General features: G+C 52.1%; 8 protein-coding genes across 13 annotated transcripts; 7 read left to right on the top strand and 1 right to left on the bottom strand.

The window, feature by feature from the left end:
* Positions 1-3,321: 3,321 nt before the first annotated feature.
* On the top strand, positions 3,322-30,464 carry STAT5B (signal transducer and activator of transcription 5B). Of its 4 annotated transcripts, none has more exons than XM_068977624.1 (18): positions 3,322-3,449; positions 6,700-6,856; positions 7,968-8,057; positions 9,156-9,330; positions 12,781-12,911; positions 13,142-13,293; positions 13,763-13,918; positions 14,321-14,500; positions 15,141-15,228; positions 15,309-15,431; positions 16,063-16,155; positions 20,742-20,948; positions 22,073-22,167; positions 22,271-22,401; positions 23,271-23,426; positions 27,010-27,061; positions 27,348-27,455; positions 27,969-30,464. In XM_068977624.1, exons 1-18 carry the CDS (start codon positions 3,322-3,324, stop codon positions 28,093-28,095), a joined length of 2,349 nt encoding a protein of 782 aa, XP_068833725.1. In that variant the 3' UTR covers positions 28,096-30,464. The 4 variants fall into 4 exon arrangements, with proteins under 4 accessions (XP_068833725.1, XP_068833724.1, XP_068833726.1 ...); XM_068977623.1 differs by having other exon boundaries at positions 23,271-23,441; XM_068977625.1 differs by lacking the exon at positions 7,968-8,057.
* A 7,543-nt stretch (positions 30,465-38,007) lies between these two features.
* GHDC (GH3 domain containing) lies at positions 38,008-42,414 on the top strand. The gene is made up of 10 exons (XM_068977806.1): positions 38,008-38,091; positions 38,314-38,402; positions 38,583-38,857; positions 39,157-39,278; positions 39,556-40,057; positions 40,461-40,653; positions 40,765-40,836; positions 40,913-41,046; positions 41,335-41,420; positions 41,669-42,414. Exons 3-10 carry the CDS (start codon positions 38,596-38,598, stop codon positions 41,885-41,887), a joined length of 1,590 nt encoding a protein of 529 aa, XP_068833907.1. The 5' UTR covers positions 38,008-38,091; positions 38,314-38,402; positions 38,583-38,595; the 3' UTR covers positions 41,888-42,414.
* A 3,978-nt stretch (positions 42,415-46,392) lies between these two features.
* Positions 46,393-47,620, top strand: HCRT (hypocretin neuropeptide precursor). Its single transcript, XM_068979019.1, has 2 exons — positions 46,393-46,413; positions 47,246-47,620. Exons 1-2 carry the CDS (start codon positions 46,393-46,395, stop codon positions 47,618-47,620), a joined length of 396 nt encoding a protein of 131 aa, XP_068835120.1.
* A 2,508-nt stretch (positions 47,621-50,128) lies between these two features.
* On the top strand, positions 50,129-65,864 carry KCNH4 (potassium voltage-gated channel subfamily H member 4). The gene is made up of 16 exons (XM_068978378.1): positions 50,129-50,204; positions 52,106-52,339; positions 52,647-52,793; positions 52,927-53,051; positions 53,886-54,129; positions 54,435-54,592; positions 57,546-57,753; positions 58,189-58,383; positions 58,822-59,021; positions 60,666-60,915; positions 61,485-61,717; positions 62,590-62,628; positions 62,827-63,179; positions 63,437-63,543; positions 64,159-64,232; positions 65,469-65,864. Exons 1-16 carry the CDS (start codon positions 50,129-50,131, stop codon positions 65,862-65,864), a joined length of 3,039 nt encoding a protein of 1,012 aa, XP_068834479.1.
* Positions 65,865-68,967: 3,103 nt separating this feature from the next.
* Positions 68,968-90,852, top strand: RAB5C (RAB5C, member RAS oncogene family). The gene is made up of 6 exons (XM_068976581.1): positions 68,968-69,079; positions 86,189-86,442; positions 87,904-88,055; positions 88,262-88,384; positions 89,457-89,550; positions 90,080-90,852. Exons 2-6 carry the CDS (start codon positions 86,277-86,279, stop codon positions 90,193-90,195), a joined length of 651 nt encoding a protein of 216 aa, XP_068832682.1. The 5' UTR covers positions 68,968-69,079; positions 86,189-86,276; the 3' UTR covers positions 90,196-90,852.
* Positions 90,853-91,817: 965 nt separating this feature from the next.
* HSPB9 (heat shock protein family B (small) member 9) lies at positions 91,818-92,291 on the bottom strand. The gene has a single exon (XM_068975853.1). It carries the CDS (start codon positions 92,289-92,291, stop codon positions 91,818-91,820), a length of 474 nt encoding a protein of 157 aa, XP_068831954.1.
* Positions 92,292-93,758: 1,467 nt separating this feature from the next.
* Positions 93,759-102,132, top strand: KAT2A (lysine acetyltransferase 2A). 3 transcript variants are annotated; one of them, XM_068976977.1, is made up of 18 exons: positions 93,759-94,097; positions 94,239-94,362; positions 94,698-94,843; positions 94,944-95,033; positions 95,334-95,515; positions 95,607-95,798; positions 97,432-97,538; positions 97,735-97,845; positions 97,947-98,083; positions 98,167-98,375; positions 98,557-98,683; positions 100,012-100,122; positions 100,422-100,565; positions 100,801-100,915; positions 100,999-101,035; positions 101,122-101,185; positions 101,320-101,404; positions 101,512-102,132. In XM_068976977.1, the coding sequence occupies exons 1-18, from the start codon at positions 93,759-93,761 to the stop codon at positions 101,703-101,705; spliced, it is 2,514 nt and encodes an 837-aa protein (XP_068833078.1). In that variant the 3' UTR covers positions 101,706-102,132. The 3 variants fall into 3 exon arrangements, with proteins under 3 accessions (XP_068833078.1, XP_068833079.1, XP_068833080.1); XM_068976978.1 differs by having other exon boundaries at positions 100,422-100,571; XM_068976979.1 differs by having other exon boundaries at positions 97,944-98,083.
* Positions 102,133-102,658: 526 nt separating this feature from the next.
* On the top strand, positions 102,659-112,044 carry DHX58 (DExH-box helicase 58). The gene is made up of 13 exons (XM_068976836.1): positions 102,659-102,782; positions 102,977-103,145; positions 103,362-103,563; positions 103,941-104,131; positions 105,471-105,587; positions 106,176-106,302; positions 106,456-106,647; positions 107,453-107,715; positions 108,538-108,687; positions 108,782-108,943; positions 110,082-110,272; positions 111,372-111,468; positions 111,729-112,044. The coding sequence occupies exons 2-13, from the start codon at positions 102,978-102,980 to the stop codon at positions 111,909-111,911; spliced, it is 2,043 nt and encodes a 680-aa protein (XP_068832937.1). The 5' UTR covers positions 102,659-102,782; position 102,977; the 3' UTR covers positions 111,912-112,044.
* Positions 112,045-137,732: the final 25,688 nt, after the last annotated feature.

The raw sequence follows: 137,732 nt of genomic DNA, 5'->3' as shown, positions 1-137,732 counted from the left end.
ACTCTTAGTTTAAAAATAAAGATGATTTGTACTGCTTAGTGTTTTTATTTTACATTTTTGGCCAGTGGTAGGCAAAGTGTACTTTCCAGCTCTATCAAAGCATTTTTTTTGTAGTGAAATTAACGTATATTGTATTTATCAAAATAAAGAGATTACCACCTTATGTTTATCAGCTGTTATCCTTCAGATGGCATTTTAGAAAGTAACTGTTGTGGCATGTTCATATTTAGAACCATAAAAAATATTCTGAAAACTTCCAAGAGCTCAGCATTGTACTCTTTTATAAAAACCAAGAACTAGTACAAAGCTTAACAAAATAGTGTGACGTTTATATAATATTCCTACCTATGTAGCATATCAGCATAGTATTTCTTTCTTAAAACAGTAATAACTCCTGGAATTATGCTCAGGCAGCAGAACCTGTGACGTATTTAGCAAATATTTGGTATGTATTTATTTACTGAACAAATGCTTACTACTTTTTACTTCCATGGCATGCCCCCATAGTAGGTACTCGCTCACTTATGGTTCTTATTCAGCGGGGAAAACAGACAAAAATTAATAAAATCTAAAAGAGAAAATTACAAGCGGTGCCATATGTGATTGAGGGACAGATAGACTGAAGCGACTGAGCAGCAGCAGCAGACCGTTATTAATATAGACTCACCCAAAGTGTAGACTCTGTTTCATTTTCTTAACTTGGTATTTCATACTGATATCTCGTTCCATGATGACTTTGGAAAGAGCTGATAGATTTAACCAAATTCTGTATATACATTTATTTATGCAACAACAAAAAATTTTCTGAATGCTTATTTGCCAGGCACAATTCTAGGCCCAAGAGAAAGAGCATAAGACAAAACAAAGTCATTGTGTTCATGGTGCTTTCTCCCTAGTGGGAAGTCATTAAACAAATACGTAATAAATGTCAGTTCAGTTCAGTCACTCAGTCGTGTCCGACTCTTTGCGACCCCATGAATTGCAGCACGCCAGGCCTCCCTGTCCATCACCAACTCGTGGAGTTCACTCAGACTCATGTCCATCGAGTCAGTGATGCCATCCAGCCATTTCATCCTCTGTTGTCCCCTTTTCCTCCTGCCCCCAATCCCTCCCAGCATCAGAGTCTTTTCCAATGAGTCAGCTCTTCGCATGAGGTGGCCAAAGTACTGGAACTTCAGCTTTAGCATCATTCCTTCCAAAGAACACCCAGGACTGATCTCCTTTAGAAGGGACTGGTTGGATCTCCTTGCAGTCCAAGGGACTCTCAAGAGTCTTCTCCAACACTGCAGTTCAAAAGCATCAGGAAGTGGTGATAAATGATACCAAGAAAAAGAAAGTGAACTGAGAGGATAGAGAGTTAGCAGACTGCTATTTTATTTGGGTGGACTGAGGAGTCTTTTTGAAGATAAACATTTTCCCATAGTTTTCCTTCCTTTGTCTCTAGGGTCAATTCAGTAAATGAACGCAGGATGCAAGATCATTTTTGTATCTGTTGGCATTATCCACATATTCATCAAGAGAGCTATGAGGAGGTCCTGCTTCTTTCCAGTTCCTTACCACTAAGAGAGATTAATAGTTCTGAATTATTTTCTTTATTCCTGTATCATTCTTGCCTAAGAACCTTCAACCATGACATCCATCCCTTTACCTTTTGTCCAAAAAATATGCCTTGGTATCTGTTCCAGTTTTCCAAAATCTTGAGATATGATGAGTCATTTGATTAGAAATTATATTGTGCAATTAAATGTCTTCCGGATGTTTGATTTTACTGTGGGATTCCTTCTGGAGAGAACTGTTTTATCCAAGTCTTTCTCTTTGTAGTGAGAATTTGAAAAATTTCATCAAATTTCAAGGCTGGAATTTGATGTCTTGGGTGATCTTACAGTGATCCCAGCCTTAATGCTCAAAAGCCCTAATTAAAGTTGTACACTGCACAAATGTTCTATAGCATAGCACAAATCTAAAATAGGTAACTGGCAGCCGCCCCACACCTCATTGTTGGCTAACTAACTTGTCCCATAAATAGCTCTGTGTTATGCGATCGGACAACTACAACTAACAGAGAAGGGATTTTTGTTTCATTACACACTTGTGTGGTCTCTGATGTTCAACAAAACCAAAGTTCTAATTCACCAGACCCTGACTGTAGCACGAGTTAATAGGAGAATTGTACAAATCAGTCGTCAGATAGTTCTGGAAGGGATTCAAGATATCCCTGCCTTGTATCAAACTCCACACTGTGGATCATAGTGTTAGAGCAAGATGCAGTTTTAGTCTCCTTTGGTGTACGTGAAAGTACAACATTTTTTGGCCACTCGGCATGTGGGATTGTAGTTCCCTGATCAGTGACCAAACTCAGAAGCTCCCTGCAGTGGAAGCGTGGAGTCTTAACCACTGGGCCAGCCAGGGAGGCCCCTGTGCTCATGAAAGTAATGCTGCTGCCACAGTTTGGTTTCACCCCAAAGAGTTTCTGCCAAATGAATTAAAAATTCTTAGGTGAGTCTGAAAAGGTATCGTGGCAGTTTTATAAAACTGTTTTCCTGAAATCAAGTGAGTGTTTTAAAACTCTACCCACTATTGGAATATAATGGGTTTTGTTTCTAACTCTTAGCTGGAATATATTGTTTTCAGTGTCTGAAAGATTTTTAAATGCTTTAATTTTAACAGAACATTGCTTCATAAGTTCCTTAGCAGTAACTCAGAAGGTGAACCTTGGGGTTATTTTCCAGATAAATCTGTTCTTTTGATGTGCAAATAATTACTGTTTAGGTAAATAGTAATAATACGTAGGGTTCAATCCATGCATAAGATATTACCACTTTTCTTTGACTGGGTCTTTTTCAAAATGGCAGTGTGTTTTATTGCACGTTTTAAAAGTAAAAATATGAAATCTAAAATAAGTGATTATTTAACAAAATCCCTGTGCTACTTATTTATCATTACTGTTGAAATGCTGCTTACTGTTACTTCAAGTTTGGAACACATGTAAAAGAAAGAATATGTCTGTGATATCAAAACTATAGGCAGTTCTTTCCTTAATGCTGAATTTGCATTTTTCATTATAGGGCTTCTGTACATTTTGTAGTCAGAGCTTCATAGACCCAGTTGTACACCTTTCCATGGCCGCACTGAATGTCTACATTTTGAAAGCATTTTGAAGCTAAAATTCAGTTTAAGAATACCAATCTTCAGTCTATCAAAAAGGGCTTAAATGCATTTACCGCCAGCCTTTATAATCGAGTATTTACTCTAGTGGATTTAAAGGGGGGTGGGGGGGGGCAAACCGATGCAAACCACTGTTTGTTTAACAGATTGTAAACCATGGCTGTGTGGATACAAGCCCAGCAGCTCCAAGGAGATGCCCTTCATCAGATGCAAGCACTGTATGGTCAGCATTTCCCCATTGAGGTGCGCCATTACTTATCCCAGTGGATTGAAAGCCAAGCTTGGTAAGTGAATAAAGGTTTTTCTGTCATATTTTGTGAGGCACAAGCATATTGAAGTTTTATCAGAAAGATAACATAATGAAGACTCTAAAAGTTGTACATTTGTAAAGAAAGCTATGTGACTCATGAAAAGGTATTCTATCTTAAATTTTAAGAAGATGGAATAACTACTGGGATTTTTTTTTTAAATAGGGTTTGTTTCCTTTAATAATAAGTTCTGGATAAAAGCATTATAATATTGCTGCTCATAAAAAACAGTTAACACGTAGGTATCATCTGTGGTACTGTGTACTATGGTACTAACACATCAGTACCATCTTTCTAGATTCCATATATACACGTTAATATATGGTATCTGTCTTTCTCTTTCCAGCTTACTTTACTGTGTATAATAGGCTCTGGGTTCATCCACCTTATTAGAACTGACTCAAATGTGTTCCTTTTTATAGCTGAGTAATACTCCATTGTGTACATGTAACCACAACTTCTCTAGAGACACAAAGGACAGACTTTTGGACACAGGGGAAGGAGAGGGTGGGATGATTTCAGAGAATAGCATTGAAACATATATATTACCATATGTAAAACAGGTAGCCAGTGGGAATTTGTTGTATGACTCAAGGGAACCCAAAGCTGGTGACATCCTAGAGAGGGTGGGATGGGGAGGGAGGTAGGAAGGAGAGAGGTTTAAGAGGGAGGGGGCATGTGTATACTTATGGCTGATTCATACTGATGTATGACAGAAACCATCACAATATTGTAAAGTAATTATCCTCAAATTAAAAATAAAATTTTTTAAAAAGTCAACAAAACTGAGTATCTAGCAGTGTTGTAGTTAGTGGAGTTCATATGAAAACACTGAAGCCCTTGTCCACAGAGTTTAGTATTTAACAGGTCAGATAAGGTATGCATATGCATAAAATTTAATAAAGTGTATTATTAACAAGTTTAACGATGACTTTGGTGTCTTCAAATTTATATGTAATTTGTATATATATATATAGACTAAAAGATAATACACCAAAATGTTAACAATAATTACTCTTAATGGCAGATTCAACAACCATGTTTATTTTTCTGATTTCTCGAATTACTGTTTATATATCCGGGGAGGGAATCGTTTTTAAATTATTTCAAAATTAGTACATTGCAGTAGACTGTCGACAAAGCCTTATAATCAACAATGCTGTTGCATGCCAGGCCGCAGGCTGTCTGCTGCTCTGAGCAGGGCCTGGGCACATGCCAGTTACCAGTCTGGAGCTGATCTGTCATGTTCGTTGGATACTTCAGGCCTCCATCATCATGGCCAGGAGAACAGGAGAAACCAGCCTTTATGTTGCTATCTGAGGCGAGCTGTATACCCATCAGTAATGTTGCCTCAGAATCATTGTGATCTTGTGTTAGTAGCAGACTTCTGTTCCAAAGCTGGAGCGCACCAAAGGAAGGCAATTTTCTAGGCAATTAAAAAAATCTCAGCCTCATGCAATTAAGTGAGAGAAAAAAAAGGTACTGAATGTGAGCATGTCAATTGCACATCATCTGGTGCTTTTCCATTTCATTTTCATTTTCTTTTAAAGATTTGGAGAGTTCAGGAAAACATTAGTAGGAAGTTTCTGTTGATCTAAAATTTCATTTAGTAGATTTCCCATGTAGTCTTCTTATCAAACGAATGTTAAAAGTCTTGTGTTTATGTCAAGGAAAACCTGAATTTTATTCAGTTTTGGGTTTAAGAATATAAAGATTTTAAGTAAAACATCTTCAGTTCTTCATGTTTAAGCTAAGAAAGTTTATATATGTGTGTGTGTGTGTCTGTATATATATGTATGTGTGTACATTTATGGAAGAGAATTAAGTTTTAAAGTCCAAGAACTGGTAGTACTTGATTACCATGAGTTTTGCTCAGAGATTGGCTCTTCTCAGGAGTGGATTCACTACTCAGTGACCTGTGGTGACCTCAGTGGTAAAGAAATCCAAAAAAGAGGGGATGTATGTATACATATAGCTGATTCACTGTGCTCTACGATAGACACAAACACACCATTCTAAAGCAACTATACTCCAAAATATTCTTTTGAAGAGTGGATTCCTCAGATGAGGAGCATTATTGCCATTCAGAACAGAGGTGCAGGGCTGCCTCCATTCCTTCAAGGCTTTTATTTAGACATATTTGGTACATAGCACGCATATTTAAATTTTGGCTTTCTCTACTGCCTTCTCAAGAGGGCAGATTCGAGCATGTTAGCTGATGAAGCAATGTTACCAGTGCTTTGGTGTACCTGTCTGTGCCCCTGTTAGAAATTAGTTTCTACCTAACTTCAGGGCTGTGTAGAGATGACAGAGCTGCTTAGCTATCACCAGATGTCTTGTTTGGCTGCAGACCCACCAGCAGTAATGAATGTTATTTCAACCTGACAGCTGTTAGGTTTCTTCAGCAAGCAGAGTTAAGTAACACAGTACTGCCCAATAGCAATTGTTGATTAAGTTGTTTAAAAAAAGAAAGAGAGTCAGAGATGGGGAGAGGGGGAAGAGTGGGGGAAGGCAGAGAGAGGAGGAAGAAGGGAGGGAGGGAGACCACCCAAGCCCTGCCACCAGTTAAGTGGCTCTGAATTACTGTGAAGCCTGTAAAGTGATTTTTCTGGTTCATGGGAGGAGTCAGCCCTGCCTACATGTCCCAAATCTGCAGCTAGTGATACAAATGCCTGCCTTGTGTGAATACTTGTAGGCTTCATCTGTCTTAATATCATATTTCCAGGGCTTCTTAGAAGTAACTCCGTTAACTCACCTGTCTTTACTGAAGAAATACTCCCTGTGAAATTAGCAACACATACAAGTCGAGGCTGGCAAAAACACACAGAGCATTCTTGACCCTGTGCCCCCTTCCACCCTTGAAGGGGTGACTATAAATAGGAAATTATCAGAGTCCTTATTTCCTTCAGAGCACACAAAGCACTTTCCTTTTCCCTTCATTCCTAGAAGCAAATAGCATAAGCACCAGAGCAAGTCAGTAGGAGAATGGACAGTCCACTGCAAAGAAAAAAGAAAATATGCTGTACCTTCCACTAAGGTAACTAGTGGATTGGAAATAGGTTTATGTAGCTATGTAGTCAGTTTGAATTGGACAGTTGCCTAAAATTTGCAGGGAGCATTGTAAAGAAGTCACTTGAGCCCCAGAAAAGGTATGGTGCATTGAGGCTGCATTTATACAGGCTGTATGCATGTATGTATACATATGTATGTAATTTCTTTCCCCTAGGGACTCAATAGATCTTGATAATCCACAGGAGAACATTAAGGCCACCCAGCTCCTGGAGGGCCTGGTGCAGGAGTTGCAGAAGAAGGCAGAGCACCAAGTGGGGGAAGACGGGTTCCTACTGAAGATCAAGCTGGGGCACTACGCCACGCAGCTCCAGGTGGGCATGAGTTCGGGGCCGCGCTCCATGTGAGCCCCAGGCCACGCTGTGTTCTCTTCCCTGCAGGGGCTCTTCCTTCATTCAGAGGTTTTCTCTCTCTCCTTTCACATGTTGTCAAGCCACATGTGACACATGTAAAGTTCTTATTGTTTGGTTTTGTGATTGTAGCTGCCATCTTTAAACCTTTTATTTGAAAACCATTTCAAATTTATAGACAGTTACAAGATTGATACTAAGAACATATGCTCAGACTCAGCATTGTTAACATTTGCTTTACAACATTCTCCCTCTGCACACTTGCATGTACACACACACGCAGGTGCGCCATGCATAGACGTGCACACAGTTTTTCATCATTCAAAAGTTGTATGCAGCATGCCCCTTTGTCCCTAAAGTACTCCAGTGTCCATTTTCTAAGCATATGAACCTTCTCTTATGTAGTTGCAGTACAGTTACCAGCTGACTTACTAACATCCTTTGGGACATTTTTCTCCCCCTCCAGTCCAGGATCACGTTCAAGATCGCTTATTGCATATAGTTGTCACGTCTCTTTAAGGAACCACTTGTCAGTCTCCCTTTGTCTTTCATTGCACTGACATTTTAAAAATAATTCAGCTCCTCTCTTTTTTAAAGGTAAAATGTACCTTATTTGGGGTTTGTATGACATTTCCTCATGATTAGATTCAGGGTACACACCCCTGATCAGAATTGGAAAGAAGTGATGTTGTGTCCTCCTCAGACTATCACATCCAGAGGTGTACCGCGTCCGCCTTGTCCTCCTTGGTGGCAGTAATTTTGGTTGCTCAGTCAAGGTGGTGTCCAGTTTCTCCTCTGATACGGCCTTTTAAAAATGTATTCTGTTTCCATGCATGGTTCCCTTACTTTAAGCAATTTAAGATCCAAGAAATAAAATAATTTTACCTTCCTCTTGTAATTGAGTTTCCCACAACATGCTTTTCTTGTCCCCATTCACACTGGAAGAGCAGCAGTCCTCATGATTGTGTTGCCAAGCGTCTCCTCCAGCCTGAGGTCTGGCCCTCTACTCTGCGGTGAGGTTCTGCCCCATAGCATGAAGCAGAACAAAGTGACGTTTGCTCTTGGATTCTTTCAGAACACGTACGACCGCTGCCCCATGGAGCTGGTGCGCTGCATTCGCCACATTCTGTACAATGAGCAGAGGCTGGTCCGAGAAGCCACCAATGTGAGTGCCCCGTGGGCTTGGGAGTCCTTTCCTGCCGAGCTCGTTCTGGCCCAGCTTTGTCAGGGTCTCTCAGGGTGCATCTGTTGGTGTCTATAAACAGAGCCTTGTCCTAAGAGTGCAAAGGAAATAGAAAACTGATCTCTGATCTTGACTGGCTTGTAACCTTGATGAGATCGCAACCACAGAACAATGTGAACAAGTGCAAAACAATTTAACCCTAATTGAATAGTGTTTGAGGAGAGGCAGGGATATGTAGGGATCCCTGGTGGTTCAGTTGGTAAAGAATCTCCCCACATTGCGAGAAACCTGGGTTGGATCCCTGGGTCAGGAAGATCCCCTGGAGAAGAGAATGGCTACCCACTCCAGAGTTCTTGTCTGGAGAATTCTGTGGACCAAGGAGCCTGGCGGGCTACAGTCCATGTGGTCACAAAGAGCTGGACACAGCTGAGCAACTCACACACGCATGCTTATATTCAGGTGAGATTGCTTAAGAACAGCCCCTTCTCAGCCCCCCTCAACCCGGTGTTGAAGGAGTAGACCCACCCAGGCCAGGTCGATGACTCGATCCACACAGCGCTTGTTGATGCCCCGCCCATCACCTCACTTGGGGTCTCCAGGACGCCGCCCCTGAACAATTCACGCTCTTTGCCCGGTCACGAGGTCTTGAGGGAGGACACAGATGACGTGTGTTCACACAGCCGTGTCCCCCGCTGTGCCGCCAGCACCTGGCACAGTTGGCATCCAGTGAATGACTCTGAAATGAGGGGTCATCATTATTAGTAGGAAAACTCCTGAGACACGTTGAGTTCTGGTCTCCAAAGAGAACTCAGACGTCTCCTGCGTGTAGGTCAGAGCCTTTCTGCAGCGCTTTATGAAGATGCCGTAGTCCACCCGGCCTCCTGTTGATCCTCGTCTTCCCGCTCGGCCCCAACTCTCACAGAGAACATTTGCAGCTCTCTGACTCAAAATTTAGCCTTTGGCATCTCGGCCCAGTTATAGTGCGAGCATTGCCCTTTCTCTGGGACTAAGGCCTGAGGCTTCCTCCCATCCTCTCTGCCCGGCTCACTGCCACCTGCTCTGTCTCTGCTCTGTCTCCAGGGTACTTCTCCGGCTGGAAGTCTCGCTGATGCCATGTCCCAGAAGCACCTTCAGATCAACCAGACATTTGAGGAGCTGCGACTGGTCACACAGGACACAGAGAATGAGCTGAAGAAGCTGCAACAGACTCAAGAGTATTTCATCATCCAGTATCAGGAGAGCCTGAGGATCCAGGGTGAGCCTGGTGTGGGAGGGTGGTGCGTGTCTGGAGGACCAGAGTGAGGACTGGCAAGAAGCTGGTTGGCTTAGAAGAGAACCAGTTCTCCATTTAGAGGCGTTTTCCTCTCTCTGAGGTACCAGAGAATACTTTGCGTTGAAGGCAGCGCCGGAGGTTGAGGCTTTGGAAGGGGCAAATCCAGGCAGTGGTCCTGGGAGAGAAGGTGGGGTCTCACTCTGGCGCCCCCACACCCAAGGAGCTGCTGTGAGGAAAGGCATTTCCTCTTGTGGGAGGGGCACGCAGACTAAGGAAACAGTATCAGATGCACTTTGTACGTGGCAGGCATTTTCAAAGTGGCGCTTTATTGAAATGGTAAACTTTCTGAACAGGGAGCATATTAGGGACAGAGAGCTCTGTTCTGCAGCCTTTTAGTATTGTTTTGTTCGGTTATTCAGACAGGCTGTCCTGGGGCAGAGCAACTCGTGCATCTCAGTTAGCCCTGTAGACAGAGGAGCCCCTACCTCGGGTAAATCCTGCTGGCGCCTTGGTCAGAATCAGTCTGGAAGGTGTGGAGCCCACCAGCACCCCCTATTGACCCTTCAGAGTTTGGTAGTGTGACTTTAATTGAGGGGTGCTTGGGGGATGCCAAGGGTTTGGTTCCAGACCACTACAATAAAGTAAATATTGCAGTAAAGCAATTCGCATGAGTGTTTTGGTTTCCCAGCGTATATATGTGTATACTACACTGTAGTCCAGTAAGTGTGCGATAGCATTGTCTAAAAAAAAAGTACGTACCTTAATTTTAAAAATGCTAATGAGCCCAACCTTCAGTGAATTGTAGTAGTAACATCAAAGATCACTGGTCACAGATCACCATAGCACATATAGTAATAATGAAAAACTCTGAAATAGTGCAAGGATTACCAAAATGTGACACAAAGACAAGAAATGAGCCAATGCTGTTGGAAATAACAGCATTAATAGGGTTGCTTGCTTGCCACAAGGTTGCTGCAAGCATTCAGTTTGTATTTAAAAAAGAACACAGTATCTGTGAAGCACAATCTATTGCACCAGGATAAAATGAAGTGGCCCTGTAGTTTGCTCTCCCTGGTTACGTGCCCTGCTCAAAACCTCAGAGACGCTTCAGCTCAGCCAGCCAGCCGTGAAAGCACATATGCCTGCACATGCCATGCCCTTCTCTACTGCTGTGCCTGTGGGCTCCATCTTAGAACTGTATTAACACCACTTATTCTTTCTGTCTTCTGCGGAAGAATATAAATTTGTTGAGAGGAAACAGTCTTTCATCTCTGTACCCTAAGATTTGTTGGTGGTGGTGGTGGTGGTGGTGGTGTCATAGTCACCAAGTCTTGTCCAGCTCTTTGGGACTTTGTGAACTGCAGCACGCCAGGCTTCCCTGTCCATCACCAACTCTCGGAGCTTGCTCAAACTCATGTCCATCTCATCCTCTGTCGTCCCCTTCTCCTCCTGCCCTCAATCTTTCCCAGCATCAGAGTCTTTTCCAATGAGTTGGCTTTTCGCATCAGATGACCAGAGTGTTGGACCTTCAGCTTCAGCATCAGTCCTTGCAATGAATATTCAGGATTGATTTCCTTTAGGATTGACTGGTTGGATCTCCTTATAGTTCAAGGGACTCTGAGGCCGGCACAGCCCAAGTTAGAGCTGGTGTTGAGTGAATGATAGAGGATGACCCTGGCATGTCTTCCTCCCATCTGCATCCATACCAGACTGACCCCCTCCTAAATTAGGAAATTTCAGGCTCTTATTTCTACCCAAGACCATTGACTGGCTGACAGAATGGATGATCCTATTCTTGGGTTTTCTGTTTCCTACTTGGGAGGTGGGGTTTGTCCCCATCCTGCAATGTCAGTTCAGTCTCATTTATCAAGTGCACACATCAGAAACACAGATGACTGATCTGTTTGTGTGAGGGCAGTCTCAGCTCCCTCCAGTGGAGCAGACAATTGCCTCACGTCTCCTGGCGTCCTTCCCAGAAGCTTCTGCAATTTGCCGGGAGAGACTTAAGTGGGTCACTTGCATAAGGAAGCCAGGTCCCAGTGTTGGGATTATCACTGTCTCCCTGTGGGTGGCAGGATTCCGAGTGGCTGTCCAGATTGTTCTGCTCTGTTCCTTGCCTGCTCAGTCCCCTGCAGTCAGAATGGAGCCATATTTCCAAGTTCTCTTGAATAGAGTTGCTTTAGTCTGTCCCAGCCTTGTGTGTCCATAGGACAGGGTCTCGGCCGTGTGACATGGCCCGCAGAAGCCTGCCAGGAGTTTGACCAAGACTTGTGACTGATGCTCATGTCTTCTAGACTCAGCCCCAGTGAGGCCCCTGAGATGTTCAGAAAGGCCATTGGCAAGGGTCGGATGCCAGCACTGGGGACAGTGGTTACCTGTGGAGGGAGGGATGGGGTTACCAGCAGGGGAGGGGTACAGGTGCTTCACCATGGAAGTGCTTGATTTCCTAAGCAGCTTCTTGATACACAGGTGTTCCTTGTATCATCCTCTCTACTTCCTGTGTCTTAAGTATTTCATCACAGGGTGTTTGCAGAAGGAGTCAGTGAGGCCTGGTTACATATTCTGCCATTGATGAGCTGCCTGAGAGCTGGTGTGGAGAGAAACTGCCTCGCTCTCCTGAGAGAATCTCACTGCTTTCGTGTCCCCAGTGGCCCCAACTCTCTCTGTGTCTCTCTTCTGGTTGGTCAGCTGAGCTCACAGTGACCAACCTGGATAAGAATGTTAGGGACCTTCACCCCCTGAAGAAACCCCCCTTCCCTGAGGAGAGGCTGCTGAGCCTGGGAGACAGGACAGAGCCCGCGGAGCAGAGCCTTCTGACGAGGCTGTGCCCGTGAGGTTGGGGCTGAGAGCTGCTCCATCTGCCTTTCATCCCCTCATGTAACCCATTAACCATGACTGACTTCCCTCTGGGGCCAGTGGTGCCGGGCAGCTTCCTGAGCATTTTCTGTCTCATCACTTATTTAATCTCCCAGCAGCCGCTGAGGCAGATGTCTCATGATGCTCCCCTTTCACAGATGGGAAGACTGAGGCATAGGAGAGTGGGGTGACTTGCCCAAGTTCACCCACCTGGTGAAGGGTGGGGTTCACTTCAGACCAGACATGGTGGCTCCAAGCCAGACCGCGCATGGGGTGAGGCGGGCTAAGTAGGGGCTTGGCCAGGGCAGGCTCCTCCTCAGCTGTGCCCAGGCTTCCATTTCCCCACTCCCCGAGGGGAGCTCAGAGTCGGGGCACAGGAGCCAGAGCCTTCTCATCTCTGGGCCCCGTTGCTGTGGAACCTGACAGGCTGCTGGTCAGACACGTCCCCTTGAGACGTGATGGGCTCCCGGCTGGACCGGGGAGGTTATGGTCATGGTGTCCTGTCCCCTCCAGAACAGATGGGCTCCCGGCTGGACCGGGGAGGTCATGGTCATGGTGTCCTGTCCCCTCCTCCAGCTCAGTTTGCCCAGCTGGCCCAGCTGAACCCCCAGGAGCGACTGAGCCGAGAGACGGCCCTCCAGCAGAAGCAGGTGTCCCTGGAGGCCTGGCTGCAGCGCGAGGCCCAGACGCTGCAGCAGTACCGCGTGGTGAGAGGGCTCAGCGTCCCTCCTCTCCCTGGGGGCGGTGATGCCCCGAGCTGTCCTGGGGACCCTGAGGGAGGCAGAGAGCCAGGAGGAGAACAGGACCCAGTGGGGCAGGAGGTCAGGGCCTTCTTCCTCATGGGACCTGAGGGGCAGAGTCCGTCTAGGAGGAGGAGGCCCTGCAGGGCTGTTCTGAGAGCCCCGAAGGGCCCCCTGAGCCACCACCTGACCCTCAGGAGCTGGCCGAGAAGCACCAGAAGACCCTGCAGCTGCTGCGGAAGCAGCAGACCATCATCCTGGATGACGAGCTGATCCAGTGGAAGCGGCGGCAGCAGCTGGCGGGGAACGGAGGCCCCCCCGAGGGCAGCCTGGATGTGCTACAGTCCTGGTACCAGGGGTGGGGGGCAGGGAGGGGCAGGCAGCAGGCGCTCAGGGTGGTGCTGCCAGCTGCTGTTTGCGCCCACGTCTACACGAGCAGCTGGCTCCCTCTGTCTGGGCACGGGTCTTATCCCACCAGGGGTCTGGTTTGATGCTGACTCTGGCGTCCTTTCCTGTGCCCACTCCCCTTGGAGGGGCATCACTGGCTTGGATGCTGGGACGGGGCCAGGTGGCAAAGTGACACTCAGGCTGGTTGGACCCCAGTCAGCGTCGCTCCTCCTGGGTGTTTCTCTGGGTTTCTGGAAGGCAAGGCATCTCTGCTGTGCCCAGGGAACAGGCGAGGTGGCTTGGGTGCCAGGCCTTCCTGGGGATGGAGCTGGGTGTGGGCCTGGTCCCCGCCTGGGCGCCTGCCAGCTTCTGGCCTGCAGGATGGGGGTGAAGCCAGTGTCCTTCCCTTGGGCCCCGGGGCTCGCGTTCAGGTGTGAGAAGTTGGCGGAGATCATCTGGCAGAACCGGCAGCAGATCCGCAGAGCCGAGCACCTCTGCCAGCAGCTGCCCATCCCCGGCCCCGTGGAGGAGATGCTGGCTGAGGTCAACGCCACCATCACTGACATCATCTCAGCCCTGGTGACCAGGTGACTCCTGGCCACGCCCCACTCCCATCTGGTTGCTCTGGGTGGCGGGGGGGCAGCAGGGTTTTTGCAGATGGGGAGCTCTGGCTTAAATCTTTTAGTTTCTGCCTCACACCCTGATCCCATCCCTCTCCATCCCTTGTTGCTATGGCCTCTTGCTGTTGACCTCGCCCAGTATTTCTTGTGGACACTACACAGGTGTTTGTCTCCTGCAACTCATTTCAGCTGCTGAGTTCCTTTCATTGCCTCCCTTCCCACCAGCTCCCCTGACTCACTGTGGCCCCCAGGGAGGGTGGACTGTGCCCCAAGCCCTCCCTTCATCTGCTCAGCCTGGTGCAAGGCAGCCTCCCCACGTGGAAGGTGGGGCCAGAGCCCTGTCCCCTGAAGTCTCTCCTGTCCCCGCAGCACATTCATCATCGAGAAGCAGCCCCCTCAGGTCCTGAAGACCCAGACCAAGTTCGCGGCCACTGTGCGCCTGCTGGTGGGCGGGAAGCTGAATGTGCACATGAACCCGCCCCAGGTGAAGGCCACCATCATCAGCGAGCAGCAGGCCAAGTCACTGCTCAAGAACGAGAACACCCGCAAGTACGTTGCCCTGGAAACAGAAGGAAAGGGATCCCACCTCCTGGCAAGTCTAGGCCTGGCCCTTCTTGTGTAGGAGCGCCACTAGCTCTCTGGCCTCTCCTGTCTCTCAGAGACGGAGAAGGCAATGGCACCCCACTCCAGTACTCTTGCCTGGAAAATCCTATGAACGAAGGAGCCTGGTAGACTGCAGTCCATGGGGTCGCTAAGAGTCGGATACGACTGAGCGACTTCCCTTTCACTTTTTACTTTCATGCATTGGAGAAGGAAATGGCAACCCACTCCAGTGTTCTTGCCTGGAGAATCCCAGGGATGGGGGAGCCCCGTGGGCTGCCATCTATGCGGTCGCAGAGTCGGACACAACTGAAGCGACTTAGCAGCAGCAGCAGCCCTCAGAGAAGGAATAAGGCTGTTCTTGTGTAAAGAAACTCTGATGTAGTAGGCATATGTCTAAGGAAACTTCTTATGTGTTTTATGTATGTTTACTTCTTATATCATTTATGCAGCAGAGCCCCCATTTCCTCTTAAATGACTCAAGTGTTTGACAGTCTCCTTTATTTGCTCCCACCCCCAATATACTTGCTGCCTCATGTGTGCTGAGACTCTGTATGGGTGTAGAGTTGAGTCTGCCTCTCGCTTGCAGTGATTACAGTGGGGAGATCCTGAACAACTGCTGTGTGATGGAGTACCACCAGGCCACAGGCACCCTCAGCGCCCACTTCAGGAACATGGTGAGGATGGGAGAAGACGAAGAATAGGCTTTCCCTCTAGTGGCTTGAGGGCTTTATCCTCTCACCTTTCTCCTTGGCAGTCCCTGAAACGAATTAAGAGATCTGACCGACGTGGAGCGGAGTCGGTGACAGAAGAAAAATTTACCATCCTGTTTGAATCACAGTTCAGTGTTGGTGGAAACGAGCTGGTGTTTCAAGTCAAGGTGTGTGTGTGTGTGTGTACTTTATATCCCAAAAGAATTGTTTTGCTCTCAGAATATCTTCTGATTTTTGTTTTGGAAGTTTACTTACGTTGTGTTAGTGTCAGGTGTACCTGCTTGTGCTTACTGATGAATAGAAAGTGAGGAGACCTCATCCTTAGGGCTCTGTCTCCTAGATTCTCTTAAGACTTGAACAAATGATAATGAAATGGAATAGCTAGGATTACGGGTAGAAGTGAACCCAGGGAAACACCACTCAGGATGGATTTGAGCACACTTATCGTTAAATTTTAGACATTCGTTTCTTGCTATTTTTTTCCTGGAGATGTCTCCATCTTCTTTCTCTTTTCTATCTGTTCTCTAACTTCGAGAAACTTACTCCATACTTTAGAAGTATCTAAGGAATATCTAAATCTCAAAATGTCATGCAGAAATATCTCTGCTAAAATAGCTTAAATTTCTAAGACTGTGCAAATGTGACATCTTGTTGTTCCTGGAGTCGTTCCTATTCTGTGTTTGAGGGTGACATTTACTGAAACTTGGAGAGAGGATGCACGTGTTATGATGGGAACAAAAGGAGAGAAGGGCAGAGCATGTGGCTGTGGGCTCTCAGCCCTCCCTGTGTCTCTTTCAGACCCTGTCTCTCCCAGTGGTGGTGATTGTTCACGGCAGCCAGGATAACAATGCGACGGCCACCGTTCTCTGGGACAACGCTTTTGCAGAGCCTGTGAGTGCATTCCTTGGGCCTGAAGGTCTCAAGACCTTGACACTGGTGTCCTGAGTCTCTTTATCCCCACCAAAAGGCTTAGGAAAAAATGCTGTGTTCCTTAGGAGGCAGAATGGAGAGCATGTAGAAAGTAGAATGAGCAGACGCTGGAAGAATGGCCAGGGTTTCAACTCAGGCCCCACCATTTCCTCACTCTGACCACAGGAAATTTACTTGACCTCTCTGAGTCTAAGCTTCCCATGAGTGTCTGCAACACAAGGAGAGTAATGCTCTGGAGTGGTGTTTGGAAGATTCATCCACAAAGTGCTTGTCACATAGTCAGTACTCTGTAAATATTATTTTGAATCCTGGGTAAAACCATGCATGGAGTTTGGGACTCCCCAGTTTCTTCTAGTGATTGTGTACTTTATCAGGAAGTCACTTTCTGTTAGAAGTTGCTTCCTGTCATCGTCCCTCCAGTGACTGAGGGTGACGTTTCATGTCTTTTCCAAATTTTGGCTCTATGACTCATCCCAAGTCTCAGGAAGAATGAGATGCTGTGTGTGAGTGAGTGAGTGTGATTCTGCGGATGTATCGCCTCAGTACTGTCTGGGTACCACTCGTGTGTGGCTGGCTTGATCATTTTCAAAACATGTCAGTAGACGAAGAGTTCTGTGTGGTACATAATTCCAGTAGAAATTAGTCCAAAGAACCTGAGGAAAGGTTATACTTGTTATTTGGGACAGAAAAGTATGTCCTTCTCTAATGTGGCTCTTAATGTGAAGAGTCTGACTTGGCATTTTCAACAGGGCTCTTTAGAGAACAATATTTTTGCTGCAGGGATGAGATTTTTAGCAGAAATTCTGCCATGCTTGTGCTATGAACCCTGTGTTTGAGGCGCTTTTAAAAAATATCTACCTAAGGAGCTCGAAGAGAGGATTTGATTGATTTGATTTGATCAAATCCATTTGATCAATTTGATCAAATCCTCTCTTGGATTTGATTGGTCCAAGAGAGGATTTGGGAGGAGCAATCAATTAAAACAATAAGACAACTATTCACCAACTGACTAGACTTTTTAATAAATAAATATATGAATAGAAATGTATCTATATATGAGAGAATTTGATTAAGTGAGAATCAAAAGACAAGGAAAAATTGAAAAATTTTTAAAATATCTTGGGGACTTCCCTGGTGGTCCAGCAGCTAAGACTCCGTGCTCCCACTCCAGGGGGCCTGGGTTTGATCCCTGGTCAGAGAACTAGATCCCACACGCTGCAACTAAGACCTGGCACAAAAAAATAAAAATTTAAAAAACAAATCTGCCTCCATTTGTCCTGATGATCCTCCTGGATAGGATTGCCACATCTGCTCTCCTCTCCCTCCTTGCTGCTGCTGCTAAGTCACTTCAGTCGTGTCTGACTCTGTGCGACCCCATAGACGGCAGCCCACCAGGCTTCCCCATCCCTGGGATTCTCCAGGCAAGAACACTGGAGTGGGTTGCCATTTCCTTCTCCAATGCATGAAAGTGAAAAGTGAAAGGGAAGTCGCTCAGTTGTGTCCAACTCTTTGCAACCCCATGGACTGCAGCCCACCAGGCTCCTCTGTCCATGGGATTTTCCAGGCAAGAGTACTGGAGTGGGGTGCCACCGCCTTCTCCCTCCCTGCCTGTCCCCAAATCTCACTCCTTGTGTAACTCTGGCATCTCCTGCCATATGTCATTCCTGAAGCATCTTATCTAAATAAATAAGCATTTTTAACATTTTCAGTCATGTTAATAACTAGTATACATCTTACTGTATTTTTTTTTAATTTTATTGAAGTATAGTTGATTTACAATGTTGTGTTAGTTTCTGATGTATAGCAAAATGTTCAGTCAGTTCAGTCACTCAGTCGTGGTGTCTGACTGTTTGTAACCCCATGAACTGCACCATGCCAGGCTTCCATGTCCATCACCAACTCCTGGAAATTGCTCAAACTCATGTCTGTCAAGTCGGTGATGCCATCCAACTATTTCATCCTCTGTCGTCCCTTTCTCCTCCTACCTTCAATCTTTCCAGCATCAGGGTCTTTTCCAATGAGTCAGCTCTTCACATCAGGTGGCCAAAGTATTGGAATTTCAGCTTCCAATGAATATTCAGGACTGATTTCCTTTAGGATTGACTGGTTGAATCTCCTTGCAGTCAAAGGGACTCTCAAGAGTCTTCTCCATCACCACAATTTAAAAGCATCAGTTCTTCGGTGCTCAGCTTTCTTTATGGTCCAACTCTCACATCCATACATGACTACTGGAAAAACCATAGCTTTGACTGGCCAGACCTTGGTTGGCAAAGTAATGTCTCTACTTTTTAATATGCTGTCTAGGTTTGTTATAGCTTTTCTTCCAAGGAGCAAGCATCTTTTAATTTCATGGCTGCAGTCACCATCTACAGTGATTTTGGGGCCCAAGAAAATAAAATCTGTCACTGTTTCCATTATTTCTCCATCTATTTGCCATGAAGTGATGCGACTGGATGCCATGTTCTTAAGTTTTTTGAATGTTGAATTTTAAGCCAACTTTTTCACTCTCCTCTTTCGCTTTCATCAAGAGACTCTTTCGTTCCTCTTCACTTTCTGCCACAAGGATGGTATCATCTGAGTATCTGAGGTTATTGATATTTCTCCTGGCAATCTTGATTCCGGCTTGTGCTTCATCCAGCCTGGCATTTCACATGATGTACTCTGCATATAAGTTAAATAAGCAGGGTGGCAATATACAGCCTTGATGTACTCCTTTCCCAATTTGGAACCAATCTGTTGTTTCATGTCCAGTTCTAACTGTTGTTTCTTGACCTGCATACACATTTCTCAGGAGGCAGTTAAGGTGGTCTGGTATTCCCACTCTTGAAGCAAAGTGTTTATATATATTTACATATACATATATATATACACACACACATATATATATATATACACATATTCTTTTCTGTGATGGTTTATTGCAGGATGTCGAATATAGTTCCCTGTGCTATACAGTAGGACCTTGTTGTTTATCTGGTTTATATATAGTAGCTTGTATCTGCTAATCCCAAACTCCTAATTTATCCCTCTCCAACTCCCTCTCCCCTTTCTAAAGTCTGTTTTCTCTGTGAGTCTGTTTCTGTTTCGTAAACAAGTTTGTGTCATGTTTTCGATCCCACATGCAAGTAGCATCATATGGTATTTGTCGTTCTCTTTCTGACTTCACGTAGTACGCTGAGCTCTAGGTCCATTCATGTTGCTACAGATGGCATCATTGCCAGTGGCTGAGTAGTGTTCCATTGTATGTGTCCACCACATCGTTATCTCTTCACCTTTCAGTGGACTTTTAGGTTGTGTCCATGTCTCGGCTATTGTAAATAGCGCTTCTCTGAACATAGGGCCGCATGTATCTTTTTGAATTAGAGTTTTCTGTCGATATATACCCAGGAGTGGGATTGCTGGATCTTATGGCAACTCTTTTTAGTTTTTCTTAAGGAACCTCCATACTGTTTTCCATAGTGCCTGCACCAATTTATATTTTCACCAGCACTGTAGGAGGGTTCCCCTTTCTCCCCATCCTCTCCATTGTGCTGTTTTAGAACAAATACCTACCCGTGGGAATTATTCTACAGATGTATTTGCCTATATGTGAAATGACAGAAATACACTGCAGCATTGCTTGTAACAATAGCCAAAGACTTAAGGATGGTACACAGATGTCCACCAATGGAGATCTGGTTAAATATATTATTGTTCCTCCACACTGTAGAATATTTAGCAGCCACAAAAGAAAATGAAAATTTTCTTTATGTGCTAATGTGAGGTCTTCTAGATAAAGTGTTAAGTGAAAAAAAGGAGATGCAGAATATGTGGGGTTTATATTCTAAAGAAATTATACATATTTGCTGACAGGCATAGAATATCTTTGTTAGTATACACAGTAGACTAGATTACATGCTTTGGGGAGGGGAACTAGATTTCTGGCAGACACAGATAGGAAAGTGACTTCACCGTATGCCCTTCTGTGCTTTTTAAATTTTATATCATGTGAAGGAATTGCCTTTTCCAACAAAATTTATAATGAAATAAAATGAAGTACTGTGCCTGAATGGGATGAAAGCAGTTTTTAATAAATTTATAGTCTAATCTGTTTCTCAGTAAAATCGTCAGCTCATAGTTTCTACTCTTCCATATAAGTTATTTCACTTTGAGCTAGCGTTCTTGGCAGAAGGAGTCAAGAGCAAGGATATACCTAGAGAATCAGACTTGTAGACTCGACTCCCTTTGAATTTCCAGTATCAGAGCCAGACCTTGGTCATGTTTTTTTCTTTTTTCATGACCGTTGAAACACGAGACATCCAGCAGCTCACTTACAGAACCCCACAGAAAGCACGAGGTTACCTTCCCAGCTGTGTGTGAAGAAGATAAGATGGAACCTTCTGAATTTCACAAAGCTGCACACCCCAAGGAAGTTTGAGTTGACGCTCAGGCTCAGCCAGACAAGTGTTTGTAACTCCATCCAGTCCCTGGTGTTTTTCACTTGCGCGTCAAGGATATAAATCATGCGACTGTTTGCTCCTAAGGTTTCTGGCTTCTCTCCCCCTCAGGGCAGGGTGCCATTTGCGGTGCCTGACAAAGTCCTGTGGCCGCAGCTGTGCGAGGCGCTCAACATGAAATTCAAGGCTGAGGTGCAGAGCAACCGGGGCCTGACCAAGGAGAACCTGGTGTTCCTGGCGCAGAAGCTGTTCAACAGCAGCAACAGCCACCTCGAGGACTACAACGGCATGTCCGTGTCCTGGTCCCAGTTCAACCGGGTGAGGGACGCGCCACCTGCAGCGGTTAGATGAGCCCCTGCAAACCCGATCCCTCAGGAGCTGCCCTGCACCAGGCCCTCACTCCTTGCGTCTCTAATGTGATGTGCCCATGATATTAGGAAGCTTCTGAACAGATGGACAGCCTCATACATCTTATGTACAAAATTACGTGCTTGAATATTTAAGCAAATGGGGTGGACTAGCATGTGGCTAGTGTGTTTTCTCCTTTGTAAAGGAAACAGAAAAGCAAACAGTAATATAACTCATGAGAAGTAGAGCTTTTGTGACGATCAGAGCTCCATGGCTCTGTCCCCTTGACCCTCTGATGTTCCTTAATACATAATACAAAGTCAGGCTCCCATGGGACCCTTGGTCCAAGAGAGAGGATGCTGATGAAGGAAATTTAAGTTGATTTTAAATTGAACTTCAGTTTCTTCCTTACACCCCCATTCCACCTATTTTAAGTGTCCTAATTCAGAGATTTCATAGTCTCTGAGTATGTCTTTTTTGAACGGTTATGTGGCAACCAGCTGGCTAAGAGGTTTGCTGGTGATCAGAGGAGCTTTGCTAGGAGAAGCAGGAGGCCCCCGTGGTCTGTCTTTGCTGTTGCAGTACGGCTCCTGCCTTCTAGCAGAATCAGATCACTGCATTTGGCTGATAATTGTCAGTAACACCCAGATGATGGAGTGTTCTCTGCAGCCTCGTAGTGTGATCTGATGCAATTCACATTTATGCATCCCAGAGCATCTTGTTAAGGGGCAGGCTTGGACACAGCAGGCCTGAGCTCAGAAGCTCCTGGGCGATGCTGCTGCTGTTCATCACACGCCACAAATGACAACCAGCAAAGGACTAGTCAGCCCAGATGCAGGGGAAAGTGTGTGTGGCCAGGCCCACTGAGTGTTGGTAATTGCTTCGTGGTGTTTTCCCCTTCTTCCATCTTTTGCTCTCTGCACTGTATTTCGGTTGTAGGACCCTTTGGTCAGACTCAGGCAGGTGTGTATATTTGTATGATCCTGACAGTGAGGATGTTTTCCATTTAATTTGTCCAGTTAAAGCGTATCCAGGTAATCAGACCCTGAGCGTGGCTTTTGCCTTCTTGGGTTCACTGTTGTCTCTCCAACCAGGAGAATTTACCCGGACGGAATTACACTTTCTGGCAGTGGTTTGACGGTGTTATGGAAGTGCTAAAGAAACATCTCAAGCCTCATTGGAATGACGGGTGAGAATCGTCATTTGTTAAGTTGGCAGTAGAGTGGTAAGATCTTCCTTCTTGCATTGAAACATCACACTCTGCTTCTGCTCCTTTGGCCTTTATGATCCAGGGCTATCTTGGGTTTCGTGAACAAGCAACAGGCCCACGACCTGCTTATCAACAAGCCAGACGGGACCTTCCTGCTGAGGTTCAGTGACTCTGAAATCGGTGGCATCACCATTGCCTGGAAGTTTGATTCTCGTGAGTGTCTCTCCCTCTTTAGGACATCTTGTCTCTGGTTAGGTGCTTACCTTGGGAAATTATTATACTGTAACCACCAGTTCATGGAGTACTTGTTATTATTCCTTGGGGCCAGTACTAATTACGGGAAGCACAAGTGTATAACCGTGACACAACTGCAGCCGGTGTAGAATATTATGGGAAACACAAGCACTAATTTTGAGAAACACAAATGGACAGCCCAACATGGCTACCTTTGTAATACAGTATCCTGCCGAAAGTCTCAGCTGCTTCACCTTTGAACTTTTTGCCTTCTTATTATTCAACCTTGGGCTTATTTCAGTAAAGAATTACTCTGTTGTTTGGAGTCATTAGAGTGGAAATAATATGCTGTTTTCATTGCTCCTTTATCCTAAGCTAAGGGGTCACGGCTATTGACCATTTCCATCTAGAAATATTAGTTCTTTCCTCTGATCTTCACAGTCAAACGAGTAGTGTAATTGTTTTTGGTAACTTAAAGATTTTAATAGCTTTTAATAACTCTCACACACCCTCTGGCTATGGACACACTTCCTATCTCTCTTACATGCTTTTGTACAGGGAATTAGGGACTGGAGTCAGCAACAAGTTTTTTGTAGGAAGGGAGAGAATACTGTTTGAACTGGAAACTGCCTGAGATCATTAGATCTCAAGGGAAGTAGGGTATGTGGTACCTGCTTATCTACCCATGACTTTTAAAACTGCTTGATCCACAACCCACGGTTATTTTTAAATGGAGATTTTTATTAGGACAATTTTCATGGAGAGCTTTATTTGTAGTCTCTTTGGGTTTTAAGATTTCCTGTTCAGAAGTCATATTTAGACCATGATTATTCTGTCTGTTGATCTAGAGGAAAGAATGTTTTGGAATCTGATGCCTTTTACCACCAGAGATTTCTCCATCCGGTCCCTGGCTGACCGCCTGGGAGATCTGAGTTACCTTATCTACGTGTTTCCTGACCGGCCCAAAGATGAAGTGTACTCCAAGTATTACACCCCAGTTCCATGCGAGCCTGCCACTGGTAACAATGTTCGCATTCTGATTTCGTTTTGTTGTGACTTGGGGCTTTGTTTTAGATGTGAGTGTGTCTGTGTCTGTCTGTCTGTATGAAAATCTATACAATTAATACTCAGTTGTTGCTGTTGGAGCTTTATGCAGGGCAGATATAAATCCCAGGCTGTTTTCATTAGTCAAACAAAAAACATATCCACCACCAGCCCCAAATACCAAACTGAAGGGAACAAGTGTCTGTTTGTATCCTGGCTTTTAATTCTTTTGAGTATTTTCCCAGAAGGGAAAGGACTGGTTTATATGATAATTCATATGTTTAATTTTTTGAGGAACCACTGTAGTGTTTTTCTAGCAGCTACAGTGTGTTACAATGTACAAGTTTAGATCAAACAAAATTAGGAAGGTAAAATTTTGCATTTTAAACAGAGATGGTTTTATTGCTTTCTGAGCATAAAAGTATTATGTATTTATTGTAAAAATTTCCAGAAAAGTATAGAAAAGAAAACAGATATCACACAACAGTCTTACCTCATCCATGTAAACAATTTAGTAAATGTTCTTCAGTCCACATAGCTAGGTTTTCTGCATTCAGTCACCAGAGGCTTATTGAGTACTTCCTGTGTGGGGATTACAATCTAATAGCAGAAGGAAGACAATAAACAAGTAAATAAATATATCTATTTAGTGATGGCCGTTATGAAAACAAATAAGGTGAAGGGATAGGGAGTCCAAGGGAGGTGGCGGTTCACTCGGGTGGTCAGAGAAGGCTTCCCTGAGGAGGCATCATCAGAGTAAACCTGAATGAAGTGGGGAGGCCGCACACAGATCTCAAGAGAGAACGCTCTAGGCCAGGAGAACAAGAGCAGAGACTCTGAGACGGGAGTGAAGTTGGCGTGTTTAGAAAATCTCATAAGGACCCGGGGGGCTGGAACTGGATGAGCAGGGGAGAAATGGCAGGAGGCGGGGCCAGGGCAGCAGGAAGGACCAGGTCGTGGTGGGTTTGGGTCATACCATACATCATCATTTATGATCTGATTACTCTTTCACTGAAAAATACATCACAGGCAGAGTTACAGGCTAGTAAATATAAACCAACAGCATCGTTTTAACAATAGCCTAGACTTCCTTGTGCAGCGATTCTGTGTTGGTTATTTAAGATACTTCGAAGTTGGTCACAGTTTTTTTGTGATGATTAATATTGAGATAACCGAGTACCTGCACCTCTTTCAACTTGTTTCCTTAGGACAGATTCCTAAAGTCGAATTTGAGACACGTGGTAGGTGCTTTTCAAGCATTTTGACACATCTTTCCAGAATTGCCCTGCCGAAAGTGGAGTCTGTTTCCACTCCCGCAGACGCCTGTCTGAGTGTCTGTTTCTCCATCCTCCTCCTGCCAGGCATAGAATCTCTTCATCAGCTTCCTGTTTGCCAGCCTGACATGAGATCTTACATGTCAGGGCATACACATGAGGTCTTGGCTCTTATTTTTCATTTCTTTGATTCTTCATAAGCTCAAAACATCTTTTCATGTAATGGCAATAATAACAGTGATAAGAAATGAAGTAATAATAGCAGCTAATGTTTGTCGAATGCTTACTTGAGTACCAGACACTTTTCTGAGCACGTTTCAAATAGTTTCTCTTTTAATCTTCAGAACAGGCCTGTGCAGTAGCTACTGTTCCCATCCCCAGGTTTCATTTGAGGAGCTGAGGCCCAGAGGAGTGAAGTAACTGGTCAGCGGTCTCACAGCTAGGAAGAGGCCAAGCCAGGGTTTCAGCTCAGTCTAGCCTGTGCTTCTTAGCCTCCATGTTATTGGCCATTTGTATTTTTCCTGTACGTTCCAATTCCTTGTTCAATTTTCTTTTGGAGTTCCTTTTTCCTTAATAACGTGCAAGGATCTTTATATAGTAAATAAAGTCTTTATCATATATAGCAGAGATTTTTACTTTGTGTCATGGTTCTTTTAACATTTAGGTTTTGTTTTGCTGAAGTGCAAAGATGTGTATTTTCTACATAGCCCAATCTGTTGACCTTTTTCCTTTAGAGAGTCTGCCTTCTGTAGCATGCCTTCCCACCTGGTTATATTTCTAGGTGGGGAAGTAAGCCAAAATATTTTTAGACTTATGTGGTATTTTGGATTAAACCTGCCACTGCTTCTTTTTATGAGCCCAGCTAATCTAGGTTTTCAAATGTTAGTTTTATAGCATTTCTTTGTTTCTTATCTTTTCTGCCATTCTATAAAATTCTCTGTAGACAGTAAAGCACAAAAAGCATGAGATATTATGAAAAGGCAGCCACTGACATTTGAAGCCCCAGAAGAAGCAGGTCAGGATAACAAGCGATGTGTGACCCATGGCGCGGTTCAGTCTCTTAGACTGAGTCATCCTCCTGACCTCAGCGGAATCTTCGCTGTCTAATAGACTTGAGACATACTTGTTGCCTTCCTCAAACACCCAGGAAACAGGATTTCACCGACTTCAGACTATCACAGTCCTACTACCGACCCTAGCTGGATTTCCATAACCAGCCTTTGAGAAGGTAACTCTGCCTTATCCCCTCGGGTGATCCCTAGCCCACAGCATCCCAGCGAGGATGCTGTGGAGTGCTTTTTTCCTAACCAGCCATGCAGCAGAAACGGCACCCACTGGGAGGCACGGCCGTCACATGACTCCCAAGTACAGAAACCCACACAAAGACGCAGACACCTGACAGAGTGGCTTTCCATTTCCCCAAACAGTAGAAGCTCAGAGCTAGAGTAACTCCCAGGGTCCTTGAGTAAGAGTGATCCCCTTCTGATACCTAGATTTTTCCACATGACCCCTGGCAAGTGTTGGTCCACCTTGCATGTGAACACCTCCAGTGATAAGGAAGTCAGGGCCTCCCGAGGCTGTTTCTCTAGAGTTCCAGTGGTGACACCGTTCTTCCTTGTATGATTGAGAAGTTGTCCAGTTGCGACCTCCCCATGTTGGTCCTCGCTTTGTTGCCAGTCCTTCTGTATCTGCAGCTTGAAACTTTTGAAGATGTGTTTTCTTTTCACAGTGAGTGTGCAGTTAATGCTTGATTTAGATGTGTATTGAAGTTTTCCTTTTTTATGGTCTGAAGAATGTATTAACCCATCCAAGCCGACTTGGAAGCTGTCTTAACTTCCAGTGTCAGTATTGAGGCTTCTCTCTTGGGTCTTCCTAATGAATTAAAATATGTGCTTATGGGACTTCCCTGGTGCTCCAGTGGCTAAGAGTCTGCATTCCCGATGGAGGGGCCCCAGATTTGAGCACTGAACAAAGAACTAGATCCCACTTGCCACAACTAAGCCAAAATTAATTAATTATTTTAAAAGACTCCATGCTCCGAATGCAAGGGTCGTGGTTTCGATCCTGAGTTGGGGAACTAAGACCCCGCCTGCCACACTGTAAGACCAAAAGAAATGAGAGAAAAGTGAAAGACACGCTTGTACCAAATCCTGTGATAAAACGAGGTGATTGTGTCTTGTCTTAAGAAAAGACGGGATTCTTAAGGGAGACTGCATCTTCATTTCATTTGAGAACTTTGGTTCTCATCACCATCTTCCCTCCTCGGCAGCTAAAGCAGTGGACGGATACGTGAAGCCACAGATCAAGCAAGTGGTCCCTGAGTAAGTGTCCGGGTTCAGCACTGGTCTCTTGCGGCCTCTTATCTCCTCCCTACGCCTCCACCTGGCTCTCCTCACCCCCCCACCACCTCCCCACATACACACACATACCTGGCCCAGCCCTGGGGAGGGAACTGGGCCTTGGTCATGAGGGGACCTGGTACCCAGGGCCCCGCTCCCACAGCCAAAGCCCCAGGCTCAGTAGGTCCTTTGTCCTTTCCCACCCGAGAAAGACACAAAAGTGCTCCCTCCCCACTACCCCTTGCTAAGGCTCCGCTTCCTCCCACAGGTTTGTGAGCGCCTCTGCAGACTCTGCCGGAGGCAGCGCCACGTACATGGACCAGGCTCCCTCCCCAGCCGTGTGCCCCCAGCCTCACTATAACATGTACCCACAGAAGTAGGTTGTGTTCTCCTGGGGCCCCATGGGGAGGAACTGGGCACCTGGCCTCAGGCTGGGTGCCCAGAGGACTGATGGGCAAGGACACCAGGGCTGGTCTGGGTCTGAGACTATCCCGGCCAGGCAGGCTCAGGCACGTGCCCAGGTGGGAGGGAGAGATTTGACCAACAGGCATTGGTAGTATCGAACAGGGTTGGGCAATGTCACCTGCTCCACTTCTAAAGTGGAGATTTTTCTGGCTCTGTGTACGAAGCAGATGGTTTTTAAGTATGTGCGGGCAGCCCATGTTGAGGCTAGGTAGGCTGGGCATTTTAGTTTGGGTCACTGTGTCCAACCGACTGGCAGCCGACTCTGCCCCAGGGTTCAGGTCACCTTACTAGCTGCCTGCCAGGCCTGGGCCAAGGGTACAGGCAGCCTGAGCCGCTCACCTGGTGGGGTGCAGGGTGGTCTCTGCTGCTCCTTGTTGGCCTCTGACCTCTCCCTTCCTTCAGCCTCTCCTCTTTTCCTCCCAAGCCCCGACCCCGTCCTTGACAACGATGGTGACTTCGATCTGGACGACACGATCGACGTGGCGCGGCGTGTGGAGGAGCTCCTAGGCCGACCCATGGACAGTCAGTGGATCCCCCACGCACAGTCGTGACGCCCCACCCCCCGCCCCATCGCCATCTCTAGCTTCTTCATCCTCGCCAGAGGAGTTACTTTTGTGGATGTTTCAATTCCATGAATCGCTTCTCTTTGGAAACAATACTCATAATGTGAAGTGTTAATGCTAGTTGTGACTTTAGTGTTGCTGTGCATGGTGGCACCAGTGAAGGGCGTGTGAGTGTGTGTGTGTGAGTGTGAGATTGCACGTTGTGCTGCTTCTCCCCCTTGCTGTCCGGAGTTTAGCTACAGCACTGGGGCCACAAACAGAGGCTCCGGTTGTTTTAACCTTGTGCGGAATGGCAGTTAGTTCCATGAACCCTGGGCCGTGTGTCTTGAGGTCCAGTGGCTCTGACACATGGCTCTTCAAGTGAGGGAAGGACAGAGGGAAGTGGAAACACCTCCCGTCTGGTGAATCTGTGTCACCGTGTTTGCCAAGCCATTGATCTATAACCGTGATGGTCTCTGCTTTTCTTCCGAAACATAGAAACTGTCTTGTGATGAAGGAGGTCAATCCTCCGTCTTTCCTCTCCCCCAAGCCCCATTTTCCTGGGTCGGTATGGGAAAAGTGGCTGGGGCAAGGGAAGTCGTGGCTTTGGCGGTGGGTAGTGGCTTTCTAAATAACTGGTAGCCCATCTTCTGTTCTCTGCCTCCCACGCTCACTCCCACACCCCGTGGAATTGCCACTTAGTTCCTGTGTGTGTACACATGTGCAGACACGTTTGATGAAGTAGAGGAAAGACACGAGGGTCGCATAACCAGTGCTCACAGTGTTGATGTCCTTTATGTCATGGCCGGATTGAACGGCCCGGCCCTGGCTCACGGGCTCTGAAAATGTCGCCTTGTTCCCCGGGAACAACCATCAGTCTGCCCGCCCTCCTCTGCGCTGGTGGAGGCGCAAGCAAGGTTTTCTAAAGGCACATTGATAATAGCTTTTTGCAGATGTTGACTTGTGTTTTTGTTTCTGAATCGGGACTTCTCGGTTTCCCCTTCTCAGCCTACTTTGACGTTGGAATTCTCTCTCCCTGCATCAGGGCCTGTGCCTTTGACTCACCGCAGGTCACGTCTCTTCCCTTCACTGTCCACACCCAGTGTCTTGGGGAGTGGGTGGCCAGAGTGTGGGCTGAACCCAGGACCTGTGTGTTGCCCACCTGGGCAGGGTGCTGGGTGTCAGCATTGGGGTAATTTGGGGAAACGCAGTCAGCAGGTTTGCTGGGAAGTTTAGTAAGCTGCAAAAACAAAGCAAAACAAAAAATCCTCAGCATAATTTTGTCCAAAATTTCTTCCATAGCTTTATACCAGAAGGAAGGAATGGGCTGTGGCAGGCAGGTGGGCAAAGGGGGAGGCAGGTATAGCTTTGGGGTTTAAGCCTTAAGGTCACCCCAGCTCCCCTCAAAAAGAAGGGCCTGACCACACCCAGGAGGGAATGGCCCTAAAAACATTATTTTTATACATGTGGGGAAATGAAAATATTTTTTTTTACAAAATTAACTTCTGAATTTATCAGTATTTTAATGTTAAAGGAAAATATTTCTCTGTAGTAAATATTTATTGGAAGATGACTTTGTAAAAGCTGCTCTTTGCCCTAGCTTAGTTTCGTACACTGATGTATCAATATTTTTCTATGCCGGGCGGTAGACTGTCTCTGCTTCTGATGACCAGGCTGACCCCTCCATGGATACCAGCACTGACGTACTAGCCCCTTATGTCCTCAAGATTTGATTAAAATCCCCGCCTCCCCCTCCCCACCCCGTTACCAAGGATAGGAGTGTTGGGGAAAGGTGGAAAGAAAGCCTAGTTGCCCCTGTCACCCAGGCACCTTGAGTGCCAACCCTGGTGGTCCCAGCAACCCCAGGGGCAGGGAGTGACACACGTTCAGATGAGCGGCTGGCCCGGCCCCAGGCATGCCAAGGGCAGAGCTCTCACTGCACAGTTAGCACCGGGCTGGGGAGAACGGGGGCCCAGGAGAGTGGCTGCCCGGAGCCTGGGGGTTCCTGCGCGTGTCCCATGGCCGAGCTGTCCTCAGTTTTCCTGAGACCGTGTCTCCTGATAGGAGAGATTGTGACTGAAAGGCACGCTCACTGTCTGCATATAGCTTCTCTCTCCTCCCTGTTCTGCAAACCACAAGGAGAGGCGACGGCAAGTCTCGACTGCCTCGGCCCCTCGCTCACTCCCAGACACACACACACAAGTCATCAAAACGTTTCAGTGTACAGTGTGTGCAGGGCTTTGTGGCGGGTGAGGGGGGAGACTAAAAGTGAATATAACTTAAAATAGCAGCATACTTTTTTATAATTTTTCTTTATAAAACTTTGTGAAATTATTTCAGATACATATTTTAGTCTTGACGCAGATTAGTATATAGGTGCCCCCAAAAAAGTATTGTGTACAATTTGGGATAGTCACAAAATGTGTATTTTATGTTACAAATAAATACTTCCTCTCAGTGGACAATATGGAGTGCTCGTTTTATTTCGTTCCGCCAGGTGCTGAGATAGGGTGGTTTTGATGGGGAAATATTTGAAGTCATCAGTGTGACTCTGAAAAAAGGAACTAGTTGGGCGTTGGCTGCCTCAGAGCGTGTGTGTGTCAACAGCTTTGATGGCTAATGGGGGCATTTCTTGCCTTTCTGTTCACATGAGGTTTTGAAAATTAGAATGATAGTCATTATTTCCTATTCCTGTTAGAAAGCTCATCCTTTAAAATCAGCGTGTTCAGGGGACTTCCCTGGTGACCCTGGGCTAAGACTGTGAGCTCCCAATGCAGGGGGCCCCGAGTTCAATACCTGGTCAGGGAACTAGATCCCACACGCTGCAACTAAGAGTTCACATACCACAACTAAAGATCCCTCGTCCCACAGTGAGATCAGAGATCCTGTGTGCTACAGCTAAGACCCGGCACGGCCAAAGAAATTTTTTTTTTTTAAGTGTCACTGGGGGGCTTTGCTGGTGGTTCAGTAATTAACAGTCCACCTTGCAATGCAGGGGACACTGGTTTGATCCCTGGTTCAGGAAGACCCCACATGCTGCAAAGCAAATACGCTTGTATACCGCACGCTGCAACGACTGAAGCCCAGGCCCCTAGAGCCCGTTCCCTGCGACAAGAGAAGCTGCAACAGAGAGTAGCCCCCACTCGCCACAGCTAGAGAAAGCCAATGTGCAGCAGCAAAGACCCACCACAGCCAAAACAAATCTTCAAAAAAAAGTATTGCCGATAAGTTTTAAAAGAATGATGGGAGAGGTAGGGAAAATCTGAAAGGCTACAGCTAACAAAGCCCAGGGAAGGGTGACAGTGTCAAACATAGTAACTGGGAACACTGTCTGGGTTTGGCACTAACAGGGCTGTTGATGGCCTTGGTGAGAACAGTCTGTAAAGGTAGGCAGCCAAGCTGAGTTGCCGAGCACTGAAGAGTGACGGGAGTTCCACTCCTGGTGTGACAGCACGAACAGCTCTACACACCCACCCCCACAGTGAAACTGGGACAGTTGCTTTCTTAAACCCACCCGTCTGAAGTTTCCTAAGGGTATACAGCAAATGAAGAAATGTTCACTCAAGAAAATTCAAAATGCAGTAAGAAGAGTGAGCGTGGTTGAACCAAGACCCAGAAGGACAGAAACTCCAGACCAGTGCAGCCAAGAACACAGAGCTCCCTCTCCCCATAGCTCCCAGTCAGAGGGTTATCATCTGGGAAAGCCAGGATGCCAGCATTTCTCATCCTCCCCCCAGACCTCTGTAGCTAATGCTAATTTCTGGGTGATGCTGCTGAAAGGTAAGGTACTCCCTTCTGCTTGGCCCCTTCTGGTAGGATGGACACTTTACCTTGGGCCAGTGCTGCTGAGAGTCCTGGAGCCCTGATCACATTTGCCCAGGTCCATAAGGTAGTGATTCCACCATGGGAGAGGCAGGTCGGGAAGGACTGAGGCTACTCTCACCCCCACCCCTCAGCTTTTTTTTTCCCCTTTTTTGGCTGCATCTTGTGGTGTGTGGGATCTTAGTTCCCAACCACAGATCAAACCTGCACCCACTGCGTTGGAAGCTTGTAGAGTCTTAACCGCTGGACCACCAGGGAAGTTTGAGCACTCAGCTTTTGAAGTGGGCCCATCACTCAGAAGTGTGCCGTCGTCATACGCACAATGCCAGAGCTAAGACTCAGAGATTTTGCTCCAGAGAAGAGAGGCAGGTTTAAAACAGGGAACTGACTGCATTTGCAAACTCAAGCTTAACTGTGCTCTCAAAAACTGGAGGTTGTGGGGAAAGGCTATTGGCAGGAGACCCGTAGCTTCATTGGAGACAGAGGCTAAACTGAACTGGCTAGAAATGGGAAACGATAAAGCAGGAAGGAGCTTTCTCTCTTGGGGTCAGAACAAATCTCAAATACTGAACTTTGAAACTATCCCTTCAAAGAAGCCTGCATTTGATTGGATCAATTTGTGGAGTCATTTATTCCCCAGCACATTGTTGGCAGATCAGCCAACAACTAGTGCAGTTTTAACAGTTGGATGCGGTCAGGGAAAGAGACACAGAGAGATCCTTGCAAGTCACTGTCATGCTAGGGTGACTATGGGCTTAACTCAGGTCTGCACCCACCTAAGGAGCAACATCAGAGGCTCCACACTGTGTAGCAGGGTGGGCAGTGGGGAGCAGACAGTCTCACTAAAATAATCCAGCCGCTCACTAAACAAGGAAACGTGTTTACCTGGACCAGAAACAAGGAATTGCTAAACTGGTTTCCAAGGTGGCTGCACTATTTTACATGAGGGTTCTAATTCCTCTACATCCTTGCCAACACTTGCTATTTTCTGACGTTTTTGATTATAGCCATCCTAGTGGAATGTGACATGACTTGAGTCAATTCTAGTTTGCATTTCCCTGATGACTGATGGTGTTGAGCAGCTTCATCAGAAGCCCTGGAAAATTCACAAATATCTGAAAACCAGACCATACACTCCTACAAAACCAATTGAAAAAGAAGAATAAAGTTGAAGTAGTCACACTTAGCAATTTCAAAACTTACTACAAAGAAATAGTAATCAATGAAATGTAGTGCTGGCAGGAGGATAGACCTATAGATAAGTGGAATAGAATTCAGAGTCTAGAAAGAAACCTATGTGTCTGTGGTCAGCAAATTTTTGACAAGGGTGCCAGGACCGTTCAGTGGGAAAAGAAGTCTTTTCAACAAAGAGTGCTGGGATAACTGGATAGCCACATGTGAAAGAATGAATTTGGAATGTTACCTTACATCATATATAAAAATCAATTCAAAGTGGATCAAAGATCTAAATGTAAGAGCTAAAACTGTAAAACTCAAAGAAGAAAACAGAGCTTCATGACATGGGATTTGGCAATGATTTTTTTGGCCATGATACTAAAAGTATAGGCAGCAGAAGGTAAATTGGACTTCATCAAAATTAAAAGCTTTTGGGAATTCCCTGGCTGTCCAGTGGTTAGGACTCAGAGCTTTCATTGAACCAAGGCCAGGTTCAATCCCTGGTCGGGGAACTAAGGTCCCACAGTGCTGCAACTAAGCATTTTGGCATTATGACACAGCCAAAAACACTGTTTTAATTGTGCATCAAAAGACACTATTGGGACTTCCCTGGTGGTCCAGTGGCTAAGAGACCATGCTTCCAATGCAGGAGGCCTGGGTTCAATCCCTGCTCAGGAAACCAGATCCCACAGGCTGCAAATAAAAGTTCGCATGCTGCAACTAAAGATCTCACATGCTACAACTAAGACCCAGTCAGCCAAAAAAATAAGAACTTTTAAAAAAAGAAAAAAGAAGAAGAAAGACACTGTGAACAGAGAGAAAAGGCGACATACAGAATGGAAGAACATATTTGCAAACCATTTGTCTGATAGGGGATTAATAGCCAAAATATATAAAGAACCCTTCAACAACAAAAACTTAAATGGGAACATGATGTGAATAGACATTTTTCCAAAGAAGATACGTAGGTAGACAACAAGCACACAGAAAGATGCTCAGTTGTTAGAGAAATGCAGCTCAAACCCACAAAGAGATACCCATCGGCTTGGCTATTACAAAAACCAAAAACTCAGAAAACAGTAACTGTTGAGGGGATGTAGGAAAACTGGAACCCTTATACACTGCAGGTAGGCTCGTAAAATAGTGCAGCTGCTGTGAAAATAGTATGGTGGTCCCTCAAAAAGGTAAATGCGTGAATTACCATATGATTTAGCACTTCACCTTCTGGGAATATTCTCAGAAGAATTAAAAGGGGGGATTCAGATCTTTGTACACCTGTGTTTATAGCAGCATTATTCATAATAGCCAAACAGTGAATGTCCATCAATGAATGAGTGGATAAACAAAATACGGTTGTATATATATATATATCTCGTATATTTCCTTCCTTAAATTCTGACACATGCTACCACATGGACAAAAACAGACATTATGCTAAGTGAAATAAGACAGACACAGAAGGACAAATACTGTATAATTCCTCTTATATTAGGCACCTAGAGTAGTCAAATTCATAAAGACAGCAAATAGGGTGATGGTTTTCAAAGGCTGTGGGAAGGAGCAGTGGGGAGTTATTGTTTGATGAGCATAGAGTTTTAGTTTAAGAAGATGAAAAGTTTTGCAGAGAGATGATGGTGATGGTTTCACAACAATGGGAATGTACTTAATGACAGTGAAGTGGATAACCAAATACAGTTAAAATGGTAACTCATGTATATTTTACTACAGTAAAAAGAAAAATGGATCAAAGACTTAAATGTAAAAGCCAAGGAAATATAAGGGTAAATCTTCATGACCTCAAATTTGACAATATCTTCTTAGATATGACTCCAAAAGCATAAGCAACAAAAGAGAAGAATAAGTTGTTAAACTTCATCAGAGTCAAATATTCTGGACTTTCCCGGTGGTCCAGTGGTTAAGAATCCACCTGCTAGTGCAGGGGACCGGGTTCAAGCCCTGGTCTGGGAAGACCACAGGGCAAGTAAGCCCGTGCAGCAACTACTTAAGCCCACGTGCACGCCAGCCTGTGCCCCACAGAAAGAAGCCACCGTGATGAGAAGCCCGTATACTGCAGCTAGAGAGTGGCCTGCGTGCAGCAATGCAGACCCAGCAGGTAAATAAATAAATACAGCTAAAAGGTGTGTGCTTCAAGGACACTATCAAGAAAATAAAAGGAGGTGTGGGATCTGGGGTGGCAGGGAGGCTCAAGAGGGATATACGTATATTTATAGCTGATTCATGTTGTACAGCAGAAGCTAACACAACACTGTAAAGCAATTATACTCCAGTTAAAATACAAGTTTCTAAAAATGAAATTTTTACAAATTTTAAAAAGATTTTTTTACTCCAAGTCAAAAAAAAGAAAATGGAAAAATACCCCATAACAGGAGAAAAATCATATTTGCAAATCATATATATATCTGATATATGGACTTGTATATAAAATATATAAAGAACTCTTACAACTTAATAATAAAAAGACAAGTGGTTCAGTCAAAAATGGGTTAAAAATCTGATAAGACATTTCCCCAAGAAAGTACATAGATGGCCAGTAAACACATAAAAAGGTGTGATATCATTAGTCATTAGGAAAATGCAAAATCTCACTCAGATGGATGAATGAAGAGGGCAGGATAGCCAAAAGGTCAGATAATAACAAGTGTTGACAAGGATGTAGAGAACCTGAAACCCTCATATACCGATGGTGGGAATGTAAAATGGTGAAGCCACATTGGAAACCAGTTTAGCAGTTCCAGTTACTATACAACCCAGCCATTCCACTCACTGGAACACAGTAAACGCCTTGCATTCCATTTTTATGCAAGAAAAATGAAGATATATATCCACAGAAAAACTTGTACACTAGGATTCATATTAGCAATATACACAATAGTCAAAGAGCAGAAATAACCAGGTTTATCCACTGATGAATGGATAATCAGGTGAGTTTCATCCATATGATGAAACATCATTTGGCGATAAAAAGAACGAACTACATGGAAGAACCTTGCAAACATGTTAAATGAAAGAAGCCAGACTCAAACGATCACATAGTATATGATTCCACTTACACAAAATATCCAGAATAGTTAAATCTATATACAGAGAAAGTAGATTTGTGGTTGCTTAGGGCTGGGGGGTGGAAGGTGGGAAGGGATCGGGGATTAATAGTTAAAGGACCTAGGGTTACTTCCATGGTGATGAAAATGTTATAAAATTGACTGTTGGCATTCATACCTATGAATACACTAGAAACCACTTGCACACTTTAAGAGTTAAGCTGTGATGGGAATTCCCTGGTGGTCCAGTGGTTAGGACTCAGTTCTCACACTGCTGAGGACCCTAGTTCAATCCCTGATCAGGGAACTAAGATCCCGAAAGCAGTATGGCCAAAAAGAAATAAGTAAATAAAATTTTTAAAAGCTCAGTTTTGAGAAGAGAGACTGCAATATGGTGAGACAGTTGAGGGTGAAGGGAGGGTGTCTGAGAGCCTGGGTGGAGAACACAGGGGGAGAGAGGGCTTCACATGGGATAGAAGATCACCGTCCTGAGCACAGCTTCTCAAGTCTTTCAGTATCAGCAGGGACAGCCGAGCTCTGGAGAGCACCTTACTCCAAGCTGCAAAACTACCTCTTGCCATAAAGATGGGAGAACTTTGTGTTTCCTGGGATAAAGCCAATAAACTAACACAGGTGGGGACCCCAGTTACCAGGTAAAGTTATTTATCGAGAACATGTGTTAACAGGTTGTGTCTGTTGGGCTCTAGCTTTAAAAGGGAGTGATACTGATGAATCTGTTGGCAGGACGCAGACATAGAGAACGGTCATGCAGACACAGGGAGGAGAGAGTAGGATGACCTGGGAAAGTAGCACTAACATTTACGTACAATGTGTGCGTGCGTGCTAAGTCATGTCAGTCATGTCCGACTCTTTGTGAGCCCGTGGACTGTAGCCCGCCAGCCTCCTCTGTTCATGGGATTCTCCTGGCAAGCATACTGGGTTGCCATGACCTCCTCCAGGAGTTCTTCCTGACCCAGGGATCGAACTCGTGTCTCTTATGTCTCCTGCATTGTCAGACAGGTTCTTTACCACTAGCGCCACCTGCAAAGCCCAACATATATACACTACCATGTGTAAAACAGATAGCTAGTGGGAAGCTGCTGTATAGCAAAGGAAGCTCACCTGGGTGCTCAGTGATGAGTCGGTGAGGGGTGAGATGGGGGGAAGGGAGGGAAGCTCAACAGGGAAGGGGTATATGTATCCATATAGCTGATTCACTTTGTTGTACAGTAGAAACTAACATAACATTGTAAAGTAATTATACTCCAATTAAATATTTTTAAAGATAAAAATAAAAAGGTAATAAAGTGAAAAAAGAAAGTAAGCCCATACAAAATCAGGATGACAAGTTAATAAATTATAACTACAAAAAAAGGGGGGGGGGAGAATGAGATTCTTCTCTGTCTTCGTGGTCCCAGTAGTTCGCCTGTGATGCGTCACACGCTGCTTTAATGTTTATTCAATAACAAAAGGATTTTCTTTCTCTACTACCTTTGTGGAGGGCAATTCTAGACTGGAAAAATGTTGCTTTTGGACAGTGCTCAAGTTTACACCTGCTCCAGGATGGGATGTGCCCACTGCCCGCTCAAGCTGATCTGAGACACTCTTTTCTGCACTTAGGTTTCTCTTCCTTCACCGACACGAGTCTGAGGACCACTCTGCATGCTAAGTCACTTCAGTCGTGTCCGACTCTTTGCAACCCTATGGACCACTCTACTCTGGCTATAACTTCCCTCCACCTGCAGGCTTGGGCCACCTCCCAGCTCCGTGGCCCTTAGGCAACCTGTCCCTTTAAGAGCTCTCCCGACCCCGCCTCCAGCTCCACCCTCAGGCCGGACTTCCCCTTAAAGCCTGGGCTCCATCTTTCTGGCTAGCTGTGTTCTGAGGCTGTTCCGGAGCCTTGAGGGGCCCTTGGGTGCCGGGCAGAGGCTCAAATGGGCTGTGACAGGTGCCTGTGGGACGTGGAACCACTGCTAGGGGCTCAGGGCTTGTAGGGGGGTGGGGGTTGGCGGGGAAGGGACACGATGATGGGACAGGGTGGATCCTGGACAGAGCAGAGCCTCTCCGGAGTAGACCAGACCTGTCATCAGTTAAGGAACTGCTCTGAGCCAGGTGCTCTGCCGTGCCCTCCGTGCTCCTTCTCAGGGGTATCATTATTTCCATTTTACAGGTGGGGCAAGGGTACGGGGCTCAAAGCAGCTGACTGAGTGTCCCAGAGCCAGACAGCTAACCAGGGGTAGAGCCAGGATCCAAACTCAGGTCAGTGTGACCCCAAAGCCTTGCCGTTGTCTCCTCCACATCACGCGCCTGACAGGGGTCCAGGCTACTTCCCCAACTTCCCTTTGAACTTGATTTTCCTGTGCTCGGCAGAGTGAGGGGAGGAAATGGGTTTCCCCTCCTCCCTGCAGTACCAGTACTTGGAGGCCTTCCTCCTTCCAGGAGCTGCTTGGAGATGCTGCTGCTGCTGCTGCTGCTGCTGCTGCCTCTGCCACTGGCCATGCTCCTGTGGCGGCCGCGGTCCCAGGATGCCAGGCCGTCCTGGCTTGTCCGCCTCCAGCACCGTGTGGCGTGGGGGGCCCTGCGCTGGGCAGCCGCCTGGCAGCAGAAGAGACTAGCACAGAGCACGTTGCACGCGGGCCAGAGCCAGCAGCAGGCCCTGAGGCGGTGTCTGCGCAGAGCCCAGGGTCCCCACTGTCCCCTCAGAGGGAGCACAGGTGTGTTTCCCAGGGTCTGGGGAAGTGGCCCAAAGAGAAGGAAACCCCACAGGAGAGTCAGATTCCAGAACCCAAAGACCACCCTTTCCCCTTCTACCGCCAGCACAGAGAGAGGTCTGACCCAGAGAACCTACCCAGGCCGGATTGTTCAAGATGAATTTTGCCATCCTGGCCCCTGATAGCCTCTCTCCCCTCAGGCCTGTTCTGGATTCCTTTGCCGAGGGTCTCACCAGTCTGGTTTGAACCCTTGGGAAACTCTGTGGCTTCATGGGGATTTTATGATGTCTTTGGGGCTACAGATATAAGCACCTTCCGGAATCATCTCCCTCTGACCAAGGCCAGCCAGGCCCAGGAGGAAGAAAGTGGCGAGCAGCCCTTGCCCCCCACCTCAAACCGGTACCATGGTGAGGCCTCTCTGCAGGTAAACGGGGAAGGCTGGAACCCAACCCCATCAGAGGTCCCTAAGTGGAGCCAAAGCCTCCCATCAGGATGGGAAAAAACCAAACAACAACAACAGCAACAAAAACCTCAGAACAAAACGGGGGGGCTTCCGTGATGGTCCAGTGGTTAAGACTCCCCGCTTTCAGTGCAGAGGGTGCGGGTTCGATCCCTGGTGACCAAAAAAAAAAAAAAGAATATCTGGGGGCTCAGAGTCTGGCTCAGGCCCAGGGCTAACACTGTCTCTTGTCTTCCTCCAGGCCACCTTGCTGGGTCTGGCAGCCCTAAACAAGGCCTACCCGAAAGTGCTGGCTCCAGGAGGCACGGCTCGGGTAACTGCTTCCTCCCCTTGGCCCTACCCCCTCCCTTGGCCTTGGCATGCCCTGGGCCAGGTGAGCCCCCCTGGAGCCAAGGACCCAAGGATCCTGCTCCTGGAGGCACTGAGGTCCCCAGGGCTGCGGGCTCTGGAAGCTGGGACGGCAGCAGAGCTCCTAGATGTCTTCTTGGACCTGGAGGCCCATGGGGAAGAGCTGGCTGAGGCCATCGCTGCCGGGAACCCAGGAGCACCTCTCCCCAGACGGGCAGCCGAGCTGCGGGAGGCCCTGGAGCAGGGAACCCGAGGACTGGCCCTTCGGCTCTGGCCAAAACTGCAGGTGGTGGTGACTCTGGACGCAGGAGGGCAGGCTGAGGCTGTGGCTGCCCTGGGGGCCTTGTGGTGCCAAGGGCTCACCTTCTTCTCACCTGCTTATGCTGCTTCTGGAGGTCAGCAAGACTCAAGGGTGGTGAGGGGCACACAGCTAGCTGCCAAGTTGTCATTGTTGAGTTGCTAAATTGTGTTCAACTTTTTGCAACCCCATGAACTGCAGCAAGCCCTATATAGTCACCTCATTGATTCCTCCCCAACACCAGCTCCATTTTACAGATGAAAAAATTGAGGCTCAGAGAGGTTAAGAGACTTACACAGATTTATACCACACCAGCATTTTCTCCAGGTCCATCACCTCCAGAACCACTGCCTCTTCCCAATTAGGGCCTTAGAAGCAGAGGGCTGAGCCTGGGGGAGCTGGGAAGGATGGAGTGGAGGGGCAGCAGGGGGATCAGATGTGCAGAGGGTTAGGGCCTGGGTGATTGCCTAGCATATGAAGAGGCTGCTTGCTCCCCACAGGGGTGTTGGGCCTGAGTCTGTGGCCAGAGCAGCCCCATGGCCTGTACCTTCTGCCCCCTGGAGCCCCCTTTATTGAGCTGCTCCCACTCAAGGAAGGAACTTGGGAAGAGGCTACCCCCACTGTCCTGCTGGCTGAGGCCCAGAAGGGCAAGGAGTACGAGCTGGTGTTGACCAACCACACCAGCCTCACCAGGTGAGCATCTGCCTGCCCTCATCTCCCCACTCTCTGGTTAAAGGCCATGCGCATGCTGTTGAAGTTAATGGGCCCTCGGGCCTGACCTCATCCCCACTCCCTCCCTGTCAGGTGCCGGCTCGGTGATGTGGTACAGGTAGCGAGTGTCTACAATCAGTGTCCGGTCGTCAAATTCATCTGCAGGTAAGTCACCCCCCGGGTCACTGAGGGACCATGCTCGTGCCCTGGGTTCCTCTGCCTCCTGCTTCCTTCTCCCCAGGCTGGGCCAGACCCTGAGTGTTCGAGGTGAAGTCACTGGTGAGGACGTGTTCTCTGAGGCCCTGGGCCGGGCCGTGGGGCAGTGGCCGGGGGCCAAGCTGTTGGACCATGGCTGGGTGGAGAGCAGGATTCTGGGTAAGCTTTTCCACTGGCTGACTATCCCTCACCCATACCCACCCCGCTGGGAGACCTCTAGGAAGGAGGAAAGACCCAGCCATTTCTGCTGCTCCTAACAAAAGTCCTTCCGCATATCTAACCCCGCTCCGTCCTGCTTCAGTCTCTACCCATTTCCTCTCCATTGACCCCACTCCTTGCCAAGAAACTCCTCTCCTCTGTGAACCTTGGAGTAGGGGCAGTGGGCTTGGGCTTTCGAAGATGCCCCATTCACAAAACATGTGTGCGTAATAGGCGGTTTGTCCACAGATTCCTCTGAGGGCTCCGCTCCCCACTATGAGGTATTTGTGGCACTGAAGGGGCTGAGGAACTTGTCAGAGGAAAATCGAGACAAGGTAAACCGGAGACAGGGACAGGATACAACTGAATGTCCCCTTCACTCTGCACACTGCCCCGTGTGTCATGGGGAGGTGGGGGAGGGAGGAGAGCCTCCCTGGAGCTCTGGGAAGGGAGGGTTGAGCCCCACGGACACACATGTACACATGAAACTTCTAGCCACGCATACCCTGGGCACAGGTGTGCGTGCCTCACCCACATGCCGCCCAGCCCCACATCAGCCTCACTTGAGCCGTTCTGTTCCCAGCTTGACCACTGCCTTCAGGAAACCTCCGCTCACTACAAGCACCTGCGGTTCCGGGGCAGCATGGGCCCCGCCCAAGTCCACCTGGTGGGGCAGGGGGCCTTCAGGGAACTGCGGGCAGCCCTCGCTGCCTGCCCCTCGGCTCCTTTCCCTCCTGAGATGCCCCGGGTCCTCAGGCACAGGTCCCTGGCCCAGTGCCTGCAGAGGAGGGTAGTGTCCTGAGCTGAGGCCTGCCCCTGGCCCCGTTCACCCCCATGGGCTGCCTTGCTCTTTCTTCTGGGGCCCCTCTGGATGTGGAGCCCTTGGCCAGGGTCTTCATGTGTCAGCTGAAAGCTGCTCACGAGAGCTGCTGCCCTTAGGGAGGCCCGACCTGGTCGATCAGTTCCGAGGAGTTGACTTCAAGGACAGAGCAGACACCAGCAATGCCCCGCCTGGAGCCCCCAGCCCACCCTAGAGGACAGGGGAGTTCCAATCCATGCTGGCAATGCCTGTGTTTCTCAGCCTGTGCACCAGGCAGGCTGGAAGTGTTGGAAGTTCAGGCTCCCAGGAGTGACCCTCAGCTGGCACGGAGCAGGGGCTGGTGACCGCAGACCTCAGCTTTGTCGTCCCTCAGTAGAACAACTCTGAAGTGTATTCGTAGCATTTCCCTCCGAGGGTCCCCACCAGTTGCCCGCAGTGGTAACCTTCTTGTTAACACGGTTCTTACTGGTTTTCTTCCTGTCTCTCCTGTCCCTCCTCCCACATGCTTTCTAGGGTCACCTGCCAAATAAACTTCTTACACCCAGAATCTTGGCTCGGGGTCTGCTTTTGGGAAAACCAGGGACCTCATTCGCTCTGCTCCTGCTACAGCCTGGATTGCCCTCTCCGCTTCAGTTCTGGACACTAGGGCTTTCCCTGTAACTTCTGCTCCAAGCTGGAGTGGGCCCTGAGTGTGTGCCCTTGGGGACCTGGGGAACCCCTACCACAGCCTAGGTCAACCTAGGAGACACTGAGCACCCCCCCCCCCCGACCTCTCCCCATCCCAAGCCTTCCCTAAGTGCAGAGGGGCTGCTCCTCAACTCCTCTTGCCCAGGCTTAGCACAAGTCTCCCTTCCTGACCCAAAACCCACAAATCACTTCCACGGGCAGGACCTATACTGCAAATTATAAAGAATCACAGCAGGAAGCAGCCCCAGAGACCATCTGGGTTGACTGTCCATCTTACCACAGGGGAAACGGGCTGGCCTTCAGTTTCAACAGGCTCGTGAGTCTTGTCCAAACCTTGCAGCGCCTCCTAAATAACGTGGCACCTAATCCCAATCAGCTCCCAAGCCTCAGATTCTTTGTTCGTTTGTTTGTTTTAATATTTATTTATTTATTTGTCTGGGCTGGGTCTTAGTTACAGCATGTGGGGTCTAGTTCCCTGAGCAGGGACTAAACCCGGGGCCCCCTGCACTGGGAGCGCAGTTTAGTCACTGGACCACCAGGGAAGTCCAAGCCTCAGATTCTGACTCTGAATTACTACTTCTGAATCAGTTCAGTTCAGTTTGGTCACTCAATTGTGTCCAACTCTTTGCAACCCCATGGACTGCAGCGTACCAGGCTTCCGTGTCCATCACCAACTCCTAGAGCTTGCTCAAACTCATGTCTATCGAGTTGGTGATACCATCCAACCATCTCATCTTCTGTCATCCCCTTCTCCTCCCGTCTTCAATCTTTCCCAGCATCAGGGTATTTTCCATTGAGTCAGTTCTTCCCATCTGGTGGCCAAAGTGTTGGAGTTTCAGCTTCAGCATCAGTCCTTCCGATGAATATTCAGGACTGATCTCCTTTAGGAGGGACTGGTTGGATTTCCTTGCAGTCCAAGGGACTCTCAAGACTCTTCTCCAGGGTGGGATGATTTGGGAGAATGGTATTGAAACATGTATACTATCATATAAGAAATGAATCACTAGTCTAGGTTCAATACAGGATACAGGATGCTTGGGGCTGGTGTACTGGGATGACCCAGAGAGATGATATGGGGAGGGTGGAGGGAGGGGGGTTCAGGGTTGGGAACTCATGTATACCTGTGATGGATTCATGTCAATATATGGCAAAACCGATACAGTGTTGTAAAGTAAAAAAATAAAATTAAAATGCCAAAAAAAAAAAAGAGTCTTCTCCAACACCACAGTTCAAAAGCATCAATTCTTTGGCTCAGCTTTCTTTATGATCCAACTCTCACATCCATACATGGCTATTAGAAAAACCATAGCTTTGACTAGATGGACATTTGTTGGCAAAGTAATATCTCTGCTTTTTAATATGCTGTCTAAGTTTGTCATAGCTTTTCTTCCCCAAGGAGCAAGCATCTTTTAATTTCATGGCTGCAGTCACCATCTATAGTGATTTTGGAGCTCAAGAAAATAAAGTCTGTCACTGTTTCCATTATTCCCCCGTCTATTTGCCATGAAGTGATGGGACTGGATGCCATGATCTTAGTTTTTTGAATGTTGAGTTTAAGCCAGCTCTTTCACTCTCCTCTTTCACTTTCAAGAGTCTCGTTAGTTCCTCTTTGCTTTCTGCCATAAGGGTGGTGTCATTTGCATATCTGGGATTATTAATATTTCTCCCGGCAATCTTGATTCCAGCCTGTGCTTCGTCTAGCCTGGCATTTTGCATGATGTACTCTGCATAGAAATTAAATAAGCAGAGTGACCATATACAGCCTTGACGTACTCCTTTCCTAGTTTGGAACCAGTCTGTTGTTCCATGTCCAGTTCTGTTGCTTCTTGACCTGCATACACATTTCTCAGGAGGCAGGTAAGGTGGTCTGGTATTCTCATCTCTTTAAGAATTTTCCACTTCTGGATTTCACACCCCAAATCCAGGCCCCTGCCCCCATCTGCCTGGCCCCCACCTCAGCCCATGACCCCTTACTGCTAAAATCCTCCCATAGTGCCCCCAGCACCTGTGCCATCAAGACTAATCAGCTTAGCTGATAAGACCCTTTGACCCACTCTGACTTCACTTACCTGTCCAGCCACCTCTCTCTTCTAAGAGAAGTTGCGATCAGTGGACCACACCCTGCTTCCTGCATGAGTATAGCATGGTCACCTCTAGGTCTCTGCTCAGGCTGTCCCTTCTAGGTAAAGCCTTCTCTCCCAAGCTTACTTGATGGAAACTGACTTTTCACAGAAGGCTTTTGCAGAGTCCCCTCTCCATTGAGCTATACTTTTGCTGGGTCACCTCCCAGAAAAACTGGCCCAGGGCTCCCCTGGTGGTCCAGTGATTAAGAATCTGTCTGCCAATGCAGGGGACATGGGTTCAATCCCTGACGCAGGAAGATTTCACAGGCAGCAGAGCAACTAAGCCCATGAACCACAACTACTGAGCCTGCAAGTTGCAGCTACTGAAACCCCCATGCCTAGAGCCCGTGCTCTGCAACAAGAGAAGTCACCGAGATGAGAAGCCCCAGGACTGCAACCAGGCCCACCGCCTGGCACCCAACTATAGAAAGCCCGTGCACAGCAATGAAGACCCAGTGCAGCCTATGCGTGCTTAGTCACTTAGTCAGTCGTGTCTGACTCTTTGCAACCCCACGGACTGTAGTCCACCAGGCTCTTCTGGCCACGGAATTTTCCAGACAAGAATACTGGAGTGGGTTGTTGCCACTTCCTTCTCCAGGGGATGTTCCCGACCCAGGGATCCAACCCATGTCTCCTGCATTGGCAGGCAGATTCTTTGCCACAGTTCCACCTGGGTAGCCCCAGTGTAGCCAATAAATAAATAATAATAATAAATTTTGTGTGTGTGTTTTTTTTTAAAGAAAAGCAGGCAGTATCTTATGCACACTGTCGCTCCAGCGCCCAGAGCAAAGCCTGGCACAGAACCAGTGTTCAGTAGACAGTGCCCTAGATAAGAGGAACTCCAGCCTAGAGATGGCACATGTCCGTCTCCCCATGGCGGCTCTCCTCCTGCCAGTGGTGGGATGGGACTCAATCCATCCTGTTGAGGCAGCCCAACCAGGTAGAAAGCTGGCGAGGTGGAAGGATAACATCAGTTTTGGCTGGTGTTCTTTCACTACCCAGGAGTGGCTTTTTAAGGTTCTCCATCTTTGAGGTTGGTGGAAGGGGCAGAAGGAAGAAGAGCCAGAGGGGAGAGAAAGTCAGCTAAAACACCATTTCCACAGAGGAAGAAGGCCCTGAAGCATAAAGGCCCCAGAGGCAGAGACAGAAGCAGGGGAGAGAGGCTGTTGCCTGGCTGCCCTCCCCCAGACACACACATCCTATGGAGGGTGGGTCTCATGACTGCTTCCTTTCCTGCCCTTAATTAGCAGCTCCCCCTATGCACTGTCCCACGCCAGCCCCCAGGCAAGACCTCTTTTGTGCTCCCAGATTCCTAGGAGAAAGGTGGCCTCATTAGTGCCTGGAGACCGCCCCATCTCCAGGGAGCAGGCAGACAGACAAAGCGGGGGACCAGGGGCACAGAGATCCAGCTCAAGACTCTGATCGCCTTGGCGGTCATTCCTGGGGCCCAGCCTGGAGACGGCACTCCTGCGGGAGGCTAATCTTAGATTTGCCTTTGTCTGTTCCCGGAGTAGATGCAAGCACCCTGCTCTCCCCCCTTCCCGCCTACCACCTCTGAGCACTATAAACCCCAGGCTCCTGCTAGTGGGTTGCAGTTAACAGCCTCAAAGTTCCTGGCTATTTGGACCACTGCAGATGACACCTTTCCCGGCTACCCCACTCTGAGCTCCAGACACCATGAATCCTTCCTCTACAAAGGTAAAGACCCAGGGATGGAGGGGTGACTTAGGGGCAATGAGACCGGGGACAGTGAGAATGCTTGCTCGGGGAGCTAGAAGGAAGGTTGAAAGTGTCTTTTCCTATATGGGCTCTGAGGCAGGATGCAGGGTGGACCCTTGACAGAGAATCTGCCTTAGCTAACACTGGACTGTGCCCTGTTCTCCTAAGAGTTCATGTTTATCGAGCTTTTACTATGTATCAGGTGCAATTTGCACCTGTCATCTTATCTCATCCTCCCAGCAGCCCTGCACTGCAGGAATTACTTAATACCCAGTTTACAAGTGACAACGCTGTGCCCCATGAAAGGGTAGGAAACGGGTCCAAACCCACAGAATCGTTTCCCCTGCAAGGGATCAGGCAACAATCTGGATCCTGCCAGTCCTTGATTTTCCCGTGTTTGCCCTCTGTGGGGAGGAGCGGCGGATAAATGGGGCTTCTGTTTCCCTGAGCAAAGTCTCCATAAACTTCTGGGGCAGATTCAGACATGCCTGTTTCAAATGGAGTGGTCAGCGCTCTAATGAGGGTACAAGGGACTAAGGGAACCCAGAGGAGAGAGAGATTCATTCTGCCCAGTGGGTTTCAAAGAGCTTACTGGAGGAGATGCTCTGCTGGATCTTAAGGTCAGTCAGTTCAGTCGCTCAGTCGTGTCAGACAGAGCCGGTCAGACAGCTTTGAACAGAGAGGCAGGAAAGCCAGGCTACAGCGAGTGAGAAGCGCCGGCCACGAGGGGGCGCGGAGCCAGCTGGGCAGGACCCGGACGTAGGGGCTGGCATGCGGGCGACCCTCAGCGCCCGGTCTCCGCCTTCCTTAGGTCTCCTGGGCCACCATGACGTTGGTGCTCCTGCTCCTGTTGCTGCCGCCAGCGCTGCTGTCACCCGGGGCGGCCGCGCAGTCCCTGCCCGACTGCTGCCGTCAGAAGACGTGCTCCTGTCGTCTCTACGAGCTGCTGCACGGCGCGGGCAATCACGCTGCCGGCATCCTCACGCTGGGCAAGCGGCGGCCCGGGCCCCCGGGCCTCCAGGGCCGGCTGCAGCGCCTCCTGCAGGCCAGCGGCAACCACGCGGCCGGCATCCTGACCATGGGCCGCCGCGCAGGCGCAGAGCCAGCGCTGCGCCCCTGCTCCGGCCGCCGGTGTCCCTCTGAGGCCGCCTCGTCCGTGGCACCTGGGGAACGGTCCGGGGTCTGAGCTCTCTCTCGGGTCCAGTCCTGGCCCTACCCTGGCCCCTCCCTCACCCCCGCAGGGAAAAAAAAAAGGGTGTCAGCTCGCAGGGAAAAGGGGAATAAAGTCTCCCTGTTAGTGTGGCTGCTCTCTGTCCCTGTGCGGTCGCGTCCCGCCCTCCAGGGGGCGTGAGAGTCTTTCGAACCGTAAAGAGCCGGAAAACCCAGAGTTCGGTTTGGGAGTCTTTGAACCACTCTCGGGTGGGCGCTCTTAGGGCAAGAAACTGTGCAAGTCCCGGGAGAGCGGAGAGAACCGCATATGTGAGTGCTAGGAGGGGAGAATGGGGGCAGACACGGTCCTCGGTGCTCCACCAGTCATTCTGAATCGCCAGGCCTTTCCTGAGAGACGCGGAAGAAAGTGCAAGCAGAGGAGCGGGATGAGGCTGGGAAGGAGGGAGCCGCGCCCGGCAAAAAGGCAGGGAATATGAGGTTCAACAGGGATCTTCCATTGGGCTACAGGGTGGGATAGGGCTTTTGGGGGAGCGGTGAGGCACTGAAGGGGAGGCGGTTAGGCTTGTGCAGCCCAGATTGTGAAAGCCCTCACAGATCATCAGGCTTTGCCCTTTATTCAGTAGGTAGCTAAGAGTCAGGAGAAGTTCTTAAGCAGGGATGAGGCAAGATTTTTCCAGCAATTTCAATGGAACACACCTGTGACAAGTTGAATTGTGCAACCCCTCCCCCTTCCCCATTTACATTTGAAGTCCTAACCCCCAGCACTTCAGAACATGACCTTGTTTGGAAATAGAGTCTTTGTGGATGAAATTAGTTAAAATTCAGTCATACTGGGGGGAAAAAAAATCTATCATACTGGAGTAGGGTGAGCCTGTAATCTAATATGACGTGTCCTTATAAAAGGGGGGGGATTTGGACACAAATGCACACGAGGAGAATCCGTGTGAACATGATGGCAGAGATGGGTGATGGATGTACAAGCCCAAAAGTGCCAACCAGCCACCAGAAGCTAGAAAATAGGCATGCGACAAATATTCATCGAAGCCTTCAAAAGGAGCCAACCCTCAGTCATTTTGGTCTTGGACTTTCAGCCTCCAGAACGGAAACAACAGGTTTCTGTTGTTTAAGTCACCCAGGTTGTGGTACTTTGTTACAGCAGCCCTAAGAAACTAAAACCCAGAAGTAGAGGTGCAGAAAGATGTGGCGCTTTTTAGCATATAACGTCCCAGATAACGCCCAGCTCAGACTTGGGGTGAGGGTGAGGAGCACTGGCCTGCCCTCTCCCCAGCCCATCTTCCCTTTGTCATTGGCTTTAGCTGTTTTTTTCCCAGGAAGCAGCCACCCTAAGCCACCACACTCAGCTGCCACAGTAATTTTCTGCTTCCATAGTGAAAAGTCCCGTGTCTGGTCTCACCTGGGTCCTTCTTGCTGCACTGGTTTCGTTTTGGGGAAGATGAAGAACAAAGTCCACCGGTGCACTTTGGGGATTTATAAACTGGATCTTTCTCAGCCCCAAATTTACCTCCAACCTCTCTTCCACTTGAATGGTTGCAGCGAGAAGGAGGGTTAAATCAGAATGATAGGAAGAGGGGGCGAATAAGGACACAATTGCTCTCCAACACATTGTGTGCCAACGATATGCATTATGCTATTAAATCCACACAACCATACGAGGTAAAAATTATTAGCTCCATCTGACACGTAAAGAAAGTGATGCTGCTGGAGGCTGAGTCACACAATTAGTAAGTGGCAGAGCTGGGATTTCTACCCAGTGGACTCCAGAGCTCTTTTCATCCATCCTGCTGAGGTGAGAGGCAGAGTTAGTCAGGGTATCCTATGCAAACTAAGGCACAAGTGACGGTTCTAGCATTTGAGTTTCCTGCCCTCTCAGCGATTCTCCACCGGCAAAACTAACCTCTTTAACTCTTTGCTGTCTCATACTGGAGCGCAGGAAGCTGAGGTTGCTGCGAGATATCCCAACTCCAGCAGGCGGCGCTGTGAACCAGACACGAGTCCCAGCGTGGGCGGCTAGAGGGGGAACCCGAGGGGAGGAGACACAAGGAGCCGCCAGGGAAACACGCGCGGGGGAGTGGCCACCCTGGAAGGTGGGCGTGTCTCATTCAAGCCCCGCCCCATCCCTTGGCGCTTCGGCCTCGGGTGGGCGTGTCCCAAATTCTCTGCGGGAGAGACACGCGTGGGCCGCTCCCCACCCGGAGGAGGGCAGCGGAGGGGAGTGAGGGTGTCGCTGGCGGCCCCTCCCCGTTTGGGGCCACGTGGCGGGCTCCGGGCGAGCCCTAGGGAAATAACCTAGCCCGTGGGGAGGTGGGGGGACCGAGGCGGCGCCGAGACAAGCGGAAAGCTACTGGGTTTGGAACAGAGAGGCGGCGGCAGCGGCGGCGCCGAGAGGGAGGGAAAGAGGCAGGCGGGCGCATGGGGCGCCCCGGCCCCGCCGGCAGCGCGCCCCCTCCGGCCCGGCCGCGCTGAACGCCCCCAGCGCTGCGCCTGGAATCTGCGCCCTGAGGCCATGCCGGTCATGAAGGGGTTGCTGGCCCCGCAGAACACCTTCCTGGACACCATCGCCACCCGCTTCGACGGCACGCGTGAGTGGGGTGGAGGCTGAAGCTGAGGGTTTGAGCTAGAGGTCAAGTCTCCTTTGGCCCTCGCGTGGGTCTCCTGAATATGATAAGAGAGACCCAAGGCGAGGAGAATGGGCTAGGAGGGTCTAGGAACTACCAGAGCCCCAGTAAAGGAGCAGGACTAGCAGCGCCCTGGGAGGGGAGACGCGGAGAGGACCAACAGTGCGGGCAGCCAAGGTTGGGGGTGTGTGACAGGAGGCAGGAAAGGTTCTTTGCGCAGCAAAGCGGAGGAGTCCTTGAGAGCCGCCCACTCTCGGGCAGGACTCTGCTGGGGGCGTGTATGGGAGTATCCAAGACGCGGAGGTGGGATGAAGTGGCCAGGTGCTTTGGGGTCTGCTCCCCGACGACTGAAGCATCTCCTTTCCCCAGAAAAAAAAAAAAAAATAAAAGAGAGAGAGACATAGAAAAGGTCAGACTTTTGCAGGACCTAGCTTGGATTAAGGTCACGCACCCCCAAATTGTAGCGCGTCCCTGTCTGGGGGAGGTATGGCAGGAAGGCAGGGGGTGGTCTGTGTAACGGAGAGAACTGCCTGCCCTCCCAACCGAGCTTGAGTTCCAGGTTCAGCACCTTGGACAGCCACCATCCTGCTTCCCCTCCTCTTCTCCCACCATTCCCTTTCCCTACTTTGGAACTGAACGATCTCCCCTTGCCCGGTTCGGACACCCAGGCTGAGATCTGGAAGGTGGGGGCAGCGGTACCTGAGGGAGGAAACAGCCGCCGGGGCCCTACCCGCCTCCCCACCCAGCCCCCACACACACCTCCCTTGTTTCCATAGTGCCTATCACCCGGGCAACCGACCTGGGATGGAAGAAGGAGGCTGCTTGCCCAGGGCCCAGCACCTCCCAGACACCTTCAGTATCCCCATCAGCTGCTCCATCCCCAGACATTCACCCCTCCTATCACCCCAGGACTGGTTTCTTCTCAGATCCCTTCCTTCAGCTGAGACTGTCCCTAGATGGCCTACCGACCCCCTCCCCCGCCCCGAGGCCTCCCACCCAGTGGAACTGGAGGGGAGCCAGCTCAGGTTCTGTTGCTGGGTTTCCTGGAGCCACAACTTCATTGCTCAAGCCTGTCAAACTTTGAGAATGGGGACAGACCCCCTGAACTTAGCTAAGGGATGCTAAAAAGAGGACTTTTCCTGGAAGGCAGGGAATGAGGATGCTATTCATCACTGTCTTTCTCCCTACACAAAGGAGACTGGACAATAAACTCTCTGAGTTTGGACAACCTCTGCTTTTTGGTTTCCTATCAATAACATGGGTGTGATAACCCCAGAATCTCTGGCTTATCCAGGATAGCAGCTATGGATTGTGCTTTGAAAGCTGGGCAAATATGGAGCATCATTTCACCTTCTCAGTGTAACACTTACTATGTGCCAGGATTTGCTCTTCCCAGGTAACCCATGTAACTCACACCAAACCTTTTGAGGAAGATATATAATCCCTCACTTTTCAGATAAGGAAGCTGAGGCACAGGGGATTTCATTAACTTGTTCAAAGTTACGCAGTCAGCAAGTGCCAGGGATAGGGTGCTGGAGCCCATGCCCTCACTCACCATGCTGTGCTGCCGCCTACGGTCACAGCTCATCAGCTTCAAGGCAGAAGTCATGACCTCTTGGAGTTCCTTTTCCAACCCCCTAGACTACCCTGTCCCAGTTCCAGGCCACCCTTAAGTCCTTGTCCTTTTGCTCTATCTCTTCTTACTCTCATTTCAGGACATCCCAAAGGGGATCCAGGAATCCCATGGAAATCTGGGAAGCTCCTGTCTCTAGGATCTCTGACCTCAGCTTGGGGGAGGTATGGCTCACCTGGAAACTGAGCTCCCCTCCTGCCCTTGGCCTGACCTTAACCCCTTCTTCCCACAGACAGCAACTTCCTGCTGGCTAACGCACAGGGCCCGCGGGGCTTTCCCATTGTCTACTGTTCCGACGGCTTCTGTGAGCTCACAGGCTACGGCCGCACTGAGGTCATGCAGAAAACCTGCAGCTGCCGCTTCCTCTACGGTCCAGAGACCAGTGAGCCAGCCCTGCAGAGGCTGCACAAGGCTCTGGAGGGCCATCAGGAGCACCGCGCTGAAATCTGCTTCTACAGAAAGGATGGTGAGGGGATCTGGCCTGCCCTGCCATCCTGCCCAGACCCCAGACCTTACCCAGAGTCCACTGGGAGAGTGGAAACCTGGTTGCTGGTCCTCACACTGCCACAAGCTGACCATGTGACACTGAGTGTATCCCTGACCTTCTCTGAGCCATGGTTTTCCCATCAGGAAGGTGAAGGATATGGCTGACAAAATCTCTGGGCTTTCCAGCTCTAATCCTTGGCCAAGCCCTTTGATCATAAAGAGGGATGAGAGAGAAGGGGATGCCACGGGCTGCTCACCCTCCTCCTCTTACCTCTCCACACCTGCAGGCTCAGCCTTTTGGTGCCTCCTGGATATGATGCCCATCAAGAATGAGATGGGGGAGGTCGTACTTTTCCTCTTCTCCTTCAAGGACATCACTCAGAGCAGAGGCCCAGGACTTGGCCCCCCAGGAGGCCATGGCGATAGTAATCATGGTAACCTCAAGTCTGCAACTCTGGGGAGATGGCGTGAATGGTCAGAAGCCCTTGCCCAAGGGCACCCCAGCCCTCTCCCGACTCAGCATCATGGATGTGCCCCCACTTATTGCCGTACCCTTCTTCCCAACAGAAAACTCCCTTGGCAGGAGGGGAGCCAGCTCAAGACTTCGATCTGCCAGGAGGCAGAGCCGTACTGTCCTACACCAACTGACTGGCCACTTTGGCCGCCGGGGCCAGGGAGGGATGAAAACCAATGTGAGTCCAACCTCCACCCCAACGTCTCCCAGACGTGTTTCTGAGGCACCCTTGCTACTGTGTCCGTTTCCCTGTCTGTCCAGTCTCCCTCGAGTGGCTTGTTCTTTTGTCCGCCATTGCTCACGTATGGCTCTCTGCTCTATCCCGTGTTCCCCGTCTTCTTTCATCCCCCTCTTCCTTGCTTCCTTGTGATTGACATTACGCTGCTCTGATGATGCCACAAAGGTGGGGCTCTAGCAGGAATTACATCACCCACCTTTGGGTCTTAGGGTTACCTCGTGGGGGGTATGAAACCACGTTAGTGGTCCCAGGGAGAAAGCCCCCATTGGGGTCTGGCATCTGACTCTGTGTACCACTCCTAGGACCCTGATGAAGCCATGGGTCTCCAACCTTCTGAGCAGACTGTTATGGCAACAGGGAACGGGGTATGCCATGTCAGCCTCCCCTCACCCCTGGGATATACTTATCCTCCACTGCATCCCTAGAACCCAAGAGGATCTTGAGGGAGAAGCTAGTGACCCCTCAAGCTAGGGCATTGTCTGACTGGTCGTAATCACCTTCTCAAGAATGGTAAAGGTCAAACCTTAGAAACCTTGTGCGTGCACACACACACACACACACACACAACGTGTGATTCCAAAGAGCAGTAAGTGGGCAGAGGAAGGAAGCATCAGGTGTCAGCTGCCAACCCCCACCTCCCGCACGTTCTACCTCCTCCTGTGGTCGTGCTTGCAGTGCCCACTCCACCCCTTTCCCCGATCCTTACCTGTCCCTCCCCCAGCTTTGGCTCCTCTTTTCCCCAAGTGTCCCCAACCGCCACCCCTCTCCCCTTAGAACGTGTTTGAGCCAAAGCCATCAGTGCCCGAATACAAGGTGGCCTCCGTGGGGGGGTCCCGCTGCCTCCTCCTCCACTACAGCGTCCCCAAGGCCGTCTGGGACGGCCTCATCCTCCTTGCCACCTTCTACGTTGCGGTCACTGTCCCCTACAACGTCTGCTTCTCGGGTGATGACGACACGCCCATCACATCCCGACACACCCTTGTCAGCGACATCGCCGTGGAGATGCTCTTCATCCTGGGTTAGACCCTCTGCCCCATGTACCCTGGTGGGTGGGGTGGAGGGACCCACTCACCCAAGCCTCGTTTTATCCTGGGCTTGCCGGACCCAGATATTTAGAGCCCACCTATTTCTGGGTCTTTATGTCCTCGTGGTCCATGAGCTCTGCCCCTGATCCCTGGAGCCTTCAGCCTTTAGACCCCTCGTCTTTTAAGAACCAGTCTGAAGCCCAATCCATCATCCCCATTCCTGCCTCCAACACTATTCTGAGTCTTACACAAGGTAGCTTGGCCAAGGTCCCTTAGTAACAGCTTCTTGCATCCCCAGATATCATCCTGAACTTCCGCACCACCTATGTGTCCCAGTCTGGCCAGGTGGTCTCTGCTCCTCGTTCCATTGGCCTCCACTATCTGGCCACCTGGTTCTTTGTTGACCTTATTGCTGCTCTACCTTTTGACCTGCTTTACGTCTTCAACATCACCGTGGTGAGTGATCCCTGTCCTGCCTTGCAGCCTAGCCTGGCAACTTCAACACAGCATCTCCCATTAAGGGACCCACCTCAGGCTCAGACTCAGTCATCAGCGAATATTTGCCAGGCATCTGTGATGGGCAGAGCCCAGCACTAGAAACCAGGAAGGATCCAAGAGCGTCTGCCTTCTTGGGGAGTTCAGCTCACAGTCTCTGAGGGAAGCTGAGACAAATGAAAAGCTAACTAGGGCTACCAAGGCGGCATTGGTCTGCAGCCAAATGAGTGGCACTTTTCACATTTTTATTTAACAAACAACGGATGAGCATTTAGCTGTCTGCAAAGCACTGTGTAAGGCATGGTCACTGTGGAGGAGAGGGATAAGGATTCAGCCACTCGGCAGCTAAGCTGGTAGAGACAGCAGGAGCAGAAGAGGTGAATGGACTGCAAGACGGGGCCCAGGTAGTGCTGCGCAGGGGCTGGACGCAGAACTAACCGACCTTGGAATTCCAGGCTGGAACACGGGCTCCCACAAAACTGATCTGAAATCTGGCTGTTGCGAGGAAGCCAAAGTATGGCAGTTGGGCAGAGGCTGGCGTGGTCTAGGAAGGGTTCCCGAGGGAGGAGGTGAGAACTGAGCTAGACCCTAGACAGAATAGGTCCCAGCTGGCGGGAGACAAGGAGAGGGAACATTTAGGGGGAACGTAGCAAGCCAAGATGAGGAGGTAGAGGCTGCGGGGCGGACTTGGATGCAGAGTCCCAGAACTGCCTGGAGGCGCCCTCAGTGGTCAGCTCTGCACCCAGCCGGCAGATGCCAGGTCTTCTATGACCCAGGGAGAGGGAGTCCCACCCTGTGTCCCCAGACCCCCTTGAATGGGGAGGTGGAGAGCAGTCTCCCCGTGTGCTCCTCTGCCTGCCACACTCAGCTATAGCGGGAAACCACCTACACACAGCCGGATTTAACTAGCCGCCAACGGGCTGTGGGCCTCTTCTCCTGGCTGTGTACACGTGTGTGCATGCTCCCACACACGTGCATGTGGGTGTGTCTGCCCTGAGGCTCTGGCCGTTCCAAGTGGAGCTCCTCACTTCTCCCCTGGGTGCATCCCACCTGGTTTGTGCCCACCAGGCAGTCCCCCCTTCTCTGGTAGCTTCAGGAGCACTTTACAGTTTTCTAAGTTCTTTCACACATCATCACGTAGGAACCTCACAGTAACCTTTCAGGGCGGATTCTCATATCTCTCTTTCTCAGAGGTAGATGCAGAGGCTCAGAGAGGTTGAGTGGCTTCTTGAAAGTCACACAGCTAGCAATGGCAGGCAAGAGACTAGAACCAGATCCCTACACTCCCGGTCTAGAATTCTTTCCAGCATGCCACCCTGCTTCCCAGGAAACCAGCGTACCTGAGTGGATGGCCTGGCACGAGGAGAGAGGAGGAGCCATGCTGGGGCTAGAGGGAAGCAGAGCAAAGATGGAGGCTAAGTAGGCACTGGCAGAGCCATGGACTTGAAGGAACTAAGCCTGAGACATCCTGGTCCAATGAGGAGAGCAGGGCCCCAACGGAGTAGGGCCCAGTGGTAGGTGACAAGGGGAAGCCTTGAAGAACTCAAGGCTGGAGTCAGGAGCTCTGAGAGCTGGGGGAAGGCATTAAGCCCTGGAGTGCGTGTTCAGTAGCTAAGTTGTGTCTGCCTCTTTGAGACCCCATGGACTATAGCCTACCAGGTTCCTCTGTCCATGGAATTCTCCAGGCAAGAATACTGGAATGGTTTCCCTTTTCCTTCTCCAGGGGATCTTCCTGACACAGGGATCAAGCCCGAATCTCTTGCACTTGTGGGCAGATTCTTTACCACTGAGCTCCCTGGGAAGCTCCTAAACTCTGGAGAGGGTCGATCAGAGTCACCTCCTTTCCAACTCCTTTGTCTAAAATTAGAGAAAATGGCATGTGACTCAGGAGCTGTGTAGGGCCAGGGCTAAAGGGGATGCTCCTGGAAGCCCCTGAAGGGACAGTGAGGGGCCTTCATACAAAGTTCCGCATGTGCTGCCCCAGAGCCCCCAGCCCTAGCCTCCAGGCTGCCCCACCCAGAGCAGTGAGAACATAAGCTCCCACCTGCGCATCATGTCCAAGACTAGAAGGGCTTATCAAAACACAACCAAAACAGTCATGGTTAATACCAGCTAACCTTTACAGGACCCTGACTAACTTCAGCAACCCACAGCAAACCCTGCAAGGGCTGGGGCCTCACGGTCTAAGTACCCTGCTCTCCTCTCTCAGCATCCCAGCTGTAGCTGATCCATAAGGGATGAGGTCCCTAAACCTCCCCCTGTCCACAGCTGATTGTACCTAAGACACTGGGGGCTTTGAGCAAGGACCAGAGATCATTATGTCTGTTGTCCTGCCTCTGACTTGCCCTTTTACCAGCCAAGGTGCTAAGAGGCAGTATAGCACAAAATGGACTCTGGTGTCAACTCAGATTTGAATCCCAGTCCATGATTTCCTTGGTCTGTGCCCTTGAGCAAGTCACCAGCCTCTCTGAACCTTAGTATACTCATCTGCACACTGAGAATGGTGATGAAAATTGGACTGAAGGCGTAAGTCTGTCTGTTTTTATGAGGATTACAGTTATTTAGCCCAGTGCCTGACACACATAGTACTTGCTGTTAGCCATTATTAGGGTTGCATTGTTGTTGTTGTATCGGTCGCTGCACTGCATGGCTTGTGGAATCTTAGTTCCCTGACCAGGAATTGACCTCTCGCCCCCTGCAGTAGAAGTGCAGAGTCCTAACCACTGGACCGCTAGGGAAGTCCCCATGATTAGTTTTGGTATCATCCTGTCCCCCTTGCATTTCCTGGTCACCTTCTCAGCACAGCAAGGATCCTTTTCCTCAGGCAGCCTCCCCTAGCTCCAGGGCGCCTGGGGGAGGGGGGAACATTGGGGGGGTCCTGCTGACAGCCTCCCCTGCTGCACCCACTCTGCAGACATCGCTGGTGCACCTGCTGAAGACGGTGAGGCTGCTGCGGCTGCTGCGGTTGCTGCAGAAGCTGGAGCGGTACTCGCAGTGCAGCGCCGTGGTGCTCACGCTGCTCATGTCGGTCTTTGCACTCCTTGCCCACTGGATGGCCTGCATCTGGTATGTCATCGGGCGTCGGGAGATGGAGGCCAACGACCCCCTGCTCTGGGACATCGGTGAGCCACTGACCCCCAGGCTTTCACCAACTACCCATTCACCTGCCCTGTCCAGGCAGGCCCCCAGGCTGACACCCCCACCCCAATCAGGACCCCACCCCCATCCCATATTCCTCCATCCCTCCAATAAACATGCAATCGAATAGGCGATCAAGTCCCAGCTCCTTGTGCACAGGAAGCACTTATAAACTCTTAGAGAATGGAAGGGGCCCCTAAACAGTCAGCAGTGTAGGGAGCTGGTAGCCTTGAACTGCAACTGTAACCACTTCAGGGCCGGGAGGCCCAGACACCGGCTGCTCCTCACATTTCCTGTGCAAACCTCCCCTCACCTCTGTAAATACTCCCCTCACCCAAGGTCAAGTGCAGACAGCTCAGGGAAACCCCATTCTCCACTGCTCGCGCAGCCGGGGCTCCTTGCATCCCTCCACCCGCTAGGCTGGTTGCACGAGCTGGGCAAGCGGCTGGAGGTGCCCTATGTCAACGGCTCAGCCGGCGGCCCGTCGCGGCGCAGCGCCTACATCGCCGCGCTCTACTTCACGCTGAGCAGCCTCACGAGCGTGGGCTTCGGCAACGTGTGCGCCAACACTGACGCCGAGAAGATCTTCTCCATCTGCACCATGCTCATAGGCGGTGAGGCGGGGCCTACCAAGCCCAGCATGCAGATGGGGAAACTGAGGCCCAGAGAAGGCAAGGTGGCCACCCACGACCAGACACTGGGAGAACATTCGTTCATAGATGTTTGCTCAGCACCTACTACATGCTGGCCTTAGGGGGAACGGCCAAAAACTGGAGGGTTGCTTGCGAAAGGGATGGGAAGCCCAAGTTCATGACCTAATGGGGTAGGGCATGAGAGAAGCATCAGGTGTGACCCGTCTCAGGACCACCTGCTATTCCCTGTCCCAAACCCAGAACCTGGCATCAGGTAGGCACTCAGGGGCCCTCTGGCTCTCCTGCCCCTCCCCAGGAGCTCAGAGACTGGTCCAGGGCAGGGGGCTCACCGTGGAGGGCGGGCGTGGGGGGCGGAGCCCGGAGGGGTGGCCACCCCTGACTGCCCGCTGCGTGCCACAGCGCTAATGCACGCCGTGGTGTTCGGGAACGTGACGGCCATCATCCAGCGCATGTACTCGCGCCGCTCGCTCTACCACAGCCGCATGAAGGACCTCAAGGACTTCATCCGTGTGCACCGCCTACCGCGGCCGCTCAAGCAGCGCATGCTCGAGTACTTCCAGACCACGTGGGCGGTCAACAGCGGCATTGACGCCAACGAGGTAGTACGCGGCTGGGGGGCGCCCTGTACCTGCAGCGCAGAGATGCAGGAGCGGGGAATAGGGTCAAGGCCTCTCAGGGTTTGGGATGGAAGCAAATGGGTTGCAGGGAAACGCAATGATGTTCACAAGGACACACACCTACCAGAGTCCAGATCCCTTTTCCTTTACACGTGGCTAATGCCATGGTCGAGCATCTGCTTGCAGCCAGCCTCTGTGCTGGACACAGGAGTCCTGGGGAGGATTACCCCCAGCCCTTACCCTCGGGGAGACAGAAGCCTGGTGAGACAGACAGCCTGGTAAACAAAGAGTTACGCAGTGAATGGGACTCTTCTGGAGAGAGTGGGTGCAGCAGCGCCATCACTGTGTCTGAAACTCAAAGTGTCAGGGGAGGTGGCACAGAAAAGTGAACATCGTGAAGGACAAGAAGGAAACTGGCCTGCTACCAGAAGGCCATTCCAGGCAGAAAGGGCAGTAGGAACACAGGTCTGGAACTACTAATGCCAAAGAGCAGGACAAGTTCAGGGAACTGAAAGTAGTTCAGCGAGCTTTCAGGAAAGGGTGTGTGAGCACTGCAGAGGAGGGAGCAGCAGAGGGTGGAGAGAGGGGCTTGGGAGGGGGGCAGGCCCAACTCAGGGATGGCCTTGGATTTAGATTTTGTCCTACCACATTTTTAGGCTCAGGAGTCACCTGCAGATCCAGAAAGTCTTTTTAAAAAATTATTTATTTTGGCTGCACCAGGAAAGTCCCCCAGGAGGTATTTCTGAGAGCAGGAGCCTTGGGACTTGGTGATCAGCTGGTTGCAGGAAAGAAGCTCAAAGGGATTCCTGGGTTTCTGGCTTCAGCCAAAGGGTGGGATGGAAGCATTACCCAGGGAAGATTGGATTTAGGGGTGAAACTGAGAGGGTCAGGGTTGGGCCATGATGAGGGTTTCATGCCTGTGGGGGATCCAGGTGGAGGCTGCCCCATGGGTAGTTGAACACACAGGTCTAGACCTGGAGGTAGGGCTCCAGACTCACAGGGGAGCGGGGAAAGTTGTGGAGCTGGTCGCTATGATGCAGGGAGAGTGTACAAACTAAGACGAGAGCTGAGGAAGTAGGTTGGCTGAGGAAGAGGAGCCTGAAGGAAGCAAGTGGAACAAAAGGGAGAGGTCAGCAAGCCTGAGTGGCCAAGGGGCTCCAGGAGATGAGGGTAGAACCATGAACATTAAGTTCGGCCCCCAAGAGGTCACTGCTAACATCCAAGGTCTAGTGTAACCCTGCATTTTACAGATGGGGACACTGAGGCCTAGAGAGAGGAAAGGGTTTGTCCAGAGCCCACAGGGATTTATGCAGAGCTGACTTCTAGTCTCCTGGCTTGAAGGCTGACCCACCAGGGATGGTCCGTGCATACGCGGGGTTGAGTAACTAGGATGTGTGGGTGTGAGACCAGTGTGTGTAGCCATGGGCAGTGAACAGACAGAAGATCTAGTCTCTGCCCCATGACTTGGGTTGGGAGGTCAAACTGAGATGAGACACACAGAGGTCTCCCTGAAGGTCAGAAATGGGTAATTTGATCTCTGTCCTTGAAGACAGCTCAACACATCTGTAGAGCTCAAATAGCTGCTGCCGGGGGAAATGGCCAGAATGACCTTTGCCCCTTATGCAGTTACTGCGTGACTTCCCAGACGAGCTGAGAGCTGATATTGCTATGCACCTGAATCGGGAGATCCTGCAGCTGCCGCTGTTTGGAGCAGCGAGCAGAGGCTGCCTGCGGGCCCTCTCCCTGCACATCAAGACCTCATTCTGCGCCCCTGGCGAATACCTGCTGCGCCGCGGGGACGCCCTGCAGGCTCACTACTACGTCTGCTCCGGCTCGCTGGAGGTGCTCCGTGACAACATGGTGCTGGCCATCCTGGGTGAGGATCCCACCTCCACCTTCTCCGTACCCCGGATCCTTCCCCCAAAGGCCTTGGGAGGGGCCAGGAATCTAGGGACTGGATAGCTGGCGTTCTGGCAAAGGAGTACTCTCTCTCAGTCCCAGCATCTACCACCATCCCTTTTTGACCATTCCTCTCAGACCCTTACCTCATCCCATTGGCCATCCCTGAACCCATAACCCTTCCCCAGTGACTATTCCCCCAAATCAACTCTCCCACCATACTGCCTCCCAACTCCCCTGACCCATCTCCATCAACTTTCAACTCCACTGACCCACTACCCTTTAACTGACCTCTCTGGCCATTCTGTATTGACCATCTAATTCCATGGATCATTCCTCCACCCTTACTGACATCCCCAACTGACTGTCTCCCAACTTCACCAGCCATTCTCCACCGACCTGCCAACCCCATTGGTTATTTCCTCCAATCCCATTGCCTGACCCACCTTCAACCGTCCTTCAAACACACTGACCGTCTCTCACGAATCCACTAATATCCTCTGGGTCCCTCTGCCCTAGCTGACTGTCCCTATCCCTCACCCACAGGAAAAGGAGACCTGATTGGGGCAGATATCCCCGAGCCTGGGTCAGGCACAGCTCCAAGCTGCGTGCTGAAGACTAGTGCTGACGTGAAGGCACTCACCTACTGTGGCCTGCAGCAACTGAGCAGCCAAGGGCTGGCCGAGGTCCTGAGGCTCTATCCTGAGTATGGAGCTGCCTTCCGGGCTGGCCTGCCCCGGGACCTCACCTTCAACCTGCGCCACGGCTCTGAGACCAATGTATGAAGACCCCTATGGCCTCCACCTCCTCCAAGGTCACCTCCTTCAAAGTAGACCCTCCCCCAGCCCCAGAGAGAGCCTCATGAATTCCTTCCACCCTGAAAACATCATCTCTCAACCCTGGGCACCCCTTCCATTGCCCCGCCATACTTAACACCTTCAACCCACTGACCCTACTCCACAGACCATCATCCAACCCCATGGACCATCTCTCACCAACTCTACTTCCAACTCAACTGACACACATTCTATTGGTCCCCCTTCTGCTCAATCCAGACTCCTCAAAAGTCAAGTCGCTCAGTCGTGTCCGACTCTTTGCGACCCCATGGACTGTAGCCTGCCAGGCTCCTCTGTCCATAGGATTCTCCAGGCAAGAATACTGGAGTGGGTTGCCATTTCCTTCTCCAGGGGATCTTCCCAACCCAGGGATCAAACCTGGGTCTCCTGCATTGCGGGCAGATGCTTTATCCTCTGAGCCACCAGGGAAGCCCCAGACTCCTCAAAGGACCCCCGCTTTGAAAACAGTCCCCTCCGTGTGCTCCTTCTCCATCAATTCCCTCCCGCTTTGGACTGGGTCTCCTCCCCTGGGGCTTCCTCTGCTCCACTCAGCAAATGTTTCCTGGGCCCATTTTTGGTTTAGGCTCTGGGCCAAATCTTTAGTTTACACCCTAGACCTTGGACTTTTACTGCTTTCCAGACTTCTGTTGCCACTCAGGAGTTGTCTGAGTTGGAGTTGGGGGTATCTCTGACTCAATTCCACAAAAAGGCCTCACATTCTCCAACCCCGTTACTCTGATGGGCAGGACTAGGAGGTGCTACACGGGGGGAGTGGGGAGGTGTGAGTCAGCCAGAACCCCCCTGTGTCCCTGCAGGGCCTCTGCCGCTTTTCCCGATCCCCTCGCCTCTCCCAGGTAATGCATCCTTCCTGGGTAGGGTTGAAATCGCATGCAGAGGCGGGGGCGCAGGGGTGGACGCATCTTTCCTTGACTGCCCGGCTGCAGGGTGAAAGGAGAGGTGATGGGGGGCAGCAATGCCAGTGGAGGCTGTTGCTCACTGTAGGGGCCCGTTGTCGATTGCCCTGTGACATCAGCTGCGTCCTCTGCCCACAGCCCCGTTCGGATAGCCTGGGCTCCTCCTCAGACAAGACCCAGCCATCCATCACAGAGGCCGAGGCTGGGGCCGAGCCTGGCGGTGGTCCCAGGCCCCGGCGGCCCATCCTGCTGCCCAACCTCAGTCCAGCGCGGCCCCGGGGCTCCCTGGTCAGCCTCTTGGGGGAGGAGCTGCCCCCTTTCTCAGCCCTTGTCTCCTCTCCTTCCCTGTCCCCAGCCCCTTCCCCTGCCCTGGCTGGCCGGGGCCACAGCCCCTCCCCTCATGGCCCCCCCAGGGGCTCTGCTGCCTGGAAGCCCCCCCAGCTTCTCATTCCCCCACTGGGAACCTTTGGACCTCCGGACCTCAGTCCCCGGTGAGATGCCAGCCTACTCTGCCTTCCCTATACCCCTGCTGGCTTCCGAAACCTTCTCTGGGCTCTGTCCCTAGCATTCTGACCAGTGCTCCACCCCGCCCTTCCTGATCCACCACAGCTTGCAACCCCACCCCTCTGTGACGGCTGCTCCTCCCCAGCTCCCTGGTGCTGCAGCCCCTTTCACCCTCTGCCTGCTCTGCCCTGCTCTGGCCCTTACTCTCTGCCCGTGGGACTGATGACCACTGCCTCCATCCCAGGATAGTGGATGGCATTGAGGACTCTGGCAGTACGGCAGAGGCCACTACGTTCCGGTTCAGCAGGAGGCCTGAGCACCCTAGATCTCGCTCGCAGGCCCCTCCTACAGGTAAGGGCCAACAGTGGACTTCAACTCACAGTCACCCACCCACCATCCATCCATCTATCCACCCATCCCACACATAGTAAGGGTCTACCAGCTGCCGGGTGCTCTGCTAGGAGCATACAGATGAACCAGACCTGGCCTACACTTAGCAAGTGCCCGGTCTAGTGGAGGCAATACCTGTGTTCTCAGACGATTGGTTCCAGATCAGAGTGCTAAGAGCCACGACCGAGACAAGAGCGAGAGGAGGGAGCCTCTAACTCTCCTTCTTAGAGGAGGGGACACTTGAGGTGGGCCTTAAAGGGTGGGTAGGAGTTTGAGTTGCGGAACAAGGCAGTTGGAAGGGCACATAGGCATGAAGAGTGGTTGTGTTCAGATTCCAAGGAGAAACTTTGTGCCTAGAGCTGGGGGAGGGTGGGAGGTGGGTGAGGCAGGGGAGCTGTTGGAGAAGTGATATGGCCTCAAAACCAGCCTGAGGAGCTTGGGTTTCCCATCATCCTGACCCCAGAGCTTCCTCTACCCTTGCTCTTGGCGTGCCCAGTGACAGGAAGGGCCCAGCCCAGGCTGCAGACTCAAGCTCCCTGCATTAACCCAAATCCCTTCTCCCCACTCTGTCTGCAGGGCCCATGCCTAGCCAGGAAACTGCCCCTGAGGCTGAGGAGGTGAAGGAAAAGGTCTGCAGACTGAACCAGGAGGTTAGTTGGGGTCCGTTCCTCTCCTCCAACCTTGGGATCAGAGATGTGCCTCATAGAACAGCATTGCAAAGGGTTTGCCGCCAAGGTCCTGATTTCAGATATTCATGTTATCTGTGTGACCTTGGGCAAGCCCCACAACCACTCTGGACGTCAATCTCCTCATCTGAACATGGGGAGATAGTTCTTCCCATCTCGTATGCATTAGATGAGGGTGCATACGTGCCCAGTTGATCCTTAGCGGGTTGTAAGTACTCAGGGAGGGCTGCATCCCTGCCTTCCAGCTGACTCAGGAGGTCTGGCCGGAAAAAGAGGGCCTCTCCACTGACAAGGGATTTGCTCCTGCAGGGGCCATTCCCCCTACCCCCACCAAGTCACCTGCTCCAGTCCTTCCCTTCCTGTCTCCTTCCCCTCCCCGCCACCACCTGTCTGGGCAGCGACTGTGGGGCATAACCTGGGGGGCCTGGACCCTCCCATCTGAATCCTGTTGGGAAAGAGCCCAGGTCCTGTTTGCTGAGATCGTGTCTCCACCTCCCCTTCAGGGATCTCAAAGCCACATCCACGGCGCAGCCAGGCCCAGCCCTTGGGAATGGGCCTTTCCTGGGTTCTGATAAACATCAGGCATCCCCAGGGGTGCACCTGGGTGGGGCGGGGCCTGGGGCAGGGGGCAGAACCACCCCTGGTTCTGCAGGATTCAAGGTCAGTCCTGCTTCAGCTGGCAGTTCTAGACCAGTGGTCCCCCAGCTTCAGCATCATTATCCAGAGAACCTGTTAAAATGTGGACTCCTGGGCCTCACCCAGTTTGGAATGTCTGGGGTGGGGCCCAGAAATCGGCATTTTGACAAGTTTTTCAGTTGATTCTGTAGTTCCTGAAATTTGAAAAATGCTGAATAGACATTTGAGCGCCTGTGATGTATCACCTGAGAGTAAGCCTGCGTCTGTCACTTCACAGCTGTGCAGCCTCTTTGAGCACATTCTTCTACATCTTATAAAAGTGTGTGCGTGGCAGGGGTGAGGGGGTGGGAATAGCAATAGCTGTCGTCCCAAATCCTTTTTTGGAAAGAGGCTGGGGTATTTACATCTAGACAAAAATAACTCCTGTCCTGTCTTCTTCTTCAGAGGGTGGCCATGAGCAGAGAGTGGATATGAAAGCCCTTTGTAAACTGGGGAGGGGAGTGTACCTAGGAGGGATGATGACTGTTGTGGCACCTGGGAGACAATTTGATGTGTTTTCAACAGATTTCCCGTCTCAACCGAGAAGTGTCTCAGCTTAGCCAGGAACTTCGACACATGATGGGCCTGCTGCAGGCCAGACTGGGTCCCCCGGGCCACCCAACAGTCTCGGCTTGGCCCCCACACCCTCCTTGCCCACCTCAGAGGCCTCCGTGCAGTTCTCCTTATATGTCCGGACCACCACCTGGCCTCCACGATACTACTCGGGCTGAGGTCCACTGCCCGGCCAGTGTGGGGACAGCAGAGATGGGGGCTGCCCCCCCCAACCTGCGACCCTCTGTACGGTCCCCCTACCTCTCTGAGCCTGACCCTCTGGGACCCTTCCCAGTGCCAGAGGCCCCGCCTCCGAACTCAAGCCTCATGAGGCACAACTTCCGGTCCAGGTCAGACACAATGCACTGACACTGGCCACGGGCCCAGGCCTGTCTGGGGTGGGTGCTGCTGCCTGCCATCCAGGGAGGGGCTGGGCCCCTTGGCCTCCTGCCTTGGGTCAGCAGCCACCAGCGGGTCTGGTTGGCTCTGGATTCTCTGACCTTTTTTAACCAATTCTGGTCACTTGTGACTCTTCCCTTTTCCCAAACCTTCCTCTATTCTCCTCTGTGAGGGGAGCCACCTGAGGCCGTGGAACCCAACAGGCATGAGATGGACCACAGTGCCCATTAAGCTGGGCAGATGAGATGTCTGGCTTTCTCCCCAGGACCTGGAGGCAGGTAGAGATGGGGGTGGGGTAGGGAAAGGGCCCCAGATCCAGCCTAGGAAATGAAGACTGAGGAAAAAGCAGGCAGGATCTTGGTGTCTACAGCAAGGGATTCTGGTGCGGAGATAGCTAGTGATACTGTGAGGTCTTTTGTCCCAGCCCCCAGGTCTCTGCTGGAGATGGGAGTCCTAACCACTGGGAAGTCCCCTGACTGGCATTTGAGTAACCCAAGACTTCTTAGGGCTCCCAGCATCAGTCCAAGGTGGAGGGGCTCACTTTACTCCACAGCCCACACAGGAAATGAACCAATGACCCTAGATATATATTCTTTGACTTGCACAGTATTTTTTTTTCCAAAACATGAATGCGTTGCCATATTCAAAATCAGGAAAGTTCACATAAAAATCCAGATATTCTGGGAACTTCCCTGGTGGTCCAGTGGTTAAGATTCCATACTCCCAATGCAGGGGGCCCTGGTCCGTTCAATCCCTGGCCAGGGAACTGGACCCCATATGCTGCAACTAAGACCCAGCACAGCCAGAAAAAAAAAAAATCCAGATATTCCAGCTTCTCTAAACAAATTACAGAGATCTGGCAATTCTGGACCAACATTGCACCTGGCAATAATTAGTGGGGGGGAGGGGGTGCCGTCCTCTTTGGATGAGGCCTGCATCCTCCACGTCTTTGCAGTCCCCAGGTTCCTTGATCATTTCCTGACACCTAGCTAACTTCCCTCCTTTGAATTCTTTATCTGATCTCTGTTGGTATGAGTTTGTAATCCCTGCCTTATAGTGTGCTTCCAGGTTCCTTTGCCCCAGTGGGTGCTTTTCAGGTCAAGTAATATCTATTTCTACCCCTGGGGCTGGGGCCTGTCCACATCTCTGTTTCTGTCTCTCTGCAGGCCAACACTGAAAGTGGTCTCTTCTGCTGCCAGCAACCTGAAACAGTCCCAGCAGCACTCCTTCCCCTTCCCCACCCCTAGACCTCAGCCATGCCTGTTCTCCCCCTTCCAACATGGTCTCACTCAGGGCCTTCTCGAATATGCACCCTGGTTTCCAGCTCTCCTTTACCACCCACCACCCTGGGCTCACTTTTGGATAGGAAATAAACTCTTTTATTTTTGTAGTTACTGGCTCTGGCTGTTTCTGGGGGCTGGTGTGATAGCCCCAGGGCTTTGGAGGAGCCTATGTGATAGTCACTCCCACACAGTACCCCAGGGCCCTGTTACTGTCTCTAGGAGGGCAAAGGTGCCAACCAATCCGCTTGGCACCACATTCACGCCACCAGGAGCCCCTGGGATGAGGCAGAAACCTTAATGAGTCACTATGGGCCCGTTATACCCGCCCTCCCCCCAGCCTGGTCAGAGCCACAGATTCAGACACAGTGTGTGGGAGGGACAGAGCCCTGACTCAGGTCCACCTCCAGCCCTGGAAAGGTGGCCCACGGTACTCCCCACCAATCCTGCAGTAACTGACCCTGTCCTTCTTGCAGGCAAGGTACAGCAGGGTCTGGAGGAAACCACTTGTCACCAATCAAGAACCTGCTAGGAATCTCACTCTGCCCCATCCCTTCTGCTCTTCTAAGCTTGCTCCTCCTTCTGAGTTTTCGCTACTTTGATGATCACTGCAGGGGTGGATGTTATGGATGCTGTTAGAAAGAGGCACCCTGGTGGCCAGTTGGAACTAGATGTGGGCAGTTTTGTGGCAGGTTGTCCCAGAGAGGTTGCCAGGTCGATTCTCCAGCTCAGGCTCCAAAGTGTGATTGGTGTTGGGTGGCAGCATAGGAACGATGCCCATAGCTATCTCTGGGGTGAGTTTTGATTCCATACAGTTTCTGAGTAGTGTCCCTGGGGATGGGATGCAGAAGTAGAAGAGATACTGGTTTGTGTTGAGGCGTCGGGGGTGAGGGGCGGGGGAGGGCAGAAGCAGAAATGCTCCTAATTCATATTGTGTTGTTCAGTCACTAAGTCGTGTCCGTGTCGGACTCTGCAACCCCACACACTGAAGCACACCAGGGGAACAGAAAAAAAACAGAAATAGTCCCGATCCATATGAAGGGCAAAGGGGCAAACAGAAGTGGTTCCAATCTGCATTTATGGAAGGATGGGGAGAGCTAAGGCAGAAGTGATCCGGTTCTGTATTTGGCATCAGAGAATAGAGCAGGTTCTGGTTGGGGAGGGGAGAGGCAGGGCAGAGGCGGAGGTTGGGGTTGAGCCAAAGGCGAAGCGTGCTGGTTAACAGCTGGGAGATAGAGCTCTTTCCACCCAGTAGCCGCCAGAGAGCCCTTCTGATAGCGACTCCATCATCTTCCCATCTCAGAATGTCCCTAACAGTCGGGCTACCAGAACTGACTTGGCCTTAAAGCGCCGAGAGGCTTCTCTGGGCTAGCAAATGCTGAAGACTGGTCCACGCAGCCTCACGTGCATATTCACTCACACCATGCTTTTCCTTTCTCAGTTCTGCACACACAGCCTTCTGCCCTGTCGCAACGCTCTGCCACTCGACTCCCCTCGGGGCGCCAGGAACCCGCGATGACGCGGTCGGCGGGCCTGGCCTTAAAGAGTTCCCGGCCGGGCTCCGCCTAGCCGGCAGCCGGCTCCACCCTAAGCCTAAGTCCCAGGCTGCCACCGACTCCTCCCAGAGCTGCGAACTACAAGTCCCGCCATCCTTCGCGCGCTTTCTCCCGCCTCTCCCGCGCCCTAAGCCGGCGCTGCCAGTGAGTGGGCCTAGAGCACCTCCCATTGGTCTCTCTGCCCTGTCAGTCACCTGAGAGTACTGAGGGGCGGGTCAGAGGTGGAGATCCGGATCCGGAGCGGCTGAAAGGCGGAAGTGGAGGCCGGAGCCTGGGACACCGCCGGGGGGAGAGGAGCGGAGCCTGTCCGAGCCCCGGCCCCAAGTAACGCCGCCGCCCCGGAGCCGCCGTGAGTGTGCCTGACCTGGGACCCAGTGTCTCTTTCGTGTTGAAGCCTCTCCGGGGCAGCCTTTCCTCCCGCCCAACCCTGGTTAGGGAGATACTGATCCCTCCCCCGATCCGTAGCCCCTTCTTAAGGGACTCCCCAGGCGTCGAGCCAAAGCTGGGAGATCTCTTCTTTCCTTCCCTTATCTGCTCTTCCTGAGCCTTTGGAAATCTCTGTGGCTCTTCTCTGGCCTGTCTGGTCCGATTGTGGGAGGGAGAGCCCCTAAGTTCTTCTCTCTCTGCTCCCAGAATTGGAGGAATCTTTGTCAGGTGTGAAGGATCTTGTCCCCCTTCTCTTTCAGAGGTAGCCCGGAGTGTTGTCTGTCGCCTTTTTCCTGCCCCTCTCTCCCCATACCATAAAAACAGTTGTCCCTCCAGCCCTGGAAGAATTTTATCTCGATTTCCTGGGGCTGGGGCGGGGTGGGGGTGGGGGTCCTGGGTGAGACTGCTCCCACAACTCCTTAACTTCCTCTCTCTCCTGAAGCCAGAGAGCCACCCAGGATCTCAGCAGAGTTTAAAGTCTGGATCACTCTTTAGGAATGAGCTGTCTTCTTGTCTTGCCCCCTCAGCCCCTGTTCTCTAGTTGTGTTCTTCTCTTGAGTGTATCGCTCACTCTTCCTGCCTCTGAACAATTTAGCTGAGGTTTGCTCAATCCTAGCTACAGATCACATAGATCAGGGTGGCTCTGCCCATTCATTATCTTCTCTCTCCCCTCCTCCTCCCCACTTGCTGGAGTCCCAGCCCTGTCCTCCCAGAGCACGTGAGTGGTTCCAAGCTGCCTCAGAGGGGACTGCTCCTCCTGGGACTGCTGTCTGTTGGTCTTTAGGGAAGAGGGAAAAGACCAAAAAATAAAGAGTCTGGAACTAAAGAGTCCTGGGCTATCTCTTCCCATCCCTATACAGGCACACTTACCTCCTTGATCAACAGGTCTCACCACTTTTAGTCCCAGGGTCTATTTCCATTCCCCTCTGGGCTTGATCATGTAAATCATAGATTACAGAGAATTAAGTTGAGGTCACAGTAGCACCTCTGGGTTCTTAATGTGTTCATTTTTTGTAGCCCAAGGAATTCCTATGCATGGCAGAAAGTGCTGATTTCTCCTAGCTTCTCCGAGCGACGGCCTGTACTGACATCTGATCCTTGTCCACTGCTTAGGACTTAGGTGTGTGAAATGGCTGCTGTCTCAGACCAAGCTGGGAGGTTCTTTGTTATGTGGCCAAAGTACAGGCCAGAGACTGTACCTTAATGAGTGCAACCTGACTCTGAAGGCCATGACTGACCCTTGCTATCTACAGTGGAGGAAGGGAGGGAAGGCCATGCAATCTTTGGGAATTTCTGAAGCTCTTCAGTGTTCTGGGCCATCTTTACTGCCCTTGGATGCTCCTTACAAGTGTTCCAGTTGTTTTGCCTTGAGATCTTTTTGACCTCTTTTGGACAGTGTCCGACTCCTATGAACTTTCGAGCTAGACCTAGGATGCACTTATTTTATTTTTTATTGAACAACAAAAAAACCTTGTTAGTGTCAACAGTCAGGTCACAAGCTCTCTCTGTCTCTCTGAACTTCTTTGGAGATTGCTGGAGACTTCTGTGACTAACCTAGTTTCTCTAGTCTGGCCAGTCTGTGTTCCTGAGGGGCAAAGCCAGAGAAGCTGGCTGCTCGCTGGCCATTGGTCTCTGACCAAACTTACCTCCTCAGTATTGGGGTGTAGTTTCTGGAACTCTGGGAGTCCTGGGATGAGGCTAGCTAGCTTTCTGAGGAGACCTTCTTTGTTTGGGCTTGGGCTCCCAGCTCTGATTCTAAAGCAGGCTTTTGAAGGAGAAGCTCTCCCTTTCAGAGAGACAGGAAGGCATTAGTGTCCTGGGTTAGGCATGTACTTCTGTCATCCAGAGATTATAGAGTCCAAGCAGAGATCTGACACTGCTTGGCAGAGAGAGGGAGGGCTGTGTGTGGGACAGAAGCCCATCCCCTCTGATGCCCTTCTTCTCTTGTCTTGCCTCTGAGAAACAGTAGGCCTTTTTCTGCCTTTATACCGTGGAAGGGTGGTAACAACTAATTTTTTATAAATCAGTTTAAAGTTGCCAAGTTCTTTTCACACGTGTTCCTCACAAGAGTGCTGGAAGATTGTGGGACTTGTATGTCCACTTTAGAGACGATGTTGAAGGAACTTAAGTTGCTAGCCTTAGATTACACAGTCGGAAGAAGGTCGAACTGGGTCTGTTTTGGGATTTGATGTGCCTCATCTTCCCTAATAGCGGGTCCTCCTTTGTTCTGTTTTTGGAAGGAATGAACATTCGGATGGGCAAGCAGTGGCCCAGGTGCAGACCCTTTAGCATCCTCACCAGTGACAACCTCCTCTGAGTCTGGTTTTCTGCCCCACCCTCACCCTACCCTCCTGTCTTCTTTCACCCCTGTTTCTGGGGACCATGGCAGTTATGAGTCCCAAGTCAGGACCCTTCAGGGCTTGAGAGTGCATGCATCTGCATGCCATTAATTTCTTGGGAATCTGAAAGTCATGATGGCTGGAAAATGAAAGCAAAAGTGAGTGGACTCGTGGTCCCTCTGGGCAGGGTGAAGGGCACAGAGAGGTGGCGGAGCCAGCCTCTGCTTAGCCTCCCGATTCTCCCCTGGTGCTGCCTACTGCTTACAGTGGGAAGAATGTGGCAGTCCACCAGGGGCTCCTTTCACTGGAGTTTACATGGAAACACAGAATAAGGTCAGATATTTAAATTCAGCCCCACCAACCAAGTACTTCTCAAAAGGACCCTTCTTCCTCTAACCCTTGCCTGGTAAACAGAGGTGGTGTGGTGGGGTGGAAGGCACGAGAGCTTTAGAGTCAACCAGGCCTGAGTTGTCATCTGGACTCCCTCATGTACCAGCTGTGTGGCCTTGGACTTGTTGACCTCTCTGAGCCTCTCTTTCTTCCAGTAAAATGGGGATACAAAATATCTTGCCAAAGTGGGAACAAAGGGGACAAAGAAGTTAGTCTGTTCCCTGGCACAGAATAGATACTCACAAGGTCCATGGGGTTTTGAAGGTACATCGTAATTTATCCCTAGGATTCTGAGTCAGTGTTTCTGCCAGTTTTTACTGTGATACCTGGTGCTTGGCTGGATGGTTGCCATGTTGTCTCATTCCGTGGATGGGGAACAGAATTGATGCAGGTTGTGTTCCCATTTTACAGAAGAGAATGCTGAGGCCCTGATTCTGCTCCTCCCACTGGGGGTTCTCAGACCCACTGGATACTCAGAGTCATGGATCTTTGCATCTCCTAGGGACTTCAGTCTTACTCAGTTTTAGACGTTTTTATATTCAAACAATCCTGAATCTATTATAGATTGGAATGCAAAGTCTGCATATATTTAAGCTAAAACAGGAAACTTGAGGACAATATTTTCGTTCCTGCAGGCTGCTTTGGGTTCAATTCCCAGATTTCTGGGCTTTTGCATTTTCTCTCGCCTGAGTTGAGTCAGGGATACTTTTGCTGGGGCCATCTGAGAAGTATCACTTCAGATAAGATTTGTAAACCAGGATGTCCCCCAACCCAGGTAATAGTGCTTTCAAGAGCCTTGACAGAGTAGAACTGGAGTATTTCTTTTTTTTTTTTTGGAGTGTTTCTTAAGAAGTTCTCTGCGTTAATAGCTTGGTACTGTAGACGGTTGGTTTTCAGAGTAACTATCCCATCCCCTGTATATAGGAACAATCATCCAAATAAAAGCTACATTTTTGAATTGTGCTTCCTGTGTGCAAGGACAGACTGACTGCATTCAGTCCCCAGGTTATGGTGGAGTGAGTGGCAGAGCAGGAGGAAAGTTGAAAGTCTGTGCTCGGGCCCCTCCTCACCCCGTCTCTGGGTGAACTGTGCGCTTTTCCCTTTGCGTAGAAGGGCCTTCTCCACCTCCCGCCTGTGAGCCGCAGTGCCCAGCTTTTCTCTCAAAGCGCAGCTGGAACATCACTTCTCTGTGAAGCCCTCCTCTCCCGAGGGAGTCTGAGGGCTTTCCTCTTGCTTGTGCTTTCCTTTCATTGCTTGTGGTCTGCCTCGTCTAGCGGATGAGCCCCGTGGGGGCACCAGTTGTGGCCTATTCTATCTCTGTGCCATCCTGGCACCCAGCATAGCAGCCCCCCCACCGTGGTTGTCCAAGGAAAGGGCAGACATTCAGACCCGCCCTTGAAGCAGATGGCAGCCTGTTTCCTCTAACTCACCCAGCGAGGATGCGGTGAGCCTGGCCCTCTGATCCATTTCTTTGTCCAGCCGCCACATAGTTGCTCAGAGATAGGAAAGCAGACAGGTAAACAGGATGAATGCTACAGTACAGGTAACAGGAGGGGCAGAGACAGGCCACCAACTCAGTTTCTAGAGGGTAGAGCTCTCCGGATATCACGTCCCACACAAGCTTTCATCGGAAAAGGGCATGGCCGTGGCCGTCCATGGTCCACTGACTGCCTCCCAGCGCCCATGCACCTGGTCGCTGTGCCCCGTGGCTGTGTGTGGTGGTGGGGCAGTGCTGACCCCAGGCCAGGGTTTGGCAAGGGTTGATGGAAGTGAACTCGGCTCTGGTCCCTGGGTCCTTGCTTGCACGTCTGCACAAGGCTCATTCTTGTAAGAGTGGGCCTGAGAAAGTGGTGTTGGCAGAAAAATTGCAAGGGTCCTAGAGTTTTCACCCAAACTGCACACCCCCCCCACTCCCACATGGTTTCCACTGTGATTAATATCTTACATTAGTATTGTACATGTGTTACAATTAATGAACCGGTTATGCATTATTGTTAACTAAAGTCCACAGTTTATTCACAGTTGCCTTTTTATAAAAGTTAATTACTTGGTTGATCTGGCGGTGCCAGGTCTTGGTTGCGGCACACAGGGTCTTCGGTCTTCACTGTGGCGTGCAAGCTCTTAGTTGCAGCCTGTAGGGTCTAGTTCCCTGACCGGGGATTGAACCTGGGCCCTCTGCATTGGGAGCGAAGAATCTTACCACTGGACTGCCAGGGAAATCCCACATTTCCTTGTTTTTTATCTAGTATTCTTTTTCTGTTCCAGGATCCCATACAGGACACCGTGTTACCTTCAGTTGTTATATCTCCGTAGGTTCCTCTCAGCTGTACATGTTTTTAGACTCTCCTTGTTCTTGATGACCTGGACGGTTTTGAGGAATATTGGTCAGATATTTTATAGCATATCTTTCAGTTGGGATTGGCCTAGTATTTTCCTCACGGCCATACTGGGGCTGTGAGTTTTGGGGAGGAAGACCACGGGGCTAAAGTGCCGTTCTCACCACATCGTATCAAGGACGCGTCCGCTCTGCGCCGGCTGAGGTGTTTGTCGGGCTTTCCCGCGTCATCATCTCCCCTGCCCCTTTTCGTGCTCTCCTCCTTGGAAGGAAGCCCCTCTGAGAAGTCCACACTGGAGAGGTGGGGAGTTATGCTCCTCGCCTCCCTGGCAGAGGATCTATATGGGTTGTTTCAAACTCTCGTACACAAAAGATTTGGCTCTTCTCCCCCATTGATGTATTCAATGAGTTATATCAGTATGGACTCGTGGGTGTTTATTTTACACTGTGGTTTATAATCCAGTGCTACTTTATTGTTCAGGTTGTCCCAGCTTTGGTCGCTGGGAGCTCTTTCAGCTCCCTTTGACCTACCCCCATCCTCTAGGGGTGTTTTGGTTTTCAGTTTTGTAAGCACTTCCTTACTTTTTGGCACTGCAGGGTGCTCCAGGCTTACCTTGTGTGTTTCCTGGCCTGGTCCTGGAATCAGCTGGCTCTGCAGGGCCCCTCCTTTTTAGCAAATGCTTCCTCTCAGCTGCGTTGATATGGAGTTATATGGTTGGGCTCAAGTTATTTCTCCTCTTGATGGTTAGTCATAGTTGCTGAAGCCTCCAGGGGCAGGTGAGGTGGAACTGCACCTGGGAAATCCAGCCCGGGAGACTCCTGGGAGCTGACCCCAATGGCCAGCAGCTGCTTCTCCATACTTCTCCTACCCTCTGCCTGATGCTTTTTAACTGAGCCCAAAATGGTTGGATTTGGTATATACTTTGGAATTTACTATCCATTTGGAAGGATGAGGTTCATAACCATTCCTGTTTTTCAGGTACTAAGTTCTCCAGCCAAACCTTCCAGAACTCTTGAGTCTGGTAGGTGAGTCCCTGTGGTCCAGGCCAGCATTCTATTGCTGTCATTCAGAAACAGACCTCCTCTTTGGGAGGGCTTGCACAGGGTTTGTGGCTCCAGGCAGGCTCAAGGCAGGCTGTCACTTTGAGCTGTGATCCTGAATCACTGAATAGCTTAAATCCTTCCGTTGTTGTGTCATCCCTCTGAAGATGTGTAGCCTGCTGGAAACACTAACTTGGGACCTGAACAGGAGTTGGTTTACAAGCCTCTTGCCTTCTATTCAGAGCTCCATGTGTGTCCCCTTCAGGTGGCTCTGTCAGAAGCATCCCAGGCGTGGGGGAGGGCGTGGGTGGCCTCCCGAACCCTGGCTACTCTACTAGTCATCAGATTGCTCTCTGTGCGGCTCTGAAGGCTGTGGTGATTAATGACACCAGTTTCCAAATCTCTAGCATTTGCAGCCTGGTGTTTTAAAAGGAACTCTCGTGTCTTTGTCAGCTGTCCTAGCGCTGTCCCCTCCCCCTCTCCACAACTGAACTACTTCTTCCCTTTCCTGAAAGAGGCTCTGAGATGGAAGGAACGCCGTTTGGCTTTACGATGTTTCATGTTGTGGGACTTTTATTTTTTTTTAAGAGTTCTTGTTTGCCTGGTTGGGGGCTTTCACTCAATGTTGATTTTTTTTTTTTTTTTTTTGGACAATGGTGGTGGTCCCCACCCTCTGTTCTCCTGGCTTTGGAAGTCAGTCTCCAGAGAATACAAGGTTATGGGTGTTTACAGGACAGAGGACATCAGCAGTGAGCTGGTCCTTTTTCTCAGGCCCTGGGGGAAGTTGTTGTCTTAGTCCATTTGGGCAGCTGTACAAAATTACAGCAGACTGGGTGACTTACAGACAAAGAAATTTACTTCTCACACTTCTGGAAGCTGGAAGTCCAAGATCAGGGGCCCAGCATGGTGGGGTTCTGGTGGAGGCCCTCTTCCAGGTTGCAGACTGCCCACCTCTGGCTGTGTCCTTGTGTGCTGGAAGAGGCAGGGGAGTTCTCTGGGAGTCTCTTTCATTAATAAAAGGGCACTCATCCCACTCATGAGGGCTCTGCCCTCACAGCCTCACCTCCCAAAGGCCCCACCTCCAAACACCATCCCAGTGGGCATTAGGGTTTCAACATAGGCATTTGGGAGAGGAACAGAAGTATTCAGAGTCAAGCTGTTGTCCTCCTCAGCACGCTCTCCAGATGATGGGCACTGATACACGGGGTCCGGGAAAACTGGAAGCAAAAGCAATACGTGAATAAATAGTGTTGGAACGTTTGGTGGAGGACTCCGCTTTGTTGGGACCTCCCCGCCACAAATGTTTACAGGGAGAGCTCTCCCTGCGTCAGCTCGCCCTCAGGTGCTTGGTGGAGTCTTTTCTGCATGCTTCCCCAGCAGCCCTGGGAGATCGGTGGTGCTAATCTCTGTTTTGCACGTGAGGAGGTGGGTTCAGTGATGCAGTACAGACTCACCCTAGGAACTGGCAACACTCAGACCTGAAGTTTGTCTGACTCCAGCCCTCGTGCTCTTCACCCCTGTGCAGATGGAACCTAAGAGGTTCTGTCTGGACTGTGGAAGCATCTCTTCCTCTGGGCTATGGCTCTGTTGAGGGATACGAACCGTATGGCAGATGGGTGTGTGTCGCAGCCTTGAGCTACCCCATTCGCTCGCCAGACCTAACCAGTCTGTATGTGCCTCGCAGGCTCGGTTCACCACACTGATGCACACCCACTGTGCGTCAAGTTTGATGTTATGCGCTGTTAAAACAAAGAGAAACCCATAGTCTGCCTTTGAGAATTTTATATTACGATCGTTTCATCTGCAACAATGCCCTTAGTTTCTCTCTCTTTCTCACTTCCAGCCCTCAAGCCCCCAAGTTCTCCAGCCTCTTGCCACCGACCACAGTCATGAAAATAGGGCCATGAAATAGAAGTGTGATTCACTCATTGAAACCTGTTGAGACCCATGCATTGCCTGACTTCTTCCCCTCACCCGTCGACATTTTGTACGACAAAAATTTAACAAAGGAGAGATCAGCCTAAAATGCTGTTCTTTGGGATGCAGACTCCCTGGAGCAGCCATCATCCCTCAGACCCCACAGCAGGAACTTTGACCTTGTTTCTTGGTGGCTGGGCAGCCTCTGACCATAGCGAGTGGGATGTCTGAGCAGGAGGAATTTGGCTTGCTAGATCTAATACCTGATTCTTTTCCCCTGCTTGCCTGTGAAGCATGACCTCTGCCCTCTGCTCTCTGTTGAGAAGCTAAGGGCAAAACAAAGCGGGGCAGTCACTTAAACCGGCTTTCTTTCTTTCCTTTTTTTTTTTTTTTTCATTAAGGACAGGAAGGGTTTGTGAGAGGTGTCAGTTGTTGGTATGAGTAGCTCAGTAGGCAAGTGTTGCTGATGACCCTGACTTTCAGCAAAGGTTTTTGGAGGCTTTTCTGGCCTGGGGCTGCCGTGGAAGCAGCCGCTGTCCAGGCATGTACTCCTGGCTCCTGCAGAGACCTTCCCAAGACAGAGGACTCAGTGGGCCCTGCGTTGTTGAGATCCTAATTAGCGCTGTCTTAGGAAATGAACTGTAGGAGCATGAGCAGCTCAGACAGAGGAATCGTGAGGCTTGTGGGTTGGCCGGTATCCTACACCCATTCTGACTGGCTTCCATGTGACTCAGACTCCATCCTGGGACCATAGTAGGTATAGGCTGGGATGAGGGAGGAAGCTTGCCCGGCTCTCTTCTTTGTGTTCCACCCAGCCCTGGCAGGTGAAGAACCGGGGATGGAGTGAGGGTGGGGAGCCACCACACCGCCTTCGTCCCATCCCCCCTCCCCTGTAGCTGGATGCAGAGGGGTTTGTGCCACCAAAAAAGCATCAGACTTCCAATTGGGCTTTTGCTTGAGGCTTCTTAGAGAGCTGCCCTACATGGGGCCAGAGATTCTGACATAGCCTTGAGGACTGAGGTGTGCTGAGCTGGAGGCCAGGCCGTCTTAGGGAGAGTCTCTTAGTGGCTGTGGTAGGCCCGTGCACCTCCAGGACCTCTTCAAATCAGTAGGCAGGACAAGCCTCACCTGGTGTAGCTGCTGGCAGACCCCTGTCTGTCTGGCCTTCCTTACCACCCTGCCACCCAAGTGACCAGCAGAGAACCCTAGCACTGCCCCTGGGTCCCAGGGCCCTTGGATGGATGGTATGGACGGGCACACTGGCCGGGCCGTGTCAGCAGATCCCGGTAGATAAGCCCCCGCCCCTCAGCAGCCTTTTTGCCCATGGGCACAGGAAGAGAGGGCCTGGAGGTTTCCATCCAGCGCTGACTCTGCCGTCCGCCTCTCCAGGGAGACCATCTGTGGTCGAGGGCTGAGAAAGCAGCTTGGAGATTGGGGAAAGATTTCTTGGGGCTCTTGCTGGGGCCGGGCATGGGGAGGCCAGGGCTCCGACCTCAGGGGTGGCTTTCATCCAGCTCCTCCTGGCATCTGTGCTGAGCGATACTGCCAGCCTCCCCTACCAGGGAGAGGGCTGCAGGAGCAGCCACACTGTCCGGGCTGCTCCTTGGCACGGCTCCAGACACGGGAAGGCCCATGCAGTCACGTGTAACCAGGGTGTGTGCCTCTTGGCGTCCCTGCATGCGGTCCCTTCGGCAGGTGTTGGTATAGCTGGTGGACCCTGTGCTCACAGCCTCACTGCGGTGCAGGGGTCTAGGCCCCCAACTCCGTGGAGTCTCCCTGTTGGAAGAGAAGAGGGGAAACTGCTCCCGGTTGAGGGAGATGGGCGGGCTGGGGCAGATTCCACGGCCTGTCCCAGCAGTAGGACTCTCCCCTCTCACTCCCTCTGAGTCCCCCTCTGGGATGATTTCTCTCCCTGTCCCCTGGACAGGGAGTCACGTGCTGTGACTGTAAAGGCAGTACCCCTTCCCTCTCCTCCTGCTTCCATCTCCCCCAAGCCCCTTCCTTCCTTGTGGGATGAGATTGCAGCCCTGGCCCGACACACCGTCACATTCTCCCCAGATCTCAACCTGCGTGCACTGCTAAGCTTCTGGCTTCCAGGGCCCAGCTTCCTCTATTACACACTCCAGATGAGACTCAGGCCCTCGGTGTGGTGATTCCACACAGTTGCCAGTGGTCACGCAGGGAGGACATGCCTCTCTTTGAGTCCACCCCTAAACCCTTTTCCCTCTGGACTGCTTGGGGAGTGCAGAGAGTCTCACCGCTGTAACCTCTTTCTCCACACTGAAAAGACATCAGCGTCGGCTTTTCCATGAAGCTTTAAACAACCTTAAAATTCTTAAACCCACAATTAAGTACAAACCATAAGTATGTTCTTAATATGTATGCAGCAGGCACATTTGTTTATGTTGAATCCTACCATCTCGCCCCTTGTTTGTTTGGGTATCTTTGCTCTCTTGGTCCTCTTCTAATTCAGACAGCATTTTTTTGATTCCCTTTACTCTGCATCTTGTAATACTAAAATATAAAATATTTTATCTATAGGGGAGTTATATAGGTCTCATGTTTCTAAACTTTTAAGTTTTCATTGCTGTATGCAAAATTCTGTACCAGCAGCATTTTAAATCTTTTCATTGACATGTAACTTATATACAGAGAAACTTACAAGTCTTAAGTGCATTTTTGCTTGTGTAGACATCCATGTGGGTGCGCCTGGTGGCTCAGTGGTAAAGAATCCACCTGCCAGTGCAGGAGATGCAGGTTTGATCCCTGGGTTGGGAAGCTCCCCTGGAGAAGGAAATGGCAGCCCACTCCAGTACTCCTGCCTGGAGAATCCCATGGACGGAGGAGAGCCTGATGGGCTCCCGTCCTGCTTCAGCTGCTGTGTAGTTGCTAAGTTGCATCTGACTCTCTGTGGCCTTGTGGGCTGTGGGCTGCAGCCTAAGCTCTTGCCCACAGACTGTAGCCTGGAGCCCCTGGAGACGCAGAAGAGTTGAACACAATTTAGCAACTGAACAACAACAGACATTCATGTGTCTGCCTCCCAAATCAAGATACAGAACTTTTCCATCCAACAGCATGCTTTTTTTTAGTTTGATACAAAACTCCTTTTTCCACAGTTAAAAGCCATATTTTGGTGGCCCTGTTACTCTTGGTGGCTGTAGCGACATTATTAATATTCTTGGGCTTTCTGTCTCTGATTGGGGAGCCTTGCTGGAGTTATAATCCTGGGCTCGGGCTCTGCCACCACCCAACTGTGACCCTGGGCAGGTCACTTCGCCTCCCCTTCACCTCCTCTGTGATTGTGAAGAGAAGCATTGAGCTTTGACAACCAGTGAGTCAAAGCTAGTTAGTTAGGCTGTTAGTGGTGTGACAACCTTGCTGTTCACAAGTCCCTCACCTTCAGGAGGATACTGTGCCATGCACTCTGCATGTTGTTTCATTTAATCTTGTTTTATTTAGCAATGCTGTGTGATTGGTGTTAGGTAATACCATTTACTAGATAAGGGACAAGGGACTGAAGCTGACAGCGGTCACTCGTCTGACTTGGCCAAGGTCACTCAGGCTTTAACCAAACCCAGTTCAGCCTCCCAAGTCCTGACTGCTAGTAGTGCCAGGAGAGGGCGTGGCGCCTCCTGTGGATCTTGACTCCTGTCTCTCTGGATCTGCCACCAGCTGGAGGCCTGGGTAGTCCTGCTGTGCGTCTGCCCTCTGGTCCTGGGTGCCAGTCTTGGTGGTTCTGGTTTTCCCCTGTGCTTTTAAGTCTAGGGGTGAATCAGCTCCCCTGCCGATCTGAGCTTTTTAATGTCTTACACCTTAGATTTAAAAAAGAAATTTGTGTTTATTTTATTTTGGCTCTGCTGGGTCTTCGTTGCCGCTGCTTTCTCTGGTTGTGGTGTGCAGGCTTCTCGTCGCAGGGGCTTCTCTTGTTATGGAGCATGGGCTCAGTAGTTGTGCATGGGCTTAGTTGTTCTAAGGTTTGTGAGGTCTTCCCAGACCAGGGATCAAACCCGTGTCCCCTTCACTGGCAGGCTGATTCTTAACCACTGGATCACCAGGGAAGTCCCCCCACCTTACCTTTTGAACCTAATTACCTCTCCTACCTTCCCTGATTTGCTCATTCTCCTTCAGCTAACAGGTTGCTTCTGCTGTCCTCTTGCCCAATTCTCACCGTGTTAAATATTCAGGAATGCTTTTATCCAGAGTAAAGTATAGCTGAAGAGTCACTGGCCAGCACCCCCCAACCCCCAAGGCTAACCTTGAGTAAGCAAGTCTAGAGTCTCAGCCCAGCCTCTGGCCAAAACGAAATCTGGTTTCCCTAATCTGCTCACTATCCACGCTGTGCTGGGACTCTCAGCTAGAGGAAGTTTCTGAAGCAAACAGGAAGTTCGAGAGACACCCACCAGCTGGAATTGCTCACTCTTTACCAGGAAGGACAGAGCGTATCAAGTGGGTGACTTAATGGATTAGAGAAGGGAGAGGTGAACTTTTCGAGTATGGATGCTGGGGGCAAGGGTGACACTCCAGCAGCATCTGGTGTCTTGGAGAGGGCTTCAGGTGTTGGGTAGAGCCAAGAGCCAGTCCCCACCCCCAGCTTGCTCCACCTGTACTGTCCACAGTACCCAGCTGGGGGCGCCTTTCTGTCTCATTTTCCTCCCTCCTTCCTGTGCCAGCTGCAACTCTTGGGCTTAAATCAGCCACGTAGAATCACTTAGGGAACTTATTTTTATTTTATCATTTTTGGGTTTTGGCCATGCTTCACAGCTTGTGGGATCTTAGTTCACTGACCAGGGATTGAACCTGGGCTCTTAGCAGTGAAAGCGCTGAGTCCTAACCACTGGACTGCCAGGGAATTACTAGGAAACTTATTTTATCTTTTGTTGTTATGTTTTGTTTTTTTAATTAATTAATTTTTTTTGGCTGCTCCAAGTCTCAGTTGCATCATGCTGGAGCTTTCATGGTGGTGCACAGGCTCTGGAGTGTATGGACTTCAGTAGCTGCAGAGTGCAGGGTTAATTGCCCTAAGACATGTGGGGTTCCTCGATCAGGGATGGAACCCAAGTCTCTTGCATTGGAAGGCAGATTCTTAACCACTGGACCACTCGGAAAGTCCCAAAGAGACTTATTTTAAAAAACACTGATTTCTAGACTCCACTCCTAGAGATTCTAGATTCAGTTGGTCAACCCTATTTTCTAAACCTAGTGGGTGATTCTGATGGAAAAAAGTTTGAGATCCACTGACCTGGTGGCTTAGACAGTAGAATCTGCCTGCAATTCAGGAGACTCAGGTTTGGTCCCTGGGTCGGGAAGATCCCCTGGAGAAGGGAATGGCTACTCACTCCAGTATTCTTGCCTGGAGAATTCCATGGACAGAGGAGCCTGGCGGGCTACAGTCTACAGCAGAGTCGGACACAACTGGGTGACGAAGCATGCGTGCACTGAGCAAGACCTAAGTGTCTAGAGGTCAGAACAGCAGCATCCTGCTCTTTTTTTCCCTCTTTCTCTTACCCCCTTGGTTTCAGGCTGGGCTGGGCATGTACCTGTTAGGCCTGTTCATGGGCCAGAATGTTTAGGAGCTCGGATCCCTTCTGCCCTTTCATGTGCCCCATGGAGAAAGGTGTAGGGTATCTCTGCCCTCACAGTCTCTCCCAATTGCCTTGAAGATTGGGAGTGATGCATGTTCTAGTGGCCTCTGAATGAACCAAGTTCTGATATGGAGCATGGGGGTGGTGGGTGGCTGGGTCATGGTGAGAAAGGGCCCTCACAGTGGGTCTGAAGCTCGACACATTTCAGGAGCTTCATGAAAATATCCAGGAGGAAATTCATTCCACTCATGTGTTTTTTCTGGTGCTGGAGAAACTGGTTATATATATATATATATGTATATACACACACACATACATGTTTTGGCCTATTCTATACCTTATAAGAAACTTTGACCATAACTTCAGCTCTTCAAGAGACCTGGATGGATTTCGGTCTGAAAGAAGACTGACTTTTACTGTGTCATTTTGGGTTAGAATGCCACCACTTGACTGCACCTATGGGTAATCTAGCTGCTGGTTCAGGAGGAAAGGTTCCCAGACAGAAGCCCAGTTCAGTGAATTCACCTTTACCACCTGCCGGGGGTCCATCTCTGATTTCCCAGTCTTGGGAGGGGAGGGCCTAGGGCTTCCTGGGGCCTTGGAGTATGGCCTTTGCCTGTCTCAGGCACCTCCATGTCTCAGTGTGCCCTTGGTGACAAAATCAACTTCCTCTGTGCCTTAGTGTCTGGGAAGGTTCAAGACCTTGGCTCATGTGATCACTGAGTGGGGCCAGGAAAACCACGAGGCAACAGGCCATAAAAAAAATGCTGTGTGTGCCTGCTCAGGTGTCTCTGCAAGGCAGGACTGGCATCCAGGAAGAACATGTCCCCAGCCAGTTTGTACTAGGCAGAGCACCTGCAGCGAGCTATAAAGTGCAGACGCCAGGCCCTTCTCCAGCCTATACCGGAACCTCCGGGGGCTGACTGCACGAGTGGTTTTGTTGTGTAGACTGGGTTGAGAACCACTGCATAAAAATTATATGTCTCTTCTTCTGACTTGTTTAAAAAAATCAGAGTTGTCTGGGCAGGTTTGGAAACCCACTGGCTTGATAAGAGCAAGACTTAAGTGTTACCTCTGTTTTTCTTGGCTTGTGAGTGCTGCTTACCCCCCACCCCAGTAACCCTCAGCTCCGGCTGTTTTGGTTTTCTTGGAATTGTGTCTTCACCTCCTGTTCCCCTTTCCCCACTCATTCATACCTCCTTCTCCAGTGCCCTAGCCGCTCTCTGTTGCTGGGCCAAGATCACGCATCACGTGGACTCGTGGTACTAACCAGCCCGTAATTCCACTGTGGTTTCACACTGTCGCTGTCACCTGGCCCTGGGCAGCTCCTCCCACTGGTGGCAAAAGTACACAGGGACTTCAGGGTGGCTGCGATTGGCAGCCAGAGCCAGCCCTTGCTGGGCCAGGAAACTACTGCCACAAAAGGAGAGTCTCATTCACCCAGCCGCTCAAAACCAAACACAGAGGGAGGGCATTGCCTCCACAGTGCCCCCTACAGCAGGGACTGTAGCTGGCATCCAGGTTCCCTCACCACATTCTGGGTGGCTCTGAGCAGGGCAGTTAACACCTGAGCAGCAGGCTATATCTGAAAAATAGGAGATGGTTTTAAAGGAGATGTTGGTTGTGCAGTTGTTCAGTAAATGTCAGCTGTCTCTGAAAACCATTTCATTTGCTGAGCGCTCTTTGAATTCCCTGTTTGTTCAGAACACTGAGAGGAAGGCGACAAAAGAGCCGAAAGCACAGACCTGGCCTCAAGGGCGCAGTGTAGGGTCTTGCCAATATCACTGATTGGGGTGAAAAGAGAAAGCATCTAAAACTAGAAAATATTTCAAAACTAGCATTTCTTGTCACCAAGTGAGGACTCCCCCCCGTACTTCCTTCCGTGTGCTCTTGGGAAATAGGTGGCCCCCGCTTCAAACCTCTTTTCCTTTAGAGCCATCCAGAAAGGAAACTCTTGTTCCTGGTTAGTGAATCACTCTTCCTGAAGCTCACTTTTTAAGCGAGTTGCTGGGAGAACTTGGACGTGGAGAAACGATTTGAGGTTGCACAAAGTGAGCCCTTTGTGCCTGCTTCTCACATGAGCACAGACCACTGCTTCTCACAAACACCCCCCTCTTCATTCACACCCCCTCCTTTGACTGGCGGGGAACGTGCTCCCCGTGCTCAGGGGCCAGTCGGGCTGTCTTGCTCTGAAACCCTTCCTGCATAGACTCTGTCCTGCAAAGGGCAGCCTCATCCAAACCTTTTCTTCTCAGCTTAGGTTCAGATGCCCCACAGAGTCTTCAGGATACAATACCTACTCACAGAGCTCGTTTGTCAGACATTCTGTGTACGTTCTCATACCAGTTAATCTTCTAGAAGCTTCTGGAGATGGGCGCCTCAGCCTTCTTTTCAGTCCCAACCACCACTAACAGAGTGACTAAGATGTCAGTGTAGGAACACCAGCTCCGGGTGGGGTGGGGGATACGCAGGTCTTGGCTCCTGTGTTTGTCTCTGCCCATCCACACCTCCCCCCTTGCCCTCCTCCATGTCACCCTCTGACTCTGCCAGCAGAGAATGGAACTGTGGTCTCTATTTAAAAGGGAAATTTGGCAGCCCTTCTGACTGCCAGCAGAGCTGGCTGGCTGTGGTGTGTGTTTGGTTTTGTGTGTGTTTGGTTTTTTAATGTGTGTGAGACTTCTGGGCCATCAGAAATGAGAGAGCTGGTGAGGGGCGGGGGGAGAGGCTCAGGAGGAGGGAGTGAAATGAAGCTTTGATTCCAGCGCACAGTCCAGCCTCAGATTGAGAAAGTTGGTCAGTCCTTCTGGAGATGACAGGACAGAACGACTCTTTTGATAACAACTTGCACCTGGCCGGGCCCTGGTCTCTAAATGCTCACAAGGTTGACCAAGCACCTTGTCTAAGAAGCTTTCCACGGGGACTCCCCGCTCCCTGGTTGGCCTCACCTCCCACTCTGGCTTTGCTTAGAGGCGGGCTGTGATCTGAGCTGCCAGGCCAGAGGTCCATTGTTGTTGAGCTAGATCCTAGAATCTTCTGAGCCAGTTTTCGATGCCCCATGTTGCCTGTTGACTTACCCATCAGTCACCAGGCTGGCAGATGCCCATTCCTTTCCTTTGGGCGTTAACTTGTATGTGAATGTACATTTCTGGGGTTGGGAAGTCAGTGTGTTTGCTGAGAACTGTGAGCCTAGAGTTGGGTGGCCACTTTTCTCTTTACCATCAGATGGTTGTAGGGCCAAGAGATGTGAGTTACAGCCTAGTAAGGGCTCGTGTCCTAACTTCTGGAAGAGTGGGGCAGGATGTAGGGGGAGAGGGGAGGCAGTCAGCCAGGTCGTCAGGGAGGGCGGAGGGAGTGACCTGTGGTTTAAGAGGGGCTCACTGGGCCACAGTCTTTGTACTAACCCAGTACTTCTGATCTCTCTCTTATAGTTGGAGTCCCCCTCCCCACTAAGTGCCTCTTTGCATAGCACCGGCCCCTGCCCCCACGCTCACTGGTACCACTACAGCGGGACGGGCCATGGCGGGTCGGGGAGGCGCAGCACGACCGAACGGACCAGCTGCTGGGAACAAGATCTGTCAGTTTAAGCTGGTCCTGCTGGGGGAGTCCGCAGTGGGCAAATCCAGCCTCGTCCTCCGCTTCGTCAAGGGTCAGTTCCACGAGTACCAGGAGAGCACAATTGGAGGTGAGTGGGCCCGAGGGCAGGGACGGTGGTCTCAGGGAAGTGGAAGAAATGCCTGGGCATCGAGGAGAAGGGACACTTAACTGCCCACAGGCTAAGCATGCCTCGGGCAGCAGCAGCTCGCCTCCCCTAAACCCTGGGATTGAATCCAGCAGCTGGTCTCCATGTCTGTGTCCCAACAGACATTTAGTGAGAATAATCTGATAGACTAAAACCGCCTTCTTCCCCTGGTTCCACCTCTTGGTTTACTTGATGTGGCCCAAGGTACACCCCCACCGACCTGGGATGGGAGGGCTCCATGTGGGTCTCTGAGGATTGTTATCTTCTTAACACAACCAGGCACTGCATCAACCCTGGAATGGGGAAATGGCCTTGTGAGAGGGCTGGTGTTTCTGAAGCTGACCTTTAGCCCTTCTTGAGCTCAGAACCTGTCACTGATTTCCTAGTGATTTCCTAGCATGTAGCTTGTGACGGTCTGGTCTCAGCCTCCTGCCTCAGTGGCTAGTATACTCCTCGAGGGGCTGGGGCTGACCCTGGGCTTGAGTCATCCTTTTTCTACCCTCTTGGTTTGGTAGGAGGTTTCCAGGCAGCTGGAAACAGAATGGGCCGTGTCAGCAGTCTTCGGCTGCCTCCTCAGCACTCCAGTCAGGAGCCGAGAGGGGGAAGTGAGGCAGTGCCGCAGGCCCCTCAGGGAGGTGTGGGGCGGGTGGCCGCGGAGGGCCAGCTTCCTCCACAGAGCTGCCCGGAGTCCTCTGCTGGCTCTCCGCCTGCCAGTCCAGCTCCAAGACTCTTCCTTCAAAGCACATGCACAGGTGCCCAGTATTCCCCTGCCTCCTCCGGCCAAAGATAGGGTCACTGTGTTCCCTGAAGGTCGAGCCAGTCAGGAGTGAGTTGAGGGCAAAGCCAAGGGTGGCGGCAGCCGGCGTGCCTGGAGGTGGCAGGGGCGGCGGTGGGAAGCCAGTCACCCAGCCTCTGCCTGGCAGTAGCACGGCGTGTACTTCATTCTTCCCCAACATAGCTGAACGTGTGAGAGTGTCCTCAGGACACCAAAGGCCAGCGACACCCCTGGGCTGGAGCAGAGAGAGGGGCTCGGAGTGTTCTCTGATGGGAGAGCAGAGGAGGGCGTTGGGCCCACCCTATTATGCTTGGAGCCCGGTTTCTCTGGTAGTCTTCCTCTCCTGCCCCTGCTGCTGCCCTTCAGGGACAGCTTCTGCAATAGCTTCCCTTCTCCTCCCACTCCCGCCTGGCTGGGTCTGTAAAGCCTGTGCAGCCCCGGCCCCCTCGACACACACAAGCACCAGCTCTGCCTGCCGTGCTCAGCTGCTCTGGCTGCCAGCTTGGGGGTTTTCGGTGCCCCCCTCAGCAGCAGGCTCTGAGCGCCAGCGCCTGGATGGCTCAGCACAGATGTGTGGGGGTGTCTTCTCAGCTCTTCCGCACCTGGTAACACCGCCTTCCCTCTTCCAGCGGCCTTCCTCACACAGACCGTCTGCTTGGACGACACAACAGTCAAGTTTGAGATCTGGGACACAGCTGGACAGGAGCGGTATCACAGCCTGGCCCCCATGTACTATCGGGGGGCCCAGGCTGCCATCGTGGTCTACGACATCACCAACACAGTAAAGACTTTCTCTTGCTTCTCCACCCTTTGTTCCTGTTTGGGGTGTGGGCACATTTTCCTCTGGTGTTGGCGGGTGTCTCTCCAGAATCTTTAGGGTGGTGGCATCTTAGACACCTGGGCACTGTCAGCTCCAGCCTCTCCAGCGAGCGGCCCTGGGCAGAAGGCCCGCTCTGTCCTGCTGACGCTCTGGCCCTGTTTCCCCAGGATACCTTTGCACGGGCCAAGAACTGGGTGAAGGAGTTACAGAGGCAGGCCAGCCCCAACATCGTCATTGCGCTTGCAGGCAACAAGGCGGACCTGGCCAGCAAGAGAGCCGTGGAGTTCCAGGTGGGGGACAGAGCAGACTTGGAGGAAGGACAAGCTGGCTGCACTAGGCTTCCCCAGGCTGCTCGGGCTTTGCGAAGGACTGCCATGGGTGGTGGTAGGGGAGCTTCTGTCCGAGTCCCCTCACGGCTCGAGCACAGCCTAAAGGGAGTGTCGTCTGCCGCTCTGCCTTCTGTGTTCATCAGGGTTGGATGTGTGTGTGTGTGTGTAGATAGCAGAAGCTTCAGCTTACTTTTTCTGTAAACTGACTTTTTAACAAAACAGTAAAAAACTTTTGTTTTTAAAACACGTGCACATCGGAAATTTTTCACAGTACAGGAAAGTGTATAGGATGAAATTTGGGTCTCTAACCCTAGAAAGTCAGTCCCCCTCCCCACAACTTCCTCTCAGTTTCTTGTCTTTTTGGAAAATATACACAAGTCCTGTTGTTGTTCAGTCGATAAATCGTGTCCGACTCTTTGTGACCCCATGAACTGCAGCACGCCAGGCTTCCCTGTCCTTCACTATCTCCTTGAGTTTGCTCAAACTCATGTCCATTGAGTTTGCCATCCAACCATCTCATCCTCTGTCACCCTCTTCTCTTGCCCTCAATCTTTCCCAGCTTCAGGGTGTTTTCCAGTGAGTTGGCTCTTTGCATCAGGCCAGTGAATCTCTTTCTTTACATACTGTGTGGTTTTTTTTAACCAGTTCCCACCTGATGGATTTCTAGGCTGTGTGTAATTACAAAAGACTAGAAACAGTGCCGTAGTCAACATCCACATACTTTTGTCCAAGTGTGTGAGTGTATTTATTTGTAGGATAACTTTCTAGAAGTATTTTCTAGCCTAGTAATTTTGAAAAGCAAGAGGGCAGAACTGGGGCCCATGGATACTTGAGTCAGACATCTGCTGGTGTGTGTGAGCTGAGAGGTGCTGTGTGTGATGCGGAGAACTCAGAACAGGGGCGCCTTGGGCCTGAAGCCTGCTGCATCGTGTCTGTCGTATGGAAGACACTCATCGGGGACCGTTGTTCTCCTGGGTCCCAGCCCCTGCCAGTGTTTCCCTCCCACTCATTTTCTCACCTCTGTCCAAATCAGGAAGCACAAGCGTATGCAGAGGACAACAGTTTGCTGTTCATGGAGACATCAGCAAAGACTGCGATGAACGTGAATGAAATTTTCATGGCAATAGGTAAGTGGCCTCTGTTCCCTTCCCCCAGCCAGGGTGTATTACTTGCTTGCTGTCCTGTCGTAGGTCTGTGGGGTCCCTTCATCAACAGATCTTTTACCATTTTTAGTACTTTGATAAAATTGTTCTCTTTTTCATCTCTCAGATAAATACAGTTCACTCCAGGAATTTCTAAAACCTGAGCCCACGTCTCAGCACTTCAGTTCCAGACCCTTTATTGTACCACCATCTAAAACTATACATCACCAGCTCCCTACCCACTACTTAGGATTTTTTCCCCCCTCCTTTGGCTCTAGAGTCATCCTGTGTGGGTTTGAATCCTCACTCTCCCACTTATTAAACTCTGTGGTCCTGGGAGAGTTATTTAACCCCTCTTCGTCTCAGTTTTCTGAAAGACCCAGAACGCACTTGGCGCATAGCAGTGAAGCCATCAGTATGCTGGGTATCACTGATTGGGTGGTACCCAAGTGGCCTTGGGAAGAGTGCTGGGGTTCCCTCACAAACACACATCTTCCTGTTCCTCTCCCAACAGCTAAGAAGCTTCCCAAGAATGAACCCCAGAATGCAGCTGGTGCTCCGGGCCGGAACCGAGGCGTGGACCTCCAGGAGAACAACCCCGCCAGCCGGAGCCAGTGCTGCAGCAACTGAGCCCCCCTTGCCTGCCCACTGCCCCCACCTCCTCCGCCTCAACGACCCGACTGGAATCCACTCTAACCAATCGCACTTAACGACTCGGGCCACCACTGGGGGGGCAGGGGGAGGGGTCCACCATGATTTCTCCGTATCATTTTGATCATAGGCCGGAGTGAGTTATTCCACCTGCACCTTTCTGTACAAATACTAATTCAATTTTAAGTCTTAAGTCACTTTTTTAATATATATGATCTGCTCTTCCCATTTCCTGCCCTTTCTACTGCTCTCCCCTCTTCTGCTGGTAGTAGCCACGTGCCCCTGTTCCACCCCCACCCTGGTGTGTGGGGAGGCAGGGGTTGGATCAGTTACCCTTCTTCCCCTCTTGCTGATTAGCGGGCTCAGCAGGAGCATCCATATCCTTACTGTGTCTGGAGTGTGCTTGGTTCTGGGTGGCGGGGCAGGCCCTTGGGGCCAGGGAAGGGAGAGGCAGCTCTTCCCTCAGCTGGCAGTCATCAGGCTGCAGCGCCCGCCTTACCCCCCAACTCACAGCTGGGAGAGAACCCACAGCATTACCACAGCATTATTGTGACAGCCACGAACCCATTGCTCATAGCCCTCTTCCCCCTCGTCCTTGGTCACCCTGACCTCTGGCTCTGAGCCCTGTTCTGACCAAATCACGATGATGAGTATTTGGGGGTGGGTGGGTAAGGGGGGGTAGTGGGAGGGAATGGAACCAACTTTTTCTGTATTTTGTATTGTATGTTTTCTTCAACATGTAACCAATCAGTATCTTGTCAATATAGTCAGCCGATCGACCTCCCGCTTGTCTTCCTTGTCTTTCTCTCTCTGGCAGAGTTTATCAGGCCATAGCCTCTCCAGCTTCCTTGAAGTTAATTTCACATGAACCTCTAAATCTTCTTAAACAAAAGCGTTCTTCCCCATCTAAAGTGAGGGGATGTTGGTGGTCATGGTAACCAAGAGAGAGAGGCCAGCTGTTACCAGCTCTAACCGGGTGGCATGGGGTAAGAGTGAGCTGAGGCTGAATCTCACCAAGATGAAAGTTGAGGGTCCAGCATTTGCCTCTCCTCAACCCCCTCCAGATTTTATTGGGGCATGTGCAGTCTATATTTGAAAATAATTGTTCTCTCAACACCAGAAACAGCCTCTTTGGGGTTTCTTGACTAGTCTGTACTAGGCTGGTGAGGGAATGGGGTCCTCTCACCCTTTTCCCTGAAGAGGAAGGAACACCCCAAGACCTTTGGAAACTTGGCTAGTCCTAAGGCCAAGATAGCAGCTCCACACCAGATCCAAGTCACCCGGTTCCCGGTCTCTCCCGGGGCCTTGTGCTGGTCCTGCAGTCCAGTGATGATGGGGCCCTTTCAGCTCTCTGCTGCTCCCTGCTGGAGCTGCTGGTCCAAGCAGTGAGCCGAGCTGAGTGAAACAACACTGCCCACTGTCCCTCCAGCTTCCCCCCAGGGCCTGATTTATGATAGGCCACCACCTTGAGGTGCCTTTCCTTCCCCTCTGGGCCCTCCCCTTGGCCTTCTACCTTTGTTCAACTTCCACCTCTGATCCCAGCCCCAAGAAAAGACCACGGACACTGAAGCTGTTGCTCACTACGGTGGTTGTTTACTGGGTCAGGCTAGTTTCTTAGAGCCACGGCTTCTGAATCTCGAGGCGGGTCCTGTTTGAGCCTCAGAGGGAGGCAGTGGCCGGCACTGGCCACGGACACACAGCTGGCCGGAGGGCGTCAGGCAGCAAGTCATGGCAGTGGGATCCAGGTCCGGTGGTAGTGACATTTGCTGGTGCACCTTCTGCGCCACGCGGAAGCCAGTCCCATCCGGGTTGCAGCCCTCCAGTTGTCGCTGGCCAGTCACCACCAGGCATCCGCTGTTCACCTGAACCAACAGCTCCTCGGGGGTGAAGCCATGGGCATACAGTTTCATCTGGAAGCCATCCTCCGGGTGGACGTTGTCCCGCACAGCTGCCACCTCCTCCATGAGCCGCTGCACCGGTAGAGTGGCCACCTGGTTCTGTTCAGTAAAGGCCACGCTGGGACATCGGGAGGCCGACTGGCTCCCGCTAGGGAGACTGCCACCGACCCGCTGCATCCGAGTGAGCAACTGCTGTTGGGCTCGAGGCTCAGAACTTAGCGGCCTGTCGGAGCTGGGGGGCGGGGCCTCGTGGCCCGGCGTCGTTACACTAGCGCTGCGCGCTGCCCTGAGCAGCTCTGAGCAGGGCGCTCCCTTGGCTTCCAGAGAGGTTTGGTTCCGCTGAGTTTGAGGTCAGCTCTGCTCCGGGAGTTGGTGATGGACAGGGAGGCCTGGCGTGCTGCGATTCATGGGGTCGTAAAGAGTCGAACACGACTGAGCGACTGAACTGAACTGAACTGAACTGAACTGCATGTCCTACCTCCACGGGTCAGGTTGGCAGCTGCTCTGTAGCCTCTTGCTGCTGCTTTTATCCCAGATCCTGCTCCTTTTTTGGTCAGGGGTCTGTCCTACCTCCATCACAGGGCCGGGCGGCCAGGGCTGTGACCCAACAAAAGAGGTTGGCAGCGCTTGAGCCTGACCCTGCAGCGGTCACTAGCATGGAGTGAAGATGAGATTGAGCCATGAGACTCTTGCTCTTCTGTGAATCAGGCCTTGGGGCAAGGAGGACTGCCCCCGAACAGAGCCATCAGTGTCACCACGGGGTCACTGGTTCTTGTAATATCCTACAGTTCTCTGACCACATACGAACCTGTACTAGGAGACGAACGCGTCTTTCTGGTTTCCTTCATTCATCCTACCCTCGGCCTATCGCGGCAGGCTCAGAGCTGGGCTCTGGGACCACAAAGATGAAGACGTGGGCCCTGACTGGGAGGTGCCCACGGTGTGCGTGTATAGCACGTCCCATGCTCCCTCATCCCCACCTCAGGAGCCTTTTTCCTGACCCTGGCCATTACTCTGACGCTCAGTGCTTTTAATAATAAACCTCTTTTTGTTGAAGTATAAGTTAACACAGAGAAAAGCGCACAAAGCACAACCATGTAACCACTTAACAGGTCAAGAAATAGAACTATTGTTATTTAATCACCACCCTAGTCGCAAAGAGTCGGACACGACTGAGCAACTGAACTGAACTGAACTAGCTACAATTCTGTGTCCAGAAACATGTGGGATGGGGCAGAGTGAGGGGAGGAGGGAGGTGGGCATGAAACCACTACACTTCTGGCCCCAGGCCTGGATTTCCACCTTTATGGCTTGAGAGGTGATTCCCCAAACAGAAGCCTGTTTTCTGCGGTGCTTCTCCTTGTCCTCAAAAGGCAGTAATCTTGACTACCTCGGAAGCCTTCTAAAAGGATTACAAGTGAGGAGGAGTCAATCTGGGGTGCTGGCTCGAGCCTCATTTGGCTGTCCGGGATCGAGGGACAGGACAGAAAAGTCTGGAACCTGGAGGCGACGAAACTAACCGTGAAAGACTACAACTCCCATCATACTCTGGGGCAGCGACGCCTGCGCATTGAATGCCGGTTGCCCATGCGGCCCTAGGGCTGGGAGCGCCGCGCTGCGCCGCGCTCCGCTTCGGGGGAGGCCATGGCGGAACCTTCCCAGGCCTCTACCCCGGCCCCTGCCGCGCAGCCCCGTCCGCTTCAGTCCCCAGCCCCTGCCCCAACTCCGACTCCTACCCTCAGCCCAGCTTCGGCCCCCACTCCGGCTCCCACTCCGGCACCAGCCCCTGCCCCAGCTACAGCCCCAGCCGGGAGCACAGGGACTGGGGTGCCCGGGGTAGGAAGTGGGGGTACCGGGAGCGGGGGTGATCCGGCTCGACCTGGCCTGAGCCAGCAGCAGCGCGCCAGCCAAAGGAAGGCGCAAGTCCGGGGGCTGCCGCGCGCCAAGAAGCTTGAGAAGCTAGGGGTCTTCTCGGCTTGCAAGGTGGGGGCGGGGCCTGGGGGTAATAGGGGGCGGGGCTTGGGGCATCCTAGGGCTTGGGTGGGAATCGGGGCAAAGCTGTGACAGGGGAGCGGCTACTCTTCCCCGGGTTACACGCTTATTGACTGATATTTCTGCTTCCAGGCCAATGAAACCTGCAAGTGTAATGGCTGGAAAAACCCCAAGCCCCCCACTGCACCCCGTATGGATCTGCAGCAGCCAGCGGCGAACCTGAGCGAGCTGTGCCGCAGCTGTGAGCACCCTTTGGGTAAGGCAGATAGTACCCGTGGAACTGGGGTTGGGGAGGTGGAAGTGCTGGGTCCTGCTTGGACAGGACCACACAGTTTCATCTCTGAAAGACAGAAGATGCCTCCTAAGGAGGAATTGGGCTGGGAGTGTGTATGCCCCAAGGAAGCAGAAAGGAAACCTCCCACCAAAAGAGACAAGAGGCCCCCCAGGGCTGACATAGGAGCAGTCAGTCTCATTGCCTGGTCACACTGGTCAGAGGGACTGAGGATGTGTCTTGGCTGGCAATAATGAGGAGGAGGAAGTCCTGTTGATTTTTTTCTGTCAGTTTTTCCCAACTACCACTTATTCTTACAGCTGACCACGTGTCCCACCTGGAGAACGTGTCGGAGGATGAGATTAACCGGCTGCTGGGGATGGTGGTGGACGTGGAGAATCTGTTCATGTCTGTTCATAAGGAGGAGGACACGGACACCAAGCAGGTCTATTTCTACCTCTTCAAGGTGAGCTTCCTTCAAATGAGAGTGTGAGTGGGCAAAAGGGAGGCTGGGAAGGTCTGCAGCTCTGTGCTCCACTGATCTCTACCCCTCCCTCTTCCTGCAGCTCCTGCGGAAATGCATCCTGCAGATGACCCGGCCTGTGGTGGAGGGGTCCCTGGGCAGCCCCCCATTTGAGAAGCCTAATATTGAGCAGGTGGGATGAGGAAGGTGGTAAGAGGATTGAGGGCATCTTGGAGGAGCGGGGACCCTGTGTTATCTGCCGCCCCCCGCCTGCCCTGAGAACAGGGGAGAGGTTAGGAGAAAGGAGATTGCTTTGTGCTAACCTCAGGGTGGGTATACTAGGTGGGAAGCGGTATAATCTCTCCTGCTCAAAGTGAGAGTGAAAGCCCGAGAGAGCCCCCTGCCCTCAGGAAGCACCTTACTTTTGGATAAGAAGGCCATGCTAGCTGCTCACACCTCTTCTCCTATTTTTTCCCTTCCCCTCCCCGCCCAGGGCGTGCTAAACTTTGTGCAGTACAAGTTTAGTCACCTGGCTCCCCGGGAGAGGCAGACGATGTTCGAGCTCTCAAAGATGTTCCTGCTCTGCCTTAACTACTGGAAGCTTGAGACACCTGCCCAATTTCGGCAGAGGTCTCAGGCCGAGGATGTGGCTACCTACAAGGTCAATTACACCAGGTAGGTCCAGCCAGGGATAGCATGGGGGGAGGCTTGTAGGCTCAGCCTGAACTTGGTTTCTGCTCTCCCTTACCACCTCCTCCTCTTGCAGATGGCTCTGCTACTGCCACGTGCCCCAGAGCTGCGATAGCCTCCCCCGGTATGAGACCACTCACGTCTTCGGGCGCAGCCTTCTCCGCTCCATCTTCACGGTTACCCGGCGACAGCTGCTAGAGAAGTTCCGAGTAGAGAAGGACAAGCTGGTGCCCGAGAAGAGGACCCTCATCCTCACCCACTTCCCCAAGTAAGGCTCGTTCTGGCCCATCAGGACCTTGCACCACGCTCACATCCTCCCTCTTGTCCCCTTTTTCCAGGAAGGCTTCCTGGATTGGTCCCTCTTCTCCCTCCATGAACCTTCTGGGATCTGGACCTCTACCTGGGAGGCTTGCCCAAGGCCCAGGTGTAATTCACTAGCTCTTTGCCTGTCTGTATACTGGTGGGATGGCAGGTATATGGCCTGAGTGCTAGTGCTGCCCCTGCCCACCCACCTGGTAGACGTGACTGCCTGTTTCCCGTGGGGCATGGACACAGCTCAGAATCCGTCTCACCACAGCATTCCAAGAAACCAGAGCTTACACTTGAAGAGAAGCCAGTTTCCACCCCTGTTCTAGTCCTTCTGTAAGATTTTTCTCTGTTTTGCCACACTGTCTTTTCATTTTAAACGTGGTTCATAGGTATCCACAGATTTCCAAGTGGTGCAGTGGTAAAGAATCCACCTGCCAGTGCAGGAGATATAAGAGATGGGTTTCGATCCCTGGGTCAGGAAGATTCCCTGGAGGAGGGCATGGCAACCCCCTCCAGTATTTCTGCCTGGAAAATTCCATGGACAGAGGAGCCTGGCAGGCTACAGTGTATGGGGTTGCACAGAGTCGGACTAGATGGAGCAACACACACACAACCCACATACACACACACATCACATCACACACATACACACCACACCACACACACATACCCACCCCACACATACCCACCCCACATAAACACCATACCAGACACACACCCCATACACACCACACCACGTCACACACACATACCCACCCCCCACACACACCACACCACACACACTCCCACCCCACACATACACTCCCCACATACACACCACACCACACACACACCCCCACACACCACACCCACATACACACACACCTCACACACACACACACCCACACCACACATACACACCCCACACACACACCACACCACACACACCCCACACATACACACCCCACATACACACCACACACACCCACATACACGCCCCCACACACATCCCACACCGCACCACAGACACACACCCACCCCACACATAGACACCCCACATACACACACCACACACACCCTATACACACACCACACCCACATAAACACACACCCCGCACACACACCACACCACACACACCCCCACTCCCACCCCACACATACACAGCCCACACATACCCCACACCATACACACACCACACCACACCCACACACCACACCACACCCACACACACCACACCACACACTCTCTCTCCCTCCTGACTGATCCAGACCCTCCTATGCTCCTCCAGCCACCAGGTGGGAGCAAGAGGTATCAGGAGAGGGTGGAGTCCCATTTCGATACTGAGGCCCAGGGTGACTGGGTGCCCTGCCTGGTGCGCAGCACAGGATGGCATCATTTCAGGCCTTGTCCCCCTGCACTCCTCACCCTGGCATACTGGGCCTCTGATCTCTTCTGAATCATCCTGTCCTCCTATCTTCAGAGAGGGGCTCCCAGAGCACAGAGGCCATCTTTGTCTCCCAGGTCCCTGGGCGGTCTCCAGTCCCTGTGTCTGGCCCAGGCTGCTCCCTGTCGGAGGACAGAGTTGTGGGACAGATTGTACCCTTCCCCACAGATTCCTGTCCATGCTGGAGGAGGAGATCTATGGGGCAAACTCTCCGATCTGGGAGTCGGGCTTCACCATGCCGCCCTCAGAGGGAACGCAACTGGTGCCCCGGCCAGGTACATGCTGCACGCAGCAGGCTGTCTGCTTGGCCTTCCTGGCTGAGCTCAGCGCCTCTGGGGGAGGAGGGGCTGCGACTGGGAGCAGGGGGGAAGTGCAGGAGGGCTCGACAGGAGTGGGAGAGCCAGGCTATCTTTGCGGGATACACCCTACCTTTGAGTTCCATCCCGATTGTTTCCTCTTTCGCTCTCTCAGCTACAGTCAGCGCTGCAGTTGTTCCCAGTGCCCCCATCTTCAGCCCCACCATGGGTGGGAGCAGCAACAGCTCCTTGAGCCTGGATTCTGGAGGCGCTGAGCCCATGCCAGGTGGGTACTTGACCCCTGACCTCCACCCCTCGTTTCCCCCACCCAGCCCTGGCCCGGTCTCTCTTGCTGTGCCTGGGAGACCTTGCCAACCCCCTCAGCAGGCGAGAAGAGGAAGCTCCCAGAAAACCTGACCCTGGAGGATGCCAAGCGGCTCCGTGTGATGGGTGACATCCCCATGGAGCTGGTTAATGAGGTCATGCTCACCATCACCGACCCCGCCGCCATGCTAGGGCCCGAGGTGGGCAGCCCAGCCTCCCAACCCATTGGGCGGGGGCTCACCCCCGGAGACCCTGGCTCATCACTCCCTGCTCTGGTTCCCAGACGAGCCTGCTGTCGGCCAACGCCGCCCGGGATGAGACTGCTCGCCTGGAAGAGCGCCGAGGCATCATTGAGTTCCACGTCATCGGCAACTCGCTCACACCCAAGGCCAATCGGCGGGTGTTGCTGTGGCTGGTGGGGCTACAGAATGTCTTCTCCCACCAGCTGCCGCGAATGCCCAAGGAGTACATTGCCCGCCTCGTCTTCGACCCGTAGGTCCCTGGGAGAGCCCAGGCCACCCCCCACTGCTCCCTGGGCCTCTTCCTCCATCCCTGGGGAATTCTTGCTCCTTAGTTCCCAGCACTGTGTGCAGCTCAGGCCTCCGGGGTGGTGGGTTCCTGAGGAACATTCAGGGGACGGGTAAGGCCTGTGACCTGAGCTCTCTCCCCTCAGGAAGCACAAGACTCTGGCCTTGATCAAGGACGGGCGGGTCATTGGTGGGATTTGCTTCCGCATGTTTCCCACCCAGGGCTTCACGGAGATCGTCTTCTGTGCTGTCACCTCTAATGAGCAGGTCAAGGTGAGTCTATGCTCGCCCCCAGTGTGGGTGGAGGTCAGGGAGCTCCTGGTCCCAGCTTCATCCCACCCCCTGCTTCCGAGTCTGGACCAGGTCAGAGCAGCACAATAGTGACACAGCTGCCCCCAAGCCTTCTTTTAATGGCCCGACACTTCCTCACATCCCCACAAGGTGGCAGTTGTAATTTGATAACTGAATTAAGAAAACACCTGTCAACACAGGGTGCCCAAGAATTAGTAACACTTGTTTTCCGCTAGTTTTATGGAGATGCAACTGACATGTAGGACTGTGTAAGTTTAGGATGTACAGCCTGATGCTTCGACTTATATACATCATGAAACAACCACAGCGAACATCTGTCATCTTATATAGGTACAAAATGAAAGGAGCAGAGAAAAAATGCTTTTTCCTTTGTGATGAGAACTCTCCAGATTTATAGCAACACTTTTAAATGGATCTGTGTTTCCTTCATCACAAGAACATGTACATGCATCGGAGAGTTGATAATTTTTACAACAGTCCCGCTCTGGGTGGTCGTCCTGTCTTCTATCCTGTCACAACAGGCCGACTAGTAGGGTCCCCGGTTTGTCTTATCTATTTTTTAAAATGGTGTGGCTACTTTATTTTTAATTTTTATTTTTTGGCTGCACTGTGAGGCTTGCCAGGTCTTAGTTCCCCAACTAGAATCAAACCCACACCCTTGGCAGTGAAAGCAAGGTATCCTAACCACTGGACCACCAGAAGATTCCATGATTGTCCCATTTTCCATAACTCAGATCTGCGTGGTGCCTCTGGTCCTAATGTTTGTGGATGACAGGGTGTCTCTTTGGGGTTCAGATGTCATGATGAGGGGGGCCCTTGTGATCCCCTCTCCCCTTTCCTCCAGTTCTGAGGCCCAGGGACTGGGAACCGTGGCCTGTGGACCACAGCTTCCCGGTTGGGTTTAGATCCAGGCTCTCCCTGCCATGGCTGGTCAGCTGACCTGGACATATTTCCTGACATAGCTGAGTTTCAGTTTTTTCTTCTGTAAGATGGAGGTAATGATAGCTGTTTCATGGGTTAACTTGAGGATTGCTCTGTAAAGAACCAAGCGTCGCACCTGGCCTGGAGTAAGCGCTTAGAAACCCAGCATCCTTCGCTTTTCTCCCTATAAGCTCCCCTTCCTCTGCCGGTCGCCTTTCCTCCTACCTGACTCGGATCCCCTGGCTGTCCCCACCTCCTTTCCAGTCGGCTCCCTCCTGTCCCTGCCCTCCTCTCCCCACCCTCCTGAGACCGCTCTAGCTGTAGGCCTGCCTCCTCCCACCTGATGAGCTCTGCCCGCTCCCCTGCAGGGCTATGGCACTCACCTGATGAACCACCTGAAGGAGTATCACATCAAGCACAACATTCTCTACTTCCTCACCTACGCCGACGAGTACGCCATCGGCTACTTCAAGAAGCAGGTGACTCTCACCTCTGTTTGCCCACTGGGGTCAGGGGTCATTCTGTCTCGCCCCCGGTGTGGGTGGGCTTCATGTCCCCTGTTCCATCCAGCACCTGTAGGGAAGTCCTTCATGCCTGTCTTTCTCCCTCCTGCTGCTGCCCTAGGGAAGAGGCAGCTGGGAGAGCTGGGAAGTTCTCAGGGTGGGGCGCAGGGGGCGGGGGTGAATCAGGAAGGGCTGCCGGCCTGGAAATGTTCCAGGGACAGATTCAAGCTGGAAGAGCCTTGCTGATGGGTTGGTGGTAACTCTCCACTCCCTAGGGCTTCTCCAAGGACATCAAGGTGCCCAAGAGCCGCTACTTGGGCTACATCAAGGACTACGAGGGTGCGACACTGATGGAGTGTGAGCTGAACCCTCGAATCCCCTACACAGAGCTGTCCCACATCATCAAGAAGCAGAAGGAGGTACGTGTGCTCACGTGCGTGTCTCCATGGGGCTCTCCATGAACATGCGCTTGAGTGAACACGTGTGTGGGTATAGAGATGCATATATACCTGCCGTGCACACATGAAGTGGGGCTGGCCAGGGTCTTGGTTCTTGCGCTGCCTCGAGGGGCAAGTGGGGGAGCCCTCCCTGCCTGCGGCCGGAGAGTCTGGTTGCTGGAGCTGGGTTGGCCTCTCAGACCCTTCCTTCCCTCAGATCATCAAGAAGCTGATTGAGCGCAAACAGGCCCAGATCCGAAAGGTCTATCCCGGGCTCAGCTGCTTCAAGGAGGGTGTGCGCCAGATCCCTGTGGAGAGCGTCCCTGGCATTCGTGAGCAAGGGTCTTGGCATGGGAGGGGGTGTGCTGCTCGGGGTGTGGATAGGCATTCTTAAGGGTGTTCTCCCATTTTGCAGGAGAGACAGGCTGGAAGCCAGTGGGGAAGGAGAAAGGGTGAGTGTTGTGTGGAGGGAGTGGACAGTGTGGGGCAAGGGTGGCAGAGGGCCCAGGAGCCTCAGACTCGGCCTCTCTCACTCCAGGAAGGAGTTGAAGGACCCTGACCAGCTCTACACAACCCTCAAAAACCTGCTGGCCCAGATCAAGGTGGGGAGACCAGGCTCTCTTCTGGGGGTCCCTGTGCCAAAGGCTGTGGCTTTCTGACCAAGGGTGAGGGGGTGGCAGTCCCGAGTTGGGCAGGGGCACAGTGGATCTGGACCCAGCTTGACTGTCCTCTGCAGTCCCACCCCAGTGCCTGGCCTTTCATGGAGCCCGTGAAGAAGTCGGAGGCCCCAGACTACTACGAGGTCATCCGCTTCCCCATCGGTGAGGACCCTTCCTTCTAACCCCTTCCTCCCACACCTGCCCCAGCTCCAGCCCTCCATGGCCGGGCAGCCTCTCAAAGGCATGCCCTTTCCTCTGTTGCTGCCCAGACCTGAAGACCATGACAGAGAGGCTGCGCAGCCGCTACTATGTGACCCGGAAGCTTTTTGTGGCCGACCTGCAGCGGGTCATTGCCAACTGCCGCGAGTACAACCCCCCGGACAGCGAGTACTGCCGGTGCGCCAGCGCCCTGGAGAAGTTCTTCTACTTCAAGCTCAAGGAGGGCGGGCTCATTGACAAGTAGTCCAGCCTTGGACCTCGGCCTCAACGTGGAATGTCTCTTCCTCCAGTTCTGATCTCATCCCTGGGGTGCCCCTGTGCCCAGGTCCCCCTCTGTCTGAGACACTCCAGCCTGGGACCCTCCAGCCCCTGATCCTGCAGCCCTTTCTGGGCCCTGAGGCATCCCCAAGGCTGCAGCTCTGTCCCACCTTTCATCATGTCTGAGCTTGGGAATGGATCTCCCTGGTCTGGGAGCCTCTAAGCATGGCTAGTGGCCAGAGAATAAACGCTGCCCCGCCCTGGTGCCCCACCCCACCCCCACCCCCCGCCCCTCTTCCTGATCTGATCCCCACTCCCCACACACACACTCACACACTCCCCACAAGCGATACAGCTTTGGAATCCTGGGCCTTGCTCAGATCACTGGTTCCTCAAGGGCAGGATTCCCAATTTTAGCTTGAGTGGGGGGCATCAGAGCTTGGAAGCTCAAGCTGGACTGAAGGGGCCATGCCTCACCCGGCACTGTTCTGTTAGTCCCCTAGGGGTAGGGGGCATGGGGACCATTCATTTCCTGGCATTAATCCCTCCAAGGGAACAATAAAGTTTTGGTTTTGTTTTGTCTTGTGTGGTGGTTTCCTCAGTAAAATCCCCTGCTGACCCTGTTCCGCCAATATCCCCTGCAAGCTGGGGCTGCCCTTCCCAGCAAGCCTCTGGCCCCTCCCGTTCCTGTCCCCCCGCCCCCCGCGCCCCGCCCCCGCCTTCTCCGTGCTGGCTGTTCCTGGGGGAGGGGCTGAGCAGGACCCAGGCTGCTGTCCCATTCGGTCAGCAGCATTTCTCTTCCCCTCACTGCCCACCCTCACCCTGCACCACCCCCCGACCCCCGGCCCCCAGAAGCACAGGATTTGTTTTTCTGAAGGGCCTGGAAGGGAGATTCCTAGATTGATCTCTGCTGGGCTGGCTCCTCCCCTCAGTTTCAGTTTCGATTTCCTTCTCTGCAGAGCCCAGCAGCATTTGGGCTGAGCCGGCAAGGCTGCAGGCGAGACAGACCCTGTCAGCATATCTGGGGCTGGCGTGGTCTGCTCCCACCCAGCTCAGGTTCCCGGTAGGTCCCAATGTTGCCCTGCCCCTTCTCCCTCGAGCGGGGAAGATGTTCCCACCCACCACCGCCCCACGCCCTGCACAAAGAGCTCCCCCAACCAGATGGAGCTGGCCAGGAAGGGGGAGTGGCTCTGACAGGGGCTGGGCCTGGGAGGGAGCCAGGAGGGTCTTTGGGTCTGAGCTCCCTGCCATTTCCAGGATGGAGCTGCGACCCTACCAGTGGGAGGTGATCATGCCCGCCCTGGAGGGGAAGAATATCATCATATGGCTGCCCACAGGCTCTGGGAAGACCAGGGCAGCTGCTTATGTGGCCAAGAGGCATTTAGAGACCGTGGACGGAGCCAAGGTGGTTGTATTGGTCAACAGGGTGAGTGTCCTGCCCTCCCCACACTGTGGCTTCTCAGTTCCTCAGGTAACCTCTCAGGAGCCTCCAGAACTCCAAAGTGGCTGTGACCATCTCTAAGTTTCCCTGTCTCTTCACCCATTCCAGAAGCCAGCTATGTGCTGAGGGGTTCACCTGGCTCCACCCCCATCCCCCAGACCCTCATCTAGCTTCCTCCCCCGTCTCATTCTCCACCTCCAGGTGCACCTGGTGACCCAGCATTATGAGGAGTTCAGCCGCATGCTGGACAGACGCTGGACCATCACAACCCTGAGCGGGGACATGGGGCCACGAGCTGGCTTTGGCCACATGGCCCGGAGGCACGACCTGCTCATCTGCACAGCTGAGCTGCTGCAGAAGGCACTGGCCAGCCCGGAAGAGGAGGAGCATGTGGAACTCAATGGTGAGGGCTGTGGGCAGGGGGAAAGGGTACGCCCGAGGCACCCTGCCTGGGGGACCCCAAGGCTCCTGTTGTAGTAAAGGAACACTTTATAGAATGAGGAATTCCCCATTCACCAAACCCCAGCATACACCCCAGTAGAAACAGATCTGGCTAGAGTGCAGGATTTCGGGCAGATCCCTTGCCCCAGCTGAGCCTTAGTTTACTAATCTGCAAGATGGAGGTAAATTGTCCCTACCTGGCCCGTTCTCTGGGGCCCAGGTGCAGGCTGTGAAGGGAGGGAGGGATTCTCAGATGAGCTGTAAGGACTGCGCGAAACAAAGCTTATGGGAAGAAGGGCTGTGCAAACTCAGGTCATAACCTTCCCTTTGTGCCCCCAGCCTTCTCCCTGCTGGTGGTGGATGAGTGTCACCACACGCACAAAGATACCGTCTACAATATCATCCTGAGCCGATACCTGGAGCTGAAACTCCAGAGGACCCGGCCGCTGCCACAGGTGCTGGGTCTCACCGCCTCCCCAGGCACTGGCGGTGCCTCCACGCTCAAGGGGGCCATTGACCACGTCCTGCAGGTCAGCTTGGCCCCTGTGACCCACCCACCCTGCCCTATACCATGCCCATCAGCTCTCCCCAGGCTGCCCCTGGCGGGGAGGGTTGGGGTCCCTTCCCCACCTAAGCGCTAGCCTCGCGCTTAGAATAATCTCCCAAGTCCACTCGAGCTTATAAAGTCCCACATGATCGAGCCCCTGCCTACCTCCCACCTTCATTTCCTGCACCTTCTCCTCCCTGCCACCCCCCGCCCAACTCCCACTTTTCTGACCTTCTCTCTGAATCGTGAGCATGTCAGGCTTGTCCTCATCTCAGGACCTTTGGCATCTGCCACTTCTTCTGCCCTGAGTGTCTTTATCCTGCATTTCACCTGTCGGTTCTTTCTCATCATTCAGGGAACAGCTTAAATGTCACCTGTTCAGAGTTTTCCCTGATCATCACTGCACTGTTCCATACCAATTTTATTTTTTTCAGAGCTAGTTAACACTACTTGAAATACTCTCATTCTGTTACTCTTTACTCGTTTATCATTTGTCTCCCCATTTCCAATGTAAGATGCTTTATATCCCCAGGAACTAGAACAGTACTGTGCATACAGCAGGGGCAATAGCTATTTGATTTTGTTGTTGTTTGTTTTTAAAATTTACTTATTTATTTTTGGCTGCATTGGGTCTTCTTTGCTGCTGTGCACAGGCTTCCTCCTGATGCAGAGAGTGGGGGCAACTCTTAGTGTGGTATTCTGACTTCTCATTGCAGTGGCTTCTCTTTTTGTGGGGCACAGGCTCTAGGTTCGTGGGTTCAGTAGTTGTGGCTCGTGGGCTCTAGAGCGCAGGCTCAGTAGTTGTGGTGCAAGGGTTCAGTTGCCCTGAGACATGTGGAATCTTCCTGGACCAGGGACGGAACCCAAGTACGTTGCATTGGCTGCTGCTGCTGCTAAGTCGCTTCAGTCGTGTCCAACTCTGTGCAACCCCAGAGACGGCAGCCCACCAGGCTCCCCCGTCCCTGGGATTCTCCAGGCAAGAACCTTGGAGTGGGTTGCCATTTCCTTCTCCAATGCATGAAAGTGAAAAGTGAAAGGGAAGTCGCTCAGCCGTGTCTGACTCTTAGCGATCCCATGGACTGCAGCCTACCAGGCTCCTCCGTCCATGGGATTTTCCAGGCAAGAGTACTGGAGTGGGGTGTTGCATTGGCTAGTGGGTTCTTAATCACTAGACCACCATGGCAGTCCACAAGATGTTGGTTGAATACATGAATCCCCATTCCTGATGGCCCTGCTTCAGCCCACCCTGCCCCAAAGCTCTGCCCATTGTCCCCACACCTCCCCCCACCCCCATTCCAATGAACCCCTCTCTGTTGCCCCAGCTCTGTGCCAACCTGGACACATGGCGCATCATGTCACCCCAGGACCATAGCCCCCAGCTGCAGGAGCACAGCCACCAGCCCTGCAAACAGTATGACCTCTGCCACAGGCACACCCAGGTACGTAGAGGGAAGGCTGGGGCCAGGGGTGGGGTCTGGTGTCAAGTTAGGGCACCTGGGATTGAGCTCTGACTCCACCCTCACCAGCTATGTGGTTCCAGGTTATTTGCTTTTGTCTCAACCTCCATTTCTCCTTTCCATGAAATGGGGCAGACACAGCCCATGCCCTCAGCCTGCTGTTTGTTTAGACTCAGATGCCACTGTGGGGGAATCTCTCAAAACCCTGGGCACGGTTTGCAAACTGTAAAGCTGGGCACTTTGTCCTGAGGCTGTTCCAGGCTCGTTCATGCGGTGCAGACACTGCCTGGTGTCTGCTCTGATGGGGCTGGACAGGACTAGACAGACATCACTGTGCTCAAGCCAGAGGTCAGGGGTGCAGACAGAGCAGGAGCAGGGTGCAGGACCCCGGCTCCTACCTCCAACCAGGACTCCTCCACCCAGCTGGCCTCCCTCTGGGGCTGGCTCCTCTCCAGCTCCGATATGCCGCCAGTAGCAACGCAGCTTCACCCAGAGATCAGCTTCCCCACTAGGTGCCCATTCCCTCTATGTGTTTGGAAATCCCCTCACACCCTCACTCTTCTCGCCCAGGACCCGTTTGGGGACATGCTGAAGAAGCTCATGGACCAAATCCACGACCACCTAGAGATGCCCAAGTTGAGACGGGACTTCGGGACGCAGACCTATGAGCAGCAAGTGGTGGAACTGAGCCAGGATGGTGAGGGGGGCACCCTAGGGGAAGGTTGGGAGGTGGGGGCGATCCGGGGTGGGGCCAGCCTGAGCGGAGCCTTTCGGGGGGCGGAGCCTAGGCGGACGTTGACCCCTGGAGGGGCGTGGCCACTCAGATCCTACAAACCCAACCCTCCCGCAGCGGCTGAGGCGGGGCTCCTGGAGCAGCGGGTGTACGCGCTTCATCTGCGTCGGTACAACGACGCGCTGCTGATCCACGACACGGTCCGCGCGGTGGATGCCCTCGACACGCTGCGGGATTTCTACAACAGGGAGCGCGCCACTAAGACCGGGGTCCTACATGCTGAGCGCTGGCTGCTGGCGCTGTTTGATGGTGAGGCTCGCAGCTGAACTAGAGGTCAGAAGCCAGTCAGGGCACAGGTCCCACCACGGGTGGGAGAAGTCCTAATGAGGGTACTGGGGCCCTAATTTTCTAACCCAAAGTCAAAGTCGAGGATATGACAAAAGATAGTATGCCCTCTTTTGTGAAGGTTTGAGTGGGTGTAACAACTAATTCTTGTTTATGACAAAGATTTTTTTAAAAAACCATTTAATTGGGAACGATCCTTTAAAGTTTGGGATGTGTGGTACCTTTAAACTGGGAAAGTGAGGTGGTCAGAGGGCGAAATGTAAGGCTAGAGGAGGCCTCAGCACAGGTTGGAAGGCAAGGATCCTTCTGAAAAGACCTGAGGTTGAGTCAATCCCAGGGAGCAAAGATTAGCATGAAAAGATCCAGGGGTTACTGAGTGTGGTTGCTCCGTCGTGCCGTGTCCAACGCTTTGCGACCCCATGGACTGTAGCCCGCCAGGCTCCTTTGTCCATGGGATTCTCCAGGCAAGAATACTGGAGAGGGTTGCCATTCCCTTCTTCAGAGGATCTTCCTGACCCATGGATCAAACCTGGGTCGCCTGCATTGCAGGCAGATTCTTTACTGTCTGAGCCATCAGGGAAGCTACCAGGGCAGGCAGAGGGTATCCTTAAATGTGCTTTTGGTGCTGTTCAGGGGAATTAGGCAGGAGCACGTATCCTCAGGCACCCCTCCTCCTGACCCCATACTCCTGTAATGTTATCCCGATGAATCCCCCACCCTAGCCATGCCTTGCCCACCTCCAGGCCTCTGTTTTGGGCTTTTCTGGCAGATCACAAGAATGAGCTGGCCCGCCTGGCAACTAGCGGCCCGGAGAACCCGAAACTGGAGGTGCTGGAAGCGATCCTGCAGAAGCAGTTCAGGAGCCCTGACAGCCCCCGGGGCATCATCTTCACCCGAACCCGCCAGAGCGCTCACTCCCTCCTGCTGTGGCTCCAGCAGCAGCCAGGCCTGCAGACAGTGGGCATCCGGCCACAGGTGTTGATTGGGGCTGGGAACAACAGCCAGAAGACTCAGATGATCCAGATGACACAGGTGTGGGCTCTGGTGGGAGGAGCTGGGGGCTGGGGAGTTCCCTAGAGGAGAAAAGAAGGGGACAAAGTCTTCACCGAGCAATGGGTGACTGATTATGTCTAGGGGGAGGCCAGAGAGCTGGGGCAGAGACAGAGACCCTGAGTTCCCTAATGCTGAAGGTTCCCCTAGTCTGGAGGTCTCTGGGGGAAGAGATGCAGAGGCTTGGGGAATCTATGGGGACAGGCGAGTGATGTCCTCAGAACAGAGAGTCAGGGGCCTGAGAGCTCCTAGAGTAGAGGGGCAGGGACCTTTGGGGACTCCTAACGGAGACAGTCCATCCTAAAGGAAATCAGTCCTGAATATTCATTGAAAGGACTAATGCTGAAGCTGAAACTCCAATACTGTGGCCACCTGATGTGAAGAACTGACTCATTTGCAAAGACCCTGATGCTGGGAAAGACTGAAGGTGGGAGAAGGTAGGAGACAACAGAGGACGAGATGGTTGGATGGCGTCACCGACTCAATGGACATGAGTTTGAGCAAGCTCTGGGAGTTGGTGATGGACAGGGAGGCCTGGCGTGCTGCAGTCCATGGGGTCGCAAAGAGTTGGACACGACTGAGTGACTGAACTGAAGGGAGACAGAGTTTACATGGTTACCTGGGAAGATGAGCAAGATCCTGGGGGGTACTTGAAGATCGAAGTGGGAATTCAAAGTTCCTCAGGAAAGGGACCAAGGTTGTGAGTAAAAGGGCCAAACCAGGAGAGGCTGAGCTAGCAGGATGATTGGACTGAACCTACATCATTTACCATCTTCTTTCTCTTCCCCTACCCCCCAATCCCAGCGGGACCAGCAAGAAGTAATCCAGAAGTTCCGGACTGGTACCCTGAACCTCCTGGTGGCCACAAGTGTGGCAGAGGAGGGGCTGGACATCCCCCAGTGCAATGTGGTGGTGCGCTATGGGCTCCTGACCAATGAGATCTCCATGGTCCAGGTGCTCAAAGCAGCCCTTCCCCAACCAGCCCTCAAAGGGTGCTGTGTGTGGGACCCCAGCCCCACTTAGGTCCCTCTGTTTTCTCTTTCCCCAGGCAAGGGGCCGGGCCCGGGCCAGCCAAAGCGTATACTCGTTTGTGGCAGCCCAAGGCAGTCGGGAGCTACAGCGGGAGCTAACGAATGAGGCGCTGGAGGCGCTGATGGAACGGGCAGTGGCTGCTGTGCGGGCGATGGACCAGGCCGAGTACCAGGCCAAGGTTTGTGGGCAGCCTGAGGGGAAGGCGGCTGAGGACACTCTGCCTGGAAGGTCTCTGACCACTCACACATACACTCCCTGGGTCCCCCTTCCTCTGGGGGCTAACCTGGCCCACTTGGGAAAGGTAGAGGCTGGAGGCTGGGGGTAGGGCTACCAGGGAAGGCAGTGGCTGTTCTCCAGAATGCCTTGGGAGCAGGGCTTATCCAGGGCTTTGAATTTACCCTTATCACCAAATACTCTGTCTATCTGGGAGAGCCGCCTTACAGCCCTTCTGGAACCAGTGTAGTGGAGTGTGGGAGCGTAGTTGCTCAGTTGTGTCCGATTCTTGTGACCCCCATCGACTGTAGTCTGCCAGACTTCTCTGTGCGTGATGTTCTCCAGGCAAGAACACTGGAGTGGGTAGCCTTTCCCTTCTCCAGGGGATCTTCCTGACCCAGGGATTGAACCCAGGTCTCCTGCATTGCAGGCAGATTCTTTTTCGTCTGAGTCACCATGGGGACTCCCTTCTGGAACCAGAAAGGGGGAAACAAATAGACACATCCACAAAATAAGCCCAGAACCAGGACTGAAATGAGTTCCCCTGAGGTAGGATCACCAATATCCAGGCTTGTTCAGGATGGTCCCTGCTTCTGTTGTCCTTGCAGAATTATTCATGATGCCCCATGCTAGATTCCCTGGTGGCTCAGCTGCTAAAGAATCTGCCTGCAATGCAGGAGACCCTGGTTCAATTCCTGGGTTGGGAAGATCCCCTGGAGGAGGGCATGGCAACCCACTCCAGTATTCTTGCCTGGAGAATGCCCATGGACAGAGGAGCCTGGTGGGCTATAGTCCATGAGGTCACAAAGAGTCGGACACAACTGAGCAATTAAGCACATGTTACATTAAGTGAAGCCACTTTGCACAAAATCCTCCAAAGTAGGGGTAAATATTCAGCAAGAAAGCTTGCTTCCCTCCCATAGTTGTCCCCACCCCCCTATTTTTTGCCACAGAGCTGCTTCTAACAGCTCCAGGAATGGTTGAAGAAGTCCCTTCTGGCTGCTAATGATCTGAGGTCTTTGGGAACCCTTTGCCCCCTGAAAGCATTCCTGGGGTCAGGTCTCTCCGGTCTCAGCCATGCCCAGTGTCCACTCCCATCTCAGATCCGGGATCTGCAGCGGGCAGCGTTGGTCAAGCGGGCAGTCCAGGCAGCCCAGCGAGAGAGTCGGCAGCGCAAGTTCCTGGCGGAGCAGGTGCAGCTCCTCTGCATCAACTGCATGGTGTCCGTGGGCTATGGGAGTGACCTACGGAAGGTGGAGGGTACCCACCACGTCAATGTGAACCCCAACTTCTCGTGAGAACTGTGGAAGGGGATGTTGGGATGGGAAGAGGGGAGAGAGGAAGGGGCATAATGGGGGATGAAGAATCCCTTGCACCCAGACAGTGCTTTGAGAGTTTGGGAGGTTAAAGAGCATTTTAACAACTACCAAGTGTCCATTTTCACAATAGTCTGATTAGACAGGTCTTATCATTATCCCATTTTACAGGTGAGGAAACAGAGGCCCAGAGAAGCTAAGTGACTTGCCCGAGTCCCCACAGCCACTGTGTGGTTGAGCAAGAGTTGGAATTCAGGAAGCCAAATGCTGAGAGGCCACAAACTGGCCCCTTGGTCCTACCTACTTTGAAGACCTGAAGAGGGCTAATTGTCCCCAAGCCATCCCCTTGTCTTCTACCATAGAGGGTGACCTTCCCCTATCCTCCATCCATTCATTATTTATTAGGCACCTGCTGTGTGCCAGGCCACGGATCTTCAGTTTCTTGAGGTAGCATTTCCACTATATCTTGTCTTGAAAAAGGCACTGGATTAGAGTATGTGTGGAGGTTAGGGCGATGCAGTGGGAGTAATTGTGATTGACATGAATGGAAGAGGTGGTGAAGGAAGAGATTCTGGAGGAACACAGACTGGCCTGTGGAGGACCTTGAAGGTCAGACCTGAAAGTTTGGCTTTTGTCCTGTAGGCCGTGAGGAGTCTGGGAGGGATTTTTGAGCAAGGGCATGTCAGGGTCAGATGTACATTTTTAGAGGATCACTCTGGAGGTCGGACACGACTGAAGCGACTTAGCAGCAGCAGCAGCAGCTGGAGGTTGGTGGCAGGATGACATGGGGTTGAGAAGAATGGGATAGAAGGATAGGGCAGGGAGAGCTGTTGGGAGACTGTTAAAATCATCTAGGTGCTGAGGCCTGAACTTGGGCAGAAGAGGATGCCGGGGAGGCAGCATAGGCAGAGCATAAGGAAGATGGGGTTTCCCGGCCCTGGGACGTCTCTGTGCCTCTTAACAGGCAGAAAGGCCCAAGGCCCAGGCGGAGGCTTCGCAGGCAGGAGAGCGTGAGACCTGGGGTTGGGGTGGGAAGTGGGGTTCGTGAGGGCTGTGGCCACCCCCATCCCTTTCCAGGATCTACTACAACGTCTCAAAGCAGCCTGTGGACATCAGCAGAAGCTTCAAGGACTGGAGGCCCGGGGGTGCCATTAGCTGCCGGAACTGTGGGGAGGTAAGTGCCGGGGCTGTGGCCCTTCGCTCTAGCTTTGAGAAGTCCTCAGTCTGAGAGGGGGGGCCCACCACCCTGCCCCAGGACCTCCCAATCTGGGGAGCTCCCCCACTATGGTAGGGAGACCACAGTGTGATAATAGGGAGATAGTTCTCAGGCTGAGGTGGGAGACACAGGCCCAGCATGCATGGACCCCGACTGGAGAAAAGAAGCTGTCTGAGGACAGAGACTCAGACCTGGCCATCTCTCTCCTCTCCCCCCAGGCCTGGGGTCTGCAGATAATCTACAAGTCAGTGAAGCTGCCGGTGCTCAAAGTTGGCAGTATGCTGCTGGAGACACCACAAGGGCGAGTCCGGGCCAAGAAGTGGTCCCGTGTGCCCTTCACTGTGCCTGACTTTGACTATGTGCAATACGCCGAGGGCCTGGCGGGCCTCTCTCTGGACTGACTGCCTTGTCCTGCAATGCCCAGCACAGCCTGCAGGGGGCAGAAGAATCCACAACAGCCACCATCTCCTAGGCAAAGCCTGGGTCCAGCCCCTCCCACCAGAGTCACCAGTTCCTGAGTCCTGGCTGACCAACCAGCCACAGAGGAACCCCGGGCTCCCAGGCTGGCTCGACTCGACTCCTACACTGAGGAAGTAGCCGGAGAGCCACAGCTCATCCCAGATCCCCTCACATGTACATAGACACCTTCGTATACACTGGATGGAACTGGGGTGGGGCGGACCTGAGGCAGGAGAATGGCCATCCTGACTAGGCATCGTCACGGCTTCCCTTCAACACTCCTTCCCTGCCAAGGCCACTTCTATGTTTTGTGATTCTCCATAAATTAAAGAAGTGGAAAACGGGTGTAGAAAATGTGTGATATTTGAAAAACAGATGTGTGAGGTATAATTGATACTGCTGTACATATTTATAGTGTATGATTTGATAAGTTTAACATATGTACGCTCTTCCACAATCAAGATAATGAACATCGCCGTCACCCTCAAAACTCCCTTGTTCCCGTTGTAATCTTCTCTTCCCCTTCCTCGTCCGCTGATCTGCTTTGTGCTATATTTCTAATGTCAAAAGCTTTCTTTTTTTTAACACCCCTCTTTATGGCTCTCATTCATGTAACCTTTATTTGGACAAAGCATCAAAAGTCTAAATTTGAGAGCCATCAAGAATGTGAGGCTTTCTCACCTCTTCCACCCCATAATAGGCTCAAACCCCAGTGACCCCTCTCTATCCTCTCCTGACCCCTAGGTCATCTCCCTGGGCTGGGGACAGGCCGAGATCCAGGATTTTGAGGGGTAGGGCTCAGGCAGGCATGGGGTGGGTGGGAGAAGTTGTAAAGGCCTACATTTTCTGTTCTCATTTTAACAAGAAAGAGAAAGGCAAGATCTAGGTTGATTCTTCAGGGAAAGGGCTATTTCTGTAGTAAGAGGCCCAGCAGGCAGGAGTCACCTTCAGGAGGAAGGGAGGGGGTTAGGGCAGAGATTTGAGAGCAGGACAGCAGTCCTTCCTGCCATCACACCTCCTCCTCTCCTGCTGCACCCCTGCTCCTGCCTAAGGATAGATGGGAAATAACGCACACTCCCTTCTTCGGCGTCTTTCTTCAGTCTGCCTCTTGTCTGATTGAGGGCTGACATTCCAGTTCCAGTCTTTTTGGCCTCCACTCCCCCAGAGAGTGTACCCTTCTTTCCTAGGGCCTCTCCTCCTGCTAATCTCCAGCGTTCCTTGGCCCTGGCTCCAGGAGTCACCCTTCTCTCCTGTCCCATCTGTGCCTCCCAGGACTGCTGCTTCTGCCCCTCTGCTCCCCACTTCACCTTCAGTCACGATCTCGCCTGTCAGCAACGTGCCTTTTACAGGTCAATAAAATTAGTGACTGGGGGCAGAGCGGGGTTGGGGGGGGCAGGGGCCCAGGGGTGTTAAGCTCAATGGCCTTGAATGTGGCTGGACGCACGGAGTCCGGACGCCTATCATTCCAGGGCTAAACAGTGACAGCTGAGGGACCTGAGCTGGCATTGAGGGCAGGGGGGTTGGGGGAGGCGGAGAAGCTATGTTGCTGGGAGAGAGATGGACAAAGGATAAAGATGACCTGGGCACCTCAAGGTCCCCTCGGTGGCCTGGGCCCCTACACAGCTGACCCCTGGTTGGGGGGCCTTGACTTTAGAGGCGGTGGGAGAGCTTTGCAACCACTTTGCCAGGCAGGGAGAGCTTTCCTGAGCTCAAATGGAACGGGGAACGCAGATAAGGAGGGGTTCCCAGGCTTGCTTCTTCGTGTGAAGGGGTCTTCGCATGGAGCCACTGCCTCCAGGGCACCTGGGTAAGGTTGCCTGAAGAAGGGCGTTTCATGAGGTCCTCAGGACCCAGGCGCCCTAAGCCTTCAGGAAGCTCCTGAGCGTCCCTAGTGGCCCGGATGCTCCCCGCCCCCCACACCCGACCCCGCTTTCTGCCCACCTGAGTAAACCAGTCGGTCCCACCCCGCGGAGGCTCAGGGAGGGGCGCGGCCGCCGCTCCCCAGGCCCCGCCCCCGCCCGGGCCCCGCCCCCTCCCCGGCCGACTCGAAGCCGCTGCGCTCCAGAGCGCGGTGGAGAGCAGGTGGCCGCAGCCGGCTCATCTCTGCCCCGCAGGTAAGTCCGCGACGCGGGCCGGTTCACGCTGAGGACCTCAGGGCAGTGCGGGAGAACAAGGCAGCCCCTTCCACCTGTTATGTCCCCTCGACTCAAAACTGGGGGATCCTTAAGGGGCAGGGAGGAACCCCCGTTGGCTCTGCGCACTGATGCTGGGCATCTGGGTAGAGGGTGAGACTAAACTCTGGAGAAGTTTCGAGGGTTCCGGCTGGCTTCCCTTGACACTGGGGCAGGCTGCAAGGCACGGAGAAGGACAAAGCCGGACGGTAGGCACGCAACGTTCTGGAGGAGAGCAGGTGGAAGGTGGGGACTGCGGGGTTCATTGACTAAACGAGCCCCGTGCCTCATCAAGGGCAGCTTCCTTCGCCCTCCCTTTACGGGGTGATGGGGTGACCCAGACGGCTTCTGTGGGGAAATGCGGTGAGAGCTGCTGCATAGCTGAGCTGGAGCCTGGGTCTTTCAGTGTGCCCGGTGCAAACACACCTGGATCATTTATTTGCACCCTGGATACAGATATGTGAGGGAGAAGGGGATGATGGAACAGGGGCTGCTCTAGATGACCCGGGGAACCCCAAGAGCCTGGGGACTGACTTGATGTTTTCTGTGTCCAAGTCCCAGAGTCAGATGGTGGAGGTGATCACAGAATTGGGCCTTATGGTAGACCTGGGTGCATCTGCACCTTCTGTGTCGAGATTTGGGCTATAGGCAGGTCCTAACTCCTAGGATCACAAGGAAGCCATCCTAGAAAAGGAGGTCCTGGGGTGCCAGCTCAGATGTGGTGCTTAGCACTGAGCCACAAAGGAGAGTCAGACTTTGGGTGTTGGTGCTGTGTCGGGGTAGAGCAGAGAACCCCGGATTGTAGAATGGGAGGAAGGTCAGGATGTTACTGTCTGGGATCCAGACAGGACTCCTCGGACCTTCTAGAGATCACCGCAAGCCAACAGACAGATCAAGACCCAACTCAGGTGGGGAGGGGGCTTCCTGTATCTGAGTAGTTTCCCCATTGCGTTGTCTCCTCTCACCACATACACCATCATTGTCAGAAGTCCTTCCTCATATCTGACCTTCATCCCTTCTGCTTCTGTGCCAGTTTGTTGCTTCTGGGAGGCGGAGGCAACGGAGGCTATAGTTGAAAGAGTGGGGGCTCTGGGGTCACTTAGACTTGGGCCCTATCACCTCTATCTGCTGAGTGACCTTGGGTGAATTAGTTAACCTCTGAGTTCGCTTCCCCATCTGTAAAATGGGGATAATAATAGAACCCACCTCATAGGGTGGCTGCAAGGATTACAGGAGAACACACACGTAGAGCGCTTAGCACAGTGCCTGGCGCCTGGTGAGGGCTCAACAAGTGTAAGTGTCCCCTCGCCTGTAGGACAGCAAAGCCGATCTGCGGGGGGGTAGGGGTGGGGTTGGAAGTTCTCTTTTAAACTTGGCCAGCGAGAGCAGTGCCCTTCACGCCCCCTCCCCCCACCCCCACCCAGCCCCTGTTGGTCTCTGGATCTCAACTAGATCTATCTGAGCTGCCCAGGGTCCTGCACCACCTTCTCCTTTAGTCACCCTGCTTTTTGTCTCCAGGGTGAGGAGAGGGGTCCCTGCAGGGCAGGGACCAGCAGCAGCCCACTTGGGGAGGGCTGTGTCCCAGGGGAACAAACTAACTTAGGGACCCAACTCAAAGAAAAAGGCCCATTGTCATCACCTCCCTGCCCTCCCCATGTCCAGAAATCCACAAGTTGGGATCAAGCGGCACTCAATTTTTTTCAGGAAGATAAATAATACAAGTGACTGAAAGTCCTGCTTGGGGATTGTCCAAGCTCCCCTCCAATGAAAAGACAGCTCCAGTCCCTGCCTGGCCTGAGCTCTGGAGGCTGCCAGAGAAGGCTGGGTCTAATAAGCACCCTTAAACCTGGGCAAGGGCGGGGCTGCCCATGTCTTGGCTTTGTGTTTTCAAGGGCTCTGCTCTGGCCCTCATCTTGCCATCCCTCTCTCTGTGGGATGAAGAGTAGTCAGCAGGGCTAAGGGGATGGGCCTGAACATCCCTTTCGAGACCATATGCCCCATACCTGTGGTGCTGGAGGTCCCTGCCCAGAAGGTTGCCAGCTTGCTCCCAGCCCATGCAAGCCTATTCCTTGAGCTTGCCCTCCTCAGGGCAGGTCACACACTAGTGTGTGCACCCCTGGACCTGAGAGAGGGACACCTGAAGATGGCCAAGGGCAGCAGTCTACAGCATGTGAAGATGGAACCAGGCTGTATGTTGAGGCTGGGCATCTACCTCCATGCATGTGAGTCTCTTGCAGTGCAGAAAGCAGCTGGCTGTAGGAAGCGGGGCTGCTGGCTGGGGCCAGAGTAGGAATGGAGCTCTTTCTCTTTACACAGAGTTCTGCAGAACTCCCAGGAGTCACAGGAATCTAAATTGGAAGCTGGTCTTCCAGGTAATTAAAGTGTATTTGTCAAGGTGGGAGTTTAGAATGTATTTTGTTTTATTTTAGGCCACACCACATGGCTTCGGAATCTTAGTTCCCCAGCCAAGGATCGAAACAGTGAGAGTGGTGAGTCCTAACCACTGGACCACCAAGGAATTCCCAGAATATATCTTAATTAGCAGTTTGCTAGCTTGATTTATAATTTTTAAACATTTCGACATGGATAGGTGGGCCCCTCTTTGTCCCCCTACTCCAGGCCTTGCAAATGTTAGGGGTGGAGCCTGCAGCATCAGCAACCAAAACTGTTATTTGGTGAATTCCCTTCCTGCTCTCCCTGTCCTAACAGCACCCCTCTGAAACTGGGCTTAGGACACGCCCACCTGGACCATGAAGGAGTTTCAAGGTGAAATGAAGACTGTCAGCTGTCACTGACAAGCGGTGCCCCCATGGGTCTGCTGACCTCATTCTCCATGCCAAAATTGGGACATTAAAAAAATGTCTCCTGTGATGCTTAACAGGGAAGGGATGAGGGGGAAAGAGGTTGCTCATCTCCTAACTGTGAAGCTGATGTGAGCGCTCACTGGACCCAAGGAGCAAGGAGGGAGTTCAGTGGGGACTGCAGCAGGTGGGATGGCAGTTAGACTGCAGGAAGATGGGGGCTGGACCCCACCGTCTCTCTGGCTGCCTGTCTGAGGGGGCCTGGACTCGCAGCCAGGAAGAGGGCCGTATTTCTGGAATGCGGGTCCTCCTGTAAGTTTGGGTGGGGAAGAGTGTGGGGGCCAGCTGGTCAGGCAGTGGGAGTAGTCCCCAGCAGGCAGGAATGGCACATTGGTCTCGGCTATAGCCGAGTGCCCTGTGGCACCTGAACACACCGTCTGTTCAGAAGAAGATGCACAGCCTTTTGGAGTCGTGTCTGACTCAACTCTCAGATTCTGATTGGGCTGCTTGAGGATCAAGCCTGCCGCCTTGGCCTCATTAGGGCTGTGAGGTGCTTGATTGAACTGGACACATACTCACACTCAGACACACACCCAGGCAAGCATGCCCACCTTCAGCAGCCCACAGATGTCACTGTGCATGGTAGTGCACCTCTCATCACTGTCCTGAGTACAATCCGGGCTACGGACCCCACCATGGACCCACTCTGACATGTGGGCTCTGCCAACCCCTTGCCTTCACCAGAGTTCACATTCTCTCTCCCCTGTTGGTGACTTTTCATTTCACCTTGGGTGACCCACCAGCTCCAGTGGCCAGGGCTTGGCTTACTTGAGGGTGGCTGGGGGGCAGATGCCTGCAGAGGTTCAATGCTGGGGACAGGAGACAGCCCTGCCGCCCTCCTAGGACACCCGGCAAACCCCACCGGGCTCAACAATCAGCCCCTCTGCTCCCCCGAGGCTGGAAGGGAGTGTCTCTGGGTCCCTGTGCAGTTCTGGGGGCCTCTCAACCCGTAAGCGTGTCTGTCCATGTGTCCTGTGTGCTCTCGGGGCGGCCCTGCCCCTGCTTTTATGTCGGTCATTTTCTGCCTGTCTCTGAGCTTCTTCTTCTGTGTGTCTGTATTCCTCTCCCCTTTCTCTGTGTATCTGTCTCTGTCTCTCTTGGTCTCCTTCTGTCTTTTTCTGTGTGTCTCTGCCCTTGCATCTGTCTCTCTGCCATGTACACACATCTCAATCCTTGTTCCTCAGCTCTTGTGTCCCTGATGGTGGGGGCGTCTCACTAGTTCATCTTTCAGTATCTGTTGGTCTTTGCCTCCCCCCATCTCTGCCTCTAAGTCTGGGTCTGTGTCTCTCCAACCTCTGTTACTCTCACGAGGCGTCCCAGGGAACAGGGCAGCCAAATGTCTCTGACTGCAGAATAAGGTGACAAAGCTTCCCCGGGCGCTGCCATCACCTCTGGCCCCTCCAACTGCCAGGAGAGAGGACTGTCGGGTTCCAGGAAAGACCCTGAGGCTGGCCCACCTGCCCTGGCTCCTCTGCTAAGAACTTGAGAATTGGGGGCTTTGGTTCCTGACTGAAATATTCAGTGTTTTCTTCTGCCACAAGGCCCAGGGTCACAGGCCTGGCAGTGGGGCTGGGGGTTCAGAGTGTTGAGGGGGAGAGCCCTTGTCTGTGACCTTGAGCCGAGGGAAAGAGGTGTTCCTCAGGAGGCTTCCTAGGAGCCTTCCTCAGAGGGAGGCTGATTTGATGCTTTTCTTTTTCCTCGAAGCAGCCAAGCTCAACGCACCCACCCCAGGCTCCAGCTTCCAGATCCAAACCACTGCTGTGCTTCCCGCCCTGTTCCAGACATTTCTGCCAACTGCCCCAGGGCCTCGGGGCCTTGTTCAAACAGCCTCCTTGCTCTGTCCCCCTGCCTCCTCACTTCAAGGGGCCTCTCCTCGCTGCCACGGCCTCTGGTACAGGAGCAGCTGTGTTGGCTGTTTGTTTATCTGACTAAAGTTTCCTTGGGTGGGGTGCAGACCAATTCCATAGGTTGTTTTTTCCCCTCTGCAGATGCCCAGACCAGAGACCAGGCTGACCCTGCAGTGCCCCCACTGCCCTCCCCAGGCCCCCTTCAGACTCTCCTACCTCCCCAGGCCCCATGCATCTCCACCCTCCTGATCTCAGATCTGTTGACCCCTACATCTGATGCCAACAACCCTCTCCCACTGGCCAGGCAGGAGACGAAGCTATGACACTGCCCCGTACCCCCATCCCTCATCTAGGGCACGGGAAATACCCTGAGAAAGTGTTGGGAATTGGAACCCATGAGTTCTCTGGGTGTTCCCAAAGAGAAACATGTGGGGTGTGGTCTTCAGAAAGTGGGAGAAGTCTGCCCGTGTGCCTACCCACCCTCGTTGGCCGAGCCTGGAGCCAGTGGTAGAATGAGACTTCAGGAAAGGATTCATTCTCTAATGGGTTTGGGGACCCCTCCCAGGATTCATCCCAGAATGATCTCCCTGAGACCCCAAGGGTCTTTCCGTCCCTGGACTTTGCATGACAACGTACTACATACAGAACCGCTACATCCTGCCCGATGAAACCTGGAGAGTTCATAAAAATCCCGAATCCAGGCAGTCTGGACTCGACCCCAGTCCCCTCATTCCCCACAGCTAGGTCTCCTCCCAGGATGGAGCCAGAGCTGCTCTGTGGGCAACAAGGAGCCCAGGCTGCCTCAACTGTCCCTGCCATCTCGCCCTCACCCACGCCTCCTCCACCTCCACAGTCTGTGATGGAGACGTCTGGTCCCCACCCATGTCTCCAGCAGGGAAGGGAGTGTAGGGGCCCGAGTCTTGTGACCGCGTTCTGAGAGCTGCTGTCCTAGTTAGCAGCTTCCCGAGGGGAGAGGGACACCAGAACCTTTCAGAGATGCTTGCATACCATCTGGGTGCTAATTGGGAATGGGAACGTCCCTAGTTGAGGCCAGGGACAGCTATTCCGGGGCCACAGGATGGGGTGTGGGGGTGGAGAGGCCAGAGGGGGGATCAGGAAATTTCCCCAAATAGCCTGGCCAGCAGCCACATGTGGGAGCTAGGCCCGGGGGAGGGGGGCCACACAGCCCAGCTGGGCAGGTGGGGAGCAGGCAGCTGGCCAGTTGACACATGGTCTTGAACCTCAAGCTGGGCAAGGGGCAGAAATGAAGAAGGACTGGTATGGTCTCCTGTTTTTCTGCTAAAATGGAATTCTCTGGAACTTGTGGTGGAAGACTATGTCCCTGCCCTGTCTCTTTAACTCTCCCAGGGGCCTTTGTAAGCCCTAACCCATCCCCCAGCCCCTCAATCAGGTGACACTGATTTATTCATTCATTCAACAAATATTTATTGGGACTTCCCTGGTGGTCTAGAGGTTAAGACTCCGCACTTCCATTGCAGGGGGGCACAGATTTGATCCCTGGTTGGGGAACTGAGATCCCGCAAGCCACATGGCACAGCCAAAAAAACAAACAAAAAACCTCACGAATATTTATTGAGCACCTACCATGGGTTGTGTTTTCTAGGTCCTGCCCTGGGAATTCAAAGAGAAATAAGACGAGGGGTGGGGGAGCAGGGATAAGAGAGCATACAGGGAGGCAGGCAGGGCATCGACCTTAAAGAGGGGGAGGAGGGAAGGCCTCTCGTGGTATTTCAGCATCAGCTACAGGAGCGAGAGGTAGGAGCCAGGAGGAAAACAGAGCTGCAGGCAGAGAACAGGTCTTGAGATCCTCTGAGGTGAGGGAGAGCTTACTGTGCTCCGGTAAGAGAAAGAGCCACTGTGGCTGTAGCAAAGTATCCTAGCAAGGCAGGGAGGGGCACAAAAACAGATCTGAGGGGCACGGGATATTTTGACCTGGACATTTTGACCCCAAGGATATTTTGAATGCAAACATTTGAAACCAAAACATACCAACACTGAAGACTTCTTCAGAAAGTGCTTTCCCGTTTGAACTCTGTTCATCCAATTTAATTCCTTCATCAGATTTTTCCATTTTTTTCCCTCTATGGTACAAACACATTTCCTTTTTTTTTTTTTTCATTCTATTTTAACTTTATTTTCACTGGCATCAATTCTGTATAGATTTTGCAGCTGAGAATTGATTCGCTGATCAATTTCACAATGATTAAAGGCCCCCGACCCTGCTCTCCACCATTGTGTGAGTGACTGGGTAACTCCGCCAATTTTGGAAGATTCGAACGTAAACAGATTTGTGTTCAAGATTGGATTCTTGTGTCCACTTTAGCCAACAACAAGTTTTCTTGTATCTGGTTCTAGCTGTTACCAGTGTTACTTGTACCAGCCAAAGTCTTAGGTGGAGAGTTGCATTCATATCTCAGTTAATCTGTGGGCAGGATCATGGATTGCAGAGAAGAAGGGTTTTGGGGAGGTGGATAGGAGCCAGATCTCCTAAAGTAAGAGAAGCCCTTGGAGGTTTTAGACAGGAGAGTGACATGTTCAGATTTGCCTTTTAAAAAGTCTCCTCTAGGGAATTCCCTGGTGGCCCAGTGGTTAGGACTGGGGTCTTTCACTGCTGAGGCCCAGGTGCAATCTCTGGTCAGGGAACTAAAATCCTGCAAGATGCACGGTGCTACCAATCAATCCATCAAATAAAAAAGCTCCTCTGGCCACGTGGAGAACAGACTGGGAGGGTAGTGGAGGCAGGGAGGCTGATGAGGAGGCTGTGCCAATCCAGGTGGTAAAGAGAAGTGAACAGCTTGAAGACAGGTTAGGGAGATAGAAAGACAGGGTAATCCCATCTTGCTTCCCGGATCCCAGCACAACCCTCCCCACTCTCTCAGAATGTCCTCCATGCCATTTCCCACACCTCAGCTCCTGCCATCGCTTTCTCTGAGGTCCCAGATACCCCAGGGTTCGGCCACTTGAAGTTTGTACAGGGTGGAGACCAAGAACTGGGGTGTTTTCCTTGGGGCTGCCTCCCAGTCTGTCTCCTGGCTGAATGTGGTGAGGGAGGGTCAGGGATGCCCTGCTGAGGTTGGGGTTCGGGGATGGAATAGCCCTCAGATCCACCCACCCAGAGCACGTGGCTAGAGCAGCCAGGAAGACCACAGACTTGGCCATGAAACAGACCCAGACACAAGGCACTTGTCTGGTCCATGGCTCTGAGCTCTGGGTGTGACCCTGGGCAGGGGTACAAAGGGGCCTCTGTCAGTGCAGGGCATGGAGCCCACTGGGCCAGGCCAGGCGCTGGAGGAGTGAGGAGGTGGGCTCTAGGGTGTTTGAAGAGAGGAACCTTGAAGTAACTGACCTGAGGTTTGGGTGTCATCTGGGGCAAGTCACTTCCTGTCCTTGACCTGTCTGCTCACCTGTGAAATAGAATCTGAATCCCAGCCTCCCAGAACTAGCTGCATTGTCAGGACTGACTTTGTTGATGAAAACTTCACCTTCCTGGAATCATGTATTTTAAAATATTATTTAACAACCACACATACTGATCACCGGGTACCTGTTTCCAAAAACACTGTAGAAACATTGACTCATTTAATCCCCGTAAAAACCCTCTAGGAAAGATCCTATTTTATCCTTGAATCTGCCTGCAGTGTGAGAAGATCCATCCTTGGGTCGGGAAGATCTCCTGTAGAAGGGCATGGCTACTCACTCTAGTATTCTTGCTGCAGAATTGTCCATGGAGAATTCCATGGACAGAGGAGCCTGGTGGGCTACAGTCCATGGGGTTGAAAAGAGTTGGACATGACTGAGTGACTAACACTACAGATGGGGAAACTGTGGCACAGAGGTCGCCAAGGCCACACAGTTGGGAAGAGGCAGGAGTAGGACTTGAACCCAGTGGGGGCTATAGCTATACTATGCTATTTCCCTACAGGAAGGGGTGATCATCCCTTAGGCCAGGGAGCCCAAGCACAGGGTGGGGGGCCTGATTCTTCATCAGGGATGGAGAGGGATTCAGGAACACCTCTGCCTTGAGGAGCATAACCATGTAATCTCTCCCTCCCAGAGCCTGGCCCCTAGGACAGGGCTATGAGTGACCAGAGACCCAGGACAGGAGAAGAGGGTGGAACAGGGAGTTACAGGAGCAGGTCACAACCCTGCCACCTTTGGCCCAGTTGTGGGAGCAGCTGTGACCAGCAGAGGCTGGGGTAGGTGTGGTATGCCTTCAGCTAGGACTAGTCATACCTGTGGGGTGCCAGACTTGGAGCCACGTGGTTGGAGGAAGGCCAGGGTCTGGCTGGACATAAAGCATGGACATGTAACAGAATGGAGTTGGGGGCTTCTGCCAAGGGGCTGAGGATGCTGGAGAAACAGAGCCCAAGTCCACAGCGTCGGGACTTTTGGTCTTCCTGGAAAGCCTTTGAGCACGGGCAGAACCTGAGTTAAAAAGGAGGCGAGGCTTACCAGGCTGAGGTCAAACAGGCCAGTAGCTTACATCCTAAGCAGCAGGTGGTCCAGTGTGGGCGTGGCTCAGGACTGGGCGTGGCTCAGGACTGGGCGTGGAGAGCTGTGAGTGCCAAGCTCTGAGCTGGTACTTGCTCTTCCAGATGCATCTCTAGGCCTGTCTGCTCTTCAGAATCACCTGGATGCTTGTTAAAAAGGCAGACACCAAGCCTCACTCCAGATTCTGAATCCCTGGGATGAGAGCCCAGCCCAGGATGCCTGACAAGCTCCCTGGTGATGCTCACGTAGCCAGGCACATGGGAAAACCACCGGGTGATGGGTTCTCGCCCTTGGCTGAGCATCAGAATCACCTGGGCAGAACCGAAAATTCCTGGTGCCCAGGCTGCAACCTGGACAAATTCCATCAGAATCTCTGAGGAGGAGTCCCATCATTTTCAAAGCTGCCCAGGTGATTCCAGTGAGCGGCCATAGTTGAGCATCTTCGAGCAGCCCTGACCCTTATCTCAGGCAGCTCTGGGCTGAACTGTGCCATCCTCAGAGAGTCCTTTCCTGGCCACTTGTTCTCCCTGACCTTGTGCGTTTGTCCACGTATTGACCTGACCATCCTAGATTGCAAGCTCCATGAGGGCCCCTTCAGACTTTTGTTCATTGCTGCATCCCCTAGGCATAGAATGGAGGGCCTAGCATACAGAAGACGCTGAACGGGTATTTATTGAGTGAATTTATCGAGTCCTTCCTCTGTGTCAGGCCCAAAGGGAGATACTCTCCAAATGTCATCTCAATTTTCACAACGAATCCACAAGGTAGATACTTTTGTACCCATTTTACAGATCAGAGAGGTAAAGCGGCTTGCCCAAGGTCTGAAGGCTCCAGAACCCAGGCTTTGTCCTGGGCCCTGAACTGCCTCCCAGCCAAGGGCTTTGGGGAGCCCCTGCTGTGGGAAGCAGCCTGACAGCCTGGAGGCTGAACGGAGGGCCTGGGCAACCGAGGGTATGTTGACTCAGCCCATTCCCAGGGCATTTCTTGGAAGCTCTCTGCTGGTTTTGAAAGGCTTCCTTCATGGCCTGCAATGGCTGTGTGCTTCCACCCACCCGACTGATTTGAGAGGAGGACTCCTTGATGCGGTCGGCAGCTGCTCCCTGGCCAGCAAGATGGACCATGGCCATCCCACCATCTCCCTCAGCCAGTGTGCTCGGAGGCTGTCCCCTCCCTCCTGCCCCAGGTGACCCCAGATTCTCAGGGTCATTCTCAGTGCTCCCCTGCCTTCATTCTTCTAAGGTTAGCATGTGTTAGGTTCAGTTACTTATACTGAGGAAGAGGGGAAGACCTCAAAGTCCAGGAAGGTGGGAGAATTCTGCTGGACAAACTAACCAAAGAAAAGCATCAGGAAATGAAGGGTGGGTTGGGGAAACTCAAAGATCTAAATTTCCTTAGGGTTGATCCTGGCTGGTAGTCAGGGCCTCCCCTGGCCTCTTCTGAATGCAGCTCTTTAAGTAGGAAGGAGGGTAGCCAAGATCCCAGTGAGGACCCCTGGGCCCTCAGCCATTCCTTCTCTTCCATGGGGCAGTATGAGCAAGTCCCTGCAGTAAGCTGACTGCCTTCTAGCCTGCTGCTGTTGCAATGAATATTCTGGGGAGGGGCCACCCCTGCTGTGGACACCCTAGCCCCCAGCCTCCTCTCCTGCTCCAGCCTCTCCTACATGACCCAGGCAGCTTTGCCCAGCTGGGTGAGGAGGTTGAAATGATTTCCGTTGCGTTGGCAACAAACACAAATTGGATATAACTCTGGACTAGGGAAGACGGGACAGGCTGGCAGTCTTGAGCGGCAGGATGATGGGCAGGAGGGGAGGGGTCTAGTCTGGATATGCAGACGGGCACTATGTGTTGGGAGAGGAGATTATTTGTGAGGTTTCAGGGGTTCCACCCAGGCCCGTTTGTCTTTCCTCTCTTTTTGCCTCATTAGTTTCCATTGCATAGCTGGGGGAAGTTCTTTCTGCAGTCTTACCACTGTCCCTCCTGCTTTAACTAACAATGTCATCCCCTCACATTATAATGGCTCTTTACAGCCTGCAAGGTGTTTTCTATTTGTTATCTTATTTAATCTTCTCAGCTGTCAGCCTTGGGTTAGAGGAGTTATTATTAGTTATTGTTAGCCCCATTTCATAGATCAGGAAACTGAGATGTGGGGAAAATGGCCGTGTTCCCAGTCACAGGTCAGTAAGTGGCAGAGTGATATGTAAGTGCTTGTTTGCCTGATTACAAGTTACTCTAGTTTTCATGAGGCCCCCCTCCCCAAATCACTCTCACAGACACACACATACCCTTTACCCCCAGCTCCTCACTCTTCCATGTCACCACAATTCAGAAGCAGCCCAGGCCTGAAAAGGTCATGGTGTCCATCCCCCTGCCTCTAGGCCGGTGCAGTGGAGCCTCCATGGGGCCCATATCTGGAGCTCATCTGGCCATGGTCCAGGAGAGGGTGATGGTGGCAAGGGCGGGGGAGTCGAGGGTGTCAGCTGCTGCTGCTTCTTTTTGAGCAAAGACTTTTAAAGGTTAATGTGATAATCTCATCATGATTACTGCAAACTAAGGACCTCATGCTCATCCAAGAATCTATTACTAGTCATGCAGGAGGGGCGGGGAGACTGCACAGGGCCCACCCCGCCTCCCCACCGCCATCCTCACGCATGTTGAGGGGGGCCGAGCCTTTCAGTTTTACGTTTTGTTTTTAGTGGAAAGAGGTATTTCTAGATTGTGGTAAGGATGCTTGGGTCTCCCTACTTCAAGACCTGGACCAAGGGATCCCAATTCTTCCCTTTTACGTCTAAGTTACTGTTCTAGGAGGGGCTGCTGGTGGATCTGGATGCAAGGCCAGAGATCTCAGAAAATCAGGGACCTGGGAGGTTATCACACCCCCCACATCCCTGCTGGGCAACCAAGGCCTGTTGCTGTTGTCCCGCATCACGCCTGCCCAGAAGTAAACCAATTAGCACCGTGTCTGGTTCTGTGTTCCCAGCGCCTGTCTCATTATTTGGGGATTTATGTCTCGGTCACCGTGAAGGACGACTGTCCCGGTTTCCACTGGGGGGAGCCCGGCCAGCCATAGAGCCCAGCGGGCGGCAGGAGGTGGTGCTGTCCTGCTTGGGGGCAGGATGGGGATTTAATTTCAGGGGGATTTGCAAGCAGTGGGGAGCCGCCCTGGGCACATGGTAGCTTCGGGCTATTTTAGGAGGCAAAAGGCTGGCCCTGTGGGGGGAGGGCTCTCAGCCTTTAGCGATTCTGCCCTTTCAGTGGGAGTGGAGAGGACCTGGGATGGAGGAGGCAAGCCCACCTGAGGTTGAGGCTTCTCCCAACTTCCTGAAACTCAGGGCCCCAGAATGAGTCTGTACTTCCAACCCCAGGTGGGGCAGTGAGCAGAACACGAGCTGCTGACTAGGTAAGGGTCTTTGGCTCCTCTCCTGAGCCCCTCTGTTGTAGACTTTCTAACTGAGGTCCTTGGTGTTATTAGAAGGAACAATTAATATAACCATCTCACACATTTGTGACAGGAATTATATTTACTGAGCGCTTAGGGAAGGCCCCATGGCACAGGGGAAAGGGCACAAGCTTAAGGCCAGACACACCCGGCTCCCGTTCTGTATGGGTCACTTCCAAGCTGGTAATGTGGGTTATGTAAGCCCTTTCACCTCTCTGAGCCCCAGTGCCCTGTCTCTAAAGCGAGGACCATAACGCCTCATTAATGACGCCTGTGTTATTAACTGGGCACAAATTATGTCAAGCACGCTGCAGGGATGATCTCTCATCACCCTCTGCCATGTTAGGATGTGTTAATTGTCCTGTTTTACAAATAAGGAAACTGAAGCTCAGAGAGGGAAAGTAACTTGCCTTGGCCCACACAGCCAGAGCAAGGAACCCGATCCGTTTTCTGTGCCCACAGTGAGGGTTGGTTCATTCCTTAAATCCAGCAATATGTGTTGGTTATCTTTGATATGCTGGCACTGTTCTAGGGCTGGGGATTCATCACAGACAAAACAGAGGAAACGGAGGGACCTCCCTGGTGGTCCAGTGGCTAAGACCCTGCATTCCCAGTGCAGGGGCTGGGGTTCGATCCCTGGTCAGGGAACTAGATCCCGTATGCCACAACTAAAAGTTCCCACGTGCCACAACGAAGATCAAAGATTCCATATGCCACCCAGCCCCACCAAGCAGCCAAATAATACATATTTTTTAAAAATACGGAGGAAGAGGAGATAATGGGATGAGACTGAGCAGCAGGGAGAACTGAGTCGGCCAGTTAGAGACACAGTGGCTTTATTTAGACTGAGAATTATTTTCTCATGGCATTATCGGGGGAAGGTGATAACTAGGGGATGGAACCCCTCCTTGGAAGATGCTAGGTGGGAAAGGGAGCACCAGCATCCCAGAAACCCCAGCTGTCAGGACTAGGAAAAGGGTTTCTGTGTTGTCTTCCTCCTTATCCCATATTACTAGGAAAAGAGTCTGGGTGTATTGGGATAAGGCACTATGAGATAGAGGAAAGAAGGCCTAGTGTTTAGAGTCAACCAGATGGGGTTCAATTTCACCCCTTTTTGGCTGTGTGACCTGGGGCAGGTAAACTAACCTCTCAGAATCTCCCTTTCCTTATCTTAAAAAAAACACTTTATTTATTTTTGGCTATGCTGGATCTTCGTTCCTGTGCACGAGGGTTTTTCTCTAGTTGTGACAAGCAGGGGCTACTCTTCGTTGCAATGCATGGCCTTCTTATTGCTTACGGAGCACAGACTCTAAGTGGGCGGGCCTCAGTAGCTTTGGCACATGGACTTAGTTGCTCCTCAGCATGTGGGATCTTCCCGGACCAGGGATCGAACCCATGTTTCCTGCATTGGCAGGTGGACTCTTTACCACTAGACTTCTAGGGAACCCCCCTTTTGTTATCTTTAAAGTGGGGAGAGGAATGCTGACTTTTCAGGGCTATTTGGGAGGAGAAAATGGATCAATAAAGATGTGGGAAGGGTCTTGAAAACAGAAGGCTCACAGCTAGGAGCTGTGTTGTGTGTGTGTGTGCAGGGTCGGAGTTTGGGGGTATGTTATCCTGGTGTATCTAGGTGAAGCCACGTCTTTGTGATGGCACTCAGCTGGCACCTGTGCTCCTGTTGAATGATTTCAACAGGCCAGGCAGAACAGGAGAGCCAGCAAGCCTAAATACAAGGTCCGGTGCTCACAGTGTTAGAGATCGTTCTCTGGGTGTCTAGATGGGGAGGCTGAGCTCGCCAGCAATGACATGAAAATAAATGAGGGAGGTTTCATGAAGCCTTGGCTCTCTATAGAGCTGACTCAGAAGTGCAGAAAAGTTAACAGTGGGCAGCATTAATAGAGGACAGGATAGAGGGTTGGGGGAGGTGATTCCCTCCCTGGCTCTGTCTTAACGAGGTCATTGAAAGCCTAAATATGTTTAAGAGGGATATGAGTGGGATCATAAAACCTCTGGAGACAAGTTTTTATTGAGTTGAGTGGTTCAAGTCCCTTGGTCACCATGCAGGGTACTGAGCAGAAGGAAATGAACAAAGGCCCAGAACTAGCCCCGTCAGCACAGTGGTATAGCCTGGGCAGGGTCTGGGGACAGTTACAGCATGATAAGTGCAGTGTTAGGGTCCCATACAAGATGCCCTAGGAGCATGTAGGAGGGGCTTCCTGGAGGAGGTGGCCATGTCAGGGGAAGAACAGCTGAGGGAAATGGGTCTCTTTCACTGAGCAGAGAGATCCCTGAAGAAGAGGCTGCCAGCCATGTTCAGCTGGCTGTGGAAGGTGGGGAGGGCTTTTGCTGCATTACCAGGGAGCAGATCTGGGCTTCCCTGGTGGCTCAGCAGGTTAAGAATCCACCTGCAACGTGGGAGACCTGGGTTCGATCCCTGAGTTGGGAAGATCCCCTGGAGGAGGGAACAACTACCCGCTCCAGTATTCTGGCCTGGAGAATGCCATGGACTGTATAGTCCATGGGGTCGCAAAGAGTCGGACATGACTGAGCGACTTTCACTGAACCACTAGGGAGCAGATCTAGAACCCGTGCTCAGGCATTACAGGAAAACAACTCTCAGCTCCCATACTGATGGGCTTTCTGTCCTTGAGACCCTCCATCAATGGGACGGGCCATCTCGAGAAGCAGTGAGTGCCCCGTCCTCAGCACATTCAAGCAAAGGCCAGAGGCTAACTCATCAGGGACAAGTTACAAAAGGGACAGGATGACCTCTAAGATCCCTCCCAGGTCTGACCAACTGCATGCAGTTTGCTATGGACAGACATAGGATGTGGACCATGACAGAGGAGATGTGGTCGGATCAAGTTAGAGGGTGGCTGTGTTGGGGGTGTGCTTGCCAGGTACTGCCATGTGACTGTCAGCTCCACTCTGCGCTTATTGGTTTTTGAGTAACCCCTTCACTGAGATATGTCACATACCATACAATTTGCCCATTCAAAGTGGACACTTTAGTGTGGCTTGACTCTTGCAGTGGGAATGAATTCATGCATTCATTCCACAACTCTTTATAGAGCATTTATAGAGCTTAGCGCTGGTGCTTCCAATACCTGGAAAATAAAAGCCCTTTCCCCACGGGGGAGACAGGTAAGTGTCTAGGCAAAAGCATTGCATCTTGGGAGATGTGCTTAAAGGGAAAATAACCAGGACCTGGGATAAAGATAATAATAACCGGGCTGGGGAAAGGGGGTCCTGGGGAGGTGATGGAGTTGAGGCCTGAGTGGCAAGGAAAAGGCCTTGTGAAGATCAGGGGAGAGTTCCAGGCTGAGGGAACAGCAGAGATCTCAAGACAGGAGTGAGTTGGTAGACGTGAGAACCAGGAAGCAGTGCCAGGAGCTAGCAAGTGAGACATCACCAGGGCTCCCCATGGTGAGACCTCCTCTCTGGAAGGCCTGTTTCACACGAAGGCTGGGCGGAGCGTGAGGTGGGAAGAAGGGCACTGGTCCATATTCTTTAACACAGGAGCCGTTCCTATCGCCTTTCTTTGAGACTCTCCAGTAATGGAATGATGGCAGGTTCTGTTAGGAGGTTATGCCATCAGCCCCTGCCTCCTGCCCTCCTCTGCTTGGCTTCATTCTCCTGTCTCATGCCCCAATGTGGGCCAGAGCCAGTGCACTGATTCCCTGGGAAGAATCAGAAATGATCCCCAGCCACATACACCAATGATGTTTCCCCAACAGGCCCACTGATTTAATCCCCTGACCTGTGGACAACCTGAAGTCTCCCATTTGCTCCTGACTTCATGTGTGACTTTGAGCCAGTTACTTAACATCCCCAATCTTTCATCTCCTGGTCTGTAAAATGGGGATCAAACCAGTCTGGGGCAAGTTGTTATGAGGATTGAGTGCCATCCCTCTTGGCACTCAGGAGGTACTCCATGAATGTCAGCTTCCTTATTCTCCCTGAGCTTCCCCCACAAAGAGGGGCTGGTTTACAAAAGGGTAGGGAAGGGTTCCTAGGTGGTGCTAGTGGTAAAGAACACGCTTGCCAAAGCAGGAGACACTGGTTTGATCCCTGGGTCAGAAAGAGCCCCCTGGAGGGCATGGCAACCCACTCCAGTATTCTTGCCTGGAACATTCCATGGACAGAGGAGCCTGGTGGGTTACAGTCCATAGGGTGGCAAAGAAGCGACTTAGCATGCACAGGCAGGGAAGGTCACAGCAGGCCAGTGCGGGGTGGCCAGTGCGGGGTCCCCTCCCCCCAACTCTGGGACCCTTTGGAATGTGAGGGGCACTCAGGACTGGCCAGCCAGGGGTAGGGAGGCTACTCACCGATGGGTTCAGCCCTGCCGCCAGAAGAGCCCCTGCGTCTCCCCTGTCTGCTTCCCCGGGGAGCCCCAGCGCCAGGCCACTTTCCCGACCCGCTCTTCTGCGCTCGGCTCCGGGCGGCGCGGCTCCTGGCACCTGCTCCCCGTGGGCCGCCCAGGGGCGGGCTCCGGGGACGCGGCGGCTGCCCCGAGACGCGCGGGCCCGGGACTCACCCGCCGCGCACCTCCGGGAGCCAGGAGCCGGGAGCCGCCGAGAATCCCGACCGCCCCTGGCGGCCGCGGACGACTGGATGCGGCCCCGCTCGGGTCGGAAGCGCCCTTCAGGTAGGCGCGGGCGCGGGCCGTGGGACCGCGCTCCCGGCTCCCCATCCCGGACCGACGCGCCGCTGGGACTGAGCGCCCAAGGGGGCCCGCGCGGGGTGGGGGTGTAGGTGGCTCCGTAGGGCTGGTGGCAGCAGCGAGGACCCTACCCTGCCTTGTGTTTTGGGAAGGTGGGCGGCAAGAATCACGGCTTAACCGGAAACCGAGGCCGAGAGGGGGGACAAGGGTGATGGCCAGAACTTTTAGCTCCCAGGAAGTAGGGGAAGGGAGGCTGGCGATCATAGGCCAGGGACAGCGAGACTCATCCCGAGAAGGGACAATTCTCCGCAGACAGGGGGATCGACCACAGAACCTACCTTTTTTGTCTAAGTTCTTTAGAGACTCCAAAAATCAACTCCCACCCCATCAGCCCCTGAGATAGAACAGAAAGGAAGGGGTGGGGGATGGGAGACCTATTGTCTTTTGGGGGTGGGTGCAGAGAGTACACTCATCCCCCCCACTCCGTCACCCCCATCTCCATTATTCACAGCCATTGGAGGCTGCCTTGCCCGCCCCTCCTCCTTCAAGCAGAATGCCTCCTCTTCTGTCAGGGTCAGAGGTAGAGGCTGGCCCTCCTGGCCTTTGTGGGAGGCAGGATTCCGCCTCACCCGCCCCTCCCCGCCCACCCCCACCCGCGCCCGACAAATCTCAAACAGTCCCCGGACCTCTCAGCCCTCCTCCCTCTGGCTCTCTCTCTCTCTCTCTCTGTCTGACTCATTCTCTCAGCCCCATCTTGGAAGTGCTGACCCTGGGGCCATCACGATGGGGAGCCTGGTTTGGGGGAGCTAGTGTTCAGGCTTTTGGGGAGTTGGGCCGGGAGAGCAAGCAGTGGATGAGGCTGAACTGTGCCAGGGTCCTGGGCAGGGGCCTTGGTGCAGGTCGGGGGGCTCTCCTGTACAAATCAGGTTCCTAGGCCTTGCCTGGAAGCAGAGGTCAGAAGAGGGGACACTGAGGCTAATCCCCCCCGCCCCTACCTTAGAGGCAGCTGTTCTGTGTTACCACTGTGGGCCCTTCGAAGAGGGATGCAGCTGAGATAACAAGAAAGACTTCCTTCCGGAGGGTGGCCAGAGGATCTTTCTGGGGAGTATCAGTGTCCAGGAGAGGCAGCCCTTATCTCTAGGGTGTTCAGAGGAAGGAGGCCCTCTGGGACTCCCAGCCAATAGGGGGTGAGGGTAGCCTGGGGGGATGGTGACCTCACCTCTGGACCATTGCTCTTGTCACCTCTCATGCCCTCTCTCTTGCTTCCTTGGAGCCAGAGTGTTGACTTTCAGCACCACTTAGCCAGCTCACTCCTGAAAACCCCAGCACCCAGCCGTCCCCAGGGAAAGGTGACAGGCTTCATCTCTCATCACTTCGGATGGGACAACAGACATGACTGCCTTGGTTTGTCCAGTGGATCCCTCCCACCCCCACCTACAGCAGCCCAGCCTCAGGGCCTCCTGCCTGGCAAAGTGGGGATGTGTGAGCTGGGGGTGGGCATGGCTGCCCCCAGTCGGGCCATCCCACTCCTCTAGGTGGGAGTCTCTGACTCCTTTGGGGAGTCTTGGGTATGACCGTGGGTGACCCCAGCTCTCTGGGCCATCCCCTGGGGGTGCTGCTCTGTGGGGGCTGCACAGTGAACACCCTGCAAGGTGTCAGCCTTGGGAGAGCAGAGTGCTTGGTGGTGGCTCCTTGGGGACCTGTGGGGAGCAGCCAGGCCCAGGAGGGCTCACACTCCACAGGACAAGAACAGATGAGGCCTCTCTTCTTCCAGACACGGCCCCATACTCCCACCTGTGACCCTGTGAGTGATGGGATGGGGGCTGCCAGGCTGTGCACCCCTTCCCCCTGCATCATAGGATGAGGCCTGTCGTTTCGATTGTGAGCCTCAGTTTCCTCATCTGTAGAGCCTCACAGGGTTGCTCTGAGGGTTAACAGAGGTGATGTCTGTCCAGTGCCCGGAAGGCAATGGGCAGTCGCCACAGGGCAGTTCTTTCTCTGTCCCCACCCCACCTTCCTCTGGCTGCTGAAACAGACAAATACAGCTTGGCGTCCCCCCTCCACCCCAACCTTAGAGGCAGCTGCTCCCTGTGGCCACTACAGCACCGCCTGCAAGGGACCTAAGAGATTAGCCCAGCCCAATCCACTCTCCTTAAAGACAGGGAACTGAAGCCCAGAGGGGCAGGACTGGCCCGACTTTGGCCAGCCAGCCAGGCTCCCTTCTCAGAGGCAGCGCTGGGGACCTGGCTCGGGGAGGAGAAGGGTAGATATTGGCAGACCTGGGGGAAAATACCAAAGTGTAATTGGGCTCATTAAGGGTTAGGTGAGGGAGCCCTTCATGCCCTGCCAAAGGCTGGGGACAGGCCTGGAACCCTCCTCTTCTGTTAACTCTTTGCAAAGACAGGTCTTCCCCAAGAACCCCCTTCCCCAGGATGCAACCACTTCCCACTCTGCACTCAGGGCCTCCGAAAAATTTCTTTCTCTCTAGCCATCTTTGGGTAGTGCAGTGCCCAAGGATGCCACTGACACCTGGGGCCCCCAAGTCCACTGACACTCAGCAAGAAGGGGTGGAAACGGGCTCTGGAGCCATATCTGAGTGCTCCCTTCCCCCAAGCCCCCCTACCTCCGCGAGGACAGACACATAGACAGCAACCTCGTGTGTGTGCTAAGTCGTGTCTGACTCTTTGAGACCCAGTGGGCCATAGCCCTCCAGGGTCCAGGCAAGAATACTGGAGTGGGTAGCCATTCCCTTCTCCAGGGGATCTTCCTGACCCAGGGATTGAACCTGGCAGGCAGGTTCTTTACCACTAGCGCCACTGGGAAGACAGTCACCTTGGTCTCCATCAATTCTGTGCTGGCATGAGCCTGCCTTCAAGTGGGTGGCTCCCTCCCTGGTCCAACACCCCCACCCCCACCCCCACCCCCGCCCCCTGCTGCAGGAAGGTGAGAACAGAGGGAACTTTATCCTCTTCCTGTGTAAATTACAGACTCCTGGGCACACCTATGCTTTTTCTCTGCTTTCACCAGGTCTTTTCCTGAATTAAGTCCAATTCTCCCCCGTCTTCATACCCTCTCTTCCTAGTCTCTCTGGCTCTGGCCTCCCCCTTCCCTGCCCAGGGGGTTGGCATCTCCCTGCCTGGCATCTGGGACGGTAAGGGCTGGGCAGCCCTGAGCCTCATCAGGAGCCCTTCTTTGCATTCATAGTCCCCCTCCCCACCCAGAAGTTCAAACCAGGGCATAACAGGCTTTACAGTGAGAAAGAAAGTGAAGTCGCTCAATCGTGTCTGACTGACTCTTTGCAACCCCATGGACTGTAGCCTACTAGGCTCCTCCGTCCATGGAATTTTCCAGGCAAGAGTACTGGAGTGGGTTGCCATTTCCTTCTTCAGGGGATCTTCCCTACCCAGGAATCAAACCCAGGCCCCCTGCACTGGGAGTTCAGAGTCTTAGCCGCTGGACCACCAAGGAAGTCCCCCAGAAGCAGCTCTTACACTGTCTGTCTATGTACTTTGAAGCAAGTCCTCTCCCCTGCTCTGGGACTCAACTTCCTCTTCTGTTAAAGAGAGCGTGTCCTGTCCAAATGTGGGTCCAGTGAGGGTGAGTCATGCTGGTTCTGAATAGAAGCCAGCACAGGGTGTGCTGACCTCTTAATGCTCACAGCAGGGGTTAGACCGACATGTGTGTGCGATAAAAACTGCCCACCCCTCCGCATTTCTGGCTAGGAGCCGTGGCTGAGCTGGAGTGGTGGAGCTCCCAAGAGGACAGCTGGGAAGCCCGTGTTAGGCAGGGCAGGCTGCAGCAGGCCCAGCAACCTGGCTGGTGGGTACACAATGAGCCCCAGAATCCAGGCGGGCCCTGTGAGCCCAGAGGCTGTATATCATGGGGGTTTAATCAGCCCCATGGCAGATACTTGCCTGCTCTCTTGGACCATGTCCTGGGCCTGCCTGTCATAAACTGCACTGAGATTTCAAAATACCACTGTCCCCCTGCTGCTGGGGCAGCCTGCTCTCCTGGGCAAGGCCAGAAAATCTCACTCTCCTGAAGACTCTTCCCCCTGGCTGATTGGACCACCCCCATCCCCATACTTGTACCTGGTACGTTTTTCCTGATCCGCTTTCCTTCTGAGGGAGCAGGGGAAGACTTGTAAAGCCAGGAGAATAGCTGTGATGACTTCCATCTAGAGGTGAGAGGATGTAGAATCTTACAAGGTGATGGAGTGACTTTCCTGTGTGCCCTCTGTGGGCAGAGCTGTCCCCTGGACTCCAGACATGATGTCCAGGAGTTTGTTATGGCTCAGAGGGGCAACCTAGTTGCCTCAGAAGTGTGGAGGAGTGGAGTCTACCCTCCTGGGTCAGAGTTCTACCTCTTATCTTCCCGCTCGACGCTAGCTGCGCTATCTGGAGGCTATCTCTGGTACTGCAGTCCAACCAGACCTGCCTGTAGAAGCAGCTGCCCCCCACCGCCTTGGTTTTCACATGGTATCCTCCCGTGTCCATGTGCAGTGCTGTGCTCGGTCGTGGCCGACTCTTTGCGACCCCATGGACTGTAGATCACCAGGCTCCTCTGTCCACGGGCTTCTCTAGGCAAGAATACTTGCCTGGAGTGGGTTGTCATATCCTCCTCCAGGGGATCTTCCCGACCCACGGATTGAACCCATGCCTCTTTGTCTCCTGCACTGGCAGACGGGTTCTTTCCTACGTGTGCCACTTGGGAACTCTGGGCATGACTGTGTCCACAGTTCCTCCTTTTATAAGAACACCAGTCATATGGGGTTAGGGGCCCACCCTAACTCCATCTTAACCTAGCTAATAGCATTTGCAACGACCTTATTTCCGAATAAGGTTGCACTTCATATTCTGAACTGCTGGAGATTAGGATTTCAACATACGACTTTGAGGTAGGGACAGATGTTCAGTGACAGCCTCATTCCATGAGCTGGGCACAATGACACCCACACCATGACTCAGCTACACTGTGACATGCATACAGAGTGACACAGATTCACCCCAAAAGAAAACAAGGTAACCGAGACATTCACAGTGACCCAGGTACACCGTGATAGACACATAGGGTGACAGATGAAGGGACTGCACTCACAAGCTGCAAAACACAGACACATCCCAGATTTAAAAAACCGATGTTTATAGGACCCTGAGGGGTATTTTACAGAGAGCAGCTCGTCTAATCCTCACAATGTGTGTGACTTGGGAACTGCTCATCACCCCATTTTACAGATATACAAATGAGAGGACTGAGGCTCCAGTCACACAGCCAGGAAGTGACAAGCTGAGGTTCGAAACCAGGTAGGAGTCATTAATTGCTCTTAATTGCTGTGCCACTCTGGTCCATTCACTCACACTCCCCAGACGCGTAATGACGGCCGATTTTGTGGGCACATGCCCAGAGAAGTGACAAGCAGTTTACTGAGAGCAGGGGGTGGGGTCCAGGGACAACAGGCAAGGTTCTTGGCTGTGAACTTGAGAAATGAATTTGCTTTGTTCGGATGTGGGCTCCACCACTAGGCGTGTGGCCTTATGGGAATGTTACAGCCATCACTTGTCTTCATTGGGTCTAATTTGCAAAATGAACACAAATCTAAAGACACAGGAAATGCCTTTTAAGAGAGTGTATTAGTTTGCTCAGGGCTTCCCAGGTGGTGCTAGTTGTAAAGAACCCTCCTGCCAATGCAGGAGATGTAAGAGACACAGGTTCAGTCCCTGGGTGGGGAAGATGCCCTGGAGGAGGGCATGGTAACCCACTCCAGTATTCTCACCTGGAGCATCCCATGGACAGAGGAGCCTGGTGGGCTGTGGTTCACAGGGTTACAAAGAGTTGGACACAACTTAGCAACTTAACACAGCAGCACATTAGTCTGCTCAGGCTGCCATAACAAAGAACCACAGACTGAGTGGCTTGAACACCAACTATTTATTTTCTCCCAGTTCTGGAGGATAGAGGTTTGGGTTCAAGGTGTAGGGTTGGCTTCTTCTGAGGCCTTGTTCCTTTGCTTGCAGACTGCCATCTTTTTTCTGGGTCTTCCCATGGTCGTCTCTCTGTAGCTGTGTCCAAATTTCCTTTATTTTGGCTGCCCCACGAAGCTCATGGAATCTTAGTTCCCCGATCAAGTGTCGAACCCCCGCCCTTGGCCGCGAGAGTGCAGAGTCCTAACCACTGGACCACCAGGGAACTTTTGAAATTTCCTCTTCTTAGAAGAGCACCAGTCATATTGAATTAGGGACCACCCTAATGACCTCATCTGAACTTGATTACCTCT

This window comes from Capricornis sumatraensis, chromosome 8, assembly GCF_032405125.1.
Source record: "Capricornis sumatraensis isolate serow.1 chromosome 8, serow.2, whole genome shotgun sequence".
In the NCBI taxonomy this organism is placed as follows: domain Eukaryota; kingdom Metazoa; phylum Chordata; class Mammalia; order Artiodactyla; family Bovidae; genus Capricornis; species Capricornis sumatraensis.
The sequence above is the reverse complement of the archived record's forward strand: the minus strand, read 5'-3'. Positions and strand labels throughout refer to the sequence as shown.

Excerpts from the sequence above, each read along its gene's own strand:
- DHX58 (XM_068976836.1), top strand. The coding sequence starts at position 102,978 with ATGGAGCTGCGACCCTACCAGTGGGAGGTGATCATGCCCGCCCTGGAG. Across the intron at positions 103,564-103,940 it reads GGAGCATGTGGAACTCAATG|CCTTCTCCCTGCTGGTGGTG; the intron begins GTGAGGGCTGTG and ends TTGTGCCCCCAG. Across the intron at positions 108,688-108,781 it reads ATGAGATCTCCATGGTCCAG|GCAAGGGGCCGGGCCCGGGC; the intron begins GTGCTCAAAGCA and ends CTCTTTCCCCAG.
- STAT5B (XM_068977623.1), top strand. The coding sequence starts at position 3,322 with ATGGCTGTGTGGATACAAGCCCAGCAGCTCCAAGGAGATGCCCTTCAT. Across the intron at positions 13,919-14,320 it reads ATCTCAGCCCTGGTGACCAG|CACATTCATCATCGAGAAGC; the intron begins GTGACTCCTGGC and ends CTGTCCCCGCAG. Across the intron at positions 22,168-22,270 it reads AAGCCTCATTGGAATGACGG|GGCTATCTTGGGTTTCGTGA; the intron begins GTGAGAATCGTC and ends TTTATGATCCAG.
- RAB5C (XM_068976581.1), top strand. The coding sequence starts at position 86,277 with ATGGCGGGTCGGGGAGGCGCAGCACGACCGAACGGACCAGCTGCTGGG. Across the intron at positions 88,385-89,456 it reads AGAGAGCCGTGGAGTTCCAG|GAAGCACAAGCGTATGCAGA; the intron begins GTGGGGGACAGA and ends TGTCCAAATCAG. Across the intron at positions 89,551-90,079 it reads TGAAATTTTCATGGCAATAG|CTAAGAAGCTTCCCAAGAAT; the intron begins GTAAGTGGCCTC and ends CTCTCCCAACAG.
- HCRT (XM_068979019.1), top strand. The coding sequence starts at position 46,393 with ATGAATCCTTCCTCTACAAAG. Across the intron at positions 46,414-47,245 it reads TGAATCCTTCCTCTACAAAG|GTCTCCTGGGCCACCATGAC; the intron begins GTAAAGACCCAG and ends CGCCTTCCTTAG.
- HSPB9 (XM_068975853.1), bottom strand. The coding sequence starts at position 92,291 with ATGCAGCGGGTCGGTGGCAGTCTCCCTAGCGGGAGCCAGTCGGCCTCC.
- KCNH4 (XM_068978378.1), top strand. The coding sequence starts at position 50,129 with ATGCCGGTCATGAAGGGGTTGCTGGCCCCGCAGAACACCTTCCTGGAC. Across the intron at positions 53,052-53,885 it reads AGGGAGGGATGAAAACCAAT|AACGTGTTTGAGCCAAAGCC; the intron begins GTGAGTCCAACC and ends CTCTCCCCTTAG. Across the intron at positions 63,180-63,436 it reads CCTCCGGACCTCAGTCCCCG|GATAGTGGATGGCATTGAGG; the intron begins GTGAGATGCCAG and ends CCTCCATCCCAG.
- KAT2A (XM_068976978.1), top strand. The coding sequence starts at position 93,759 with ATGGCGGAACCTTCCCAGGCCTCTACCCCGGCCCCTGCCGCGCAGCCC. Across the intron at positions 98,376-98,556 it reads GCCCGCCTCGTCTTCGACCC|GAAGCACAAGACTCTGGCCT; the intron begins GTAGGTCCCTGG and ends CTCTCCCCTCAG. Across the intron at positions 101,036-101,121 it reads CCAGTGGGGAAGGAGAAAGG|GAAGGAGTTGAAGGACCCTG; the intron begins GTGAGTGTTGTG and ends CTCTCACTCCAG.
- GHDC (XM_068977806.1), top strand. The coding sequence starts at position 38,596 with ATGCTGCTGCTGCTGCTGCTGCTGCTGCTGCCTCTGCCACTGGCCATG. Across the intron at positions 40,058-40,460 it reads TGCTTATGCTGCTTCTGGAG|GGGTGTTGGGCCTGAGTCTG; the intron begins GTCAGCAAGACT and ends TGCTCCCCACAG. Across the intron at positions 41,047-41,334 it reads GGTGGAGAGCAGGATTCTGG|ATTCCTCTGAGGGCTCCGCT; the intron begins GTAAGCTTTTCC and ends GTTTGTCCACAG.